At 42.8% G+C, this 114,759-nt stretch overlaps 2 protein-coding genes and 1 pseudogene across 5 annotated transcripts; 1 reads left to right on the forward strand and 2 right to left on the reverse strand.

Moving 5' to 3' along the window:
- Window positions 1-23,347: 23,347 nt before the first annotated feature.
- On the reverse strand, window positions 23,348-86,532 carry LOC123991104 (limb region 1 protein homolog). 3 transcript variants are annotated; one of them, XM_046292312.1, is made up of 17 exons: window positions 86,360-86,532; window positions 79,406-79,478; window positions 70,206-70,245; window positions 68,438-68,577; window positions 67,040-67,143; window positions 55,938-56,064; window positions 54,990-55,058; window positions 54,652-54,716; window positions 54,100-54,172; window positions 47,462-47,548; window positions 46,136-46,212; window positions 45,600-45,677; window positions 41,905-41,978; window positions 41,438-41,528; window positions 40,787-40,853; window positions 35,997-36,158; window positions 23,348-25,185 (listed from the first exon to the last, which is right to left on the reverse strand). In XM_046292312.1, exons 1-17 carry the CDS (start codon window positions 86,420-86,422, stop codon window positions 25,148-25,150), a joined length of 1,428 nt encoding a protein of 475 aa, XP_046148268.1. In that variant the 5' UTR covers window positions 86,423-86,532; the 3' UTR covers window positions 23,348-25,147. The 3 variants fall into 3 exon arrangements, with proteins under 3 accessions (XP_046148268.1, XP_046148267.1, XP_046148269.1); XM_046292311.1 differs by lacking the exon at window positions 23,348-25,185 and adding an exon at window positions 25,359-26,646; XM_046292313.1 differs by lacking the exons at window positions 23,348-25,185; window positions 70,206-70,245; window positions 79,406-79,478; window positions 86,360-86,532 and adding an exon at window positions 25,359-26,646 and having other exon boundaries at window positions 67,040-67,163; window positions 68,438-68,576.
- Window positions 86,533-93,582: 7,050 nt separating this feature from the next.
- LOC123990388 lies at window positions 93,583-102,215 on the forward strand (annotated as a pseudogene).
- A 7,736-nt stretch (window positions 102,216-109,951) lies between these two features.
- Window positions 109,952-112,760, reverse strand: LOC123991726 (motor neuron and pancreas homeobox protein 1-like). Of its 2 annotated transcripts, none has more exons than XM_046293376.1 (3): window positions 112,132-112,760; window positions 111,081-111,241; window positions 109,952-110,842 (listed from the first exon to the last, which is right to left on the reverse strand). In XM_046293376.1, exons 1-3 carry the CDS (start codon window positions 112,607-112,609, stop codon window positions 110,555-110,557), a joined length of 927 nt encoding a protein of 308 aa, XP_046149332.1. In that variant the 5' UTR covers window positions 112,610-112,760; the 3' UTR covers window positions 109,952-110,554. The 2 variants fall into 2 exon arrangements, with proteins under 2 accessions (XP_046149332.1, XP_046149331.1); XM_046293375.1 differs by having other exon boundaries at window positions 112,123-112,760.
- Between the last annotated feature and the right edge of the window lie 1,999 nt (window positions 112,761-114,759).

Here is a 114,759-nt window from a genome sequence, read left to right on the forward strand (position 1 = left end):
TTTTGTTCTACTGTATTATTGACTGTATGTTTTGTTTACTCCATGTGTAACTGTGTTGTTGTATTTGTCGAATTGCTACGCTTTATCTTGGCCAGGTCGCAGTTGCAAATGAGAACTTGTTCTCAACTAGCCTACCTGGTTAAATAAAGGTGAAATAAAAAAATAAAAAAAATGAAGGAATCACCTGTAGTGAAGACAGAAGTCAGTTCAATTACGTTTTTGTAGGAAAATCATATTTTTATTTAGGTCAAAAGACAAACATGGCTATATATAGTGACATGAAAGATGACTAATGGGACTGGCTGGGGGTATTGTACCATAATACTTTATTAGCCCACTGTGCGAAAGCCTAGGAATTAGCACGGGGCGCTAACTCAAGTCTTCAAGTTTCAGACAAGGTTACTTAGGCGAGCGTAGTGTGTGAACCACGTCTGTGTGAACCAGTATTTTTTACGGTCTCTAGTGTGAACCCATTAAGTATCATAGCAGAAATATTAGATTCGGTTGATACAATACATTAATTGATCTTTCTTCATGGAATAAACAGCATTTTATGATGTGTGAATGTGATGATTGGAAAACAATGTTCTATTCAAGTTCAAACCCTAAAGGGAACTAGACAGTTAGGGCTCAACAACAACAAAACCCAAACATTACTATTATTATCATGCTATTAGAGCCCTAATATTTTTTTTCAATTAAAAGCATGAACATTTTAGGTAGTCAAATCTGGGTAGCCTGGTTCAGAGACACGTAAAACATTCTCAATTTCCATCCAGTAACCTAGAAGACAACGGAAATGCCATTAAACCATTACAAAGTATATTCTTGTGTTTTCTAGCAGGTTAACAGCACAAGGCAAATAGACTTATTCTCAGCCCAATCGGTGAATCACTTGGCCAAGGAACTTGTTGGGGATGGATGGGGAGGAGGATGTGATGGGGGACTATTATACAATTATTCAAGTATTCTAATTCCTAATTCTGTGGGGCAGATCATGATGATTGGATTTTACTCTCCGTATCGGTCTTGTTTTCGATTCCTGTCGATCATGAAATCCTTTTTGAAACAATCGTAGCGACTGTTCTTTCCGGACAATCTTTCAAACGCATGCATAGGTAGACAGTCCTTTAGCTAGCTATTTCGACCTGTAAAATGTAACAACGTTACAATGCAGCGAAGCAGCTAGCTTGCCGACTAACAAGTCTCAGTTGGGCATCTTTCAGCTAGCTGAGTGACATGTTCTGACTGAGAAACATATGTTTGAACATAATTAAGTGCATTTGTCATAGGCAATGTTTTAATGTAAGTTTTGGGGTCCAACTATGAGGCATTTATTTGTCTATCATAAAGCAACAAACCAGATGCATGTCCCATTTTGCTAAACACCTTTTCTACGTGTGCACATTTCCACATCAAATGTCAGATTTTAAAAGTCTTTATATGAATGCAAAGATACTAAATGATGCTATGTGAATACAAGTTCTTAAAAAAAAACCTCTGTCTTATTTATTCATTCTAAAATAGATGCAAACTTCACTATCACAGTTCAAGAGGGGGTTCTCTCATTAAACAGGGCCTGAACTCAAAAGCAACCAGCGGCAAGTTGGCGATCACCACAATTGCTCTTCAAGACCATATCATATAAAACTTACCGTTTCGGAATTTGTCACTGTGTGACCCTGTGAAGGCAAGATGGTGCAGAATAGCCTCCACAGACACCCACTGCAAAAGAAACCATGTGAAAGGAACTGTGAATCAGAAAGGTTCTCGTCGTCCCCAGTCACACAATGGACCAGAGGAGAAACAGTATGTGCTAGGTAGCCCCAAACAAATCTAGCAATCAATTACATTTACTTTACAGTAGTCAGTTGGGAACTGGGGAACTAGTTCAACAACACTTCTGAACTAGGAAGTCTCATTGTGAAATCAAATCTGCATTTCGGTGCTTAGTCTACTACAGAGCTATTTGAATGTTTCACTCGCTGTTTGATATTGTGCCGTTGTCTGCCTCTCCAGACCAGACATTTGTAGTTTGGTGGAATCCCCGGCCAGGAGACTGATGGTGGATGAATGGAGTTGGGTCAAGTCGAGGTCTATTCACAAGGGAGACTCCAAGCAGCCCTGTGTGATCTGCAGGGAGGGGTTTTGCCTATAGACTCGGGTATTCCTCCATACACAATACCTGGTGTTAATTCTCAGTCAGAGTCAGTTAGAGGACCCTTTTTGAACGTTTTCAACGTTCCTCACCCTCCCCTAGCGCAGCTTTCCCCCCTCCCCCCCAACACCCTCTCTACCCCTCCCTCTGGTTCTTGTATTTTCTAATCTGTGTAGACAACTGTACAAATTTCCCATACTGCCTTGGAACTCAACTGTGACACGATGATGTAGCAATCAGTGTGTTACTGTGAGGGGCATTCAGTCTAACATCTTTCTGATCCCCTTTTAAGATGCCAATCTCAAGAATGCGGGCTAGAGTGGACTGCCTCACAAAGCACAGTTGCCATACATGCCTGTGTAAATATTAGTTTGACTGGAGGGAACGTTTTTAATTAGAGCCTGGAAAGTGACAAAAGTGAATCTTTGTTGACTTGTTGATGTATGTATGTATGTATGTATGCCATTTAGCAGACGCTTTTATCCAAAGCGACTTACAGTCATGTGTGCATACATTCTACATATGGGTGGTCCCGGGGATCGAACCCACTACCCTGGCGTTACAAGCGCCATGCTCTACCAACTGAGCTACAGAAGGACGTGTTTGACAAAACATGTTAAATGGGTTTGTTATTAGTGAAACAGTGCAATTATTTGAAATTGTCTTATTTCCTGTATTCTAAAATGCTTCCTTATTTCATACAATATAAATTATTGCAGATTATGCTTTCAGCTATTTAACACTGTACTAACACCAAATACCATGTATATATAGATATAGACTGAGCACTTGCAGTGAGCCCTTTCACTGGTGATATAGTATGTTGGTCAGGCCAAAAACAATGGGAAATCAATATGGCTCCCCTGCCCTCTAGAGCTCGGAGTACACTGGTGTGTGTGTCCCAAACCCCTTAGCTGGAGCTACTGACTCCTCAATCTCCTTGTGAGAGCAGACGACAAAAGAGTCTGTGGCAGGTGGAGCAGAGGAGAGGAGACTGCAGTCCCAGGTCCCAGCCCTCCCAGCAGGGGCTCGCTGACTCCCACTGCCCCCTGAGAAATAGCACACACACTCACACACGTACACACACGTACACACACACACACACACACACACACACACACACACACACACACACACACACACACACACACACACACACACACACACACACACACACACACACACACACACACACACACACACACACACACACACACACACACACATCTCTCACAGGGCTCACCAGAAACACTTAGAGAGATGTGAAAAACTATACATATGCTCCAGCATCCCCAGGAGACTCTGCATGTCACAATTATTTCAAAAGTCATTCAATCGGTAAAATGCAGAGGGTATTTCAGTTGGATAGGACCAAACAAACAAACCAAAAATCTAATCTAATTATAAGGCTGAAGATGATTAATTTAAATATATATATATATATATATATATATATATATATATATATATATACACGTGTGTTTATAATTTATAATTGTGTGTATAATATTCAACAATCAGCACTAATGATATTCATATTGTTTCTAGGTTTGGACGTCCAGTTCCCATGTGTTTCACAGAGCCAGTATGCCGGCCTTTGAGAGGTTTTCAGGTAGGACGTTCTGTCCTCTCTACAGGAAGGAGCAGTATGAGACCAGAAATTCACGATGGAGCTCGCCACTTCAAAGAGAGGTGTGCCATTAGGTTAACTTCTCCAGAGATTGGACTGCATGTTTCCCTCTATTTACTGGGTTGTTACACCAATTTGGTGCCCTTTCTTAAGTGTAACTTAATAAAACATTTTTTTAAAGTTTAATTTCAACAGATTTGACCATTGTGCCATAAAGATTACATGTTCAAATTCATTAAAAACACATTTTCCCATCTCAAGAGGTTAAATAAAAAATATACTATAATAGGTGCCTATTAAGTGTCAAATAAAGTAATTGTTGAGTTGACCTTAACAGGGTTGAAATCAAATCAAATCAAATTTATTTATATCGCCCTTCGTACATCAGCTGATATCTCAAAGTGCTGTACAGAAACCCAGCCTAAAACCCCAAACAGCAAGCAATGCAGGTGTAGAAGCACGGTGGCTAGGAAAAACTCCCTAGAAAGGCCAAAACCAAGGAAGAAACCTAGAGAGGAACCAGGCTATGTGGGGTGGCCAGTCCTCTTCTGGCTGTGCCGGGTGGAGATTATAACAGAACATGGCCAAGATGTTCAAATGTTCATAAATGACCAGCATGGTCGAATAATAATAAGGCAGAACAGTTCAAATCAAATCAAATCAAATGTTATTTGTCACATACACATGGTTAGCAGATGTTAATGCGAGTGTAGCGAAATGCTTGTGCTTCTAGTTCCGACAATGCAGTGATAACCAACAAGTAATCTAACTAACAATTCCAAAACTACTGTCTTATACACAGTGTAAGGGGATAAAGAATATGTACATAAGGATATATGAATGAGTGATGGTACAGATCAGCATACAGTAGATGGTATCGAGTACAGTATATACATATGAGATGAGTATGTAGACAAAGTAAACAAAGTGGCATAGTTAAAGTGGCTAGTGATACATGTATTACATAAGGATGCAGTCGATGATGTAGAGTACAGTATATACGTATGCATATGAGATGAATAATGTAGGGTAAGTAACATTATATAAGGTAGCATTGTTTAAAGTGGCTAGTGATATATTTACATCATTTTCCATCAATTCCCATTATTAGAGTGGCTGGAGTTGGGTCAGTGTCAATGACAGTGTGTTGGCAGCAGCCACTCAATGCTAGTGGTGGCTGTTTAACAGTCTGATGGCCTTGAGATAGCTGTTTTTCAGTCTCTCGGTCCCAGCTTTGATGCACCTGTACTGACCTCGCCTTCTGGATGATAGCGGGGTGAACAGGCAGTGGCTCGGGTGATTGATGTCCTTGATGATCTTTATGGCCTTCCTGTAACATCTGGTGGTGTAGGTGTCCTGGAGGGCAGGTAGTTTGCCCCCGGTGATGCGTTGTGCAGACCTCACTACCCTCTGGAGAGCCTTATGGTTGAGGGCGGAGCAGTTGCCGTACCAGGCGGTGATACAGCCCGCCTGGATGCTCTCGATTGTGCATCTGTAGAAGTTTGTGAGTGCTTTTGGTGACAAGCCAAATTTCTTCAGCCTCCTGAGGTTGAAGAGGCGCTGCTGCGCCTTCTTCACGACGCTGTCAGTGTGAGTGGACCAATTCAGTTTGTCTGTGATGTGTATGCCGAGGAACTTAAAACTTGCTACCCTCTCCACTACTGTTCCATCGATGTGGATAGGGGGGTGTTCCCTCTGCTGTTTCCTGAAGTCCACAATCGTCTTCTTAGTTTTGTTGACGTTGAGTGTGAGGTTATTTTCCTGACACCACACTCCGAGGGCCCTCACCTCCTCCCTGTAGGCCGTCTCGTCGTTGTTGGTAATCAAGCCTACCACTGTTGTGTCGTCCGCAAACTTGATGATTGAGTTGGAGGCGTGCGTGGCCACGCAGTCGTGGGTGAACAGGGAGTACAGGAGAGGGCTCAGAACGCACCCTTGTGGGGCCCCCGTGTTGAGGATCAGCGGGGAGGAGATGTTGTTGCCTACCCTCACCACCTGGGGGCGGCCCGTCAGGAAGTCCAGTACCCAGTTGCACAGGGCGGGGTCGAGACCCAGGGTCTCGAGCTTGATGACGAGCTTGGAGGGTACTATGGTGTTGAATGCCGAGCTGTAGTCGATGAACAGCATTCTCACATAGGTATTCCTCTTGTCCAGGTGGGTTAGGGCAGTGTGCAGTGTGGTTGAGATTGCATCGTCTGTGGACCTATTTGGGCGGTAAGCAAATTGGAGTGGGTCTAGGGTGTCAGGTAGGGTGGAGGTGATATGGTCCTTGACTAGTCTCTCAAAGCACTTCATGATGACGGAAGTGAGTGCTACGGGGCGGTAGTCGTTTAGCTCAGTTACCTTAGCTTTCTTGGGAACAGGAACAGTGGTGGCCCTCTTGAAGCATGTGGGAACAGCAGACTGGTATAGGGATTGATTGAATATGTCCGTAAACACACCGGCCAGCTGGTCTGCGCATGCTCTGAGGGCGCGGCTGGGGATGCCGTCTGGGCCTGCAGCCTTGCGAGGGTTAACACGTTTAAATGTCTTACTCACCTCGGCTGCAGTGAAGGAGAGACCGCATGTTTTCGTTGCAGGCCATGTCAGTGGCACTGTATTGTCCTCAAAGTGGGCAAAAAAGTTATTTAGTCTGCCTGGGAGCAAGACATCCTGGTCCGTGACTGGGCTGGGTTTCTTCTTGTAGTCCGTGATTGACTGTAGACCCTGCCACATGCCTCTTGTGTCTGAGCCGTTGAATTGAGATTCTACTTTGTCTCTGTACTGACGCTTAGCTTGTTTAATAGCCTTGCGGAGGGAATAGCTGCACGGTTTGTATTCGGTCATGTTGCCAGACAACTTGCCCTGATTAAAAGCAGTGGTTCGCGCTTTCAGTTTCACGCGAATGCTGCCATCAATCCACGGTTTCTGGTTAGGGAATGTTTTTATCGTTGCTATGGGAACGACATCTTCAACGCACGTTCTAATGAACTCGCACACCGAATCAGCGTATTCGTCAATATTTTTATCTGACGCAATACGAAACATGTCCCAGTCCACGTGATGGAAGCAGTCTTGGAGTGTGGAGTCCGCTTGGTCGGACCAGCGTTGGACAGACCTCAGCGTGGGAGCCTCTTGTTTAAGTTTCTGCCTGTAGGCAGGGATCAACAAAATGGAGTCGTGGTCAGCTTTTCCGAAAGGGGGGCGGGGCAGGGCCTTATATGCGTTGCGGAAGTTAGAGTAACAATGATCCAAGGTTTTACCTCCCTTGGTTGCGCAATCGATATGCTGATAAAATTTAGGGAGTCTTGTTTTCAGATTAGCTTTGTTAAAATCCCCAGCTACAATGAATGCAGCCTCCGGATAAATGGTTTCCAGTTTGCAAAGAGTTAAATAAAGTTCGTTCAGAGCCATCGATGTGTCTGCTTGGGGGGGGATATATACGGCTGTGATTATAATCGAAGAGAATTCTCTTGGAAGATAATGCGGTCTACATTTGATTGTGAGGAATTCTAAATCAGGTGAACAGAAGGATTTGAGTTCCTGTATGTTTCTTTCATCACACCATGTCTCGTTAGTCATGAGGCATATGCCCCCGCCACTCTTCTTACCAGAAAGATGTTTGTTTCTGTCGGCGCGAAGCGTGGAGAAACCCGTTGGCTGCACCGCATCGGATAGCGTCTTCCCAGTAAGCCATGTTTCCGTGAAGCAGAGAACGTTGCAGTCTCTGATGTCCCTCTGGAATGCTACCCTTGCTCGGATTTCATCAACCTTGTTGTCAAGAGACTGGACATTGGCAAGAAGAATGCTGGGGAGTGGTGCGCGATGTGCCCTTGTCCGGAGTCTGACCAGAAGACCGCTACGTTTCCCTCTTTTTCTGAGTCGTTTTTTTGGGTCGCTTGCATGCGATCCATTCCGTTGTCCTGTTTGTAAGGCAGAACACAGGATCCGCGTCGCGGAAAACATATTCTTGGTCGTACTGATGGTGAGTTGACGCTGATCTTATATTCAGTAGTTCTTCTCGACTGTATGTAATGAAACCTAAGATGACCTGGGGTACTAATGTAAGAAATAACACGTAAAAAAACAAAAAACTGCATAGTTTCCTAGGAACGCGAAGCGAGGCGGCCATCTCTGTCGGCACCGGAAGATAAGCGTTGAAACTGGAGCAGCAGCACGGCCAGGTGGCCTGGGGACAGCAAGGAGTTATCATGTCAGGTAGTCCTGGGGCATGGTCCTAGGGCTCAGGTCCTCCGAGAGAGAGAAAGAAAGAGAGAATTAGAGAGAGCATATGTGGGGTGGCCAGTCCTCTTCTGGCTGTGCCGGGTGGAGATTATAACAGAACATGGCCAAGATGTTAAAATGTTCATAAATGACCAGCATGGTCGAATAATAATAAGGCAGAACAGTTGAAACTGGAGTAGCAGCACGGCCAGGTGGACTGGGGACAGCAAGGAGTCATCATGTCAGGTAGTCCTGGGGCATGGTCCTAGGGCTCATGTCCTCCAAGAGAGAGAAAGAAAGAGAGAAGGAGAGAATTAGAGAATGCACACTTAGATTCACACAGGACACCAAATAGGACAGGAGAAGTACTCCAGATATAACAAACTGACCCTAGCCCCACGACACATAAACTACTGCAGCATAATTACTGGAGGCTGAGACAGGAGGGGTCAGGAGACACTGTGGCCCCATCCGAGGACACCCCCGGACAGGGCCAAACAGGAAGGATATAACCCCACCCACTTTGCCAAAGCACAGCCCCCACACCACTAGAGGGATGTCTTCAACCACCAACTTACCATCCTGAGACAAGACTGAGTATAGCCCACAAAGATCTCCACCATGGCACAACCCAAGGGGGGGCGCCAACCCAGACAGGATGACCACATCAGTGAATCAACCCACTCAGGTGATGCACCCCTTCCAGGGATGGCATGAGAGAGCCCCAGTAAGCCAGTGACTCAGCCCCTGTAATAGGGTTAGAGACAGAGAATCCCAGTGGAAAGAGGGGAACCGGCCAGGCAGAGACGGCAAGGGCGGTTCGTTGCTCCAGAGCCTTTCCGTTCACCTTCCCACTCCTGGGCCAGACTACACTCAATCATATGACCCACTGAAGAGATGAGTATTCAGTAAAGACTTAAAGGTTGAGACCGAGTTTGCGTCTCTGACATGGGTAGGCAGACCGTTCCATAAAAATGGAGCTCTATAGGAGAAAGCCCTGCCTCTAGCTGTTTGCTTAGAAATTCTAGGGACAATTAGGAGGCCTGCGTCTTGTGACCGTAGCATACGTGTAGGTATGTACGAGGTAGGAGCAAGCCCATGTAATGTTTTGTAGGTTAGCAGTAAAACCTTGAAATCAGCCCTCGCTTTGACAGGAAGCCAGTGTAGAGAGGCTAGCACTGGAGTAATATGATCAAATATTTTGGTTCTAGTCAGGATTCTAGCAGCCGTATTTAGCACCAACTGAAGTTTATTTAGTGCTTTATCCGGGTAGCCGGAAAGTAGAGCATTGCAGTAGTCTAACCTAGAAGTGACAAAAGCATGGATTCATTTTTCTGCATCATTTTTGGACAGAAAGTTTCTGATTTTTGCAATGTTACGTAGATGGAAAAAAGCTGTCCTTGAAATGGTCTTGATATGTTCTTCAAAAGAGAGATCAGGGTCCAGAGTAACGCAGAGGTCCTTCACAGTTTTATTTGAGACGACTGTACAACCCTTAAGATTAATTGTCAGATTCAACAGAAGATCTCTTTGTTTCTTGGGACCTAGAACAAGCATCTCTGTTTTGTCCGAGTTTAAAAGTAGAAAGTTTGCAGCCATCCACTTCCTTATGTCTGAAACACATGCTTCTAGCAAGGGCAATTTTGGGGCTTCACCATGTTTCATTGAAATGTACAGCTGTGTGTCATCCGCATAGCAGTGAAAGTTAACATTATGTTTATATATATATAGTGAAAACAATAGTGGTCCTAAAACGGAACCTTGAGGAACACCGAAATTTACAGTTGATTTGTCAGAGGACAAACCATTCACAGAGACAAACTGATATCTTTCCGACAGATAAGATCTAAACCAGGCCAGAACTTGTCCGTGTAGACCAATTTGGGTTTCCAATCTCTCCAAAAGAATGTGGTGATCGATGGTATCAAAAGCAGCACTAAGGTCTAGGAGCACGAGGACAGATGCAGAGCCTCGGTCTGATGCCATTAAAATGTAATTTACCACCTTCACAAGTGCCGTCTCAGTGCTATGATGGGGTCTAAAAGCCAGACTGAAGCATTTCGTATACATTGTTTGTCTTCAGGAAGGCAGTAAGTTGCTGCGCAACAGCCTTTTCTAAAAATTTTGAGAGGAATGGAAGATTCGATATAGGCCGATAGTTTTTTATATTTTCTGGGTCAAGGTTTGGCTTTTTCAAGAGAGGCTTTATTACTGCCACTTTTAGTGAGTTTGGTACACATCCGGTGGATAGAGAGCCGTTTATTATGTTCAACATAGGAGGGCCAAGCACAGGAAGCAGCTCTTTCAGTAGTTTAGTTGGAATAGGGTCCAGTATGCAGCTTGAAGGTTTAGAGGCCATGATTATTTTCATCATAGTGTCAAGAGATATAGTACTAAAACACTTGAGCGTCTTTCTTGATCCTAGGTCCTGGGAGAGTTGTGCAGACTCAGGACAACTGAGCTTTGAAGGAATACGCAGATTTAAAGAGGAGTCCGTAATTTGCTTTCTAATAATCATAATCTTTTCCTCAAAGAAGTTCATGAATTTATCACTGCTAAAGTGAAAGTCATCCTCTCTTGGGGAATGATGCTTTTTAGTTAGCTTTGCGACAGTATCAAAAAGGAATTTTCTGATTGTTCTTATTGTCCTCAATTAAGTTAGAAAAATAGGATGATCGAGCAGCAGTAAGGGCTCTTCGGTACTGCACGGTACTGTCTTTCCAAGCTAGTCGGAAGACTTCCAGTTTGGTGTGGCGCCATTTCCGTTCCAATTTTCTGGAAGCTTTCTTCAGAGCTCGGGTATTTTCTGTGTACCAGGGAGCTAGTTTCTTATGAGAAATGTTTTTAGTTTTTAGGGGTGCAACTGCATCTAGGGTATTGTGCAAGGTTAAATTGAGTTCCTCAGTTAGGTGGTTAACTGATTTTTGTCCTCTGGCGTCCTTGGGTAGACAGAGGAAATGTGGAAGGACATCAAGGAATCTTTGTGTTGTGTTTTATAGCACGACTTTTGATGTTCCTTGGTTGGGGTCTGAGCAGATTATTTGTTGCAATTGCAAACGTAATAAAATAGTGGTCCGATAGTCCAGGATTATGAGGAAAAACATTAAGATCCACAACATTTATTCCATGGGACAAAACTAGGTCCAGCGTATAACTGTGACAGTGAGTGGGTCCAGACATGTTGGACAAAACCCACTGAGTCGATGATGGCTTCGAAAGCCTTTTGGAGTGGGTCAGTGGACTTTTCCATGTGAATATTAAAGTCACCAAAGATTAGAATATTATCTGCTATGAATACAAGGTCCGATAGGAATTCAGGGAACTCAGTGAGGAACGCTGTATATGGCCCAGGAGGCCTGTAAACAGTAGCTATAAAAAGTGATTGAGTAGTCTGCATAGATTTCATGACTAGAAGCTCAAAAGACGAAAACGTTTTTTTTTTTTGTAAATTGAAATTTGCTATCGTAAATGTTAGCAACACCTCCGCCTTTGCGGGATGCACGGGGGATATGGTCACTAGTGTGGCCAGGAGTGAGGCCTCATTTAACACAGTAAATTCATCAGGCTTAAGCCATGTTTCAGTCAGGCCAATCACATCAAGATTATGATCAGTGATTAGTTAATTGACTATAATTGCCTTTGAAGTAAGGGATCTAACATGAAGTATCCCTATTTTGAGATGTGAGGTATCATGATCTCTTTCAATAATGACAGGAATGGAGGTGGTCTTTATCCTAGTGAAATTGCTAAGACGAACACCGCCATGTTTAGTTTTGCCCAACCTAGGTTGAGGCACAGACACGGTCTCAATGGTGATAGCTGAGCTGACTACACTGTGCTAGTGGCAGACTCCACTATGCTGGCAGGCTGGCTAACAGCCTGCTGCCTGGCCTGCACCCTATTTCATTGTGGAGATAGAGGAGTTAGAGCCCTGTCTATGTTGGTAGATATGATGAGAGCACCCCTCCAGCTAGGATGGAGTCCATCACTCCTCAGCAGGTCAGGCTTGGTCCTGTTTGTGGGTGAGTCCCAGAAAGAGGGCCAATTATCTACAAATTCTATCTTTTGGGAGGGGCAGAAAACAGTTTTCAACCAGCGATTGAGTTGCTGAGATTCTGCTGTAGAACTTATCACTCCCCCTAACTGGGAGGGGGCCAGAGACAATTACTCGATGCCGACACATCTTTCTAGCTGATTTACACGCAGAAGCTATGTTGCGCTTGGTGATCTCTGACTGTTTCATCCTAACAGCGTTGGTGCCGACATGGATAACAATATCTCTATACTCTCTACACTCGCCAGTTTTAGCTTTAGCCAGCACCATCTTCAGATTAGCCTTAACTTCGGTAGCCCTGCCCCCTGTTAAACAGTGTATGATCGCTGGATGATTCGTTTTAAGTCTAATACTGCGGGTAATGGAGTCGCCAATGACTAGAGTTTTAAATTTGTCAGAGCTGATGGTGGGAAGCTTCGGCATCTCAGACCCCGTAACGAGAGGAGTAGAGACCAGAGAAGACTCGGCCTCTGACTCCGACTCGCTGCTTAATGGGGAAAACCGGTTGAAAGTTTCTGTCGGCTGAATGAGCGACACCGGTTGAGCGTTCCTACAGCATTTCCTTCCAGAAACCGTGAGAAAGTTGTCCGGCTGCGGGGACTGTGCCAGGGGATTTATACTACTCTCTGTACTTACTGGTGGCACAGACGCTGTTTCATCCTTTCCTACACTGAAATTACCCTTGCCTAACGATTGCGTCTGAAGCTGGGTTTGTAGTACAGCTATCCTCGCCGTAAGGCGAGTAGAGCGACTGCAATTAGAAGGCATCATGTTAATGTTACTACTTAGCTTCGGCTGTTGGAGGTCCTGACGAATCGTGTCCAGATAAAGCGTCCGGAGTGAAAAAGTTGAGGAAAAAAAATATATATATATATAAACGGTAATTAAAAAGTAAAAACCGTAAAGTTGTCAGGTAGCAAAATAGGTTAACAACAAAACGCACAGCAAAACAAGTCTGCAAGTTGTTAACCGGAAATGACGTCAACACGTTAACACGCCATTCAAGATGTTTAAAAAAAAGATGTTAAAGTAAAAGGGTTTTGTCAAATATTACCTGGGGATTTTAACAAAGCAAATTTGAGAACAATGCTCCCTAAATTCTATCAGCATATTGACTGTAGCACTGGCGCTGGTAAAACACTGGATCACTGCTACTCTAACTTCCACAATGCATACAAGGCCCTCCCCCGCCCTCCTTTTGGCAAATCTGACCAAGACTCCATTTTGCTCCTCCTTCCTATAGGTAGAAACTCAAACAGGATGTACCCGTGCTAAGGACTATTCAACGCTGATCTGACCAATCGGAATCCACGCTTCAAGATTGTTTTTGACACGGACTTGGACATGTTCTGACTAGCCTCAGAGAATAATATTGATGTATACTCTGATTCGGTGAGTGAGTTTATAAGGAAGTGTATAAGAGATGTTGTACCTACTGTGACTATTAGAACCTACCCTAACCAGAAACAGTGGATAGATGGCTGCATTCGCGCAAAACTGAAAGCACGAACCACTGCATTTAACCATGGAAAGGTGACTGGGAATATGGTTGAATACAAGAGCGTGCAAAGCTGTCATCACGGCAAAGGGTGTATTTTGATTTGTTTAACACTTTTTTGGTTACTACATGATTCCATATGTGTTATTTCCTAGTTTTGATGTCTTCTAAATGATTGGATGTCTTCTAAAATGTAGAAAATAGTAAAAAATAAAGAAAAACTCTTGAATGAGTAGATGAGTAGACTTTTGACTAGTACTGTGTATTAAAAAGCAGATTTATTGAGTTCTCCATGAGGTCTCTATTAAAGGACACTTCATTTAATATAACAGGCTTTTAAAATGCAATACTGGTGCACAATTTCAACTTAACATATCAAAGTTACACAAAAGGCACTCATTTCGTTGAAACGACCCTACTATATCCTGAACAATGCCATGACGGCTCAAAACACTTATCTGGTGAGTCTGTCAACTGGTGACCACCAGGTCACATTGCTGAGGCTTTTCCCTACTCCTAGAAGAATGTGTCGCAAATGGCACCCTATTCCCTATGTAGTGCACCTCTTTTGATCAGAGGTCTATGCGTCCTGGTCAAAAGTAGTGCCCTATAAAGGTAATAGGGTGCCACTTGGGATGCGTCCTAAGTCAGCATTCTTCCTGAAACTCACCCGCCAGACATTCCTCACCTATTTAGCAGTGGTGGACTTTAGGTTGCTGTGATTGATGGACAGACAGCCGATCTGATCACAGGTCAGTGTGGAGTGGACATGGGCCTCAGTGGAGGTGGAGGGCCGAGTAAGGGGGAACTGAACTCTCTAAGCAGCTCCAGAGGGCCTTTGATGCCGTGTGAATCATACACTGTTTGTAAACTAATTATGGAGAGTGTGTGTTTTGGTCAAACAGTCTGGACATTCCAGGGTCAATACAAAAGCAAGTGTTTGTCTGTGTGTTTTGCCCCCAATGCACATCGGGGGCAGGTTCCCTGGTTGTCATTTGCATTGGCTTTTTTCACTGTCCCACTTTAAGAAGGAAAATATTCCATTGGATTTCACTTTTATCTGAGGAAAGAATACACATTCTAAAGGGTTAGTCCTTTCAGCTTTGGCTGGCTGGTTGCGGGATCTAGCAACTGGGGCCTACCGACATTAAGGCCACTCTGCCTTCTCTAGTCTGTGGCTCCCTGGAAAAGGGAAGATTGCCACCTAGTGAGACTGAAATCTCCCCCTCCATTTTACTTACTTACCTCTGACTGGAGTGCAGCTTTGCAGAGGTTTGCAGAGACAAGGCTGAATAGAAAACACTGACCACGGCTACTTTTGAGCTTTTCACTACATTTGGTTCTACCTTTACCGGTCGGCACATTTCTCCATCAAACAGACAAGTTAAAACTTGAGTAGCACATATACTGAGGTAGGCCGTCATTGTAAAAAAGAATTTGTTCTTAATTAACTGACTTGCCTAGTTAAAGGTTAAAAATATATATATAATAAAAATAAAATAAAATAGGGCTCTGGTCAAAAGTAGTACACTTAAATAGGGAATAGGGTGCCTCTGTGGGATGTAGGATGTCCTACTCTATCCTAGAATACTCTAGGAGCCGCCAATCACTTCTCTCTCTAGGGCTCTATGTAATCAATCAGCGTGCCTCTATGGATTCGGAGAGACCCGTTGATTACGCCCAACTTGTAATGCACTCGGAGAGGTCCATCACCTATAAACCCTGCCTTAGAATGTCACTTAAACACTGAGCAGACATTATATTGGTCTCATTAACTCTGTTGGAACTCATTAGCCACGTCCAGGGTCCCATCCTGGTGCCAGTGACGGCCACGTCAAGGATGGGGATTGGCGGCTCCTAGAAGATTCTGAGATAGAGTAGGGCATCCTCCATCACACAGAGACAGGTTGACTCCCAAATGGCACCCTATTCCCTATTTAGTGCACTACTTTTGACCAGAGCCCTATAGGCCCAGTTGCTCCAAGGCAGTAACGCCTTTAAGATGTTCTACCAGTTTTCACATTCTTATCAGCCGACTGCGATGACCAGCTTTCCATTTGTACCTTTTTGACGTCCGACCTGAAGTCAACACATTAAGGAGGATAACTAGTGACATCAAAAATGGATTGCAGTGAGATAACGCGGCACCCTCTAGCCCCCCCCCCTCCATCCCTTTTCCTGTCCCCTGTGGTGAGACAAGGCAAAGTTCACCAGGGTCCATGTTTTTTGGATTCGCTGTAGAAAAGCCAGCTCATAAAACCTCATCTGAATGGTTAACAGTTGTTTATCTCATGCTAAAAGCCCAGCAATAAAGCACTTGTGATGTCACTGTGACATGACCGAGCTCGGTGGGGCAGCCTGAGGGATGGCTTGTGTGTGTGCGCACGCGTGTGTGTGTGTCCGTTTCCCAACACCAGCTATCCTATTACTGGTTTCCACAAATGTTCCATGTAAGTCTGAGACGTGCCGGTTTCAATCTGGCCAGTTTAGCAACTCGACTTTGTCAGCAGGCTTCATGCATTACAATATAGCAGCAATTAAATCTGAGATAAAAACAGAACTCTATTTGGTGTCCAATTGAAGGACAACCCCTTGGTACAACTAAATGTTTTCCAATTAGTTGCAGGAGTTGAATGACAGCTTTGTCCAATACCGCCACACAGATGTGGAGGCTTTCCTGAAGGATATCGACGAGTTGTGTCATGGAGCTGAAGAGTGTTCCATCAGTTTAAGGGAGAGCACATCTCAGAGCCGCAGATGGATGATTAGAGGAAAATACAGGATACGATTTGGGCCCTGAATGTGGAAAAGTGGAACATTCCCAAAATTCCCATGTTTTCCGGAAAAATCTCCAAGCAGGATTTCTGGAAAACCTGGGAATCTTGGGAAAGTTACAGGAATTGTGCAAACCCTACTGTGGAAAAACTCACCATACAAATACCATAGTGCACCATCAAAGAGAATCTCATAAAGTTCTAAACCTGGTCTAATTCTCCCTGTAGCCATGCCATTCATTCAACATGCTAACGCTTGTCCAGGAGAGGCAGCTGTTACAAAGTCAAATCTCGCATTCATCGCCCTGTCTGTACCATCTGCACTGTGGTTCGAAATGGAAAGAGATCCAGACTTGCTCTTCCATAGGCTCTGTTGTATATATGTATTTTTAATGCCAGCCAATGTAGTTTCCCACAATCCCACAGGAGGTGAAAAAGGGTATGTTTCTTTATCTTGTGTTAAAAGGTTGTGCGCAGGGCAACAGGTGTTGCTCAACCTTGACTCGTACAGAGAGAATCAAACGGTGAACTCGGGGTGTTAATCGCACACAGTGCACCTTCCTCATGAAGGTAAACACTATAAATGTCGCAAAGCTCATTATCAAGCGCTTAAGCCTCGGGGGTGTTGACCGTTTCTGAATAAAGGAAGCCGTCTCAGAGTTAATCATTGGTGGAGTTGCAGCAGACACCTGTCCCCCAACGGTATCCCGGAGACACACGGCCAAATAATCAAGCTTGTGTGACGCGCTAAACCAGATAATGTCAACTGAACAGGGGTGTGTAAAGAGGCTTTTGTGAGAGAAGATAACCATTATAAATGTGTGGTAGCAAGGTTGGGGTCAATTCCATTTCAATAGCGGAGGTGCATTAATATGGCGGCCCCCTTGCACTTAACACAAATTCCTCGTTTTGTTAAGTTTGACGTATTGTACATTTCTCTCTGTTACTCTTAATTGAATAACGGGAAAAGTAGCTTGTGCTGATTTATAGGCACATTGAACCATGTAACACAACGTAGTTTAAACAGTCAGTGCAATGACGTGATATCTGAATTCAGCCATTATTATTCACATTCGCCATTGTCAATTCAGGAAGTAGACTGACGTTCTAATTCCCCAAAATGTTCCTAGGCTTTGAGGAAAATGTGAGTTCCCTTCCTTAATCGACATGGAATTGACCCCAACAGTATGTGGTGGTGTGGTAACGTGTTGTGGGAATTTATTGAAGACTTGAAGTCTTATTTTGGAACAGCCCTGTCTGGCACAGGTCATCCAGAGAGTGACACGGAAGGGTCCCATTTGCCTCACCGCATCCCCAGACTAGGGGCAGACGCAGGGAGGATAGAACAAAATACTGGTTGGATGTAACTTCAACACGCACACACACGCACACACGGTACCAACCAAAAGTTTGGACACACCTACTCATTCAAGGGTTTGTCTTTATTTGGAGTATTTTCTACATTGTAGAATACTAGTGAAGACATCAAAACTATGAAATAACACATATGGAATCATGTAGCAACCAAATCAAAATATATTTTATATTTGGGATTCTTCAAAGTAGTCATCCTTTGCCTTGATGACAGCTTTGCATTCTCTTGGCATTCTCGCAAATGACTTCATGACCTGGAATGCATTTCAATTAACAGGTGTGCCTTGTTAAAAGTTAATTTGTGGAATTTCTTTCCTTAATGCATTTGAGCCAAGTGTTGTGACAAGGTAGGGGTGGTATACAGAAGATAGCCCTAAACAGCTCAAATAAGCAAAGAGAAACGACAGTCCATCACTACTTTAAGGCATGAAGGTCAGTCAATTCAGAAAATTTCAAGAACTTCTTCAAGTGCAGTCTTAAAAACCATCAAGCACTATAATGAAACTGGCTCTCACGAGGACCACCACAGGAAAGGAAGACCCAGAGTTACCTCTGCTGCAGAGGACCAGTTACCAGCCTCAGAAATTGCAGCCCAAATAAATGCTTCACAGAGTTTGAGTAACAGACACATCTCAACATCAATTGTTCAGAGGAGACTGTATGAATCAGGCCTTCACTGTCGAATTGCTGCAAAGAAATCACACCAATAATAAGAAGAGACTTGCTTGGGCTAATAATTCTCTGTGTTTACAAAAAACTGAGTCTTATAATGCACGCTAGGGCTTTCATCGCCCCATCTGTATTGTGGCACATCTAAACATCAACTGTTCAGATGAGACTGTATGAATCAGGCCTTCACCAATAATAAGAAGAGATTTGCTTGGGCCAAGAAACATGAGCAATCAACATTAGACCAGTGAAAATATGTCCTATGGTCTGATGAGTCCAAATTTGAAATCTTCGGTTCCAACCGCTGCGTCTTTGTGAGACGCAGAGAAGGTGAACGGAGTTTCTCTGCATGTGTGGTTCCCACCATGAAGCACGAAGGAGGAGGTGTTATGATGTGGGGGTGCTTTGCTGGTGACACTGTCTGTGATTTATTTAGAATTCAAGGCACACTTAACCAGCATAGCTAACACAGCATTCTGGAGCGATATGCCATTGCCATTGGGCAAATCTGACCATAATTATATCCTCCTGATTCCTGCTTACAAGAAAAAATGAAAGCAGGAAGCACCAGTGACCCTTTCAATAAATAAGGGGTCAGATGAAGCAGATGCTAAGACAAAAGACTGTTTTTCTAGCACAGACTGGAACATGTTCCAGGATTCGTCTGAAGGCATTGATGAGTACACCACATCAGTCACTGGCTTCATCAATAAGTGCATCGATTACGTCATCCCCACGGTGACTGTACGTGCATACCCGAACCAGATGCCATGGATTACAGCCAACAACAGCACTGAGCTAAAGGGTAGAGCTGCCGCTTTCATGGAGCGGGTCTCTAACCCAGAAGCTTATAAGATATCCCGCTATGCCCTCCGACGAACCATCAAACAGGCAAAGCGTCAATACAGGACTAAGATTGAATCGTACTACACTGGCTCTGACCCTCATCGGATGTGGCAGGGCTTGCAAACTATTACAGACTACAAAGGGAAGCACAGCCGAGAGGTGCCCAGTGACACGAGCCTTTCCAGATGAGCTAAATACTTCTATGCTCGCTTCGAGGCTAATAGCACTTAAACATGCATGAGAGCACCAGCTGTTCCGAATGACTGTGTGATCACGCTGTCCACAGCCGATGTGAGTAAGACCTTTAAACTGGTCAACATTCACAAGGCCGCAGGGCCAGACGGATTACCAGAATGTGTACTATGAACATGTGCTGACCAACTGGCAAGTGTCTTCGCTGACATTTTCAATCTCTCCCTGTCTGAGTCTGTAATACCAACATGTTTAAAGCAGACCACCATAGTCCCTGTGCCCATGAACATTAAGGTAACCTACCTAAACGACTACTGACCCGTAGCATTCACACCTGTAGCCATAAAGCTCTTTGAAAGGATGGTCATGGCTCACATCACTATTATCCCAGAAACCCTAGACCCATTCCAATTTGCATACCGCCCCAAAAGATCCACAGATGATGCAATCTCTATTGCACTCCACACTGCCCTTTCACACCTGAACAAAAGGAACACCTACAGTTGAAGTCGTAAGTTTACATATACTTAGGGTTGAGTCATTCAAACTCGTTTTTCAACTACTCCACACATTTCTTGTTAACAAACTATAGTTTTGGCAAGTCGGTTAGGACATCTACTTTGTGCATGACACAAGTAATTTTTCCAGCAATTGTTTACAGACAGATTATTTTACTTATAATTCACTGTATCACAATTACAGTGGGTCAGAAGTTTACATACACTAAGTTGACTGTGCCTGTAAACAGCTTGGAAAATTCCAGAAAAGGATGTCATGGCTTTAGAAGCATCTGATAGGCTAATTGACATCATTTGAGTCAATTGGAGGTGTACCTGTGGATGTATTTCAAGGCCTACCTTCAAACTCAGTGCCTCTTTGCTTGACATCATGGAAAAATCAAAAGAAATCAGCCAAGACCTCAGGAACAAAATTGGAGACCTCCAAAAGTCTGGTTCATCCTTGGGAGCAATTTCCAAATGTCTGAAGGTACCACGTTCTTCTGTACAAACAATAGTACGCAAGTATAAACACAATAGGACCACGCAGCCGTCATACTGCTCAGGAAGGAGACACGTTCTGTCTCCTAGAGATGAACATACTTTGGTGCGAAAAGTGCAAATCAATCCCAGAACAACAGCTAAGGACCTTGAGATGCTGGAGGAAACGGGTACAAAAGTATCTATATCCACAAAAAACGAGTCCTATATCGACATAACCTGAAAGGCCGCTCAGCAAGGAAGAAGCTACTGCTCCATAACCGCCATAAAAAAAGAAAGACTACGGTTTTAAACTGCATCGGTATAACTGCAACAGCAGAACTGAAAAAGCGTGTGCAAGCAAGGAGGCCTACAAAGCTGAGTCACACCAGCTCTGTCAGGAGGAATGGGCCAAACTTCACCCAAATTATTGCGGGAAGCTTGTAGAAGGCTACCCGAAACGTTTGACCCCCTGCTGCCATTCCTGAGCAAGCTCTATACTGGTGGTGCCCTAGATCCCGCAGCTGAATCAACTTTAGGAGACGGTCCTGGCACTTGCAGGACGTTCTTGGGCGCCCTGAAGCCTTCTTCACAACAATTGAACCGCTCTCCTTGAAGTTCTTGATGATCCGATAAATGGTTGATTTAGGTGCAATCTTACTGGCAGCAATATCCTTGCCTGTGAAGCTCTTTTTGTGCAAAACAATGATGACGGCACGTGTTTCCTTGCAGGTAACTATGATTGTCAGAGGCAGAACAACGATTCCAAGCACCACCCTCCATTTGAAGCTTCCAGTCTGTTATTCGAACTCAGTCAGCATGACAGAGTGATCTCTCGCCTTGTCCTCGTCAACACTCACACCTGTGTTAACGAGAGAATCACTGACATGTCAGCTGGTCCTTTTGTGGCAGGGCTGAAATGCAGTGGAAATGTTTTTGGGGGATTCAGTTCATTTGCATGGCAAAGAGGGACTTTGCAATTAATCTGATCAATCTTCATAACATTCTGGAGTATATGCAAATTGCCATCATACGAACTGAGATAGCAGACTTTGTGAAATGTACATTTCTATTATTTATTTATATATCCTTTGGCAACGACTGTACATACTGAGCGCACAAAAAATTAAGAACACCTTCCTTATATTGAGCTGCACCCTCCCTCAGAACAGGCTCAGTTTGTCAGGGCATGGACTCTACCAGGTGTCGAAAACATTCCACAGGGATGGTGGCACTGTGCTTTGGCAAAGTGGGTGGGGTTATATCCTTCCTGTTTGGCCCTGTCCGGGGGTGTCCTCGGATGGGGCCACAGTGTCTCCTGACCCCTCCTGTCTCAGCCTCCAGTATTTATGCTGCAGTAGTTTATGTGTCGGGGGGCTAGGGTCAGTTTGTTTACCTGGAGTACTTCTCCTGTCCTATTCAGGTGTCCTGTGTGAATCTAAGTGTGCATTCTCTAATTCTCTCCTTCTCTCTTTCTTTCTCTCTCTCGGAGGACCTGAGCCCTAGGACCATGCCCCAGGACTACCTGACATGATGACTCCTTGCTGTCCCCAGTCCACCTGGCCATGCTGCTGCTCCAGTTTCAACTGGCCTGGGCCCTAGGACCATGTCCCAGGACTACCTGACATGAGGACTCCTTGCTGTCCCCAGTCCACCTGGCCATGCTCCTGCTCCAGTTTCAACTGTTCTGCCTTACTATTATTCAACCATGCTGGACCTGAGCCCTAGGACCGTGCCCCAGGACTACCTGACATGATGGCTCCTTGCTGTCCCCAGTCCACCTGACTGTGCTGCTGCTCCAGTTTCAACTGTTCTGCCTTATTATTATTTGACCATGCTGGTCATTTATGAACATTTGAACATCTTGGTCATGTTCTGTTACAATCTCTACCCGGCACAGCCAGAAGAGGACTGGCCACCCCACATAGCCAGGTTCCTCTCTAGGTTTCTTCCTAGGTTTTGGCCTTTCTAGGGAGTTTTTCCTAGCCACCGTGCTTTTACACCTGCATTGTTTGCTGTTTGGGGTTTTAGGCTGGGTTTCTGTACAGCACTTTGAGATATCAGCTGATGTACGAAGGGCTATATAAATAAATTTGATTTGATTTAGCCCATGTTGACTTCCGTGCTGCCCACAGTTGAGTCAAGTTTTCTGGATGTCCTTTGGGTGGTGGATCATTCTTGATACACATGGGAAACAGTGAGCTGGAAAAACTAGCTGTGTTGCAGTTCTTGACACAAACTGGTGTGCCTGGCACCTACCACCATACCCCATTCAAAAGGCACTTAAATATTTTGTCTTTCCCATTCACCCTCTGAATAGCACAAATGCACAATCGATGTCTCAAGACTTAACTCTCCTTTAACCGGTCTTCTCCCCTTCATCTACACTGATTTATTTAACAGGTGACATCAATAAGGGATCATAGCTTTCACCTGTATTCACCTGGTCAGTCATTGAAAGAGCAGGTTGTCTTAATGTTTTGAATACTCAGTGTATATGTAGTGAAGATGTTTCTACAGCACCCCCAGAATCTAAATTAAAAGCATTTTCACAGAAATGGTATAATTTCTCAAAATGGCTTAGATTGAGCGCTTCCAGCAGGCCTTACATGTTGCGGTTTGTCGACTGTAAAAGGACACAAGGAATCAAATGTGCAGTAAAAAAGGAAGTTATTCCTGTTGTTTTATTAAAATACTTTAAATGCATCATCAAAAGACAAATGCAAGTATCACTTTCAGGCATCCACACTAATAAAGTGCATTTATTACTCAAGTCCCCATTCCTCTGGTGGCTCAAACCCGGAATACTGTGTTACCACTGTGACTTGCCAGGAGTTCATACAGCCAGATAGTGCCATGGTAACAGCAAGCTTACTTTTGCCAAGTGTGCCCTTACATCTCAAAAAAGAAGCCTGTGACGTAAGCCACAAATGTAAAATGTGAAATTAAAAAGCAAAACGTCAACATAAACATGATTTACATTGTTTTATTTGCAAACAAACCAACATCGTAAAACAACAACACGCATACATATATAGCAACTCAGAAAAGAACAAGGTAAAAAAAATATATACATTCACATAAATGGGCAGGAAATTACATGCAGACACAGAAAATCAAACAGACAGACAAAACTACCAGCTACTCCACCGACAGTACAGGCCACCCCTCAATATTTCAAACCCTCTGCGAGTGGAAAAAAAACTGCAAGGCAAATCAAAAGTCTTCCCTTAGGTTGGAACGGGCCTCGACTGTGTCCTCCACAGAAACTAAATGGAAAAGTCAGATTGTGATCACTGGTGTACTTCTTCAACCAATAATACATGCAGCATAAACATTGTCTGAAATAGCAATAAAAATATATATTTATTAAATTAATAAAACTGATAGTTGAGGGTGAGAGGAGCACAAAGGGGGTCACAGTCATCAAGGAAACACAAAACAGACATTATTAGCCACAGTAGTAATGGGTTTTGGTTAGTGATTTTTTTTCTCAATTCTGGATTTTCACAGTATCATTTATCATCAGCATTACCAAATCAACCTGAGATGTGAAATTGGATCACTCATAATCTTGCATTTTAATGAGGGCCAGAACACAGTACAAGGCTTGGCACTGCGAACTCCAGAATCTAAGGTGAGTCTTGTGACAGACAATAGCTACTGCTTTCCTTACTTTTACATTTCATCCAAACTATTACTGTATAATATACATTCCTTTTTTAAAATAAAACAGTCCCTGTAAAAAAGTCTCAAATGCATATTGGAATAAAATATGTTAATCGCATCTCCTGCCATTTGCATCATGACAAGTCACAATGAAAACACATCAAACACATCATAAAAACAGTCTATGACACATTAATTATTGGGGCCCATCACCTTCCCTTTTCACAAGTGCTCAGGTTATCTGGTAATTCATATTTTTGGAAGCCCACTATGGCTATTTGAGTTAAGGGGAGATTATATACTACATTCACCGCAAAGGACAATGAAGAAGTTCAAACTGGTTTGCAATTGAAATCCAGAGACAAGGTGTTCACAGTAAAGTTGTCTTAAAAAAACAAAAAACATACCTACACGTGAGCACACACACAAATAGGAGCCTCCTATAAAGACTGTGGTGAATTCCTCCTCCTAGCTAAGGCATAAAAAGGTGCTTCTAGTGACAAGTAGGGTCACAGTCCAAAAAGAGCTTCTGTAGACTTATTTACAACAAATACTTGAGGCTTAACGGCAGACAACTATTTACATCCAAATAATGCAAGAGGTAATGAAACATAAATGGTATGTACAAATACAACATTTACCATAGGAAGAAGTTCAACAAAGCTTCATGCCAGGTGAAATAATAACATTTTAAAATAGCTTAATAGTTATTTGGGGAGATCGAGATCAAGATTACCAACGCACAACCTTTTTAGGACATTCACCCACAGGATCAAACTCTGAAAGCTGCGATCTTTGCTCTTTGGGACCCCCAAAAAATACATAATTCTTCCCATCTCTAGAGTGATCGAAATCGACAGCACCGAAAACAACATTCATTAAATCAAGACAAAATAATTAACTACAGCTTTTATGAAATTAAAGCACAGTAGGCCGACAGACTACGAGTAAAGGGAAATAAAAAAAGAGCACATTGTTACACATTCACAACTGGCCTGCGACAACCAGAAAGATGGAAGGCTTGGCTAGTCACGCCTCCACAGTGCCTCCCCATTCTTTCTGTGTGAATGGAGCTCCGGTGTGGTCACTGTGGTGAACGGGTACTAAATGTACCGGCAAAGAAGTGGTAATACACAGGCACCTGTGAGGACAAGCAAAGCAACTGGGTATGACGTGTAAAATGGCTAAGAGTGATATGTCAAATGGCTAAGAGGCGGGGGGGGGGAGGGGGGGGGGGGGGCATGGGTAGCCTAGTGGTTAGAGCGTTGGACTAGTAACCGGAAGGTTGCAAGTTCAAACCCCCGAGCTGACAAGGTTCAAATCTGTCGTTCTGCCCCTGAACAGGCAGTTAACCCACTGTTCCTAGGCCGTCATTGAAAATAAGAATTTGTTCTTAACTGACTTGCCTGGTTAAATAAAGGTAAAAAAAATAAATTATAATAAGTACGATTTATTTTTCATGCAAGGTGCTTTCAAAGCAATTCTATCATAGAACGGCATCATCTTTCACACATTATCTTCTGACATTAACAAATAAAAATGTCCACTTATTAAACCAGTAGCCATCAATACTTCAGACATAACATACATTACATGACAAACTGAATTAGATGACTATTGGAGACCACCACAATACAGGTCATCTATTGTGAATGCCCCCACGGCCACATCACATTTACTTTCTAATTCCGAAATGGAATTGTCTTCTCATTATACTTTGGTGAGGCGGCATTTTTTTTCTCTCTCTCTCCAAATAACCCTGAACTGCATTTTATAACTAACATGTATTTTAAACTGTGTTGGAAATAGAACAGGGTGTAGACGTAAGTGTAAAAATGGCCACAAGTCGAACGGTTACATTGCATCTTCCAAGACAATACGGCATAGTGCAATGGTTAGGTTATGGGGGAGAAAATAACAGATAAGAAGTGATTAGGCAAGCGTGAAACACAAGAGGTTAGAATGAGATTGGTTAGAGCAGAGCTCTCCAGCCCTGTTCCTGGACAGCTACCCTTTCGCTCCAACCCCAGTTGTAACTAACCTGATTCAGCTTATCAACCAGCTAATTATTAGAATCAAGTGTGATAGATTAGAGTTGGAGTGAAAACCTACAGGACGGGAGCGCTCCACAAAAACGGTTAGAGGGTAGAATGAGATAAGAATAGACAAAGAGAGGGAAGAAAGTTGGCGCCGAGGGAAAAGAAAGTCCCCCAGACATCGGCTATGGCCCATGGTCACAGTCACTGTTGAGGTCAACATCAAGGTCACTGTTGTGAAGACGGCAGTCTGTCAGAGGGCTCAAATCAGTCCCTGTCCTGCATCCATCCATCCACGAGGAAGGAATGTCATGAAGCGAAATTGCAGTTTCTTCTCAGTTCGCAAAGACTGTCAGACACTGTGGGAGTATACTAAGTCGCTTCCACAGACTCAATCCCTTTCACCTTCTGCTGTGGAGTTCGGTACTATCAAAATCTCCCTTTGGCTGCCGTTAGGTGTGTGTGTGTCGGTTGTCTCTTTTACAGAGTCTTCTGATGCCCGTTGGCCGAGAGCTTCCCAGACTCCGGGTCTGTGGGGCTGTTTGACAGTTGTAATTTATCCAGACCTGGCCAGGAAGAGATAAGGGGCAGAAATGTAATTAAAATAAACACAGTTAACCTTCAAGACGAGGAATGGAAAAAAATAAAGTGCCTCCCACTGCCTCCGTCTGACATTTTCTACATCAGACATCCTGGGTCTGTCACAACAAGCTGGAGAGACGTCCCCCCTTCGCCTCATAATATTCACTGTCACATATCAGTCCTAAGGCACATTGGATTTTGCCGTCATTTCCCCACTTTGTCACTCGAGGTGTGTGTGTGTGACAGGAATCAACACTAGGCTATACATCTCTCTGGCTGCAGCCACAGTAGTCTTTCTACTGCCTGAGTTGCAGAGAATGCAGACCCAGATAGCCCCTGCAGACTTGGAACCGGTTAAGAGTTATGATAATAAGTCATAGGGAGACTGACTTCTTTGTAATTAGTGTTGATTATTACTGAAATTAACAAAAACCTCAAAAGTTTACTTCTCGTCAGTGCAAATAACTATGGTAAAAATGTGACGATATTCAATCATACAGCATTAATTTGGTTCAATCGGAGCATAAAGCGTAATAATAATGTAATTATTATAATACAACTATTAATTTGGGACAATTCATACAAATACAGTGACTCAATGCGCTGTACATAAAAAAATAACACAAAATAGATAAAAAGACAAAGCAATATGCATCCCAAAGGCTGGCAGATCGATGTACTATGCTAGAGCAGCTAAATGCTAATCCCAGATGTTGTGTATCGCGTTCAGACAATCAGGTTTGCAGCAGTCTGTTGTTTACCATTGGCTGAACGCGAGGTGCAACACCAGGAAGTAGCATTCCTAGGCATTAGCCACTCTAGCAAGGTGGAGGAAAATAAGTGTTTCATGAAGAAAGTATGCATATTTTCCCCCTTCTCGTCGTTAAATAAAATTGAGGAAATCAAAGCCTTTTGCAGCCTGAATGGAGAATGTTTTCGGCACGAACCGGTCCACGGGGGGATACGAGTGTATTGCCGGCTGCATACAATGTATTTGACCGGTAAAATGAACTCTATATCGAGATCAAACATTCGAAGCAGCATAGTGATCTGAATGGTCTGGTTTTATTAGAAGGTCTCATGTCGACTGCTGAAGATCCCAAGATTCAACATGGTGAAATCTTTGCCAATCATAAGTATGCAGACGTTCGGTCTTCTGCCAAGGGGCTAGCTAGCTATACTGCTGCAGTTAATAGCCGACTTAGCTTGCTGATACAGTACTTCCCTGTTTCTGGTTCATGTATTTCATGATAGCCGTTTACTACAAACCCTTGCTTGCAACCAGTGGTAACTTTGTTTCAACGTTTTATCACGTCATTGTAAAGAGGCACCTCTACCGCGGGAAACAGTCTCGACCGAGCAGGGCTCCAAAGTAATATTTTTCATTGGTAGCACTGGTGCTCCCAACTTTTTTATTTAAAGGTAGGAGACATTTTGGAAAATATATATATATTTTTAATTGATTGAGATGCAGCCTATATTGGGCCTATATGAATTTGAGCTACCTTTGATGCACATGTTGTGCCCTAGAAACTATACTGAACAAAAATATAAAAACGCAACATGTAAAGTGTTTCATGAGCTGAAAAAAAAAGATCCCAGAAAACTTCCATACATACAAAAAGCGTATAGTGCTCTCTAGTGCACTCGGAAACAACTATACAGTGAAACATTTTCATTACAACAATTATTATCTGGGATATATTATTCATAGTCGCACAGTGGTGCAAAAATACAATTCCTGGTCACATGCCTTTTCATTGTTACAGCCTAATGAACCTAGTGCTGAATTACCAATGACCAAACGAGGTGAATAACGTAGCCTATAGACCTGGGGCTGCAATTGGTGGATTCAAATCACTAGTAGCAGATGACATTATCACATGCTGTCAAAAGGAAGCATTCTGTGAGTGGGACAGGAGAGACAGCATATTAATTTGTTGACAATTGTGTACAGAATAGCGCTACAAGTTGCAGTTTTTACAATTGAGTTCATGAACTTTGTTAAACGGAGAATGAACGTGCCTGTCCAGTCTGCCAGGGCTGCCTGCTCCACTCTAATCTTGAGGGGAGTTTCTTTACAAACGCGCATCCAATCTCCTTGGGTCCGGAACCTTACTAAACCAATCGCAAGCTTCAATCTGCTACGGTTCACAGTGCGGTGGCAGGAAAATGATGGATCTCCCGAGTGAAGCTGACGTGGTCACAATGCTCATGATATAGATTTGCAGGCGCATATGCTCCGATTTCAAAATGATTTGGAGGCACAGTTGAAAAGAAAACACACTGAATGGAGTGCATTAATTAGAAAATAAAAGCAGTAGTTTTTTTCAATGTGTGAGAAATAAAAGGTGTGGTGAGTGAAAAGGGTCAAATGTGTGTGTCTAGGGACAAAGCAACTTTGGTGTATTTAGTTTATTTATGTGTTATTTCTTACATTAATAGCCCAGAATTTGTTTTGTGTTATTACATACACCCGTAAATAACTTTTGGATATCAGAGCAGCAATATCTCACCAGCATTACCACCAGGAATATGACATTCCCGAATTGGTCCTTTGTTCGTACCCCCCAGGGCAATTTATCTGATTCCAGAGGCTGATCAAAAACACTGCAGGCAAAGAAGAAGTATTCGGAATGAACTCCTAGTCCGACTCAGGAGGTGCGCACACCACCCACCGCTTCAGAGTATATTACTTGCTAATGTTCAGTCTCTGTATAATAAAGTAGACGAGCTCAGGGTGAGGACCTCCTTCCAGAGATATCAGGGATTGTAACATACTTTGTTTCATGGAAACATAGCTCTCTCGGGACATACTGTCTGAGTCCTTTCAGCCAGTTGGGTTCTCAGTTCATCGCGCAGACAGAAAAGGAAAGGCGGGGGTGTATGTTTCATGATTAACTACTCATGGTATGATTGTGATAACATACAGAAACTCAATTCCTTTTGGTCACCCGACCTAGAACACCTCAATCAAATACCGACAATATTACCCCCCAAGATAATGGTCTTCGGTTATAGTCACAGCCGTGTATATCCCCCCCTCAAGCCGATACCACGACGGCTCTCAAAGAACTACACTGGACTCTCTACCAACACACTGTCTGCTGCACTAGCTCTGAGAAAACATCAGACAACTGCTACTCAACTTTTCGCAATGCCTACAAGGCCCTCCAATGCCCTCCCTTCGGCAAATCTGATCACAACTCCATTTTGCTCCTCCCTTCCTATAGGCAGAAACTCAAACAAGTAGTACTCGTGCTACGGACTATTCAACGCTGGTCTGACCAATCGGAATCCCATGCTTCAAGATTGTTTTGATCATGTGGACTGGGATATGTTCCAGGTAGCCACAGAATAATATCAACGAATACATGGATAAGGTGACTGAGTTTATCAGGAAATGTATAGGAGATGTTGTACCCACTGTGACTATTAAAACCTGCCCAAACCAGACACCAAGGCAGCATTCGTGCAAAACTGAAAGCGCAAACCACCACATTTAACCATGGCAAGGTGTAGTTATTCCCTCAGTAAGGCAATCTAACAGGCAAAACATCAGTACAGAGTAGAGGTCGACCGATGAATCGGAATGACCAATTAATGAGAGCCGGTTTCAAGTTTTCATAACAATCGGAAATCTGTATTTATGGGCGCCGATTTCCGAAAACAAAAAAATCTGAAATCGTATTTATTTTTGTATACCTTTATTTAACTAGGCAAGTCAGTTAAGAACACATTCTTATTTTCAATGACGGCCTAGGAAAGTTGGGTTAACTGCCTTGTTCAGGGGCAGAACGACAGATTTGAACCTTGTCAGCTCAGGGGATCCAATATTGCAACCTTACAGTTAACTAGTCCAACGCTCTAACCACATGCACTCCACAAGGAGCCCGCCTGTTACGCGAATGCAGTAGAAGACAAGGTAAGTTGCTAGCTAGCTTTAAACTTATCTTATAAAAAACAATCAATCATAAACACTAGTTATAACTACTAATCCAGGTTAGCAGGCAATATTAACCAGGTGAAATTGTGTAATTTCTCTTGCATTCATTGCACGCAGAGTCAGAGTATATGCAACAGTTTGGGCTCCCTGGCTCATTGCGAACTAATTTGCCAGAATTTTACGTAATTATGACATAACATTGAAGGTTGTGCAATGTAACAAGAGTATTTAGACTTAGGGATGCCACCTGTTAGATAAAATACTGAATGGTTCCGTATTTCACTGAAATAATAAACGTTTTGTTTTCGAAATGATAGTTTCCAGATTCGACCATATTAAATGACCAAAGGCTCGTATTTCTGTGTTTTATTATGTTATAATTAAGTCTGATTTGATAGAGCAGTCTGACTGAGCAGCAGCAGGCTCGCAATCATTCATTCAAACCGCACTTTCGTGCGTTTTACCAGCAGCTCCATCAGCCTAATGGCTGGTGTAACCAATGTGGAATGGCTAGCTAGTTAGTGTGCAGTAATAGTGTTTCAAGCATCACTCGCTCTGACACTTGCTCTGCATGGGTAACACTGCTTCGAGGGTGGCTGTTGTCGATGTGTTCCTGGTTCGAGCCCAGGTAGCAGTGACTCGAGAGGTACAGAAGCTATACTGTTACACAGGCATTACTATATTACCTATAAGAACATCCAATAAACAAAAGGTATATGAAATACAAATGGTATAAAGAGAAATAGTACTAATAAATACTATATTAACTACAACCTAAAACCTCTTACCTTGGAATATAGAAGTCTCATGTTAAAAGGAACCACCAACTTTCATATGTTCTCATGTTCTGAGCAAGGAACTTAAACGTTAGCTTTTTTACATGGCACATATTGCACTTTTACTTTCTTCTCCAACACTTTATTTTTGAAGTATTTAAACCAAATTGAACATGTTTCATTATTTATTTGAGGCTAAATTGATTTTATTGATGTATTATATTAAGCTAAAGTGTTCATTCAGTATTGTTGTAATTGTCATTATTACAAAAAAATAAATAATTAAAAAAAAAAAAAATTTAAATGGCCGATTAATCGGTATCTGCTTTTTTGGCCCTCCAGTAATCGGTATCGGCGTTGAAAAATTATAATCGGTCGACCTCTAGTACAGAGACAAAGTGGACTCGCAATTCACAACTTAGACACGAGATGTATGTGGCAGGTTCTACAGACAATCACGGACTACAAAGGGAAAACCAGCCACGTCGCGGACACCCGATGTCTTGCTTCCGGATAAGCTAAACACCTTTTTCAGATGCTTTCCAGATAACACAGTGCCACCGACGCGGGCACACCTGTGTCGGGCCGGGCGCAGTGCGCGCTAACCAAGGTTGCCAGGTGCACAGTGTTTCCTCCGACACATTGGTGCGGTTGGCTTCCGGGTTGAATGGCGCTGTGTTAAGAAGCAGTGTGGCTTGGTTGGGTTGTGTATCGGAGGATGCATGACTTTCAACCTTAGTCTCTCCCGAGCCCGTACGGGGGTTGTAGCGATGAGACAAGATAGTAGCTCCTAAACAATTGGATACCACGAAATTGGGGAGAAAACAGGGTAAAATTCACAACAACAAAAAAGAAGAAAATCACAAGTGTAATGATGTACGCTGAGAGTCGGGAAGCAAGTTCGGGGAGTGAATACATTTAATTAATAAATGAACAAAACAAGAAAAGCGCACCGACATGAAACAGGAACAATGACGACTGGGGAAGAACATGACATATAAAGGGAAGGTAATCAAATGATTATCGCCCCGTAGCACCAACTTCTGTCATCCTGAAGTGCTTTGAGACTCAAGGAACATATCACCTCTACCTTACCTGACACCCTAGACCCACTTCAAATTTGCTTACACCCCTAATAGATCCACAGACCATGCAATTGCCCTCGCACTGCACACTGCCCTATCCCATCTGTTCAAGAGGAATACCTATGTAAGAATGCTGTTCATTGACTACAGCTCAGCATTCAGCACCATAGTACCATCCAAGCTCATCATTAAGCTTGGTGCCCTGGGTCTGAACCCCGCCCTGTGCAACTGGGTCCTGGACTTCCTGACGGGCCACCCCCAGGTGGTGAAGGTAGGAAACACCACCAGTTTGCTGATCCTCAACACAGGGCCCCCACAAGGGTGAGTGCTCAGCCCCCGCCTATAGTCCCAGTTCACCATGACTGCGTGGCCACGCGTGCTTCCAACTCAATCATCAAGTTTGCAGATGACAACATTAGTAGGCCTGATAGTAGGCCTTTTTAAAAATGGAAATCTGTTATTTTTCCAGGTAAGTTGACTGAGAACACGTTCTCATTTGCAGCCACGACCTGGGGAATAGTTACAGGGGAGATGAGGGGGATTAATGAGCCAATTGTAAACTGGGGATTATTAGGTGACCGTGATGGTTTGAGGGCCAGATTAGGAATTTAGCCAGGACACCCATTTAACGTCCCATCCGAAAGACGGCAGCCTACACAGGGCAGTGTCCCCAATCACTGCCCTGGGGCATTTTTTAGTGCCTCCTACTGGCCCTCCAACACTACTTTTAGCAGCATCTGGTCTCCCATCCAGGAACTGACCAGGACCAACCCTGCTTAGCTTCAGAAGCAAGCCAGCAGTGGTATGCAGGGTGGTATGCTGCTGACAATTACCAACAACGACAAGACAGCCTACAGGGAGGAGGTGAGGGCCCTGGGAGAGTGGTGCCAGGAAGATAACCTCTCACTCAACATCTACAACCTCTCACTCAACATCTACAAAACAAAGGAGCTGTTCATGGACTTCAGGAAACAGTAGAGGGAGCACCCCCCCCCCATTCACATTGACAGGACCGCATTGGAGAAGGTGGAAAGATTCAAGTTCCTCAGCGTACACATAACTGACAACCTAAAATGCTCCACCAACACAGAGAGTGTGGTGAAGAAGGCACAAAAGGGCCTCTTCAACCTAAGGAGGCTGAAGAAATTTGGCTTGGCACCTAAAACCCTCAAACTTTTACAGATGCACAATTGAGAGCTGTATCACCGCCTGGTAAGGCAACGGCACGGCACTCCAGAGGGTGGTGTACGGTCTGCCGAACGCATCACCGGGGGCAAACGACCTGCCCTCCAAGATACCTACAGCACCTGTCACAGGAAGGCCAAAAGGATAATCAAGGTGAACAACCACCCGAGCCACAACCTGTTCACCCCGCTATTATCCAGAAGGTGAGGTCAGTACAGGGGCATCAAAGCTGAGACTGAAAAACAGCTTCTATCTCAAGGTCATCGGACTGTTAACCTTTTATAACTGGGGGCAGTATTTTCATTTTTGGATAAAAAACATTGTCACAACAAGATGCTCGACTATGCATATAATTGACAGCGTTGGATAGAAAACACTCGTTTCCAAAACTGCAAAGATATTGTCTGTGAGTGCAACAGAACTGATGTTACAGGCGAAACACAGATAAAAATCCAACCAGGAAGTGCCCCATTTTTTGAAAGCCCTGCATGCCAATGACTCCTTATATGGCTGTGAATGAGCTACGAATGAGCTTACGCTTTCTACGTATTCCCTAAGGGACCACATGTAGCAAGTGGTCACATGATGGCTCCCGCAGAAAATCTTGCGTAAAGTACACAAGTAGTCATTTTTCCAATCGCTTCTTATGAGAAACCAATTGCCCTGGTGGATATTTTATCGAATAGATATGTGAAAAACACCTTGAGGATTGATTCTGAACAACGTTTGCCATGTTTCTGTCGATATTATGGAGCTATTTTGGAAAAAAAGTTTGGCCTTGTAGTGACTGCATTTTCCGGTCGATTTCTCAGCCAAACGTGAAGAACAAACGGAGCTATTTCGCCTACAAAAATAATATTTCTGGAAAAAAGGAACATTTGCTATCTAACTGGGAATCTCCTGAGTGAAAACATCTGAAGTTCTTCAAAGGTAAATTATTTAATTTGATTGCTTTTCTTATTTTCGTGAAAATGTTGCCTGCTGGTAGCAGAGCCTAGCATAGCATTATGCCATGATAAACTTACACAAATGCTTGACTAGCGTTGGCTGTAAAGCATATTTTGAAAATCTGAGATGACAGTGTGATTAACAAAAGGCTAAGCTGCGTCTCAATATATTTAATTTGTGATTTTCATGAATAGTAAAATTTTCTAGGAAGATTTATATCCGCTGCGTTATGCTAATTCGTTTGAGGCTATGATTACACTCCCGCATGCGGGATGGGTAGTATCAAGAAGTTAAATAGCCATCACTAGCACATTTGAGGCTGCAGCCATATATACATAGACTTGAAATCACTGGCCACCTTAATAATGGAACACTAGTCACTTAAATAATGTTTACATATTTTGCATTACTCATCTCATATGTATATACTGTATTCTATTCTAATGTGTATTAGTCTATGCCGCTCCGACATTGCTCATCCAAATATTTATAGATTCTTAATTCCATTCCTTTACTTTAGATTTGTGTGTATTGTGTCTATTGTTGTGAACTTGTTAGATATTACTGCACTGTTGGAGCTAGAAACACAAGCATTTCACTACACTCGCAATAACATCTACTAAACTTGTGTATGTGACAATACAATTTAATTTGATTACCTGGCTTTAAAGGGATAGTTCACCCAAATTACAAAATGACATATTGGGTTTGCTTAAAATATGAGGTATGACTGCAATAGATGCTTTGGTTGAATTTCTCTGGCACTGTTTCCACATGCTAAAGTTTTAGCATTTGTGGAACAAATCCCATTCACGTCATGACACCGATATTAGCATTATTATACCATACAGAAATGGTTTGTCGAGATCGGTGTGGAAGAACTTGACTGGCCTGCACAGACCCCTGACCTCAACCCCATCGAACACCTTTGGGATGAATTGAACCGCCAATTGCGAGCCAGGCCTAAATACCCAACATCAATGCACAACCTTACTAATGCTCGTGGCTGAATGGAAGCAAGTCCCCACAGCAATGTTCCAACATATAGTGGAAAGCCTTCCCAGAATAGAGGTGGCTGTTATAGCAGCAAAGGGGGGACCAACTCCATATTAAATGCCAGTTTTACCAATATCTTATAGTCAAAGGTATTAAAAGCAGTACTCAAATCTAAAAGACTGTACAGGTGGAGGATTTCAAACACAGAGAGCACGCTTTCATCAATTGTTCAACAATATTCTCAGATTGTCCGGTTGTCTGTAGTAATCTATGATAAGGCTTTATTATTGTATATAGCAAAGCATTCTTTAAGAATGTCGGTAACTCAATGAACGAGTAATAACGTCATTTCAGCTTTGTTTGAAATGAACATGAGTATATGAATATAAAAATGTTACCTAATGCTTTCAAGAGTTCCTCTCGGACCGCTGAGGTAAACTTCCGGACTAGGCAGAGAGTAGTTACCACGGCAAACAGCAAGTTGTACGATAGGACGATATAGAAGTTTCCCAGCCAATTGAATCTCCCGAAGTCTCCGAGAAGGTCAAACCTGGTGATACCTGTGAAGATGTTAAATAAAAGAACAGCAGATTCAATATTTTGCTATTTGAGTGGATTATAACACAAAACAATGAATAGAACTATATCATGATCATTTAGAAATACCGGACCATAGTTTATTATGTTTCTATTTTACTTCAAACATGGATCATTTCACAACACTGACACCAGCTCTAACCTCTGGTTGAATTATCTAAGTCACAGGAGTTTGGTGGCAACTTAATTGGGCAGGACGGCCTCATAGGAATGTCTGGAACTGAATCGATGCCACGATAACGAACTCAAACACATGGTTTCCTTGGGTTTGATACCATTCCATTTACTCCATTCCAGCCATTATGAGCCCTTCAGCAGCCCCTGTGGTCTAAGTAATGTAGGCCTATCAATATTCTCTGATTCCCATTGAGGCAGTGACCAGCACCATTACATGGTCTGACACTGTGGACTGGAAACCAAGAGCAATCGATACAAACATGGGGCACAAAAATGTTACAAAAAACCTGGAGAGAAAAAGTGAGCTTGGATTATTTCCCAATGACAGGCACTAAGTCTACATGTTCCTTTTTCCAAACACCTTTGGCAAGACAAGAGTTGTGTTAATAATCACAAACCCTTCCCTTTCCACTACTGCTTGGAATTAACTATTTAAGAATGTCTGTTCTGTCGGCAGTTGAGGCACTTTGAAAAGCGTCTCTTCAATAGCCTGACTCTTTCAACAGGCAAGAAAGGCCAAATTGAAAGAAGCGCTTATACCCAAAAACCATTTGATGTACACTGTATATTAAGATGCTCAGGCATTGCCGGATCCAGGACGGACGAAAATAAAACCAAAATAACCAAACCCTTTATATAAATGATTTAGCGGCCAATGCCGCTCTTCCTGAGATAAAGTCATCTTCATTGTCTGACATTTGGCAGATTACTAATATTCCTTTCATGGGAAAGTGTTTTGTTAGTGGGACTGTATAGACAATTTGTTAGCGTGCAAAAATCAAGTGGAACAAAAAAAATACAGAAATGAGCCACACCCCAGGCAACATGGGTATCAATGGGACCACAGTCACCTGCACATACACCTGAGTCAACTGTTCTGAAGTACAGTAAACAAGCAGAATCTTGTAGGTTTCCGATGTTGCCGAGACCGCTTGTACAACTCATGGCGGGCGGGCCTGACCTCCCCCCTGCGAGAGGGAATCCTCAGTTTCAGGCCAGTCAGAGCCTCACTCCATGTCTTGTCTCAGTGTATGAGTCGTATGAATCACACACATCGTAAACAAAACCATGTCTGAAATTCATCAGAACTTCACAAAAGCTACTTCAATATGGCCCAGTAGCCACCTCATCCTGTCCTCTATTTAGCTACGCACACTTCTGCAGTTACTGAGGAGGAACTAATGTGGAGACGTGCTGCAAACAGTTTCAATGCATTGGGAGGTTGTCTCCACTGCTCCACCCATCCATCTCTCTAGCATTGAAAGAGACGGAACAGAGTTGCTAATCCCTCGTTTCTCTAGTGGGGCCAGTTGCCTTTTACAGCCACGCTGGGACTCCGCCAGACCTGAGCGGGTTTTCCAATTTCAAACCATCTGTCATGGCAGATCACACGCTGCATGCAGAGGCGTCAACACCCTATTGTTTTCCTATTTATTTATCATGGTCTGCTGCTTCTTCTAGAACCTTCCAGAATGTTCCACCAGCCCCGGCCAGTACAATAACATCTCGGTCCCAAATGGCACCTTATTCCCTATATACTGCACTACTTTTGACTAGAGCCCTGGCCAGAAGAAGTGCACTACGCAAGGGAATAGGGTGCCATTTGGGACGCAAACCCAGACTCATCTCAGTAGTCGAGGGTTTTGCTGCCGTCAAAAGAAATGTACTCAAAAAAAGTGACAGGATAACCTACCCTGAGGTGGATTAAAACACGTCAGTTGTAAGTAGTCTTCACTCATAGTCCGAAGCAGTGGAACTCATTCATTCCTGTGCTTTCAATGTTCTCTACCCGCGTGAACTAAATAACAGTACATGCAGCCCACCTTTCGAAGTAAAACCACGACAAGTCCACTCAATATCAATACATGAACCAACCAGTCACTTCAGCGATCTTGATCAAATTTCGCAATTCATAAACTGGCATAGCTCACAGAGTGAGGTAATGTTCTTGGATCCCCCCCCCCTTCGGTAATGCCTGCGAAACTGCTGCGTGGCAATCGATTTGGTGTCTGGAAAGATGTATTTACAGCCTCTAAGCAGTTGGCAAGCATCAAGGGCCTTGAAACAAGTTGCTTGTAAAAGAGAGGCAGAGAGGTTGGAGAGATGGCAGTCAATACACCTTGTCACAACGGTCAGGCCTAATTAATTTCTAAGGCAAAACATTTTGATCTTGGTTTGGTATTTGGAGCTGTTAAGAAGTAAAGTTTTGGGGGGCCTTTGGAATGGCTCCGTTAGCAGAAGGGGAAACCATGCTTACGTCCCAAGGGCCCATAGGGCTCTGGTCAAAGGAAGTGCACTTTGTAGGGAATACGGTGCCATTTGGGATGCTGCCTATACGTTGTGTGTCTAGAGATGACGTAACCTCTCATAGAAGAACCCGTCTTCCTCCGATCACCCGATTCACTTCACCATTTGCAGAATGTATCATTATGTATCACTGTGTGTATGTGGGCCAAGTGATATCCAACATGTCTCACAATCCATTCCAAGTAAGATGGAAGCCGTTGTGGGTGATTACATTTGCTGATTCATTCTGATCATTCATCCACTAATTTGCGAGAATGGTGGCCTATGTATTAATTCGACTTCAGATAAGGAACGATAAATTACTATCTAGAATTGCATCTATGTAATAAATGATCATTTTCTGAGATGTTTTATACTCTGGTAGGGTGTATCCCAAATGGCACCCTATACCCTATATAGAGCACTACATTTGAGCAGAGCCCAGCCACCGTGTATTATCCCAGGAACAGCAGCCAGGCTGACAGTAGTGACCCAAGCCGAGAGCAGTATCTTACTGTGTTTTTTGGGGACACTGCATACGAAATTTACACAAACATGCAGGGCAGAAAAATAACTTCTCGGTGGGAGTGATGGGGGTGGGGTCCCCCAAATGTCACCCATGGTTTAAAGTAGTGCACTATGTAGGGAATACGGTGCCATTTGGGACGCATCCTATACCACTCTGATGCTTTCAAAACACACACACTTCGATAACTGGTCCACCTGTAAAGCCTAGCCTCTTTTAGCCCCCCCAAATAAAGTGTGTTCATTGGACTTTTACCCTTGTCTGCACCCTAACTAACCCTGGCGTTGCAGCCACGGAGAAATGAGCACTCCCATTTCAGTAGCATTACAGGTCCCATGGCCCTCCTTCAAGAGAAGCTTAAATAAAACATAGCCGACAGGACTACTGTACAAGCAGCGGGTAACATTAGCCCCAGGATCTCCTACAGCCCCTCAACTCTGTGCAGTTTATTTCTCTCAGACATGCGTTCAAATACTTTGAGCGTTTGCTTGAGTGCCAGATGGGCAGGGTTTACAGTTTTGGGACTTTTCTATTTGTTTATTAAGCCAGGCAAGCACAAACAGGTACATATAAAGTATTTTAAATTATTTTTCAAACAGTTGAAACCCAAGTAATCTGACTTATTTTGCTACATCAATCATGCTCTCTGGTTTACACACACACACACACACACACACACACACACACACACACACACACACACACACACACACACACACACACACACACACACACACACACACACACACACACACACACACGTTTGACCTGTTAATATCTTCACAAAATAGCAGAACGGTAACACTAAAAGAGTTTACCTCTCCCGTAACATTGACACACACATTACACAAGCATACACACTCCCTCTCCCTCCTTTGGCTGAGGGGGGCATTCATTTATTCCTTTTCATCTATTCAGTGTCACAGAGCAGAACCTGTGGTATTTTGTAAAGCTCTCTATGACCCACTGTAAGCCAACACACACACACACACACACACACACACACACACACACACACACACACACACACACACACACACACACACACACACACACACACACACACACACACACACACACACACACACACACACACACACACACACACACACACACACACACACACACACACGATGGTGCTATTTGAACAGCTGTGTCTGCTCCCTGCGTGTTTATTAGTGCCATTGTTATGCCGCTGCTATCATGTCATTTTCTCCCACTCTTGCTCCATTCTCTTCTTAAATCACTATGGCAAACTATGAAGGAATTTAACTTGTTAACCTTAACGGTCTGTGAGTGGTGGAGGGGGGGGGGGGTCACCTTGCCTCCCTCCATCTCGGCCCTCCAATTAGTTTCTCACAAAAGCACTCCCGAAATGTTCACCGAACATCAGTGCTCACCTATTCATTCCATCTACTACGTGTTCAATCCATCATGGGTTGAATAGATTGATTTTGACATCTATAAATTTCACACAGGTAGCATCTAAAATGGCACCATATTCCCTATGTAGTGCACTACTTTGACCAGGGCTCATAAGGAATAGAGTGCCATTTGGGACAGAAAATTATAAAATATGGATAAAAGCTAGGAGAGACTCACCAAGTGTTCTGGACATGACTGGCAGGGCTGAACTCAGCACCAGGATAGACACACAGCAACCAATGATCTACATGGAGGGAGTCACAGAGAGTTAGAGTCAGCAGGTATAGAACCTTAACTGATGAAAACCATTAACATATAGATAGACCATGATGAAACCATTGAGTGTGAGAACTGAGGGCGTGATTACCTTAACAAGACACTGTGTACACACACACACATGTGCACACGCACACCTCTTCACAGTAAATGGATTCCACACATATTGTGCAATTAGTAGTTCTGAAGATGCTCATTACCAGATCCTGCTCTTTTGTGGCTTTCAAGTCCTTTCACTGAGTCGCCATGGCTCGTTAACAAGCCTCACCGTCCCCCCCCACTCATTACTAAGTGAATGGCTGCCCCCGTGAGCCAAACAGAGCACACAACCAGCCCCCCCTCCCCACACAACCACCCCCACCCACCCCTCACTGATGTACAAGAAAAGAAGCGCTTGTTTACGCAACGTCCATGTTTATGCAACTCACAAACAAATATTGGGTGGGAGATGAACTGAACCATTCAGACGGATGACTGGATGGGGGGGGGGGGGCTGAAGAGGATGAAACATAAGGTCTCAATATATCATCACCGCTGTGTGTGTGCATTTACCGTTGTCATGGTCGTGTCGTCTTTCCTGGGAGTGAGGCCTTCAAACACTCGCAAGCTGTAGAAGCCGACAACTGAGGACACCATCAAGTAGCTGGTGCGGAATCAAGGACAAGAAATCCAAAGCGTCTTGATTCGGACATTTGTTGACATTTTAAGTGGCCAGTTGGCACCTTTTCACCAAGGAAGAATGTGACGAAACACAACAGAATGTCCCGGAAAATGTCAGACTAAGCAAGGTCTTAAGTAAGTAAACACCACTGGCCCTGGGAATGTCACTCGTATCACCATGGAGCAAGGGCCATATGTATCAAATGTCACAGAGTAGGACTGCTGAAATAGGATCAGTCTTGCATTTTTTTTTATCCCAATAAAAAATAATACTAAGACAGAGGACTTGATCCTAGATCGGTAACTCCTACTCAGACACTTCATATGGCCCCAGAGCAGAGGGATCATTGAAAGGATACAACATGAGGATGATGTCGACGACAGCCTGGACCAGTCCGAACGTGGACAGCGAGGTGTTCCCAAGCCCCCGATCCTGGAATGACAGAGGAAGAGGGGGTTTTGTTGTTGTTGTCTTGTTAAGGAACGGGGGCAGTCGCACTCCTCTTGATTTATTGTGGATAGAGACCAGGACAGGAAAGGAGACAAGGAGAGGAAATATAGGAGGAGACAGAGTGTGCTGAAATAGCAGTGGGCTCGATTCAACCCCATTCTGCAGTGGTATGTGTTCCAGAGGCCAAAAGGCCAGACCACAAATCAAATCAACATTCAAAAAGAGGATTTCTTATTTGTCTGTGTGTCAACAGAAGAACACCAAAATAGTTTTTTTAACAGTGCAAATAAATCCTGAATAGAATGATTTTATATGACAAAAGTTAACAACTGTAAGTATGTGATTACAGAAAGAAAAGTTAAAACATTTACATTACAGGTTAGTCATTTAGCAGACGCTCTTATCCAGAGTGACTTACAGGAGCAATTAAGGTTAAGTGCCTTGCTCATGGGCACATCAACAGATTTTCACCTAAATCGGCCCTGGGATTCAAACCAGCAACCTTTCAGTTACTTGCCCAACACTCTTAACCACTACCCTACCTAAAACTCGGCACAAGTCGAAGTTTCCCTTTCAACAGACTCCAACCGGCTCAGTAATGGATGGAAAGAGATGAAAGAGAGAAAAGACTCCCTTTTCAAATCACTGTCCATCACACCATATGCAAACAGGTGTTGAGACAAGCAGCGAGGCACAGAAGTGCTTACGGTAAAAAGTGGAGAACGTGAATGCATGCCAATAACAAATACAAATACATTTAAAAACGCTTCAGCAAACACGCCAGATGTTTTCTGCCCTGCCCAATTGAAGTTCGTGCGGGGAAAAGAGACATCTATATATTACGCCAATAGTCTCGGCATCTGTGTTTTGTTTGAGTGATAAACATTTGCTTTTGTAAGACTTGGCACCCTAGCTGTTTACATGAACTACTTTTCACTTCAATCCAAAAGAGGATCAGTGACCTGCTTGCTCTGTGTTGGAGCGACTCGCAGCAGAGGAAGACGTCGGCCGCGTCCCAAACGGCACCCTGTATTCCCTATACAGTGCACTACTTTTGAGCCGGGCCCCATTGGCCCTGTTCAAAAGTGGAGCGCTAGGAAAGGGAACAGGATGCCATTTGGGACGCATGCTCTCTGTTGGAGAGATCCATGCTATGGCACAGCAGCACAGGGACACGTTGTACAGAGGGTTGCACTTCTGTCAAGTTAAAAACGGCACCGATCGTCAATATCTAGGAGCTAGCTCCAGCTGCATTAATACTGACAAAAACACATTTGTACAGGTCACTTTGCGCGCACACACGCACCACACACACACACACACACACACACACACACACACACACACACACACACACACACACACACACACACACACACACACACACACACACACACACACACACACACACACACACACACACACACACACACACACACACACACACACACACACACACACACACACACACACAGCAAAGAAAGAGAAAATAAAAAGGAAAGTGTAGTTTCACACCTTTTTCTGCAACGGTCTCTGTAGAGCCCTCTCTCTCAGCGAATTAGCACACAGCATCTGATGTCATTTATTAATAGTGGAGTGGGAGGGGTTGTGTAATGCATGTGTCCATGTCATGGGAAAGGTCAACTCTTCAGTGTTACGTTTCTGCCATTTTGGGAAGATATTAACATGTTAAAGTGACAGGTGGGTGGGCGTGTGGCAGCTTTCTCATTAAGCCACCTTTCAATCTGGTCTCCTTTTCATTCCAGTGGAGGGCTGCTAGGGTTGGTGTTCCTCGCAGCCTAGCTCATTCAGACACACCGTGTCTGTTGTTTCTGGGATTAGCGGGGAACAACACCTGTGTGCCGGCGAGGTCGTGTGGAGAGCGTCACACCCAGCCAGGCCCTTCAGGCGTGTCCCGTCCTCCTCCGTCACGCTTTGATGTACCTCACATAGTTTCAGTGACGGATAATAACAGAAAAAAAAAATACTCACCGTGGATCCCCCCCTTATCATATCTTTGTTTTGCAAAGCCACAGATTGAGAAGGAACCGAATGTCATCAGTCAAAGGTTCAGAGGATCCCCTAGGTACGGATCTAGGATCAGCTTCCCATCCTCCAATCCTAACCTTAACCATTAGCGGGGTAAAATGCCAAATTGACCCCAAGATCAGCACCTACAGGGGATGAGCTGGCAATAACACGGTTGTAAGTCCTCTTAATGCCTGTTCATCAAGCTGTAAAAAGCCCTGTCCTCTGACTGGTGCACCTCCTCTCCTCCCCTCCTGTCTGGCTGTGAGTCAGAGAGAGAGAGAGAGATGGAGGAGGCTGGAGGTTGGAGCAGCAGTAGCCCTGTAGTACTGTAGCCCTGTAGTACTGAGTGCCATGCAGTGTTGTGTAGGAGAGAGGGAGGGATAAACAAACATCTACAGTTCCTCTCTATTGCTCTGTTCTGCTCCCAGCCCTACAGCTCTATCTGGAATGGGCCTCATTTGACTTTCCCCACAGTCTGGAGCCCATTGGCCCTCTCCCTCGCTTTCCCTTCTCTCTCCCTTTCTCACCTACCTGGCCCAGTCATCCCTCCCTCCCTTGCACCCTCTTCCCCTCCTCTCTATCGGCCCCCTCGCTCCTCTCTCAGAGAGTGCATAGTAGCTGAGAGGGCATTGCGATGCACCAGCCATCACTGTTAAGTTGGTTAGATGGGTATGATATCCGTAATGATTGACTGTTAGGACACACGGATGCCCCCCCCCCGGTCGCCTTAGCAATGTGAGATCAGAGGCGTGGCATCCTTCCAGCTCATCAAACGCGTAAACCATTTAGCTGTGCTCTGGCTGTCAGGGGGAGGCGGGAGGCAGGAATCAAGCTGCATGACAAGCATAATTTGGGGGATTTTCTGCAATGCGTCATGCCAAAGAAAATATCTCCTCAATTGGAATGTCGAGAAGGAGGGCGGACGGTCGCCCGTAAGACGAGCTGAGAAATTAGGCAGAAAGAAGATACCTTTTGTTGCCTTAGTCATACGAAAGGAAAACACACACAAACACACAAGAGACGAGCGAACGAGCGTACACACACACACACTTCGGTTGTAGCAGATGAAACGAGATAAAGAGATTAAGGAAGTACATTACATACAAGAGTATTAGGTTCTCCAGTCAGACACATAACAGGAGTTCACCTGGTCTGCCTGGTCCACACAGAGCTACTGACTGAACCCTCCCCCCACCCCCCCCACACACACACAGAGGGTAAAGCAGCTTATTTCACCTGCTGCGGACATCACACATTTCATCTGCATGCCGCTGTGAAATGACTTTCAATGAGCAGCAGCACGACAAAAAAGGCATCCCGGCCAGCTCTGCTATGATAAACATCTGGCCCAGAGCTTTCTTTCCAACATGCACCTGAGCATATCCGGAATTTGATTTATATCCCCGACGACTGCCAAGCACCTTCGCAGCGGTCTAGTTCAGTAGCTGCCTCGCTCCGGATTTACCTGTGTGTGCGTGCGTTAGGGCTTGTATAAAAAAAAGAAACGGCCTCTGATGTGAATCTGTTCATAAGGGGAACCGGAAGCAAGTCTCTCTCGCCATTATAGCCTACCTCTGATCCCTTTGGCATGGCAGTCTCATCCACCAGCAGATAGAGGATATTCAGCGCCACCAGTAGGACTGAGATGGTCTAGAGAGGAGGAGGAGGAGGAGTTGAGAAACAGAGGGATTTAGCTAAAAAGATCAAATCAAAGACAAGACGGAACTAATCATGGGTTTGTTTCTCTGTACTCTGCAAAGTGCATATTCTGTAAGCAGTTCCACACTGCGGCTGTACAACAGGAGCATGTTAAAAGAGTCAGATTGAATCCATCCATGTAGAGTAATCGAAAGCCCAGCCGCTTCAGCGGTGTGACTATTTAGCGGAGCCTTTTCTTTAACATGGCCGGACAAACGATAGGGTGCCATAGGGCTCTGGACAAAAGGAGTGCACTACATAGAGAATAGGGTGCCATTTGAGATTGCAAACTAAGCTGACCAGGGAAAACTCCCCAGCAGCCACCAAGGATTTATGCTTCATATGCCATTGGGAAACAGGGGGCTTTAGTGGGAGTGACTGGCTGCAGCAGTATCAATCCGAATACTCACCGTCCCTGTGAGTAGTATTAACATCACAATGGGGTAGAGCAGGTTCTTTTCCCATGCAGAGGCTTTCTTCCTCCTCTCTAGGGGAGGGAAGAAGGGAAGGTAGGAGAGAGAGAGAGAGTGAGAGAGAGAGGGTGGGTAGGGGGACAGAGCGAGAAAGAGGGTATGAGAAAGAGACAAAGAAAGAGATGGGGAGAGAGGTCTGAGTTGGGAAACCACCACATTCATTGAGTTTGGGATTCTAACCATTTAGGCAAATACAACCAATACCTCAAATCAATAGAGTGAATCACTTACGATATTAAAGACTGTTTTCCTAAACGGTTTCATTAATATATCAAAAGTGAGTCGTGAAACCTCATGGCTTCAGGGTTTATTTCTAGAGTTAGTACAACTTGGTTTGGTAAAACATATCGTGAGTGTGGGCACCAACATTATCTGCTCTCTCATCAGAGAGACAATAAATCAGTCTTCCTCTTTAATTAGTCCATCTTCGCTCTATAGAAACAATAACGGAGTACAGATGAAACAGAAAACTGAGATTAAAATGAACAACTTGATTTATAGGTCTACCTGTTAAAGGATGACAGACAGCGCCGCTACCGATCTGCCTTCTTGTTCTGACACAAATAGATGGTTGCAGAGAATAGGTCTCTGTCGTTTAAATTGTTCTACACATCGAGAATCCGCCTTATAATAGTATTATGTCAGCAGTGATAGCTTCTGAAGACTGACGGAAGAGTACACCACAGCGTGGGCCAAGGACAGTAAAGGACATGTGATATAAAGGGATTTCAGAAAGGACATTGCAACACTGTGGTCCAGTGTCCTTAGCTTGACTGACTTGCCCTCCATCCTTCTCTCTCACCCCCCCCCCCCCCCATCTCTCTCCCTCCCCTTGTGCCAGGCTGGGCGGCCTGTGACGTTTGCCAAGGCGCACTCTATATGCACCCTCCTGCTAAATTAATGACATCACTAAAAGGCTGGGCACAATATAAAAGTTTGCATCTTGTCCAATATCCTAAGTGCCTTTGTGGCCTCTTCTCCCCCTTCCAACCCCCCGAAAGCCTTGGCGCGCACCCATTGTACCTCATTTATAATATCCTAAAAAGGATGGAAAATAATAATTATCGAGCAGAAATGCTTTGGGACGTGTCCAAATTAAGAAATAAGACCGAGAGGGAAAAGAAAGGCTCGCTGGCTCTCAGCAATATCTGAAAAGCCTACCTCTTTGCATATGTTTCAATGGAGAATTCAAAGTCCCGAAAGACAGCATCTGCCCATACATATTATAATTCGAGAAAGCATAATGCGGCACCAACAACTCACCCAGTTTATTCCTCTGATCTCGGACGATGTCCAATTCTTTGTTGAGTCGATGAGCACTTCCTTGGGAATGAGAGTGAGATGTCGACCCTGCGGACAAGAGGGGGGGGGGCATCAAATAAGGGTCTCGGGAATGGCATTTTATCAAGCTTTTAACTTACCTTTACACTTCACTCACTCACGCACCACGTAGTCATTGTGATTCGACTGCCAAGTATCTGCCAAATAACTGAAAAGGTATATTTGTTAATTCTGTAAAAACAGGGAGGCTAAACAGACAGTTCGATTAGCTACACGTGATTAATGTTCAACAATAATTAATAGTCATGGCAAGGGGTCTCCCTTTAACAGGTAAATAAAGCATTTCCAGTCACTGCTCACGTAAGTGCAGTTCTTTCTCCAGAATGGTTGCACTAAAGCCTCTAATAAAAAAGCATGACTACTTCTGTATTTTCAACCCTCAACTTATGGCATTTCTCCTATTTTATTAAGAAATCCCATCTGAACGGCTAATCCTGCTTTGTACATAACAATGTGGTCTCTCAAACAAGTAAAAATAATCTCCTGTGTCAATGCTGTCTAGCGAGCGAACGGGTGCATGCTCCAACTGGTTCCCGGGGCTAGGGAGAAGACAGCGAGGGATTCTCCAGGAAAACCACAAGGGCAGCTCATTTAAGGCTAATTGATCTGTTTTACTCTGTTTTCCTTCCAGCCTTGACGTACAGGTTGGAGCCCTCAAAGCCAAGTGGAAGAGTATCCATTTGCATCCCCTGGGGTGATTGGCAGATCAAGACTAATTAGTTCAGTGTCACACTGTTACTAGCGTGCAATAAAAAGATGATCTTTCATCTTTGTTACAGGGGTGAAGAACCAATCACTTTGATCAAATATCCCCCCCCCCCCAACTATTATGACACACCCTGTCTGGATGGGCTTTGGGATACAATGAGAAAGAGAAAAAAAGGATAGAGTAGGTGAAGGGGGAAAAAAACCCAGAGTGGATCCTGTCTGTGCCCTGCCTAATACCTGTCCCAGGAACGCAGTTGGGGAAACTTTGAACCCTCAAACCAAATGCAGTCACAATGCAACAGGAAATGTCACGAGCAGTTCAACAGGACGTGATTTGAGAATTGAGTCGGACCCAACATCGAGTCCTGAGGGGCACCGTGACTGTTCAGCCACAAGACATCTCATCTATCTGGAGAACGTATGCAAAACAAAATCCTCAGCCATCACCTTATCACAGTAATCCTATTATTACACCGACTCTAAATCAATTTCAAGCCAGGTCGCAGTTGTAAATGAGTACTTGTTCTCAACTGGCCTACCTGGTCAAATAAAGGTGAAGTAAAAATAATATTTACAAAAAGCTCCAACTAGCCATGACTATTATTAGGAACATCAAATTATCTGACCACCAACCAAGAACAAAATCATTAAATGATAAAAAACAAAACAATGCAGACGATAAAGGAAAAGTGAATAATAGCATTTTAAGAAGTGACATCCTTCAAGCAAAAGCAAGATATATTAAGGTACGGGCAGCAGAGGAGACAGCAGTCCCCCAAAAAGTTCCCGAGTTCCTGCACGTACCAACGCTGCTACTACTGCCGAAAATAATGAAACTTCTCCTCTCCAACCTTCACCATAGTTTAGCGATTACGTCACCTCACATTATGCTAAGCAGCATGCGGAGGCGACGGACGGAGGCGTTGGCAAGGTCATCGTGCCGCATAGCATCTGGACCAGAGCACGCTGCTGCTGCCGCGAAACACACAGAGGGAACCAGAGGGGCTAGCGAGCCTCAACTAAGACAGCAGCTTAGCTCATGTCTGAGCTGCATCCCAAATGGCACCCTATTCCCTATATAGTGCACTTTTTTCATCCAGAGCCCCTGCTTTTGGACACGACCCTGGACTGGAGTTGGAATACTGGACTAGCTCAGGTGCAAGGCCTTCACATTAGCCTAGGGCCATTGTTACGTTGCCCTCTCACCTAATTAGCTACTGCGTCTGAAGATGTGGCATAAGGTCAAAAATCAAAACCATCCCTGTCACTCACTATAGAACGCCGTGAACTACATAGACCCAGGCATTGACACTTTTCAGAAAAGGCCAGAAGTATAGGGGGGGGAACGTTCAAAAGAGAGATAATTGGATATCTTAATCCATTATGAAGACATTTTGTGACATTGGACAATATCAAATGTAGCCTAACTTTGCATAATCCATTTCCTAAAATGACCAAAACACTTAATTTATCTCAATGCACCAAACTGCAGTAACTTAACAAAAGAACACATCCCAATAATATCTCCTTTTCTCCTGAAGTGTGCATTTGTTTGCTCCTTCCCACACATCTAAAATCATTGGATCGGTGGAGGCATGGGCTAAATGTTTCGGCCATATTTCTTATACCAGTCATTTCCTTTCAGTCAAGGGATGTGAACAAGTGCATACTTTGGGAGGAAGGAGAGACAACGGGGACATAGCTAGACTCTCAATGAAATAGGCTACAGCATAGCAAACAAACAGGGACACCTGGTGGAGGGGGCTCAGGACACATCATTCTGTCAGGCCAATGTAAAACTATGCATAATGTCAATTCTCCTGACACGAATTACATATGCAGATAAATCATGCAACACTGTGCATTTTCAAAAGGACAAGCTTGCTCCCCATCACTGGCTAGGGTAGCCAGATCTGATATTGTAATGAGCGTGTCACTGCGCGTCTCCTTGCGGTTCATATGGTCCTATCAAACCTCTCGCAGAGTAAACACACACACACACACACACACACACACACACACACACACACACACACACACACACACACACACACACACACACACACACACACACACACACACACACACACACACACACACACACACACACACACACACACACACACACACACACACACTCAGCCGGAATAACCCACCGCTCCTGCTCATCTAAAGCAAACAACCAAAGCCTAAATGCTATTTGGGATGTAATTGCACAGAGAAGAGATGCAAACTCAAAACCCTGAAGAGTAAATATACATCAATCCAATCCATTGATCGGTCTCGTTAATCCAAAACAGCAAACATAAACAAAGTGTAATGAGACAGGTCTAATCTACGGCCGGGCAGGCGAGGGATGCAGAGGACACAAGCCAAGCGAGGAGGACATTGGGCGCTTGTGGAGTGTGTCCTGTGAACTATCCCTGAACCTCTTCCTCCTCCTCGAAAAGATCAGAGGGAACCTCACCCTCCACTCATACCCTTCGAGTTACACCCGAGTGTGTGTGGTGAAAAAAAAAAAAAACATTCCTGGGATTCCCGATAAGGCGACACGGATCTCGCTACTTAGTGTCTGAGCGATAGCTATTCTCCCAGCTGCTTAGCTCTCGCTCTCTCCACCATGGGAGAGCGGTGGAGTTAGGCCGCGCCGCCCCGGTGGACTGGAGAAGTCGTGGAGTGGGGTTATTGTGTTCAACTCACGGCGACATCAAACCCTCGTCCCGGTGATAAGGAACAGATTACACTTATTTTATCAGGTGTTCAAAGCACCAGCATTTGGCATAAGCCCTAGGAAACCAAACAGCTCAATAGCAGACCTATTGAGAGGAGCACCGGCGTAGCGTTTGAAAACAGCGCTATCAGCACAAGCAATCTTCTGTACCTCCCTGGTTTCTAAAGACACTCATCCTCTTTATTTACTTGCATCTGTACACTTTGTTGCGTGCTTCACTTGATATTAAAGTATGTTTGGCAGGCGCCCCAAATACTTCCTGCTTTGTGGGATTCTTCAACACTAAAAGAAGGAATTTGGGAACAGTGGCCGTAGGTAGATAAAAGGCAACGCAGGTTGACAAATAGTGTATTTTGCAAGTAAAACATTTTAGCGGCCCTCTTGACAGCAAATAACATTTATTTTTAGTTTGAGTTCATTTCCTTTTAACCATGGGGAGTAGAGAAGATTTTGCAGTTGTAAAGCAATAATGCTGCACAGCTACACATTTTGACATGGGAGGGTGGAGAGAAAAAATGTGCAATTTTACAGCTTATTTCCTGCAGTTCTACACATTTGGTGGAGAGACATGTTTGCAGTCTCTAGCATGATATGAGCGAGAGCGACTAACGAAATCAATGATAACCCTGTCGGTAATGTATGTTTAGATAGCTGGCTGCTAGACTGATTTACCAATCTAAAAATGTTTAGCTGACATGGGTAATTGAGTGAAAAACTGCTGATGCACAACCAAATTTCGAAATGGCACCTTGTGTATTCTACTATTCTAACATTCAAAAATAAGTTGAGATCCCGACTGAGTGCCAAAATTATTATTTAAAAAAAATCATTTTTGGGGGTCTTGGGAAATTGATCTACGGGCCTACAAAAAAGGGGGGCTGCCGCCAGTTGCCCATCCCTGGCCTAGTTAGTAGTAGTCTATCAACATGTTTCACCAACATCTACTACACCACTATCAGAAATATATACAGTCTGCGTCCCAAATGGCACCCTGTTCCCTACACAGTGCACTGTTTTTGACCAGAGCCCTATGTGCCATTTAAGACACAGCTACTCTCCAAGACCATTTCAATTCCCTCCTAATGAGGGGCCTGTCATTACTAGTCTGGGGCCAGAGATCAAATGAGGAAATCGCCTGGCCAGTAGTGCCAGTGGAAGGCAGTGTGCCGTGTTCTTAAATTGACTCTAAAACTCTCCACCAATGTAATTTATGGTCTCTGACAATGGCAGCTGCAGCTTGTCCTTTAGAAAAAGTGAAAGAGAGAGCGAGGGAGGGAAAGAAAGCGAGCGAGGGAAAGAGAAAAATAGAGCGAGAGAGAAAAAGCGAGAGAAAAGGAGGGGGAGAGGGAGAGGACAGGGAAATAGAGAGAGTTGTTGGGGGAAGAGGGAGAGAGGGGACGAGAGAGAGAGAAGGGAGCAAATGAGAACGAGAAAAAGAGGGATGGAGTGGGCAGGCTGATTTGTCAATGCTAATTGGTTCCAGTGCAGGAGAGCTCCATCACGACCCAATGGCGAACGTACATAAAGACGACAGGACATCAGTTTTAGCACTATCCACTGAGTTTTAAAACTATAGCGTGCGATATGGTTCAATTTTCCAATAAATGCCAAATTACCGGCGTCTTGAAGTTGAGCTTTGCTAACGACCATACAAAAAAAGAGTAATGGAGAGCAACGTACAATATGGCGAACTGAGCAAAAACTAGGAATTTGTGGTAAGTGCATGGGGGCCGCCATCTTTATGCACCTCTGCTATTGTGCAGTCATCTCCTTGTAATGTGCCAACACATTTCCTGGTCTGTGTCCGAAATGGCACTCTATTCCCTATAGACGATAGTGCATTACCATAGAGCTCTGGTTAGGGCTGGCACAATTACCGTATAACAGACGGTCATGGGGGGGGGAACAGCTGACTGAAGGTAGAATGGCCGGGCATTCGTGCGTTTGAGTCTCTTTCTGCGGTAACATGGACTCTTAACAACGTGATGAAACTTTACCGCTCCTTGCTAAAACAAACAAGGCGTTGTAGCAAACAAGTCTTTGGTTGCCTAGGCAATGCACCCCACCCTATAGCAGTAGCACCCATAGAAATAGAATGAATAGAACAGGCTTGGAACCTCTAACACTGGTCATTTGACAGGTAAACTCATAGTCCCAATCGGTACAAAAATAGAACATCTTGGCCCTGCCCGCCTGTGAGGAAAACAACTTGTGGTTACCTCGGTTACCCCATTGGCTCACATCCACATCTCAACCTTTTTCAAATTTTGATGTCGTCTGCTTGTTTTAGCCAACAGAGAAGGTTTTTCTGGGTCAAAAAGAGGGATAGATGATGGTCCTGTTGGGGTCGGGTAATGTGCGTGTATTGCCATTGTGTTCTTATGCTCAAACATTATAACAAAACCCATTTGGCCCCCAATCGGGTCCTCTGGGCATGTGCCCTGCGTATCACGTCAGGAATCCAGCCATGCCAAAAAAACTCCCAAATTATTATTTTTTTCCTCTCCTTGACTGTCTAGCCTGCATTTATTAGGTTTTGTAGTTCTCAAAGATTATATTATAAAAAATATATGGATAAAGGGGCGGCAGGTAGCCTAGTGATAAGAGCTTTGGGCCAGTAACCGAAAGGTTGCTGGATCGAATCCCCGATCTGACAAGGTAAAAATCTGTCGTTCTGCCCCTGAACAAGGCAGTTAACCCACTGTTCCCCAATAGGCAGTCATGGTAAGTTAGGATTTGATCTTACATGATGACTAAACGTTAAATAAAAATGTTAAAGTATCCGTTTTACATACTTTCAGTATGGTTTTAGTCATTTAAGGTTACACTGAAAGCCTTTTCCAAACCGGAAAATGTATTTATTTAAATAATGTGGGTGTGCAGCGGCGGTGCGCATTCTAAATGCATATAGGGGAAACATTGACCTTCTATTCATTCCATTTCTATAGCAGCACATGTAGTCAGGAGCTGATAAGAGAAAATGTGTGTCGTTTTCACTATTCAAACAGTCATTACAGTGAACGTTGTCATTTGACTGCCTCAAGGCCCTAGCTCTGGTCAAAAGTAGCGCACTAAATATAAATAGGGTGCAATTTCGGGCGAGGATCTACTGACAACGTACCGTTCAATCTCCTCTGAAGGGCTTCCTCTTGCAAAGTAACGCAGTAAATCTGCTCATCCAGGTCCTCCAGGATCTGAGGGGACAAAATGGGTTATAATAAGGTCCGAAGTGGGGCCGGAGAGTAACAGATGGGTGGATGAGTTGGTGACATGTTTGTAGTCCTCGTGTCCACAAGTCGCACATGTTAATAGCAGAAATGACCCATTTCAGAGTCAGACAGAGGAAAGCTAGAAGTCCATGTCGGTCAAACATATAAAAGGTCAATAAAATATTTACAGTACACATAAATACATGTAGCAAATGTGTTCCCAAAAATCTGAAGTAGCCAGCGTAATAAAAAAAAGGAGCCAGGCAGTGGAGGGGCATGCTCCCCCAAAAACATTTGTGCACTTTAAAATTGAATGTGGCATCTGCTGTACTGCAATTTGCTAAAGTCAATTAGGTAGCCAGTCATATGAGGGTTAGTATGCCAGCTATTTGGCTGGCATCTGGCGCTTATAAAACACAATGAAGGCGTTTGAGGTAGAGCATGGAATGGAAGTTAGCACTCACGGTTGGTTTGACTAGTAACTGGCCCATGACTGTGAACATTCTGGACAGGCCCACAGGAGTACACACTGGGGATGAAGAAGTTACAAGTGGCGAGACACAACCAAAACAGTTCCAGCATATTAGGGACCTAGGGATTACAACACAAATGACCTTCTAGTCCAAGCCATATGTGATCCCCCCCCATACACTTTTTCTTAAAAGCATGAAACTTGGTACACTTGTACAGTTCAGGCCCCTATCAAAAGTGTTACTGAACCTGCCGCACATCAATCAAGATAATATTCAATTTGCACATATTCCATTGATTATGGTCCTATTGATTCAACAACAATACTCACTCAGGAGGAGCAGTCCCCCCATCAGAGATATACAGGAGTAGAGGTATGGTAAGTAGAACTCCCAGAGATCTGAAGGAAAAGGGATGAAATGTTAGTTAAAGCTGAATAAATACAGTACCAGTCAGAAGTTCGGACACACCTACCCATTCAAGGGTTTTTCTTTATTTTTACTATTTTCTACATTGTAGAATAGTGAAGACATCAACAGTATGAAATAACACATACGGAATCATGTAGTAACCACAAAAAGTGTTAAACAAATCTAAATATATTTTAGATTCTTCAAAGTAGGCACCGTTTGCCATGATGACAGCTTTGCATTCTCTCAACCACCTTCACCTGGAATGCTTTTCGAACAGTCTTGAAGGAGAGCCACATATGCTGAGCACTTGTTGGCTGCTTTTCCTTCACTTTGCAGTCCAACTCATACCAAACGATCTCATTTGGGTTAAGGTTGAGTGAAAGTTCTTGTCATTTTCCAGATTGACTGACCTTCATGTCTTAAAGTAATGATGGACTGTCATTTTTCTTTGCTTATTTGAGTTGTTCTTGTCCTTTTACCAAATAGGGCTACCTTCTGTATATCACCAAAGGGTGGCTACTTTGAAGAATCTCAAATATATTTTTGATTTGTTTAACACTTTTGGTTACTACATAACTCCATGTGTTATTTCACAGTTTTGATGTCTTCACTATTATTCTACAATGTAGAAAATTGTAAAAGAAAAATAAAGAAAAACCCATGAATAATTAGCTGTGTCCAAACTTTTGATTGGTACAGTACATCAAACCACACAGCTAGAAAACAGAGGTTGCATCCCAAATGTCACCCTATTCCCTACATAGTCCAATACTTTTGACCAAGGCCCATAGAGCTCTGGTCAAATGTAGTGCACTAAATAGGGAATAGTGTGCCATTTGTGACACACAAAACCCCCATAGCCTTACCATAGAGTGACTCCATACTGGCTGCGTCATTGTCGATGAGCGCGGACGCCACCCAGACTATTCCTAGGATGAGCAGTCCGAGGAGGAAGAGCATCACAAAGGTCTCTAGAACCCGTGACTTAATGCCCTGTGAGAAAACACACACCGATGGAGGAGAGAGAAGTGATGAACAAAAACAGCCATGTTACCATTTTTATTCATACAAAGCTGTGATTTTTGCCAAGTTCTCCTAAGGCTTTTCACACTGCCTAGGAATTGAGTAGAGCTAAGAAGGGTCAGCAAAACAAGCTCATTCTAAAAAATGACATCAGTTGAATGAATCACTTGGGCCCAGTTCCAAATGACCAGAGTCCTATGTTAAACAAGTTGGTAGCCTTGCACGAGCCAGAAAGGCTCGTCCTGCCCTATGGGCCAATCTCCTGTTTCTGTAGCGTTCGACAGATTGGTACCCCAATCCTTAACCTTAATGCTGAGTGCCAAGCAGAGAGGCATTGGGTCCCATTTTTGGGGTCTGTGGTATGACTTGACTGGGGGTCAAAACCCCAACCCTGCAATCTCAGGTCGGACACTACCCACAAGGCAACTGAGCTGGTATGTGACCTGGTCAAAAGCGGTGCACTATTGAATAGGGTGCCATTTGGGATGCAATCTTGGGACATAGAGTGAAACCACGCAGACACTGCAGTCTCCCCACAACCAGTGTTGCTGCAGCCTACCTACGTTACTTCAAATATCAAATGTAGCTACTACAGTGCCTTCTCTATAAAATCACCCAAACTAATGCTGCACTCTACTTTTAATAAAACGTCATTGCTTTACATTCAGGGAACGTCCCAAAATGGCACCATAACCCCTATGTAGTGCACTACTTTTGACCAGGGCTCATAGGTGCCTGATCAAAAGTAGTGCACCATTTAGGGAATAGGGGGCTGTTTGGGAGGCATCCCCAGATCCATATTTACAGCCCCACGCATACTTAACTGATCCCAGAGAAGACCATGTTAAAGCACCTTCTACAACAGTATATTAAAAGGGGCCTATCCAGATTCAGAGCCGGGTACAGTTAAATAAAAAAACTAGTTGAAGTGAAGCCTCGCTCCTGTGTGTAGATTAAGAGCAGGCCTCCCATTACATCTGGGGACGATTAGGGGGCTCTTAACGCGCCCACAGCCCTGCGGCCCAGCGCAGACAGGAGTTGTGGTAATTTGGGTTTTCCGGGTCACAGACTGCTGAGTGGTTAATAAAGTCTTCTCTACCTGTTCACACAAGAGTCCATTTACCCCCCGCGCCGCCAGTGGAGGCGGACAGGCTCTACACGAACGCAAAAACAGTGGCTGCCTTCCAAATGGCACCATATTCCTCATCTAGTACACTACTTTTGACCAGGGCCTATAGGTGTCTGGTCAAAAGTAGTGTAGTTTAAAGGGGATAGGGTGCCATTTGGGACGCAACCTCTGTTTTACAACACTGTAGGATACTGCCAGATACTGTCTGGAACTATAGGAATAGGCTGCAGAGCATGACTTACACGGGGCTTGTGGGTTAGCCTCAAATTGGGCATCTATAATCAATGTGTTACTAGGTAAATGGTGATCCGTTAACTGCCGTGTGGAATTTGTTTATAGCCAGGTATATATATGGGGCTGCAGGTAGCCTAGTGGTTAGAGCGTTTGGCCAGTAACCAAAAGGTTGCTAGATCAAATCCCTGAGCTGACAAGTTAAAGATCTGTCATTCTGCCCCTGAACAAGGCAGTTAACCCACAGTTCCCCAGTAGGCTGTAATTGTAAATAAGAAATTGTTCCTAACTGACTAGCCTAGTTAAACAAAAGGTTCAATAAAATAAATACATAGTGCAGTGATCCTCTGTTTGAAAGTGATCCTCATGTAATGTAACTGCTTTTTAAAAGTCTGAACTCAACATTGAGCCCACATCTCACATACTGAACACTTAACTTACCAATGATCTCAAACGCCATCGTCACAACCATTTTGATCATCAATCACATTCTGCAAACACACAATCTCTCCACACATACAGTGGAGCTGTTGAATCTAAGCTTGTGTTCCAAATGGCACCGCATTCCCTATATAGTGCATAGTGTCAAAAGCACTGCACAATATAGGGAGCCATTTGGGGGACACACAGACTGTCAAATTACTGACGTATCCCCCCCACATGTAGGCTAGATAGAAGGTACCGGTGTAGAATTTTCTAGCACAGCAGTGGGAGTAGTCGAGGGCGCCCCATTGTGGCCATGTCTGGTACGATCTGCTGCACCTCAGCAGGCAGGCCTACTGATTCTCTAAAGTGAGGAAAGGAGTTTTGAATATACTGTACGTAGTCTGCATCCCAAATGGCACCCTAATCTCTATATAGCCCTATGGAACCTGGCAGAAAAGTTGTACACTATTTTGGGAATAGGGTGCCATTTGAGACGAAGACATTCCCTCAGTAGACCTTATAAAACCTCATATCTAGAGAAGCATCTCATGTGGTATACTGAGGGAACATGTCTTCGTCTCAAATGGCACCCTATTCCCTAAATAGTGCACGGCTCTAAAATGGTTTAATGACAGGCCCTTTATCCTGACCTGCATACTGAAACCTCTATCCGCCAATGTGTTCAGTTCATCCTACTGAGTACATAACTACTGTGATGCTGCAGTCTAGCAGCTCACATCAGAGCAGAACTGGCCAATAGGGAGCTCTCAATGCAGAGAGAGATGGAGAGAGGGAGGGGGAGAGATAGATAGATGGTGGAGGAGAAGAGGAGAGCAGTTGAATGTCTGAACGCATCTCGAAAGAGGTGAGAGAGGAATGCTTTCAGGGACTTCTGTCACATCCCCCACACACACACACTCTTAAGGAGGCTCTGGGATGGATAGAACCTTGCATGGCCTGCTGCAGGAGGTGGCTCTGCTCGGGTGCCTCGGTCCACCTTAACCAGCAGCCCATGCCATGCTGAAGGTGTATTCCCTCTAGGCCAGGCCTCTCGATCATTTATAAGACTCAAATCATTACCCATTCAGATCATTTAGGGCAAAGGCAATGCCTGTCACCTCCCCTAATATTATTTCTGTGGAGTGTCAGACAAAGGTTGACCAAGTGTTGGGAAGCAGAGGGTCTGAATGGCAAGCTTTCAATTAACCACGTATTACATAACATATTCCATTACTTATACCCTGCATTCTCCTTGTAGCTCTTTCATAACAAACTAGCATAATTATTTTCTTAAGTACTGAAGATGTGTTTTTTCATTAGAATGGTAAGCACTGCAGACAGTCGCCACAATCATCAAAACGTAGTTAAAACTCGTTTAAAAATAGGCAAGGGAGAGCGCCATGGCATCCAGAGCCGAGCGCCAGCCCGAGCTGAATGTTTCTATTCTTGCCATTCTAAATGTGTACACCACTATTCAGCTTCCCAGATCCTAATAATAATAAATAATAATATATGCCATTTAGCAGACGCTTTTATCCAAAGCGACTTACAGTCATGCGTGCATACATTCTACGTATGGGTGGTCCCGGGGATCGAACCCACTACCCTGGCGTTACAAGCGCCATGCTCTACCAACTGAGCTACACAGGACCGCACCGCTGTCGAGTGTGGGGCTAGCTACCCAGTGCAGCTCCACTAGAAAACCAGGGAATCAGATACTTCTAAGAAATGTGTGGGTGTGTGTGTGTGTGTGTGTGTGTGTGTGTGTGTGTGTATGAGATGACTGCATCTAAACAACCACAGCGACACACTTGCAACCACCTACACTTGTGTGTGTTCTCACCCAGACCCATCCACGAGAGCCATTACAAACCACCAGCAACCCAGGGGACACTGAATTAGAGGTCTAACTACCTTACAGTGGATATACCCTAGTGGACCTGACCACGGCTCTGCATAAAGACTATAGCTTTTAGGTTAGGGGAAGTTGCTGACTTATAGCATGTCTAAACCAATACATTAACCAGAGGGAAACTTAGCTGATACATTTTATTGTCTCTTTTTATAATTTTTTTACCGGGTCCGTTTAGGGTTCTTATAGGAAATCCAGAGGTCAGTTCCTTTTGGATCCAACTTTTTGGACCTGTGAAGACCTCTACACTGAATCAGAAACTAAATATCTGGATGGATACATGCATCCCCATGCGTGTCCTTGGGGAAGCAGAGCTAGACAGTGTCAGCATCTTCAATGGCCCCCTATTCCCTACATAGTGCACTACTTTGACCAGGGCCCAAAAGGGGTGCACATGCAGTGTTTCATCAGTGCTGAATGTCATTGTGGCATGGTGTGCTATTCCCTCCGCATCCCCAGGGCAGAGAAAAGAGAGAGAGAAAAAAAAGAGAGAGAGAAAAAGAGAGAGAGAGAGAGAGAGAGAGAGAGAGAGAGAGAGAGAGAGAGAGAGAGAAAAGGAGAGATGGGACAGCGAGAGAGAGAAAACGAGGTATGAGCAAACGAGTGGGGAGAGGGAGAAAACAGAGGAAGGTAAAGAATGGGCGGGGCATAGTTGCAGAGAGAGAGAGAGAGAGGGGGGGGGGGACAGGAGAGGAATAGAATAAGGAAGGAGGATAGGGACTATAGTGATGGATAGAATAAAGAATAGCATGGGATGCATGGGAGAGGTTGAGCGCCACAGAGACCCATACATGGGGTCTCTGTGGCAGGGGGGGAGCGCGTCCTTCCCTCCAGCCCCATTAATCTGCAGCAGGTCAGCACACAGTGGCAGAGATCATCCCACTGCCCATCGCTCCCCTCCCCGACAGGAGCGTGTGGGATGGAGGGACAGAGGGAGGGGGCCGACCCCAATCCACCACTCCCAGCCAGTCCACTTCTCTGCCTATGCTTGCTAAAGAGACGCCAGATGCAAAGGGCCCTTATTAGCGTACCCTTCAGTCCCGTCCTTCAGCCCCGGCCGTGTCAGAGACAGAAAACAGAGAGGGAGTCGCTGGTCTAGAGGGGACTGGAAAGCTTCCCCCTGTAAAGCTGCCGCAAACTAAACTTCTAAAGATTCGCCCCAGCGACACAGCAGTGGGCGCGTGGGAAACCGTTTGCCTCACGTCATAGCCCGATCATTCGATTCACGTCCACCTTGTACGACGAGAGAGGAAAAAAACAATGCCGTGAAACTCATGCTTCACTAGCACTCCCCTTTTTTAGTTTTAAATGTAAAGCCTTTAAATTAACCTGAGTCATTCGCTCCCAAGCTCCCATGGCCAAAACATTAGACGCGAGTCAGAAAAAGGGATTTACAAGTATGCTACTTTTGATGTTTTCCTCGAGTTTATTCAAATAAAAATGTATTTGTCACATGCGCCGAATACAACAGACCATACAGTGAAATGCTTACTTACTAACCCTTAACCAACAATGCAGTTAAGAAAAACAAGTGTATAGTAAAAAACAGAGTAGCAGCAGCGTAAAAATAGGGGGGACAACACAAATAGTCTGGGGAGCCATTTGATTACCTGTTCAGGAGTCTTATGGCTTGGGGGTAGAAGCTGTTAAGAAGCATTTTTGGACCTAGAAATGGCACTCCGGTACTGCTTGCTGTGAGGTAGCAGAGAGAAAAGGTCTATGACTAGGGTGGCTGGAGCCTTATTATTAGGGCCTTCCTCTGACACCGCCTGGTATAGAGGTCCCCCTACAAGGACTCCATCTTGTCGTCATTACCAAGGTGTCAGGCTGATAAGTCCTCAAAGAAGAAATGACCGTCACCTGTGTTAATAAAATCAAAATTTGGGGATGTCGTACACCTCATTCAGCCAATCAGGTTGCAGCAGTCGGTTGTTTCCCCTGACTGAACGCGGTGCGCAAGATCAGGAAGCAGCATTAGCCACTCTAGCATGGTGGTGGAAAATTGTGTTTTATTAAGACACTATGCATATTTCCCTTTTTTGGAGGCCAGCGGGCTATTAAATCAAGTTAAGGATCCACCCCTTTTTAAAAATTTAATTTCACCTAAAATGACATACCCAAATCTAACTGTCTGTAGCTCAGGCCCCGAAGCAAGGATATGCATATTCTTGGTACCATTTCAGAGGAAACATTTTGAAGTTTGTGGAAAGGAATGTAGGAGAATAACACAATAGATCTGGCAAAAGATAATACAAAGAAGAAAAAAAAACATTATTTTGTATTTTTACGATACCATCTTTGAAATGCAAGAGAAAGGCCATAATGTACTATTCCAGCCCAGGCGCAATTTAGATTTTGGCCAATAGATGGCAGCAGTGTACGTGCAACGTTTTAGACTGAATGAACCATTGCATTTCTGTTCAAAATGTTGCATCAAGACTTCCTTCCTTTCACTCTGTCATTTAGGCTAGTATTGTGGAGTAACAACAATGTTGTTAGTCCATCCTCAGTTGTTTTCTCCTATCACAACCATTAAACTCTGTAATTGTTTTAATGTCACCATTGGTCTCATGGTGAAATCCCTGAGTGGTTTCCTTCCTCTCCTGCAACCGAGTTAGGAAGGACACCTGTACCTTTGTAGTGACTAGATGTATTGATACACCATAACTTCACCATGCTCAAAGCGATATTCAAAATATTTTTTTTTTACCAATCTACCACTAGGTGCCCTTCTCTGCGAGGCATTGGAAAACCTCCCTGGTCTTCGTGGTTGAATCTCTGCTTGAAATTCACTGCTCGACTGAGGGACCTTACATATAAATTGTATGTGTGGGGTACAGAGATGCTGGAGTCATTCAAAAATCATATTAAACACTATTATTGCACACAAAGTGAGTCCATGCAACTTATGTGACTTGTTAAGCACATTTTTACTCCTGAACCTATTCAGGCTTACCACAACAAAGGGGTTGAATACTTATTGATATTTCAGCTTTTCATTTATAAAAAATTTCAATGAACATAAATCCTCTTTGACATTATGCGGTATTGTGTGTGGGCCAATTGACAAAGAATGGAAATAAAACGCAATATAATCAATTTTTAATTCATTATAATTCCAATTTTAACAACACAATGTGGAATACGTCCAGGTGTGTGAATACTTTCTGAAGGCACTGTATAGCCGGCTGGATACATTAAAGTCGGACGCATACGACAAACTAAGTAAAAGTAATATTAGTGGCGGCCGGTTGGGATCCCTTAAAAAAGGTGCAATATGCAGAAATCGCTCCACCATATCCTGGTTGCAATTAGAATATACCGCCTAACTTCAATTTATGTGACAAAACAAGTAATCATTGTGTAGATATTCATTGTAGCATCTAAACGGCTGTGAAATATTTTCCATAACAGAAAAATATGATATTCAGCTGTTTGAAGCTGGTGTACAAAACCAAACTTAACTCAAAGCGAAACGTAAGAACAGGAAGCCTAGAAGCAGCGCACAAAGAACAGATCTACCGCTTCTTAGACATGCCTTCAATGAGAAAGACAGATCTATAACTCACATTTCTATACGGATTTGGTCGGGTCGCCCAAAAAGTTACACATTGCAGCTTTAAATCTTGAATTAAAAAATGTTTTTGCCAAAAACCCGGGATCAAACCAATGAATAAGACTTTTATCTTGAAACTATTAACATTGGACTTCAATCTCAGGCTTGTATAGCGGGCATAATATATTTTTTTCTCCAAACCGACAGAAAGAGGTCTAATACCCCAAAAGACAACACAAGCTATAAAATAAACAGGCAATTTCATCCAAAAAATGTAAACGCAGTCCCTCTAGGAGCTGATCAATTCATTTGAAAGACAGAGGTAAATAAGAAATTCTCAGCTCAAACTAATATGTTACCATGGCGATGGACATTGTAACAGAGGGGCTTTCGTGAGACATTCTGACCTTAAAGGAAGGTATGTAAACATCACTTTATATTCTCCGGCCACCCCTGCCAGAGCAAAGGCCTGGGAAAAATGTCTACATGTGCAGGGAGATTTGAAATAAACATCCAGGCTCCATTGTGGAGCGCCAACAAAGAACAGTATCTTAGTAACACAAGGCGGTTTACTCAGCTCAGACGTTTCCCCTCCACAATAAACACACACACTTTTCTTCATTAAAGGGTTTGGCCTAGGGCGTTAGATTGATGAGGAGCTTCTTTTAGCAACAGATGAAAACTGCTGGCCCATAGCTGGGTCACTTTCTGGGTCAGACAAAGTCTGTGTCCAAAATGGCACCCTGTCCCCTATATAGTGCACTAATTTTGACCCCCCCTTCCCCCAAAAAAACAGTAGTGCACTTGGGAAATATGGGAAATAGGATGCTATGTGGAACATAACCTAGCGAAAGGAGAGGATCCGCAGAGTACTCAATATTGGTTGGAAGACAAAAAAAGGCATGCCACTCTATACTTTATAACAGCTTTGTTGACGTGATGTTTCTATCCCATATGAACTGGAGACTTCTCATGCCGAGGGGATGTATGAGGAATTAGGCCCACAATGGGAGAGGAAGTCCTTTTTTTGGAAGCCTTCGAAATGAGGTTGTCTGGGTGGACCGGAATAGCTGCGAGGCCAAGGCAGAGGAGAGACCCTAGGCCACTAGTCCATCATACAGATACTGACCGACCATCATCATAAACATGCCATCTACTGGTGGTGAATACACAACAGGGCCTTCACCCTCCACATCAGAGGGATATGCTAATATACGCTAAAACCAAAATAATTCATAGTTAAAGATAATGAATAGATCATTGATAGTTAATATATAAAAACAAAAAAACACAACAAAAAAAATGTAATATCCAAAAAACAAAAAAAAGCCTGGTTTGAATTATAGCTTAAATCAGCGATGGGTAGCTTTGATGGGGGTGAAAAATCTGAACACATCAAGATGCCCCCTTCTTGACAACGAAGAGAATAAAACTTGAATTTGAGTTAATTTCCTGTAATTTGCCACATTTTGGCATGGGAGCGTAGAGAAAAAGTTGCAGTTTTAAAGCAAGTTTGCAGCAATTCTACATTTTGCCATGGGACAGAGAGAAAATGTTTCCATTTTACAGCTAATTTCCTGAAATTCCACAATTTTGCCATAGGGTGGACTGGTGGAGGAAAATGTTTGCAGTTTTTAATATGAAACCGGAGTGAAAGTGACTAACAAAATCAAATGCCCCCCTCCTTTCAGTAATTAGACTACAAATACTATAAGTTTAGATAGCTGGCTGCTAGACTAACTTACCAAACTAAAACATTTTTTTTGCTGACATGGGCTAATTGAGTGACTGTCAGTGACTGACATAACAAGAGAAAAACTACTGATGCACTACCATATTTAGGAAATTGCACCTTGTGTATTCTACTATTCTAACCCAACAGTAATTCAGACCCTGACGGAGTCCCCAAAAAATGTAACCACGGGCCAGGGATAGGCCAGTGGCCCATCTCTAGCCTAAAATCAACCAGCCCTAAAGTAGATCTAGTCTAGTATCTCTGTATAAGCATAAGATGATGACTGGCTGGCACACAGTCTGCAGCATAAATGGGTTTCTGGAACAAGACCAGGAGCCAAAACCGTTCAACGTTTAAAATCTGCCACTTCTCCGCAATGATTTTAAAAGCATTTTACAACCATTAGTAATGAATCTTCTTCAGCTAAGAAAGTCAGAGAGAGTAAGGTTATTGTGGGGTATTTTATGCCGGTGAACAAAGTTAGTTCATACGCACATTTGGGCCGTAATTCCGATTCATCCACAATTTGGACAATTTGAAAGACTGTTAATCATGCGGACAACAGAACGTCTGAGTGAGCTAATAAAATAAAAAATAAAAAAGCATAGAACATTTCAATCTCGATTCAACTCGGAGAACTTTAGTGCCCTCGTCAAAAGTAAACAGAGCCACATGAAAAGCCTGACTTAAACCGTTACCAGTTAAATTCATCATTCACTTCATTTCCGCAGTCAAAGGGACTTTTCAGTGGCGTAACATTATGGCCACATAAACCCCTGAAATCTAATACTCAAGTCTCTTAATACTTTTATTGGGCGAGGGATAATATCACATTATAAAAACTTAAATCAAGCTTTTAAATGTCATCCTGTGGTCAGTCTGTTGAGTGACTCGGCAGGGTGCTTTCCTCTGTTCTCCACAAATACACACAACTATACCGGGATGTGTAGCCAACATTAAGCAGTGCTTCCTCTCGGCAAATTTATAGATGATCAGTAGCAAGAAAGGGTACAAAAGCCTAAAGTGATAGAGGCCGGTGTGTTCCACTTCCTAGCCATCCTGGACTTCATTACAAGAAATCCAAACGAAACAAATTAGCAGCCCGCCCAAAAAAAACGGGGCTGTAAACTACAGTAACAGACACATTTTTATGTAAGTTTGCCAGGAGGGACATAAACCAGAGGGGTTTCAAACTGTGACACAGGATAGAGGTGTATTAAAAGTAAATCTTTCCCCGCGCTTTTTCAGCTCCATTGTGCCATCACGTTGTTCTGTCTTTATGGACCCGCGAAACACGGGCCCGGCCTCTTTTCAGAGGTAATTCATTAAAAGAGGAAGTTTGCAGAGGCTTACAACACGATTATTAGTTTGTCCGTTTGAAGTTTTATTTTAGGGCAGAGGAGGGGGGGGGTGTGGGGGATCAGGCCCTAAATCACGCCGGCCGATGCCGTGGTGTTGAACTGTTTGCAGCGTCTGGCTTATTGGAACGGCTTGTCAGGATGTGGCGGATGCCGAAGACCAGATTGTCGTTGTTTCATGGTTAATGAGGTTTTTGCGGTCGCAGTTACGGTCAACTGATGAGAGTCAGAGAGAGGGCAAGGACCAGGCACCTGCTGTTGTCACTAGACATACGCTCACACAGACAGACAGACATCGTAAACAGGAATGAATAGATATTCTTAGACAACGAAAGGCGGAGAAACAAGAGAGACAAACTATCTACTCTGCAACATACTCTGCTTATGACAATCGACTCAATAGCCATAATCATTAGGATTAACGATTGATGAAGATGGTGTAGTTCTGCTATGGCACAGTGGACAATTTTAAACAGCTGTGTGAAAACATGGAGATGTAAATCAAGAAAGATCAAGAGTTCATCAATACTACAAGAGCATGTAAAACAAAAATGCACAGGTTTTTAGCAAGTTGTTAACAAACCCTTGCGTTTTGTACCTTTTTTGATCCAGCAAATCCCTCAGACTCCAGGAAGAAATAGGCAAACGGCATCAGGACGAAGAGGCAGAGATTGGAGAAGAGCGATACCAGATTCCACAGGCCTGTAAGGGCAACATTACAGCTAGTCCTGATCAATTAATCAACCAATCAATCTTTCAAGATTGTCACCAAGCAAAATACAACATGACAGAAATCACACCTTACAATAAAACACATTATCCTCAGAGGCATCCTAAATGCCACCCTATTCCCTACGTAAATGCACTACTACCCTAAATAGTGCACTAGGTACTGCGCTATATAGGGAATAAGGTGCCATTTTGGGACACATGTCTAGTCTCACGAGAAAGCGTTGCTTTGGATAAATAGACAGCCCAGTTGTTCCCACTGGCCACCATGTATTCCTGCAGTCAACTGCTAAACCATGGACTCTGATGCCCCCTTGTGTCAGCAAATGAAGATGTTTGTAATACCCTATCCTCTGCCAAATCCCCAACAACCGGATATTCCAGGTTTCAGGGAAATGGAAAGAGAGTCTGTGACACAAAGCAACTTCCACTTTTGGACGCTAACAAGGCGACACGCCAGCTTAACTCCTCCTCCACATTTACTGGATTGGTTGAACAATGCAAAAGAGAACCCCCCTTCCCCGACAGTTTTTATTTATTCTTGTCAAGACCAGTATTTAGGGGATCTAGTTTCCGGCGTTAGCTTACTGATACCCTGTTCCTGAAGACATATGGGTGTGAAGACTTTTGTCCCAGGCCAGCACACCACGTCCGTTTCCGCTAATGATAAGTTGATTACATGAGTCAGGTGTGTAGAATCAAGTGCAGTTCTAGAACAAAAGCCTGCAATGCCCTGCAGACCTCCGGGACTAGGGTTGGTGGCTACTGCCGTTGGGATGGTTTAGGCATGCTTTGCAGTCATGCTCACAAATAGAAAATCAGGTCTTGACTAATGTAACACTCTCTGACAAACCACCAGGTTGTGTCCTATTCCCTTTACTTCTTTTGACGAGGGCCCATAGGGCTCTGGTTGAAAGTGGTGCAATTTATAGGGAATAGGGTGCCATTTGGGAAGCACAGGTCTGATGGAAACAGATCTTTGTGACTGGCTGTATAAAAGGAGTGATTCTGTTATGTGTTGTCAGTGGACCAAATCCAAAGAGACCAGGACTTACTTATCTAAAGCTGGAACTACAACATCGAAAGCACTCAAAACAAAACCAAATCCACATACAGCTTGCGTCCCAAATGACACCCTACACAGTGCACTACTTTCAACAAGACCCCTATGGGCCCTGGTCAAAAGTAGGGTGCTATATAGGGGAAAGGGTGCCATCTGGGATTCAACCAAACAAACAAGATGTGAAATGTGAATGACACTACTGACCATGGATGAGGGAGCCATTGAGCCACTGAATGTAGTAGTTTTTGGGGAAGGAGAGCAGGATCTCATTGCTAATGATAGAGAAAGGCAGGAGGAGAACAGCCCCACCCGACATGGCCAGGGTGAAGGTGCACAGGTACAGTCTGTGGGGAAGCAACACACACACACACACACACACACACACACACACACACACACACACACACACACACACACACACACACACACAGAAAGAGAGGAATTAGTAATAAAGTCTACAGTTTGCTGTGAAATCACACAGCTTTGTTAAGGAATTGTTAAGAACTTACACACATACAGTATCTTACAGGTAGTGTCGGCAACAGGTGGCCCGCGGGCCAAAACCAGCACCCGAGTGATTTAAAAAAAAAAAAGTTTTATTTGGGAAAATACAATAAAACATTTTTTTTTTAAATCACCAGCTAAAATGCGTTTAATTTAGGAAATCTAAAAGTATTCCCACAAATAAAAAAAATACACTTATGTGATTGTGTCTCAATGTAATCAAGGCATTAAATTATTGTTCTTTTCAAGTCACTTTTTGGGCTTAGTTGTGGTCAATTTGCAGTGATCAAATTGTTATAATTATGTTCCGGCCCCCCGACCCGTCGCTCTGACAAAAATCATCCCGAGGCTGAATCTAGTTGCCTACCCCCATCTTACAGTCTTAAGTCATATAAGAATGGCAGTGTCGCAGCTCTACACATCAGCTTTCAAATGCATCTACATGAGCTGTGTCCACACATACAATGTCCACATTCATGCAGGCTAGGAATCCTTTGAATACATTTGATTACTCAAGTAGAACTGTATTCCAACGGTCATTAAAGGATTAGTGTTCAAATACAAGTCACATTAATGGAGAATCTTCTTATACAGTGTCACAGGGATTAATAATAAGGGAATTAAGTTGTTTAGTGCAGCAGGCTGCTTCCTAAATGGCACCCCATCTCCTATATAGTGCACTACGGGCCCTGGTCAAAAGGGGCTCTGGTCAGAAGTAGCGCACTAAATGGGGAATAGGGTTCCATTTGGGATGCACAACAGTCGACCACTTCACTTAAATACTAGTGGAGCAGATGGCCACTTTAATGTCTATGAGCTGTATGTCAATCTATATCCCTCCCTCCCTCCCCTCCAACCTGGCATCCCAGCAGTGCAGGGGCCTAGGCTTTAGCCTGCATGTGGAGCTTGCCAGATTCTGCTGGCCAGAGGACTACTTCCGTTCCTGTCCCCCGTGGGATGTGGACAAGGTCACCACTTTGATATATAGCTCGAGAATTAAATTCATGTGGAATGCTACACCATTTACTTTGCTGAGCTGTTCCCCCTTGCAATATCACCATTAGCTGGACCCAAGAGGACAAGTGACAAAGTGGGCCACAAACATATGGTCTACTGTTTCTGCTTTACTACCAGAGTTGTGTTGGTTAGGCCCGGTGTGCAGTGGTGTGTGCTATGTGAAAGACAAGCCACATCAGCCATTCGAACCACACAGGCTACACCTGTGTTTCCCAAAGCGGTCCGCGTGAAGCTCAGCCGTTCCACATATTTGTTCTATTCCAACACAAGCACATCTGATTCACCTAATCAGTACTTGCTGATTAGTTGGCTAGTTGATGCAGGTGTGCTAGTGTTGGAATAGAACAAATATGTGGAATGGCTGAGAGGCATGAGGATCGGTTCGGGAAACACTGAGATACTAGAAGTAGGGCTATTTCATAACAGCTTTATTGAAAGTAGTTCCACTCACGATATTCTGTTGACAATGGCGTCTTCGTCCTCCTGGTCATCTGAGGGAGAAGAAACCACTTAAGCCACAGCAGGTACAGCATGTGAACCCTACAGAGACAAGCAAGGGCCTCTTGGGAATACAAACCCCATGTTGCCCGGGTTCAAATCCTGGGTTGGACTACTGTTAATGCATCAATTCACTTGGCTTAGGAGAGTCCTTTTTTCCTATGGGCATGTCCCAAATGGCACATTATTCTCTATACAGTGCACTACTTTTGACCAGGGTCCATAGGGCCTATGTAGGGAATAGGGTGCCATTCGGGAGTGATACATGTACCTACTGTACTGTAGCCACCTGGGTGCAGGGAAAAGAACAGCCTAGATTTTCTGGGCACAAAATTTCACAGGAGGATCTTTGGCGTGGAGTGGTCTACTTTTAAAAAGGAGCTTCGAGAAAGCAGCGTGACCTGGACGTTCTATTCTTGTCCAAGAACAATGGGTGTGGAAGAGAGTTCATCGTAACTACATCTAGTGATTATTTTACTTTGATTCTACACATAGTAAAACTTGTAGTTAGGCTGGCTATAGGCCCATTCCTATCCATGGCCATGAACCATCTGTTTATACTAGCAACACACTTCATGTGGGGGTGGGGGTCATATTAGTTTCATTGTAGGGAACCTTACATAGAAAGCTTACTTTTGATCTTGAGAGAAACCTTTGCCTCTGAATAAATATCAAAATGAGTGATTGCATTTCCAGTGCTGGACAGAAAATGCATCTGAAGTTTATTTAAATGTATAAACTGGGTGGTTCGAGCCCCGAATGATGATTGGCTGACAGTCGTGGTATATCAGACCGTATACCACGAGCATGACGGAACATTTCAATTTCCTGCTGTAATTACGTTGGTAACCAGTTTATAATAGCAATAAGGCACCTTGGGGGTTTGTGGTATATGGCCAATATACCACGGCTAAGGGCTGAACCCAGGCACCCCGCGTTGCGTCGTGTGTAAGTACAGCCCATTGCCATGGTATATTGGCCATTTACCACAAACCCCCGAGATGCCTTATTGTGTCAGTATACATTTTCACTAGGTAGAGTGCCTTCAAAAAGTATTCACAACCCTTGACTTTTTCCACATTTTGTTATGTTACAAGTAGGGCTGCCCCAAATTAGTCGACTTGTCGATTGTTTGGTCGCTAGGCTGTCGGTCGACCGAGATTGTTTTAGTGCATTCGGAAAGTATTCAGACCCCTTGACTCTTTCCACATTTTTTACGTTTACAGCCTTATTCAAAAATCAATAAAACATTTTTTTTAAATACTCCGCAATCTATACACAACACCCTATAATGAAATTTTAGCAGACTTCTAAAAATAAGACAGAAATACCTTATTTACATAAGTATTCAGACCCTTTGCTATGAGACTAGAAATTGAGCTCAGTTGCATTCTGTTTCCATTGATCATCCTTGAGATGTTTCTACAACTTGATTGGAGTCCACCTGTGGTAAATTCAATTGATTGGAAATGATTTTGAAAGGCACACACCTGTCTATATAAAGGTCCCACAGTTGACAGTGCATGTCAGAGCAAAACAAAGCCACGAGGTCGAAGGAATTGTCCATAGAGCTCCGCGAATGGATTGTGTCGAGGCACAGATCTGGGGAAGGGTACCAAAAAGATGTCTGCAGAATTGAATGTCCCCAAGAACACAGTGGCCTCAATCATTCTTAAATGGAATAAGTTAGGAGCCTCCAAGACTCTTCCTTGAGCTGGCCGCCTGGCCAAACTGAGCAATCGGGGGAGAAGGGCCTTGGTCAGGGAGGTGACTAAGAACCTGACGGTCATAGTGACAGAGCTCCAGAGTTCTTCTGTGGAGAAGGAAGAACCTTCCAGAAGGACAACCATCTCTGCAGCACTCCACCAATCAGGCCTTTATGGTAGAGTGACCAAACGGAAGTCACTCCTCAGTAAAAGGCACATGACATGTTTGCCAAAAGTCGCCTCAGACTTTCAGACCATGAGAAACAAGATTCTTTGTTCTGATGAAACCAAGATTAAACTCTTTGGCCTAAATGCCAAGAGTCATGTCTGGAAGAAATCTGACACCATCCCTACGGTGAAGAATGGTGGTGGCTGCATCATGCTGTGGGGATGTTATTCAGCGTTAGGGACTGGGAGACTAGTCAGGATCAAGGGAAAGATGAACGGAGCAAGGGGCAGAGAAATCCTTGATGAAAACCTGCTCCAAAGCGCTCAGGACCTCAGGCTGGGGCAAAGGATCACCTTCCAACAGGACAATGTCCCTAAGCACACAGCCAAGACAACGCAGGAGTGGCTTCAGGACAAGTCTCAATGTCCTTGAGTGGCCCAGCCAGAGCCCAAACTTGAACATCTCTGGAGAGACCTGAAAATAGCTGGGCAGCAATACTCATCCATTCAAACTGACAGAGCTTGAGAGGATCCCGCACAGAAGACTGGGAGACACTCCCCAAACACAGGTGTGCCAGGCTTGTAGCGTCATACCCAAGAATATTCGAGGCTGTAATCGCTTCAACAAAGTACTGAGTAAAGGGTCTGAACACTTAAGTAAATGTTATTTCCGTTTATTTTTTCATACTTTTGCAAAAATTTGTAAAAACCTGGTTTTGCTTTGTCATCACAAGGTACTGTGTGTAGATTGATGAGAGAAAAACAAAACAATTTAATCCATTGGCGCGGCAGGGTAGCCTAGTGGTTAGAGCGTTGCGAGTTCAAACCCCCGAGCTGACAAGGTACAAATCTGTCGTTCTGCCCCTGAACAGGCAGTTAACCCGCAGTTCCTAGGCTGTCATTGAAAATAAGAATTTGTTCTTAACTGACTTGCCTGGTTAAATAAAAGGTAAAATAAAAAAAATGGTAGAATAAAGCTGTAACATAACAAAATTTGGAAAAAGTCAAGGGGTCTGAATACTTCCCAAATGCACTGCAGACAGGTGTGTATTCAATCAATTGAATTTACCATAGGAGGACTCCAATCAAGTTGTAGAAAGATCAAGGATGATCCATGGAAACAGCTCAATTTCAACTCTCATATCAAAGGGTCTGAATTCTTATGTAAATAAAGTATTTCAGTTATAAATGTTCTAAAATTTCTAAAAACCTGTTTTCACTTTGAGGTGCCGGTACTCAGCTCCTGTGAGCTCCTGCCAAAGTCAAGCATCCCTTGCGCAAATAGCCTAGAGCTGTGTCTGTCTCGAGCTCACTGGTGCTGGAAACTGAGGGCCCAGAATATTTTATACAATGTTGCAAGTTCACTAGCACAACAAGCTTTGGCTGGACCCAAGTTAATAGTAGATTCAATGTTTCAAGTTTGTTGCAGACAGGCAATGTGAAGCCAATGTGATTTATAGGATATTTATATTTATCTGGATATTGTCTACCTGCAGGCTGCAACATTTTTATTTGTTGGCTTTATGTAGACAATTTTGGGGCAAAAGAGATTACTTTTTAGGTTTGTATCATATAGATTTGGATATCATTTTGATTAACCACATGACAATGATAGAGATATGAAGATGTTATTTTCTGCATTTATTATGGATCCCCATTAGTTGCTGCCGAGGCAGCAGCTACTCTTCCTGGGGTCCAGCTAAATTAAGGCAGTAAAACAATTATAAAAACATTACAATACATTCACAATACACTAAGTGTGTGCTCTCAGGCCCCTATTCTACTACCACATATCTACTATACAAAATCCATGTGTACGTGTGTGTATAGTGAGTATATTATTGTGTGTTAGTATGCATGTGTCTGTGCCTATGTGTTGCTTCACAGTCCCTGCTGTTCCATAAGGTGTATTTTTATCTTTTTTTTTTAATCAAATTTTAGTGGTTGCATGCGTTCTTGAGTTCCATGTCGTCATGGCTCTATGTAGTACTGTGCGCCTCCAGTAGTCTGTTCTGGGCTTGGGGAATGTGAAGAGACCTCTGGTCTTGTGGGGTATGCATGGGTGTCTAAGCTGTGTACCAGTAGTTCCAACTGACCACTTGGGGCATTCAAAGTGTCAATACCTCTCATAAATACAAGCAGTGATGAAGTTCTCCTATTTGAGCCAGGAGAGGCTGACATGCATATTATTAATATTAGCTCTGTGTACATCTGCCGTGTTCTGAGCCAATTGCAATTTTCCGAAATCCCTCTTTGTGGCACCTGATCCCACGACTGAACAGCAGTCCAGGTGTGACAAAACAAGGGCCTGTAGGACCTGCCTTGTTGATAGAGTTGTTAAGAATGCAGAGCAATGCTTTTATGGACAGACTTCTCCCCATCCTAACTACTGTTGTATCAATATGTTTTGACCATGACAGTTTTCAATCCAGGGTTACTCCAAGCAGTTTAGTCTCCTCAACTTCCTCAATTACCACATTATTCATTACAATATTTACTTTAGGTTTAGGGTTTAGTGAATGATTTGTCCCATGCTTTTAGTTTTTGAAATATTTAGGACAAATGTATTCCTCGCCACACATTCTGAAACTAACTGCAGCTCTTTGTTAAGTGTTGCAGTCATTTCAGTCGCTGTGCAAGCTGACATGTATAGTGTTGAGTCATCCGCATACATAGACACACTTGCTTTACTCAACGCCAGCAGCATGATGTTGGTAAAGATTGAAAAAAGATAGGGGCCTAGACAGCTGCCCTGGGGAATTCCTGATTCTACCTGGATTATGTTGGAGGCTTTCATTAAAGAACACCCTATGTGTTCTCTTAGACAGGTAACTCTTTATACACAATATAGCAAGGGGTGTAAAGCGATTACACATATATTTTTCGAACAGCAGACTATGATCAATAATCTTAACAGATGCAAAGAAGACTAACAGCCCCCACTAAATTATAAATTAAATGCAACCATTTCACGAAAATGTGCATATGAAATCCGTAACTGGCATACGGATCGGTAGAAAATATAAATTGGCATTCCACATGAGAAAGGGTTGCCGACTCCTCGTGTAGCCTATTACCGGCAACTTCAGGAGAGTAGTGGCAGAATCTGCAAAAGCCAACAGGAGTGGGAGGAGAAGTTGGGTCAGGTTAAGTTCTTTCTTATGTTTATCTAGATCTCTGGCACCCTCTTACGGCATCAAACCGTAAACTTAAAGCATCAGACAAGCTCAATGCATATAGTTGGTTTTATTAAAACACAGGGTGTGTCTATATATGGAAAATACACATTTAGAAAATGTAGAGCAATTGATTGGTCAAAAGAACACAACTTTAAATCTAACAATATTTTTTGTCAGTTAATTGTCCATTTCTGTCAAATTCTAATATTTGTAAAACCTTTATGTAAAATAAAACACTAATATAGACTACCGGTACATGAGCAAAACTACGTGGACACTAGAGGTCGGCCGATTAATTAGGGTCAATTTCAAGTTTTCATAACAATCGGAAATCGGTATTTATGGACACCGACTTGGACAATTTAAAAATAATATATATATTTTTTTACATCTTTATTTAACTAGGCAAGTCAGTTAAGAACACATTCTTATTTTCAATGACGGCCTAGGAATGGTGGGTTAACTGCCTCGTTCAGGGGCAGAACAACAGATTTTTACCTTGTCAGCTCGGCGGATTCAATCCCGCAACCTTACAGTTAACTAGTCCAATGCACTAACCACCTGCCTCTCATTGCACTCCACGAAAAGACTGCCTGTTATGCGAATGCAGTAAGCCATGGTAAGTTGCTAACTAGCATTAAACTTATCTTATAAAAAACAATCAATCATAATCACTAGTTAAACTAGTAATATCATCAACCATGTGTAGTTATCTAGCGTGTCCTGCATTGCATATAATCGATGCGGCGCGTATCGTTGCTCCAATGTGTACCTAACCATAAACATCAATGCCTTTCTTAAAATCAATAGACAGATGTATATATTTTTAAACCTGCGTATTTAGCTAAAAGAAATCCAGGTTAGCAGGCAATATTAACCAGGTGAAATTGTGTCACTTCTCTTGCGTTCATTGCACGCAGAGTCAGTGTATATGCAACAGTTTGGGCTGCCTAATTTGCCAGAATTATGACATAACATTGAAGGTTGTGCAATGTAACAGGAATATTTAAACTTATGGATGCCACCAGTTAGATAAAATACGGAACGGTTCTGCATTTCACTGAAAGAAGAAACGTCTTGTTTTCGAGATGATAGTTTCCGGATTCAACCATATTAATGACCAAAGGCTCGTATTTCTGTGTGTTATCACACTCGGGAGTTTTGCTGTTACCAGCAACTCCCGAGATTAGGCTTGTGTAACCGATGTGAAATGGCTAGCTAGTTAGCGAGGTGCGCACTAATAGCCTTTCAAACGTCACTCACTCTGAGACTTGGAGTGGTTGTTCCCCTTACTCTGCAAGGGCTGCGGCTTTTGTGGAGCGATGGGTAACACTGCTTCGAGGGTGGCTGTTGTCGTTGTGTTCCTGGTTCAAGCCCAGGTAGGAGCGCGGAGAGGGACGGAAGCTATACTGTTAAACTGGCAAGACCATAGTGCCCATAAGAACATCCAATAGTCAAAGGTTAATGAAATACAAATGGTATAGAGAGAAATAGTCCTATAATAACTACAATCTAAAACTTCTTATCTGGGAATATTGAAGACTCAAGTTAAAAGGAACCACCAGCTTTCATATGTTCTCATGTTCTGAGCAAGGAACTTAAACGTTAGCTTTCTTACATGGCACATATGTTACATGGAACATATCACACTTTTACTTTCTTCTCCAACACTTTGTTTTTGCATTATTTAAACATGTTTCATTATTTATTTGAGGCTAAATTGATTTTATTATTATTATTTATTATATTAAGTTAAAATAAGTGTTCATTCAGTAGTGTTGTAATTGTCACTATTACAAATAAATAAATAAAAATCGTCCGATTAATCGGTATCGGCTCGTTTTGGCCCTCCAATAATCGGTATCGGCGTTGAAAAATCATAATCGGTCAACCTCTAGTGGACACCTGCTCGTTGAACCTCTCATTCCAAAATCATGAGCAATAATAGGGATTTGGTCCCCCCTTTGCCGCTATAAGAGCCTCCATTCTTCTGGGAAGGCTTTCCACTAGATGCCGGAACATTGCTGCGGGTACTTGCTTCCATTCAGCCACAAGAGTATTAGTGAGGTAAGGCACTGATGTTGGGCAATTAGGCCTGGCTCGATGGGGTTGAGGTCAGCGCTCTGTGCAGGCCAGTCAAGTTCTTCAACACTGATCTCGACAAACCACTTGTGTATGGACGTCGTTTTGTTCAAGGGGGAACTGTCACGCTGAAACAGGAAAGGTAATTACCCAAAATGTTGCTAAAGTTAGAAACACAGAATCGTCTAGAATGTCACTGCATGGTTTAGTGTTAAGATTTCCCTTCACTGGAACTAAGGGGCCTAGCCCGAACCATGAAAAACAGCCCCAGACCATTATTCCTCCTCCACCAAACTTTACAGTTGGCACTTCGCATTTGGGCAGGGTTTTTAACGCGCAACAGGTTCCCACCCAAAGGACATCCAGCCAACTTGACACAACTGTGCGAAGCATTGGAGTCAACATGTGCAAGCATCTCTGTGGAACGCTTTTAACACCTTGTAGAGTCCAAGCCCCAACTAATTGAGGCTCTGCTCACATCCTCTGATATGGGCTAATATTTGACTGGAGCGAGATTCCCAAATGCTGTAGTGCAGGCCTCCTCGCCCGCTCCAGTAGCGCTCATTTGTCGTGCTCAGGGCATACCTGGCCCAGCATGCATTTGTAGTTCACTTGTATGCTACTATCTAAAGCCCCTTGATTTAGATACTGTCATTTTCATACAGAAACTGATAAAACACACAGGTTCTAAATCAAGGTGACAAACAAAGATGAGGACCAAGAGCAAGACCGGGATAGTGGTGAAGTACAGTAGTGTCCACAACTAAAGAATCATTGTGGAATCTGAAAAGACAAGTATCCCGAAAGAAAAGGAACGAGGCGGATAGATAAATACTTTGCTACAATTACACACTTAGTTATAAAACTACATACCTCCTCTTACACGTTACCTTCATTTTTGTTCTGTTATCTACACAATAGGCCATAATATATTTCGGACCAATGGGCCTGGCATATTCCCAAGTTCAAGGAGCTTTCCGTTTTGCTTGGGTAATTTTACCTACAAACGTTTAGGCCTACCTATAGAATATATATATATATTTTTATTATTATTATTTTTTTTTAATAACTCTGCCCAACCTGGCAATAGTGGCCAAAAGGGTGTTTAGCTTCCCCAGTGGCTCTGCAAGTGTGGAGATGATATTCTCTGCTGTTGGCCTGCTCTCCAGGCACCATCGCATGAGCCTGAATCCACAGACTGGCCAAACTTGTGTTTTCAAAAATAAATTCTAAAGGCACTAAGTCCTTTTTAGTTTACTTTGTATTCATTCTAAGTAAATCACTGCCTATATGCACAATTTATAGACTAGAATGATTTAATACAACAAAATGCTGCTTACATGCTCTGCGCTTTATGTCCCTACCAGCCCATTGTGTCGCACTCGCAAATGCTTGTATTTCTTTGTAGGCTATAGCATTGAAATAATTTTTATAATCTAGCCTAAATAATTAATTTCCGTCCCTTCTTAGGTTCCCTTTGACGCCTAAACCTATTTAGAGTGTTTATATGCTGTTTAATATGATATGTAGCCTATTTGAAAATGATGTGCGCTTCTTACATTCACCTTTTCATGTTTATTCAAATACTTGTCATTCAAATCCATATGGTTTGGTTTCAATACCAAATGGTAGGTTCATGTAGTCACAAAAATAAATGAGTGTTAGTTCAATTGTGATTTTAATCAATGGAGTGAATTTGAAGCGGCAGTTTTTTTTGTGTTAGCACGGAGCCCTTTTTTAAGCAGAGCACAAGTACCATGAGAGTGATTTCCAACCGATCAACTCCGCTCACATGCTCTGGCCACTAAACTGTCTTGAAACAATGTGATGGTCCCTCTGTGTGCAAACATACTGTGAACAAAAGGTCGAGCTCGGCAATAATTGCTGTGAAAACTCTGGGACTGTGTGCGCATCTCAGGTGTGCAAGTATTACATAGAAACTGTTTTTGAAGTTGGTAGCACAATATGTGTTGGTAGTTTCAGTACAACCACCATAAAAACAGAACAAGACTCCTTACCTGTTTTCCTCTTGTACCTGGTGATGATGCAGTACGACACAATGTAGAGTGCTGCAAACAGTAGGAAACAAATCTGAAAAGGCAAACATAATGAAACAATTATAAAGCTGCTGAAGTGTTATGTAAATGATCAATGTTACAATATCTGGCATTATACTGATCTGAAAGCATAACACATTTTGATATATATGTATTAGCCTCCCGTAGACATGGTCTGCATCCCAAATGGCACCCTATTCCCTTCTTAGTGCACTACTGTTGACCACGACACATAGAGCTCAGGTTAAAAGTAGTACACTACATACGCAATATGGTGGCATTCCAGACACAGATATGGTACTGTGACATTACTACAGAAGTTTATAGGGATGCACGATATATCGGTGAACATATCGGAATTTTGCGCTACACAGCATTCCTAACCTAGCCCACCATGTCTGCTGTGTGGCTCAAGCAGTCAACAAGTCGAGCAGTCACTTGAACAAGTAAGAACATTTCAGCGAGACAACTCATAGGCTAAATCCATTAACGCCAAGACAATGGAATTCATTGCCCTTGACAATCAACCGTTCTCTGTCCTGGGCGATGTTCGCTTTCGCCGACTGGTCGGGCACCCGTACACACTATGAAGTGTGCTATTTTTCAGATGTTGCCCTACCGGAGTTACACAGTAATAGCGTCACTGCTACTAGCTTCACGACATACATACTATGGAACGCCATTTAGGTCTTTGCGTGTCAAAAAATATACAGTAGGATTGTCAAAGCTGTACAAAAAAGGTCTGCAAACAAGCAAACACCGGCCACGAACGATGTATTTACAATACCGCGTTGGTAATAGAGCATCATTTGTTTGACCGCAACTTCTGGAGTAGCTAGCTAGCTTTAGCACCAATACAACCAGCCTGAAAACAATGACCAGCAGAAACTGCAGTCATTTTCATTATTCTTAACAATGGAAGGAATTCTTGTGAATAAATATTAGCTAGGTTGCCACTTGTTGTTCGCCTATTGTTCGCCTATTGAAATTAAACTTTGGTTCAAGGTGAAAATCTGTCTTTCTGCCCCTGAACGAGGCAGTTAAACCACCGTTCCTAGGCCGTCATTGAAAATAAGAATGTGTTCTTAACTGGCTTGCCTAGTTAAATAAAGATTAAATAAAGGTGTTAAAAATAAATAAATAAAAATCGGCGCCCAAAAATACCGATTTCCGATTGTTATGAAAACTTGAAATCGGCCCCAATTAATCGGCCATTGCGATTAATCGGTCGACCTCTAGTGTGGTGTGTGTGTAACCTTTATTTAACTAGGCAAGTCAGTTAAGAACTAATTCTTTACAATGACGGCCCGGGCGATGCTGGGTCAATTGTGCACCGCACTATCGAACTCCCAATCACGACAGGATGTGATACAGCCTGGATTTGAACCAGGGACTGTAGTGACGCCTCTTGCACTGAGATGCAGTGTCTTAAACCGCTGCGTCCATGTGTGTGTTAAGCATTCTAGTACAGTTAAATACTTAAAACCCCGGTATTTTTTTTTATATCGGTCAAAAATGTCTTATCGGTGCATCACTGGTAATTTATGGACATGCGATACATGGTTTATGACAGCAAGTTTGCTGGGATATGCATCACTGCATATCATGTACTGTATACGTAGAGTTATTTCCATAAGACAGCTATGATTGATGGAAGTTGGGATGGCCTGGCTGGATGGATACCAGTTATGCATGTAGCATTGATCAGGTTACAGGCAGACCTCCCCCCCAAAGGCCTCTCTCAAGTCTAGGTGATTCACTTCTACAGTGAAAGAATAGCCTGGGTGGGTGCCGATACTTTTGCTACGTATATTCAACAACACCTTGCCCTCGCCTTGTAGACTGGGTATGTATTCATAAAACACCTCAGTGTAGTGCTGATCTAGAAACAGGTACCCATGGCTATGTGATCTTGTTCATTATGATACAAAAGTTAAAACTGATTCTAGATCAGCACTCCTACTGAGGCACTTTATGAATCACAGCCCTGGCCACACCATATCCAAATCTAAAGAACAGATAGCTTCAAACAGAAAAGTTGCAACTGACTAGTTTAAACCATAATAGTAATTGTTTGACACGAGATAGCACCTACATTTCCAATTTGAATTCATGTATCTACATGCAACTTGATCTGGAATTAGACGGCCTAACAACAACTGAATACATTTTTCGCAGTGCCATTGCCAAACCCAGGGCCTCAGAGCCCCACTACTGACAGAAATATTCCACATTCCCCTACGGACGGTGGGACAGACAGAAAATAGGCCTGTGGACCTCCTCCTCCGCAGCAGCAGCACTATCTCCGGTTTCCACATTATACAACGCGAGGAGACATGAGTCAGCAGGAGTAACAGGCAGACAAGAAACATATCTTTGTCTATCATTATAAAGTATGATAGACAAAGGTTGGCTCTCAAAACCCTTCACAAAGAAAACTCAATTTCGCCACCACATGACAACAGACCAGAAAAACGGCTGAAAGGTCAGTGCTCTGATCAGCAGCAACACAGCTAAACCCCTCAGACAAAACTTCAGATATGAGGTTGGGTGGATGCCTGACTGTGCCCAGGAGTGACAGGACACCGAGGGAGAACCCTGAGCTGGCTGATGGTGATCAACTGACAACAGTATACTCTACTTTGCTTATCGTCAAATTCCTCCACTGTATCTAGGCCTTTTTCTTATTTTTCTCCCTTAGAATCCTCACTTATTTAACAGTAGGCTCATAATTTAAACCCAACTATCCTAGCCTACATCCGCTTTCTACACACATTCCCTCGTGACAGGCAGCGCATTGTTGCCCGGCTTCTACCAGGTCGATGTTTTGCATGATTCATGCATTTACTACCATCATACGCATGGACTCAGTGGATGTACTGATAAAGCCTAACAGTCAAGGCGTTTTCAGTATGCATTCATTTCTGCTTGAGGGTCAATGTTAGACATCGCAGCGACAACCCATGACGTAGACTAGTTTAGAGTGAGTGCAGGGCACTGCCAGCACCTCAAATAGCATTGTACACCTCTATGATATTTGACCTCACACAACACAGGGGATACTATAGTGACCACACCTTTTTTTTAAGAAAAAAAAAACTTCATCCTACTAGCTCTGGTCCAGGGCGTTACTGCGCGTTAATCCACTAAGGAATGCGCAGTGGAGGAACGCAAACTAATGCCCTGGACCAGAGCTATGATCCCTCATGTTAAGGTACATATGCTGCTACAGCACTAGCTGTGTAAAGTTTAGGCTATGCTATAACTCCGGTGACAGCAACAAAATGTGGGTCACAAATGGTGGTCACATTCCATAGTAGAATCACTTAGGCACTATGTGCTAGAAGGGAGGAGGGAGCATTGGAATGCCAATGTGGATAGTGGCATTTCCATGTAAAAAGCCCCATGAGCGCTGGCATGGGAGGTTCATAGGAGCATGTCAAATTCTGTGTGAAATGAAAGAGTCTATAAAAATAAGTAAAAACTACGCAGAAATTTCTCAATCATTTTCCCATCCTAAAAACGTGGAATAAGCAAATGCTTGGCTTTCTGGTCAAACCGATAGAAAAGGGGTGTTCGACAACATCTACCATAAAGTCTTGAAAGATATTAGAAATAAGATGAAACACATTCATGTTGAAGTAAAGACATCTGTCAACAAATATCAACACATTTAGTTTTGTACATTTAAAAATAAAAACTATATGGGACTGGAAGTGTGAGAAGATAGGGTATAAGTTAGTACAAATGTATGGGTTATGGGAGCTGTGTAGTTAATAATATAATTTTTTACTTGCTGTTTAATATTCAAACAACTGACAGTACCAGTAAAACGTTTGGACACACCTACTCATTCAAGGGTTTTTCTTTATTTTTACTATTTTCTTTACATTGTAGAATAATAGTAAAGACATCAAAAAACTATGAAATAACACAACACCCCCCCCACACCTCCTCCTCCATGCTTCACAGTGGGAACAACACATGCGGAGATTATCCGTTCACCTACTCTGCAGCACTTCGACCATGAAGGCCCGATTCACGGTCTCCTCCGAACAGTTGATGTTGAGATGTGTCTGTTACTTGAACTCTGAAGCATTCATTTGGGCTGCAATCTGATGTGCAGTGAACTCTAACATATCCTCTGCAGCAGAGGTAACTCTGGGTCTTTCTTTCCTGTGGCGGTCCTCATGAGAGCCAGTTTCATCATAGCAGCTGATGTTTTTTGCGACTGCACTTGAAGAAACTTTAAAAGTTCTTGATATTTTCCGCATTGACTGATCTTCATGTCTTAAAGTAATGATGGACTGTCATTTTGCTTTGCTTATTTGAGCTGTTCTTGCCATAATAAAATGGTATTTACCAAATAGGGCTATCTTAGGTATACCACCTCTACCTTGTCACAACACAACTGATTGGCTTAAACGCATTAAGGAAAGAAATTCCACAAATTGACTTTTTAAAAGGCACGTGTTAATTGAAATGCATTCCAGGTGACTACCTCATGAAGCTGGTTGAGAGAATACCAAGAGTGTGCAAGCCTGTCATCAAGGTAAAGGGTGGCTACTTTGAATAATATTTTGATTTGTTTAACACTTTTTTGGTTACTACATGATTCCGTATGTGTTATTTCATAGTGTTGATATCTCACTATAATTCTACAATGTAGAAAATATTAAAATTAAGAAAACCCCTGGAATGAGTAGGTTTGTCAAAACTTTTGATTGGTACTGTACAGTTGAAAGATGCTGTCTTGTTGGGTGTTAGGTTTTTGTTTTTAATCAGTGTTATGTAATGGTGTAATGTCAAATTGATTAAAAATAATAAGAATAAATCACACAAAAAGGAACAACCCCTTGTGCCTAGTCATTCTGTTACCAAAAACCCACATATCTTTAAGATATTTTGACATTTTTCTCTCTCATGAGAGGGAGGATAACGAAAGTTCATAGAAATAACAAGTAAAGGTAGCCCTACCAATTAGTTAGTGTTTTTACTGATATCAACTTTAACTGATCAAAACTCATAATTCTGTTACCAATTTATCAGTCAAGGAATTACTGTAATTTAATTGGCTAGAATGGGAATTCATAGTAGTCACAAACCACAGTTGGGTCACCTGCTACTGTCGTCTCTTCCACTGTCATACTGTTATGCTCAGCTCATAACTGGTGGTCAAAGCAATACTTAAAACAGTCTGGCCACCCCACCCTCTCACTCCATTAATGTCACCTCTCCCGGCTCTTACAGACACCTACCACCTACCCTCTTTCCATTTACTGTCACAAGTATCCTCAACCTCTGGACACCGACCAACACCGGACGTCCATAGACATTGAAAAGTAGTTGACATTTGGTCAGTCCGCCCTGGCCAGACCAAATCTGAACCAATCATAGGCGTCTATGTTTCATACATTTGGACAGCACCGTACAGTAAAGTAAAGAAAATTAGAGTAAAGTACAGTAGAGAACTCTAGAGTACAGTATAATGTACTGTATTTTACTGTACTTATTTACTTTACTGAACTCTATTGTGCTGTACTGTGATGTAGATGATTGGTTCAGATTTGGTCTGGTCCAACCAAATGTAGTCTTGTTTTGGGGAATAAGAATAATAATCAGTGTAAAGAATAATACCCAAATATGCAAAGGAGGATATTGAATATTTCTACCTTTCAGGATACATCACCATGAAGAGAATGATATTCATAATTATATTTTTTTTTGTATGGTACAGATCAGGAACCCATGATGTAATTCCGTGATGTAAATCCACTTCACTTACTGTAGTTCAATAACCAAAAGTCAAGGTGTCATGTCATGTCATAGCTGACACCCCATTCTTTCTGCAGACATCTTTGAATCTTAATTCAGAGCAGATATTTAAACAGTGTTTGGAAAACGTGGCCACATAAAAAAAGAGGGAGATTTGACAAAAATTATGTTATCAAACTGAGCATTGCACTTTTATTGCAGTTTTTGTTTTTGTAAAATTATCATCAGCAGAAATTGTTAAAATTAGGCCTTGTGCATAGAGTTAATATACTTTTTAAATTACATTTTTGTTTGGTAACATTTAGAAGGAAAAAGACTCATTACCATGGAATTTCCTATAGCTAATTGGGTAGCCACTACCAGCATACTGCATCAAATCCTGAGCTGACAAGGCACAAATCTGTCGTTCAGCCCATGAACAAGGTAGTTAAACCCACTGTTCCTAGGCCGTCTTTGTAAATAAGAATTCGTTGATAACTGACTTGCCTAGTTAAATAAAGATTAAACAAAATTAAAAATACTTAACAAGGAAGGAAGGAGAACGATTACAACAACAGAGGCAAGCTAACTTATTTGGAGACGTAAAGGCGCAATTTGTCGTTCGAACAATAGCATGGCAGCTATCCCGACACTGACTTGGTAAATAGATGGATTGGACTGTAGAAATGTAACAACAAATTCATATAGACGTTAAAACTGACCGATATATATAGTTTACTTGTAAACATGTTTTGAGAATACAATGGTAGTGTGTTTGTTTACAAAACAAATGAGTAAAACAAGCTTATGTTTGGGGTTGTGATGAGGGTAAGACACATGAACTCATGGAGGTATTCATAAGTTTGACTCTTCAATCATTTTAAAGACCTAAAATGGATGCAGAAATCGCAGTTTTCCCCCCTTAACGTGGCTATCCCTTGTTGTGGAGCTACAATAAAAGGTGAGCTAATCAGAAAGCTACTATTACAGTTACACGTGGGGAACGTTCGCTAGTTATCATTGGTAAGCTAGCTATATGCAACTTGCCTGCTAGCAAAATAACGTCAGCTTTGCGTTTGACTGACCTAATGTAAGCAGCATCGCCACATATCAAATGTTGGTTAGCAAGCTAGCTAGCGAACGTTAGAGAGATTAACTTACAATGTACTCTCGAACTTGGCTGTGGAAATTCTGCTCTCTGATAGTAACATCGTCTTCTTCCATTCTTCATATTGCAAATGCAAGTCAATTGCCCCACTGAATACTAGTCGTACAACTGACGTCCATAAAACCTGTCTATGGTCAACAGAAGAAAACGGCTCAGGCTACATACACTTCTGTGACTAGTATTCTGCCAGCAGCACAAACGATGACGTCACTTTGTATGGTAATAACAAAAACTTCAAAATAAAATCCGGCATTTCAAAACATTGCAATAATATATTTAAGCAATAATGTCCGAGGTGGTGTGGTATATGTGTAACTCTGTGTTGTCTGTTCACACTGCTATGCTTTATCTTGGCCAGGTCGCAGTTGCAAATGACAACTTGTTCTCAGCTAGCCTACCTGGTTAAATAAAGGTGAAATAAAAATAAAAAATATGGCCAATATACCATGGCTAAAGGCTGTTCTACAGGATACAGGCCTTAGCTGTGGTATATTGGCCATATACCACAACCCCCCGAGGTGCCTTATTGCTATTACAAACTAGTTGCCAACGTAAATAGAGCAGTAAAAAGACATGTTTTGTCATACCTGTGCTATATAGTCTGATATACCACTGCTGTCAGCCAATCAGCATTCAGGGCTCAAAACACCCAGTTTATAAATGCCATTTAGCAGACGCTTTTATCCAAAGCGACTTACAGTAATGCGTGCATGCATTTTATGTATCGTGGTCCCAGGAATCGAAACCACCGCCCCGGCGTTACAAGCGCCATGCTCTACCAATTGAGCTACAAAGAACCACAATGTGGATAACTTGTTCAATTCTCCGGCCGACTCTTTTCTCTGTATATATCAATGATGTTGCTCTTGCTGCGGGCGATTCCCTGATCCACCTCTACGCAGACGACACCATTTTGTATACCTCTGGCCCTTCCTTGGACACTGTGCTATCTAACCTCCAAACGAGCTTCAATGCCATACAACACTCCTTCCGTGGCCTCCATCTGCTCTTAAACACTAGTAAAACCAAATGCATGCTTTACAAACGTTCGCTGCCTGCACCCGCATGCCCGACTAGCATCACCACCCTGGATGGTTCCGACCTAGAATATGTGGACACCTATAAGTACCTAGGTGTCTGGCTAGACATAAACATAACAAATAAAACACATTTTATAACACCAATAATGAAAAAATACAATGTTGACACTGGTATGTTAGGCTATAGAAAGAACACTAGCTGAGACAAGTAGAAAAGTTGTGTGGAAAATACTTAGTAGGGTCTCTCTCTACTAACCAAATATAGTTTGTTTTGGAGGGCGACTGTTTTATAGGCACATGCATTTAGCCCTGCATGTTAATTCCAAAATGATACATTAATGTACTGTTGTTGTGAATATCAGTTGTAAAGACAAAACATTTTAACCGTTTGCTTCCTGTGTGAAATAAAATGTAAACAAAGACACAATGTAAACAATGATGGAATGGCATACCTGTTAAAGACCTATATTAACCTAATGGTGCTGATAATGGTTGTACCTTTACATATTTAAATCAGCCCAAGGCCAGCCTTGACATGTGCCATAAATTGCATCAAGTCAATCACTTGGCCTGACAAATTAAATATGTTTGAGAAAATATGCGATCCCATCGATGTGGATAGGGGCATGCTCCCTCTGCTGTTTCCTGAAATCCATGATCAGCTCCTTCGCTTTGTTGACGTTGAGGGAGAGGTTATTTTCCTGGCACCACTTCGCCAGGGCCAAATCAAAATCAAATCAAATCAAATTTATTTATATAGCCCTTCGTACATCAGCTGATATCTCAAAGTGCTGTACAGAAACCCAGCCTAAAACCCCAAACAGCAAACAATGCAGGTGTAAAAGCACGGTGGCTAGGAAAAACTCCCTAGAAAGGCCAAAACCTAGGAAGAAACCTAGAGAGGAACCAGGCTATGTGGGGTGGCCAGTCCTCTTCAGGCTGTGCCGGGTAGAGATTATAACAGAACATGACCAAGATGTTCAAATGTTCATAAATGACCAGCATGGTCGAATAATTATAAGGCAGAACAGTTGAAACTGGAGCAGCAGCACAGTCAGGTGGACTGGGGACAGCAAGGAGCCATCATGTCAGGTAGTCCTGGGGCACGGTCCTAGGGCTCAGGTCCTCCGAGAGAGAGAAAGAAAGAGAGAATTAGAGAGAGCATATGTGGGGTGGCCAGTCCTCTTCTGGCTGTGCCGGGTGGAGATTATAACAGAACGTGGCCAAGATGTTCAAATGTTCATAAATGACCAGCATGGTTGAATAATAGTAAGGCAGAACAGTTGAAACTGGAGCAGCAGCATGGCCAGGTGGACTGGGGACAGCAAGGAGTCATCATGTCAGGTAGTCCTGGGACATGGTCCTAGGGCCCAGGCCAGTTGAAACTGGAGCAGCAGCATGGCCAGGTGGACTGGGGACAGCAAGGAGTCATCATGTCAGGTAGTCCTGGGGCATGGTCCTAGGGCTCAGGTCCTCCGAGAGAGAGAAAGAAAGAGAGAAGGAGAGAATTAGAGAACGCACACTTAGATTCACACAGGACACCGAATAGGACAGGATAAGTACTCCAGATATAACAAACTGACCCTAGCCCCCCGACACATAAACTACTGCAGCATAAATACTGGAGGCTGAGACAGGAGGGGTCAGGAGACACTGTGGCCCCATCCGAGGACACCCCCGGACAGGGCCAAACAGGAAGGATATAACCCCACCCACTTTGCCAAAGCACAGGCCCCACACCACTAGAGGGCGCTCACCTCCTCCCTGTAGGCTGTCTAGTCATTGCGGCTACGCAGTCATGAGTGAACAGGGAGTACAGGAGGGGGCTGAGCACGCACCCATGTGGGGCCCCTGTGTTGAGGATCAGCAAAGTGGAGGTGTTGTTTCCTACCTTCACCACCTGGGGGTGGCCCATCAAGAAGTCCAGGACCCAGTTGCATAGGGCGTGGTTCAGATCCAGGGCCCAAGCTTAATGATGAGCTTGGAGGGTACTATGGTGTTGAAGGCTGAGCTAAAGTCAATGAAAAGCATTCTTACATAAGAAATCCTCTTGTCAAGATGGGATAGGGCAGTATGCAGTGCCAAGGCGATTGCACAGAAGTGAGTGCTACAGTGCAGAAATAATTTATTTCAGTTACCTTTGCTGTCTTGGATACAGGAACAATGGTGGGCATCTTGAAGCAGGGACAGCAGTCTGAGATAGGGAGAGACTAAATCTGTCCATAAACACTCCAGCCAGCTGGTCTGCGCATGCTCTGGGGACGTGGCTAGTGATGCCGTCTGGGCCAGCAGCCTTACGAGGGTTAACACGTTTAAATGTCTTACGTCGGCCGCGGAGAATGGGAGCCCACATTTCTTGGGAGCGGCCGCCATGGTGGCATTGTGATATCCTCAAAGCGGGCGATGAAGGTGTTTAGCTTGTCCGGGAGCAAGACACCGATGTCCGTGACATGGCTGGTTTTCCCTTTGTAATCAGTGATTGTCTGTCGACCCTGCCACATACATCTTGTGTCTGAGCCATTGAATTTCGAATCCACTTTGTCTCTGTACTGACGTTTTCCCTGTTTGATTGGTTTACTGAGGGAATGACTACACTGTTTGTACTCAACCATATTCCCAGTCACCTTGCCTTCACAGTCTACTGCTATACTGCTAACCTTGATAGAAAAGCAACACATAAAGGCCAATAACTTGTAAATAATGTTCTCCATTGTTGTTCTGTAAGCTTGATTATGCTGTGTATTGTTAGCCTATCAGCCTTGTTGGCTCTTGTAATACATGTTCAACTCTGCAAAATGTGCCTTTGCTGACCTTGATCGATAATCATGACAATGTAGCTTGTAAATAATCTTCTCTCTGTTATTATTCTTTTAAACTAGGTAATAGGCCCTTACTGTATACTGAAAATCTTGATAGATAAGAAGCACATATCAGACTACAACTTGTAAATCATTATCTCCATTGCTGTTCAGAAAGTGTGATTATGCTGTGTCTTAATAGCCTGGTTAATATGCATTACATTTAACTTGTAAATAAATTAGTTTTCATTTTGATTAAAACGTTTGATATTTGTGTATCCTTTTCGTTGTTGAGTGTGTATTGATTTCAGGACCATGGATAGCACCATGTAATTTAAAGCTGTGTTGCTGGATATGACACAGTCCCCCTCCAAAACGACACATATTTGGTTAGTAAAGACCCTACTGAGTATTTCCCACCTCACTTTAGCTGAGACAGGTAGAAAAACTTTATCTCTAAAGTACCAACAAGTATCCCATATACTGTGTATTGCATTGCAGTGCTTTTAGTGGATGGAGTAAGGAGTCACAAGTACTCTGTATTAAACTCGTTGCCCAGAACAAGAGACCCATTTCATTTTTGCAGACTATATTGAGTATTTTAAAATTATTTTAAAAAATGTATTTCTTTAAATATAGCCTACACAACAGCTTTAAACATAGCAGTATTTGTGTAAACTGGTATAAATAATATAAGAAAAAAAAGAAAATACGTCAAATTATCAATTTATTTTTTCGAAGGTGGTTACAATGCGCAGAAAAAACGTTCGATATTTGCATGTCTTTGCAGGGGGCTGTTATTTTTAATTTTTTAAATCCATGATCGTGCTCCAGCATAATATCCTGCTGCTAGGAGAACGGTAATTCAGCCAAAACCCACTGAATGGGTTGTTACTAGTTGACAGTTACAAAGTCCTAATTATGGCTAAACCCCGCCGAATTCTACAATTTATCTTGTTAAAAACTGATTTTAAACTTTAAACTCTAACTACACGGTTAGCCTATATTGTATATCATACAAATTCATGAAAACACACCCAAAGAAATCGTATTAATTTAAGGTTAGGTTTGGGCATAAGGTTAGCAGTGTGGTTAAGATGAGGGATACGTTTAACATCGGATTTTAAGAAGCTACATTGTAGAATAGTAGACATAATTATGACTGTGGTAACTAGGGACGACCAAAAATAAATGACATCATCATTCCGCGCTAAAAACTATAATCATTTGTTGTGTTTCCTGAGTCGTTTGTCAACCAAAATGTCTTGCCTCATGAAGACTGGATACATGTGTCTAATTATTTGACGTTTCAAGATAGTTTTGTTCAACTATTTCAAGTGTTTCGAAGTAACAAGTAGCCTTTTGCTTCATGGACGAGTTTTTTTTTTGCTTCATACACGGGCATGTTTGTTTCTTGCCAAGTTTGAAACTCGTAGACACATCGAAAGGAATGTAATTATAAAAGTCATTGTCTTTCATCAAGTAACAATAAGATGATAGTTAAATAGTTAACGATAGTCATCTCTGTTGCAAAGTTGAAAGCCAAGAGGGAAGGAAAGACACAGGAAATTTGCAAAAGTATATAGTGACAGTTAACGACTTTGTAAAGAGTAAGGTAGGCTGTGATGAAACGGAAGATGGCTGTAGTTTGAGATTTGTGAAGAAGAAAAGTCATGCATAAGGAGAAAAGAAAGATAAAAAAGACAAAGTAAGAATCGCTATGAAGGCTAACGTTACAAGGCTCTCAACGCATCCACTGGTGACAGTGGGGAAGTTGCAACCCCATCTGATAAACAACAAAGGTGAATGGAAAATTGAAGAAAGGATGAGCCAGCAGCTCAACAGTCCAAGTCAACTCCTGTTGAGACTGCAGTTGAGAGAAAGCTGAGAAAACTGGACCTAAGAAACCTTCTAAGAAAGCACAGCAAAGAAACAGACTTGAGGAATCAAGAAAAAAAGCAATTTTGGAAGCAAATGATGTCGAGGACCGAGAAATTATGAGATTGGAGGGATCTCTTGGGTATAACAAGAGGGGAAACAATTTGCTGATGATGGACTTGATTACATTTTGGGTGTACTGGAAGTTGGGTCGGCAGCTTCAGGGATGATGTATGACAATGATGACATGGACATTGCCAAAAATAAATTCAGGAAATTGGAAGACAGTGAATCTGAAATGTCCGGCAAGGAGGAGGAAGAACAAGGACAAGACTCTGAAGAGGAGGGCAGCGAACTAGACAGTGACGAAGATCTGGATGCCAATGCGGCAGAAGGCAAGTATGTGGAGGAAGATGAGATTGATGAGGACTGAGAAGGAATGGATGAGAGTGTTGGAGCAGGTTCGGAAGAAGAAAATTAAGAGGAAGAGGAATGAGTTGAGACTCAAAGCTTGCAGGGCCTAAGGCAGAAACTGTAAGTTGCCCAAATAGAATATAATTTGTGAATTTCAGCAAAAAATGTATGTTTTGTATTCATGGACACAGATTAAGCCTAGTAGTCCTGGACTAAAAAGAAAGCTCAATGGAGAATCTCCACTGAAAATACTTTTTTTGTCCAGCATCAGGCTTAAATCTGTGTCCCGGAAACCGGACATAAATGTATAGACTGAGAATTAAACACTATTCTGTGTGTATATTGGTAGTCCTGTCAGCAGGCAAATATGTGCCTCCTCACATTACGGGACACCGGGGATGATAAGCGCAAAGCTGAGCTAGAGAGACTGAAGTGACAAGTCAAAGGACTTGTGAACCGGTAAGGTCGTTCAAATTTGATTTAAAGTGTAGGAAGCATGAATTTTTACTAACCAATGTAACAACACAGTGTGGTCAAAGACCGAACTTAGTTGTAGTCACAATCTGGTTACCTGTAAGTACGAACATAGTCATTTTTTTGTGTTATTACATATTTATGAACTTATTTCCAGATATCTTTGAAAACTATCCACAACCACAATGCACGATTTCTCCATTTCATATGTAGGATCTACTCTGTTTTAGTATGCTAGCTCAAGCATGTAATTATATTCCAGACCAAGTGTTAGCGGTGGTGAGCTACAATCCACCAATCACAGGAAGTGTGATGTAAACAAGAAGCAGATGGGGCACCTGCTGCCATGCAGAATGCTCTTCATGGACCTTGTGGCTGTGTTATCTAGCCAGGGCCCGTAAGCGTGGCACGCTCGAAAGAAAGAGAAAATCATATCAGCTCTGATTTTGTAGTACCATATCTATTCTCCGTTTTGTTTTGTAAACTTTTCGGCATGTTCTCTGTGAAATAGGCTACAGCAGTTTTGTAACTTTTTCCACCTTGGCTTAGTGCTAGCACGCTAGCTGACAGACACAAGTATGGGTAACTGCAGCTCAATATGGCAACCGGAGTATGGATGAGTGGGTGTGTCGAAAGGAGTGGGTGTATGGAAAGCAAATCAGCTAATTGGGCAGGTTTCTTGCCACTCAAGAACGTTTTGCGTGGCTGATTGGGGTGCAGGGTCGATAAACTGGCGACCAGTGCAATGGTGTTGTATTGGCCTGCCTGCCGACTTGAAATACATCTTACTGGCTATCAAGGTCATGTCGCTGCTGTAGCTAAAGTGGCAATTTTTTAAAATGCGTATACTAATGCAAATCCATATGTGACATGTGGTTATGTTTATGCTACCTACTCTTTAAAAAATGTGAGGGGAGTGAGCTAAAAAACTGAGTTGGACCCCCTTTAAAAAAAAAATACTATCCAACCTTAGTTCAACACCTAGTGACCTCACCAAGCGATTTTTTTTGTTGTTGTTGCCTTTTGGTATAATTGTTTTGGAATGACAGTCACAGACACCAGGGTTTGAGTCTCAACGTAGTTAATTACTCCCCTAATTAACTACGTTGGTGTCAGGTGCTGGATAGCACCACATGTGGGCCCTATGGGCCCTGGTCAAAAATAGGGCACTAATATAGGGAATAAGGTGACATTTGGGATGCAGACATAAAGTAAGGTAGCTAGTTACAGTCAACTAAGAATTACGATTGAATCCTAATGGATATGTAGCAGGTGTAGTTGTCTAGAACTCTGTTCTCCCTTGGTGACCTTTAGTTTACCTTTAGTTCACCCCTGTATGCTCCTCTGATAAGGGCACAGAAAGAAGAAAACAGTATTTTGTAACAACACAGTCTGTGTGAGAAAAGGAGTAACCATTAACCTGTGAATGATCATTAGCTTGCGGTTTGTTTGATTTACGTGCTCAGTGGTGACTTGTCACCAGTTCCTTTATAAGCTACCCCCCCTCCCCCTCCCCCTCTGTTTGATTAATGGGAAAGTGGCAGTTCACACCTTGGCCTTCTATTAGCATTGTCTCTTTCAGTCAGGTTTACTCCCCACCCTTCAGTAAATGACCACACTCAATCAAACTTGAAACACACACGTTCACATACCCTCCAGCAATTCAAGGTTCCAATGACTTGTTTTATTTTCTGTTCTTTGACACAATGTAACATTTTGCAGGTGGGGGCTAATTTCCTGGAGAGAGTGGTGTGGAAGTTTGACGGAAGAGCCCGGTGGCCATGGTGGCACATCTCTACAACTTCCAGGTGGTGCACACCCTCCTCACCTTTGACATCCTGAAGATGCTGGTTGGGGCTTTCACCGAAAAAGGACATTGAGCTGGTTCTGTTCATGCTGAAAAATGTAGGCTTCGCCCTGCGGAAGGATGATGCCCTGGCTCTGAAAGAGCTCATCTCTGGGGGCCCAGCGCAAAGGCAGCGGTGTGGGCACCAAGTTTCAGGATGAAAACAGGGTACGGTCTGTCACAGCTACCACACAACACAGCTCTCAACATCACCCTCTGTCTATACTCTGAAATGCACCTTATTGGTGGTAATGCTTTCGAACATGGTCGTGTAACATTTTGCTCATTTAGCAGCTCTTATCCAGAGCAACTCGCAATTAGCATTCCTTAGCAGTCAAAAATGAATAACAAGCCAACTCTCTTCTGAATATCATCTCTGTCTTTAGGTGCGCTTCAGCTGCAGACCATGCTGGCTCTGAAGAACAACGATATGAGGAAGGTCCCAGTCCATGACCCAGAGCCTGTTGAGTGACTGCAAAAGCTACAGAGAACTCTGGTGGGATATGGATCTGATGAACTTAATACTTACTAACAAACTGTCATATCATAACCTCAAAACCATTCTTTGCTCAGCCATGAAATATTCATCCATTGTTGATGTTTCAACCTCAAGAATATATCACTTGCACATTTTAGCAAAAACCACCAGGGGGCGCTATAATCTCACATAGCAGTTTATGTTTAAGCAATAAGGTACGGGTGTGAGGTAAATGGCCAATATTCCACTGCTAAAGGCTGTTCTTATGCACGACGCAATGCTGAGTGCCTAGATACAGCCCTTAGCCGTGGTATATTGGCCATATACCACAAACCCATGAGGTGCCTTATTGCTATTATAAACTGGTTACCAATGTAATTAGAGCAGTAAAAATAAAGGTTTTGTCATACCTGTGGTATACGGTCTGATATACCACGGCTGTCAGCCAACCTGCATTCAGGGATTGAACCACCCAGTTTATAATATATGTTTTAGCACCCAGATGAGGGGAGTGTGAAGGAGTAAGGTGAGGTTGCCTCTAGACGCTGATCTAGGGACAGTTTAGCATATACCTAACATACATTTAAGGTTGGGATTGGGGGAAGGGGAAGCTGTGCCTAGATCTGTAATTAGGTGAAACTTCACCCCAGATCCACCAGAGTTCAGGGGCCAGTGATGTGATGCTGAGGGTCTCTTTGGAGAACCTCTTGGCTGCAGAGCAGGTGGGCCGCTGGTGGATCGTGGGCTCATCGTGGAGCAGAGCACCCATGATAGGTGACCAGGGCAACATGACATCAAAACAGACAACTGCAGAAGGAAAGGTACTAGAACCATAAAATATCTTGGGCCATATACTTCCGGTGTCTCAGAATAGTTGTGCTGATTCAAACCATATAATCTTATTTAGACAGGTGGGGGACCTGATCCTAGATTAGCACTCAGAGATGCTTGATACATATGGCCCCTGTTGTTCCACCAAATCATTACTGCAGCTCTTTCATATGAACATTTGAGAAGTGACGTGCGTTGAGGTCGGTGGCTGGCTAGGCACTGGCTATTACCAAAGCCTGATTTACTGACAAATAAACCTTGATGCTCCAACAACCAGTGACATAGGCTATTAACTGAAATGAACAAACAATTTTCACCAAATGTAAAAACCATTGTAGGCAAGATACAAAATGGCACACTGCTCAACTCAGCTCGGCCATAGACCGGTGTAGCATCCACAGTTACATTTCATCCAAATAGTTTGCAACGCAAACTCCCTAGCCTTTCACAATGGATTTACAATTCTTCCAATGCACCGCGATTGCAATGCGCAAATGCATGCACGCACACAATAATATTATTATGTGAAATATTATTACACACGTGATGAATACGGTTCTGAAGGAAATCCCATATCAACAATTGAAATGACTGATAAATGTTTCTTCAATACAAAATTCTAGCTTGATAAATGAAATGCATCAAAGGGGTGTTGTCTATTCTCATGTTCATTGAACAGTAGCCTAAACCGCAAATTGCAAAGGAAAATGCATTTACTTGTGATTTTAGTCCATTCATCTGTCCTTTAGGGTAAACCTCTCAGTGACAGTGCTGTAGGGCCAAGGCTGACAAAAGGATCAAACATGGCATTTATTTTAACACTGATATTGTCCAAAATGTTGTGAAACATTCCTGTGTCTGTCAGGCCAAGTGTGGTGCATTCGATCGGATGATTTTCTGTCCCTTCCTCTGATGAAGGTTAGGCAGCTCAGCTGTTGGTCTCCCTCTGAATTATACCAAGTTTAGTTTGAGGTGCATTTAAGGCATGGCCCCGGGAAGATGTTTTGCGGTGGGGGTGCTGAAATTGTTTGTCTAACGGATTTTGCTCCGCTCCGCTCGTACAGGAGTAATAAAGGCCTAGTGGCACTATTTTGGTGGGGGGAAGAAATGCTCCCAAAACTCTTGAAAAAATATATATTATTTTTAATTGTGATTTGTTAGGGGGTGCTGCAGGACCCTCAGCACCACTACTTCCCACCGCTATGAGTGATGAAGTTCCATTTACCCAGGTTGTTTTTGCTAGCTAGCTTCATTCAGTTAAAGGGATGAGAGCACCAAATTATGTAGATATGCCCAAATGTGCAGAGCTTACCACACAACATGTTTAGGCAATACGCATGTGCAAAATATGAAATCATCTCAATGCAACAAATGCTTTCTGCCCATATAAGACATGTCAATGTCCTGGAAAGTTGACTGTTACTTACAACTGTCATGTCATCACATTAGCGCACGTTAGCTCAACCATCCCAGTATAGGGACACCCATCAGGAAAAAAACATAAAATATCCATAAAATAATGACAATAATTTTTTTTTTTTTTTCTCATAACAGCATTTTTAAATGATTATTATACTTTTTTTATGCACTACCTACCCTGACTGTATATCACTACATTTCGGCTGAACTAGACAACATTTTCAATGTGTTTTACTGATCATAATGCCATTTTTCCTTCACCTGTCTACTCAGTTCAGCTTAAACATCTTAGACCTGGCCTGGAAACGGAGAATGAACAGACATAAGGAGAAATATCTTTTGCGTCATACTGACCGGCGAGGATTACCTGGATGCCTTTTGAGAAGCTGATACGGTGTGTTTGGTGTCCCTACCCTTCTGCACTGCTGAAATGCTCTCATACCAAAGCTAGACGTTGCCGCAAGTTTCAGTATGTGACACTACATTATTTTATGTGTACAGGATGGGCCTAACAGTGAAACGTGTTTTTATAAGCCCAGTCATTGCGCAACAATGCTAATTTAATCGTAAAAAAAAAAATTGATGGCCACGATTAAATAGAGAAGGATCCCAGCTTTCTATTGCGGCTATTTCTCAACTCGTATTGAAGCGTTCCTCCATTTGCCATTCAAGTGCATAGGCAAGGGTAGGCAGGCTATCAGCACGTCACCTTCCACTTTGCAATCTGAGCCGGAGGCAGTAGGCTTATACATTTTGAAAACATATAGCCTTACTTAATTGTTTGAAACCTGAACATTTTACCTCATATTAGCCCCACGGGGAAGGGGTGGTATGGGGTGGAAGGGGTGGTATGGAGAGGGTTTCTCTGGTCACCAGGAGGGTGGATGTGGGGTTGGGGGAATAGGATGGGAGATTGGGGGTGGAGGATCACTTATTTTTGTTTCTTTTCCTTGTATATTGTACCTGTAACCGCCCCCCAATTAAGATTTTATTGAAAAATGGCCCTTCCTACCGCCTATATAGGTCCTGGATGGCAGGAAGCTTGACCCCAGTGATGTACTGGGCCGTTTGCACTACCCTCTGTAGCGCCTTACGGTCAGATGCCGAGCAGTTGCCATACCAGGTGGTGATGCAACCGGTCAGGATGCTCTCAATGGTGCAGCTGGCCCATGCCAAATCTTTTCAGTCTCCCGAGGGGTAAAAGGTTTTGTCGTGCCCTCTTCAAGACTGTCTTGGTATGTTTGGACCATGATAGTTCGTTGGTGATGTGGACACCAAGGAACTTGAAACTCTCGACCCGCTCCACTACAGCCTCGTCAATGTTAATGGAAGCCTGTTCGGCCTGCCTTTTCCTGTAGTCCACGATCATCTCCTTTGTCTTGCTCACATTGAGGGAGAGGTTGTTGTCCTGGCACCACACATCCAGTTCTCTGACCTCCTCCCTATAGGCCGTCTCATCGTTGTCGGTGATCAGGCCTACCACTGTTGTGTCGTCAGCAAACTTAATGATGGTGTTGGAGTCATGTTTGGCCACGCAGTCGTGGGTGAACAGGGAATACAGGAGGGGACTAAGTACAAACCCCTGAGGGGCCCCCAGTGTTGAGGATCAGCGTGGCAGACGTGTTGTTGCCTCTCTTACCACCTGGGGGTGGCCCGTCAAGAAATTCAGGATCCAGTTGCAGAGGGAGGTGTTTAGTCCCAGAATCCTTAGCTTAGTGCTGAGCTTTGTGGGCACTATGGTGTTGAACGCTGCGCTGTAGTCGATGAACAGCATTCTCACATAGGTGTTCCTTTTGTCCAGGTGAGAAAGGGCGGTGTGGAGTGCGATTGAGATTGCATCATCTGTGGATCTGTCAGGGCGGTATGCGAATTGGAATGGGTAGGGTGTCTGGGAGGATGCTGTTGATGTGAGACATGACCAGCCTTTCAAAGCACTTCATGGCTACCGACGTGAGTTCCAATGACAGAATGTCAGCCAAAAAAAGCTTTGTGTGCAGCTTACAGTTAACTCTTCAATGTTTCTGCGTCAGGCCTCTGTCTGGGGCGGAAGGCCACTTCGACAGTTCCATGCTTAGATTCATAATGACGTCTGAGATTTAAATGATTTGCAAGCAGTGACATTTTCATTGCAAATAAGACACACTGGCTTGGCATTGGGAAAATATAGTAAGATGAACGCATAACGCTCTGCCCATTCTTCCCTGAAATGGACAGAGATATGCGTTCATCTTACCATATCCTCGATGTTTATGATCCACCTTTCTTTTGATACTTTTTGAGAGCAGCATTTTCTCTTGCAATGAAGCTAATTGTTCTGAACGAATGTTGACGTTAAGAAGAGTAGTGTAGCCTAAAGTAGGCTACGTAGACCTGGTTTTCCTACCAATCAACGCAAAGAGAAAGAGATCAAAAATAATAATTGAATAGAGACAATGGTCATTTTATGAGCACAATCACAATCAATTTATCAATTTATTATGTGATAATCAGATGTGTTCAATTGTGTTAAATTTGTAATGTAGCCCAATTAGTTGTGGTAATATTATATGCTAATTAAGTTCTGGCCCGCCGACTATTAGCTCAGAAAAATAATTGTTGACGAACCCTGGTTTAGAATACATTTTATCAGGGTCAGATTCCTCCTCCTTTCACCTAGTCATGAAACATCTTTGGCCAGAGTCCTTTGGCTCTCCTATAAAACTGCACCGTTTAGGGTTGACCGTGTGAAAAGTCTGGTATCAATATCTGCCATTGTGTTGTGTCTCGTCAGGATTTAGGGAATTCCCAAACTAGGAATGCTGTGGGAGGGCTTGAAGCTGTTCATCAGTCACTTCCTACTGAAGAATGCCCAGCCCCAGGGACCAGCTGAGCAAACAGGTCTTCTGTCAGAGCAAGCCGAGGTCGCCCCCGAGGCCAAAGAAACCAAACTCAAACTGTAAAACACACACAGACACGTTCGGACTCTGGGAGAATGCCAGGAGAACAAAAGCAACCTGTTTGGAGAAAATGGTCTTTATTCCAAAGAACAAACCTATCAATTTAATTTCAAGACAGAAGCAATGCTGTTTTGTTATGGGGTTTTTAAACTGTGATTTTGGATGTTGCCCCAAGGTCAATGGAAATGGCTCCTCTGGGAGGTCTTAGTCATCATATAAGTCATCTTTTTTTTAAATGAATTGCAGTATTGACAATGACAGAGATGGTTTCTATGACATTATAAATATCAACGTTTAAGTAGAGGCTTCATCAAGTGGCAATGATAATGGCCATGCCGTTGTGGACAATTCTATTTCCAGTGTAGTTAACACTGATGCATCAAGTTGAATTCATTGTCATAATGGAAATGGCCTTTTGTCTATATCTGTACAGAATGCCAAGTTATTCTGTTTTTGCCATGTAGCAATGGTATGCAGTCTACTAAAATGCATGTTTCAGATGAATAGACGATTAATAATGTGAACATTTGAGATGTGCATAAAGGGGAAATAATAAACATTTGCATACTGAATTCATCTGATTTGATGGATCTTGATACATGTGAGTGTGTTTCCTGTAATGTTATGTCTCTGGAATTCGTGAAAACGTATTTGTATAATGTCAAACTGAGCTCACTTTCCGGGCGGACGCAATGGTCATATGAAATCATCCTCTCTGGCGGCAGTGTGAAACAGTGTCTCAAAGTTCATACAGAATGTACATGACCGTCATCACCGCTGCATATGACATTTGGATTCAACTTATGTAGTCCTGACCTTGTCTACTCATGTTCTGTATTATGTCACGTTTTGTGTGGACCTGAGGAAGAGTAGCTGCTGCTTTCGCAGCTGCTAATTGGGATCCTAATAAAGTACCAGTTGTGTGTGGTCATACTGATGTTTTCATTTTACCAAAGCAGTCTATTGAAGTTTTACATTTGAATCCCTAGTTGATAAATCAGCTTCCTCTCAATTGCATGGCATTGTGTACTCACTATATTAAATTATAAGTTGTATAAGTCTTCATCTTTTACTTTGTGTACGACCCTAGCTATGAATTGCGTTTGAGGAGGAGGTTGTTGACTGAGTACAAAATGAATAGCTTTGGCTATGCCACTGGCATCTGATTGTCCATAGCTAACTTTATACGTCACTTTCTAATCTGTTGTCAGCGTCATTAGCATCGCTCTGTGACATTGTTGACCTCTTCCCATGAGCAAGCCTCCATGTTTACGACCTTGTATCAGCAGTGCCAAATGAATCACTATTCAATCTTTTCAAGTTTTTACCCTTGAATGTATCAACAGTGTAAAAGAGACCCAACATCATGTTCATTGACATTCTGTGTAGGCTAACACATCTGAATGAAATGACACTGGGTTTTTATTCAAATCAAGCTTTATTGGTCACATACACATGGTTAGCAGATGTTAATGTGAGTGTAGTGAAATGCTTGTGCTTCTAGTTCCGACAGTGCAGTAGTATCTAACAAGTAATTTAACAATTCCCCTATAACTACCTAATACACAATTCTAAAGGGAGGAATAAGAATGTATACATATAAATATATGGATGAGCGGCATAGGCATGGTGCAATAGATGGTTTAATGTATAGTATATACGTATGATATGAGTAATGTAAGATATGTTAACATTACTAAAGTGACATTGTTTAAAGTGACTAGTGATTCATTTATTAAAGTGACCAGTGATATGAGTCTCTATGTAGGCAGCAGCCTCTCTGTGTTGGTGATTGCTGTTTAACAGTCTGATGGCCTTGAGATAGAAGCTGTTTTTCAGTCCCAGCTTTGATGCACCTGTACTTACCTCACTTTCTGGATGGTAGCGGTGTGAACAGACAGTGGCTCTGGTGGTTGTTGTCCTTGATGATCTTTTTGGCCTTCCTGTGACATCGGGTGCTGAAGGTGTCTTGGAGGGCAGGTAGTGATGCGTTGTGCAGATCGCAACACCCTCTGGAGAGCCTTGCGGTTGAGGGTGGTGCAGTTGCCGTACCAGGCAGCGATACAGCCTGACAGGATGCTCTCGATTGTGCATCTGTAAAAGTTTGTCAGGGTTTTAGGTGAAAAGCCAAATTTCTTCAGCCTCCCGTGTTTGAAGAGGAGCTGTTGCGTCTTCTTCACCACATTGTCTGTGTGGGTGTACCATTTCAGTTTTTGTGATGTGTATGCCGAGGAACTTAAAACTTTTCACCTTCTCCACTACCGTCCCTTCGATGTGGATATGGGAGTGCTCCCTCTGCTGTTTTCTGAAGGCCATTATCATCTCCTTTGTTTTGTTGACGTTGAGTGACACCACACTTCGAGTGCCCTCACCTCCTCCCTGTAGGTTGTCTCGTCATTGTTGGTAAACAAGCCCACTACTGTTGTGTCATCCAAACTTGATGATTGAGTTGGAGGTGTGCATGGCAACGCAGTCATGGGTGAACAGGGAGTACAGGATGGGGCTGAGCACCCACCCTTCTGGGGCCCCAGCATTGAGGGCCAGCGAAGTGGAGATGTTGTTTCCTATCTTCACCAACTGGGGGCAGCCCGTCAGAAAGTCCAGTACCCAGTTGCCCAGGGTGGGGTTGAGACCCAGGGCCTCCAGCTTAATGAGGAGCTTGGAGGGTACTATGGTGTTGAATGCTGAGATGTAGTCAATGAACAGCATTCTTACATAGGTATTCCTCTTGTCCAGATGGGATAGGGCCGCCTCTCCTTCCAGTTCTCTGCTGCCAATGACTGGAACGAACTACAAAAATCTCTGAAACTGGAAACACTTATCTCCCTCACTAGCTTTAAGCACCAACTGTCAGAGCATCTTACAGATTACTGCACCTGTACATAGCCCACCTATAATTTAGCCCAAACAACCTTTGCACCCCATTATTTTTATTTCTACTTTGCACATTCTTCCATTGCAAAACTACCATTCCAGTGTTTTACTTGCTATATTGTATTTACTTTGCCACCATGGCCTTTTTTGCCTTTACCTCCCTTCTCACCTAATTTGCTCACATTGAATATAGACTTGTTTATACTGTATTATTGACTGTATGTTTGTTTTACTACATGTGTAACTCTGTGTCGTTGTATCTGTCGAACTGCTTTGCTTTATCTTGGCCAGGTCGCAATTGTAAATGATAACTTGTTCTCAACTTGCCTACCTGGTTGAATAAAGGTGAAATAAAAAATAATAATAATAAATAGGACAGTGTGCAGTGTGATGGCGATTGCACCATCTGTGGACCTGTTGGGGCGGTATGCAAACTGAAGTTGGTCTAGGTTGGCAGATAAGGTAGAGGTGATATTATCCTTGACTAGTCTCTCAAAGCACTTCATGATGACAGAAGTGAGAGCTACGGGGCGGTAGTAATTTAGCTCAGTTATCTTTGCCTTCTTGGGTACAGGACCAATGGTGGCCATCTTGAAGCATGTGGGGACAGCAGACTGGGACAGGGAGCAATTAAATATGCCTGTAAACACACCAGCCACCTAGTTTGTCTGGAAGCGAGTGTCTGTGTCTGAGCTGTTGAATTGCGACTCCACTTTGTCCCTATATCAACATTTAGCTTGTTTGATTGCCTTGCGGAGGGAATAACTACACTGTTTATATTTGGCCATATTCCCAGTCCTCTTTCCATGGTTAAATGTGGTGGTTCGCCCTTTCAGTTTTGCGCAAATGCCGACATCCATCCATGGTTTCTGGTTAGGGTAGGTTTTAATAGTCACAGTGGGTACAACATCTCCAAATCACTTCCTTATAAACTCACTCACCGAGGCAGCGTATAGATCGATGTTATTCTCAGAGGCTGCCCCGAACATTTCCCAGTCTGCGTGATCAAATAAATATTGAAGCGTGGATTCCGATTGGTCAGACCAGCTTTGAATGGTTCTAGTCACGGGTACATCCTGTTTGAGTGTCTGCCTATAAGATGGTAGAGCAAGATGGAATCGTGTTTGGATTTGCCAAAGGGGGGAGGTAAGGGAGGGCCTTGTATGCATTGCGGATGTTAGAGTAGCAGTGATCGAGTGCATTGCCTGCGCGAGTGCTGCAACCAATATGCTGATAGAATTTAAGTTGCCTTGTTCTCAAATTTGCTTTGTTAAAATCACCAGCTACAATAAATGCAGCCTCAGGATATATGGTTTCCAGTTTACATAGTGTTCAGTGAGTTCCTTGAGGGCCGTCATGGTGTCTGCTTGAGGGGGTATATACACAGCTGTGATGATAACTGACGAGAATTCTCTTGGGAGATAATATGGTCTACATTTGATTGTAATGAATTCTAGGTTGGGTGAGAAGGACTTGAGTTCCGGGATGTTATTTAGATTATACCATGAGTTGTTAATCATGAAGCATACACCCCTGCCCTTTTTCTTCCCAGAGAGGTGTTTTCTCTGTCGGCACGACACATGAAGAAACCCAGTGGCTGAACCGACTCCGACAACGTATCCCAAGAGAGCCATGTTTCCGTGAAACAGAGAATGTTACAATCTTTGATGTCTCTCTGGAAGGCAACCCTTACTCTAATTTTGTCTAACTTGTTGTCAAGAGGCTGGAAAATGGTATACTTGGAAGTGCTGGGCTGTGTGCACACCTACGGAGCCTGACCAGGAGGCCGCTTCGTCTGCCTCTTCTGCGGCGATGTTGTTTTGGGTCGGCTTCTGGGATCAGATCCACTGTCCTGGGTGGTCGTCCCAACAAAGGATCCACTTCAGGAAAGTTTTATTCCTGGTCATAATGTTGGTAAGTTGATGTCGCTCTCAAAGGCTCTGACAACATTTGCTGCGTGCATTGTATAGCAAAGTCATTGCATTAAATGTGATGCCTGCTACTATTAATTAGCTCCATTAACAAGGCTGGCATTAATCTGTGTGTGGGCCAGAAGGTGAGACAGGGCCATTGAAGTCATTCAGAGGAAACCCTCTGCCAGACCACCAGACAATGGCTTCTATGGGAGGGTGGCAATGTCTTCACCTTTCATGTTCTTATTTGTTTTGATGAAGGTGAAAGTGCAAATGTAGCTGATCCGTGTCAGTCAGTCTCTATCGTAACAAAGAGAAACCCTGTGAGTCAACTAGAGAGGCGAATTGCGACTGAGAGTCAGTGAAGAGCTCACAGGCTATTGTATGCAGGTGAAAGCCATCTTGCATGTGTCATTAGGTTGGTACTGACCCCTGAGTGACCGTCTAATGGTTCTGCTAAGATGTTCAATTCTACTGACAACACTCCAGCTAGCAAACACAACCAGACAGTTAAGCGTCTGTAATCCCCTAATTAGTATACTACTTAGCACTACAGTACTATAATTAGCCTCAACATTTTATAATGCTTACAATGTAGTACAGTGTGTGTGTCCCATTCTTCACACTGACTCTCGTAAATCCCAAATGGCACCTTATTCCCTATATAGTGCACTACTTGTGACGAGCCCTGTGGGCCCTGGTCAAGAGGAGTGCACTTTAAAGGGAATAGGGTGCCATTTGGGATGCGTACCTACTCTGTCTATTGTTCCCAGCTACATCCTGCCCGCCCAGAGAGTGTTCCCGTCCCATACCTGACTGAGGGGTGTTGATAAAGCAGCTCTCTCTCTCTTTGTATTCTCACAGCTGGGCAAACTATCCGTTTGCTAAATTACTCCTCAATCAATAATATTAACACAGCTATACAGAAACTCAGAACTTCTTAAACATATTTTGGAACGCTCCCTTACAGAAATAACAAATACATTTTACAAGTGATAATGTGATCGCATGTAAAAATCAACAAGTCATAACATGAAACGTAACATTTTACGTGACAACATGGAGATGCAAATGTTCAAGATGTGAAAATACAAATTTGATTAGATGATCTCATGAAATAAATGTGACAACATAGGGATACAAAATGTCAACATGTGAAAAAGCAGTTTCACACTTGAGAATTAGATTTTCACAAAAGTTTTTCACATGTTAAAGTGCAAATTCTATTTTCGCATTTGAAACTGAAAATGTCACATCTGAATCTGCAATTCACATGTGAGATGAAAACATTTGAACTCTAAATGTAATACATCTGAACATATGGTTTCACTGACCTCACGTATCTCTTTTTTACACGTGGAAATTTCAGCTCAACATGTGAAAACAGCTATTTTACAAATTAAAATGTAGTTTCACATGTGAAACTGCCATTTTCACAATTTAAACTGCAATTTTCAAATGTGTTTTTGTGTTTTTTTGTTGTAAGGGAAATAAATTATATGGGGGTTTTAAAGACAGTGGTACGCTGTTCAGCTAAAATAGTGTAATTTTTAAAAAAAAATCTGTGACAGTATGATTCCATTTGACATGATGACTTAGTACTGACATCTCAATATGACCCCACCTGGGATTAGAGTTTACAACCTCTGGATTATGGATCTGCTGCTCCACAAAGTCTGTAGCATTCATTACATATAACACATCTCTGCACTTGGCAAAAAGATGCCATCTGCACTGCTATTTTCAGACTATTCTCTCATCATTGATTTAACTGACTTATTTCATCAATTTGAGGAGTTTTCTGTATAGTTGTATAATGGTGGTGAGGCATATTATTCTGTTTTAATGTTACTCCTGAATATAATAGTTTTTCTTTTTAACAAAACTGAGATTTACTTAAGTCCAAAGTGTAGGAATTACAGGTGAAATCAATAATTGAGAAAGACATTGTGGCATGGCAGGACAATCGGAATGCTGTGAACCTAGAGGTTGTTCAGATCCAAGGTGAGGACATACACAATGTTATCATGAGTGTCAAATATGCCAATTGAAAACACTGTATGTTAAAAGCACTGTTTGTGTGTGTATCCTAAAGACGCATTTTGGTTTGCAGGGCTATCACCTGTGAAATCTAATGTTTAAAAAAATATGCACGTGAAAATTTGAATCCTCATGTGAGACGTATGTGATTAAATGGGAAACTCCGTGTGAAATATCATCACGTGAAGTGTTCCAAAAACACATAGTTTCACATGATTTCACATGTGAAATCCATTTTTTTCAAACGTGGTTTTTCCGAGTCACAAGTCACACATTTGGTCGAACATGAACGAAACGCTGATAAGGAATTCACAAAACAGTAATCATGCTATGCACCACATAAAGCATAAGTACCCCATAAACTCACCAATGTGCTACAGTGACTGATTTTCCACATTTAAGCTGTGCTAGGCTCTGTACATCAGACCAGACCGTGTAGGACAGAAACCTACAGTATGTTACAGGGTTAGGGAGTAACTGATTACATGTAATCGATTATGTAATATGATTACAAAAACCTGTAAATGTAATCAGTTATGTTACCAGTAAAAAATATTGTTGTCAGTGCAGTCAAAAAAAAAAATGATTTTTGTGTTTTATATATATTTCCACACAATGAGGTTGGAATAATACGATGAAATTGTGAAAATTATGAAAAGGCTCTTTTAGGCTAAGAGCTGTTGAAATCAGTATGAAAATTGTATGCATGCATTACTGTAAGTCTCTCTGGATAAGAGTGTCTGCTAAATGACCTAACTTTAAAATGTTAGACCAATAAGAACGAGAGTTCAAAAAAATTTAAAATAATTCCCGTCCCGACTCAAACAACAGTCCTAGCAAAGTTCTTGCTTGAGAAATCGCTCTTTGCGAAGAAGTTATTTTTGTTTATTTTTGACCATTTTAATTTGAAACAATCACAGTAAAGTACTTAAGTGTTAATTGTTACCCAGGAAATATTAAGATAAAAACTGCTGCATTGGACCTTTAAGTTTGTTCTACTTGAGTAAGTCTAGTCTGACTACAATTCAGAGACCACTATGATGCCACAACAAATGTGTTTCATGGATCCTTTTTTGTCATCTTCTAATGCCCGGATCCTTTTTTGTCATCTTCTAATGCCTCTTAAAGGGAAAGTAATCCAAAAGTAACTGAAAGTAATCAGATTACGTTACTGAGTTTGGGTAATCTAAAAAATTGTGTTACTGATTACAATTTTGGACCGGCAACTAGTACAATAACTGTAACAGATTACATTTAGAAAGTAATCTACCCAACCCTGTTCATAAAGTAGACTGGTAAATATATCACACTTCTTAAACATATAGCTGCAATGCAAGACATCTGTATTTCCAAAACAAAAAGACACTGCATGTGAGTATGAACAACTATCAAACATTGTCAATATTAAAAGAGACAATGGAATAGGGGGATATTGGATGAGGCATTATGGCTAAAAGAAAGGGAATATATTGCAAAGGAATTGCTTTGAGCATTGTGTTGATATTTACATGTACTCTAGTAATTTATCTGAGATATAACTCATTGGTAGCTATGTACCCTTATAGAAAAACACATGATTTCACATGTGAAATTCCCACATGTTTAGTAAATGCTTTTCATTCACATTGAACCAAATGTATTACTAGATTGTTTGCTTAGAAAGTAGCTAAGCCCTTGAGGAAAACCCACATGATTTCACAATTTTATTTCACATGTGAAATCATGCAAAACTATGTGTTTTTGGACCACTTCACATGTGATGATGACATGTGATATTTCACATGGATTTTCATGTTCTCACATGCTTCTTTTACATGTTGTCACATCAACTTCACATGTGAAATGCATGTGTTTTTTTCTTAAGGGTGGGCCTAAATATGTATTAGACTTTTACTTTCTATTAAACTGGACTGAATTACATTGCCACAAATGCCATTGCAATTACTAAGAACTCTGTCTTCTTACAATATTGTATTTCTTCCAGATATATATCTTCAGGCCTAAAGATGATGTAGTGAGCTCAGTAGCCTATAATTTTGATAAGTAAAAGCAATGTTGTTGTGGTGGATGTAACATAGGCTATAGCCTAAATCTCAACAACAACATAAAACTGCATTATAAGCTGTGGTTCGAAGGCCTATTGAAGGTTCTGTCGTAATCGTTGGTCTGACAGGTCGAGTCATGGGAATCGCTGTTTATAGCAGTGTCGGATCTGTGCAAACGTGTCTGGGGTACCATTTCACACTAAACCAGCAATTGGCTCATATTCTTAAAAATCTTTGAAACCGAATGTTAATGCGGATAGACAACACAAGCACAATTTTCAAAGGATTGTCATTCGAACGGTTAAATATAGACATTATGTCATAATTTATTTATGACTTCAAATATTTTCCTACTTCGCACAATAGCCCTCAAGAAAATGTCAAATGCTATGCACTTGCTGACTAAATCAATATATCAATCAAAATTATACTAAGATCATAAGTTCAATTATACAGACCTATGTGTATGCTTATGACCTCTAAACTGAGACCAAATTGGCTCCAACGTGGGACCATAATTGGCTAAGTGTGTTTGATAAATTCACGTTGGTCAGCATTAAAAAACACAATGTTTTATACAACAAATGTATTTAATGTCGTCTGTAAGCTATCATGGGAGACGGTTTACAATAATTTAGCATGCATCGGTATAGCCATTTTATAAATACAGTATACAAAAATAAACAAAGGACATTTTTCTGCACGTTAACAGTATATGACACAATTACATTTAGTGTTATAGGCTATATCCACACAAATTCAAAAACATTAAACAAAATCAAATGCAAAGATGAATATCATGTCTGAATTTACAATTGGTCGCCCTATCAAAATAGTATGACAATAACACCTATGGTGGAGTACCTATGTGATTGTACTGGACATCAGGGTCCTAAACCAACTGGATGAAAACATGACATTGTCACATAAAACCATGCAATATTACAAATAGCAGACTGTACCTCAATACTGCATTCTAAAACGTCAATCTGACCTTATAGGGCCATTCTGCACACTGAATCTCAGTCAGGCATTGATCATTTAGTATTTTCCAAATTATTCTAATTACTTTCGTAGTTTCCAGGTAGGTGATTGAAGGTTGTTATTATGGTACATGCAGCTGCAGTTAGGTGGAAAATGTCATTCACATTTAAGGAGTGTAGGACTATAGCTTTTCAAAAATACATGTATCCTTACCCATATCAAGGCTGTGGGCTTATATCACTGGTGTGGTTTCTATCGTCGTCCGATGAGCAATCCGAGGAGTTGTACAGGAAGTTGTCACCTTCATCGTCGTCACTGTCCCTGAAGTCTCTTATTCTGTTACTTTTGGCAGAACTAGTCTTTTGATAATCCGTTTGATCCTGTCCGTCCGATTTCTCCTGTCCGTTTTTGTTGCTTTTCTTCGTTTCAGCCTCCTGTGCGGCTTGCTCTTTGGCCTTCTTGCTCCGTTTCCACTTCATTCGCCTGTTCTGAAACCAAATTTTCACCTGAAAATGAAAATAACAAATATAATTGAGACAATGTGTTTTATATGGTCGAACAATAATAGTTCGAGTTAATAGGCCGTTTTTAGGTACGAGCCGTTCGTAATGAGCAGCACCTGGCCAGATCATAAAACACACAACTAAAGAACAGTGTTTTCATGTAAAAACGGATTGAATAGCAACATAGTGGTATGTTTCCCAATGGCTCTCAAACAAACATGTATTTGAAGCTCTTATATACCTGCGTTTCCGTCAGCATCAAGGATGTAGCCACCTCAAAGCGCTTCGGTCGCGACAGATACTTATTCAGTTTGAATTGATGCTCGAGCTCCAGTAGCTGCTGACTTGTGAATGCAGTCCTTGGTCTTCTGCACTTTCCAAGCAAGTTTGACTGGGCCTGAGCTGGAAAACAAAATGTAAATGAATTTCTATACTCATGAGGTCAAGAAAAAAATTATATCAACGTGCGTACGTGCTTTTACATTAGGCATATGCACGGCGTTTGAATAAATTATTCGACAGGCAGTAGACTGAGGCTACAATTAAACCGCTATATGCCTGAAAAGTACAATTATTTCTGCAAACAAAATGAATAATATTGAGATAACAATTTCCCTATACGATATATGGCCTGTATGATATAGCCTATAACAATATGCACTTTTGTAATAAGCAGATTGAAAATGAAAGGATAATAATTTCAGGTTAAAATGGTTAATCAGTTGTTGAATATTAAATGGATAAAAGTTGATATTAAACTGGTTTAAATGTAACATATAGAAAACATATATCCTTTGGGATATAAATATGTTGTTTATTTGCACACTATGCAGCCTTCTTAAGAAACGGGTTCAGGTCGAAATTGGCATAATATTGTTAGTATAACATCTAACATTGTCTGAGTATATATTCAGAGAGAGCTAAGCTATTTGCCACCTCATTTTAAACACATCTCTTAAAACGAACAGGAACAAAAAGCGCAGAGTCTGGTTTGCAAACAGTGTGTCGGCTGCGATTTCACACTGTCACTTTCCCACTGTCCATTATATGTCCATTTTAGTTTCTCTCTGAAAACCTATCACCCCTCTCCTCGCACCTTCACCAAGTCTTGAGGCAATACAGGCACCAATGGATGAATAATGTAAAATCCATAAACTTGCTCGCCAAGTGCGTATACAGCAAATATAAAGTCAGCAGTGTTTTACTAGCAGTGCAAAAATAATTGCATAATTAAAAGCATAGACGATAAACTATGAAAATGAAATGGCAGCAGTTATACTCACAATACTCACAATTAAAATCGGGCATTTTGGGTAGCATCATTCCCGCTGTGGAGACTCGCAGCCAGTGGTCGAGTTGAAACGTCCCGGCCGAGAGTTTGAGGGAGTCGCTGCATGGATGGTGGTGATGGGACCCATGCGGATATGAGTAGGACAAGGCAGGGTGCTGCCCGAGGGAGTAGGTATACATGGGGTGGCCGTAGAGAGCCTGGGGAGGGATCCCTGCGCTGCTCTGTGGATGTAATCCAAGCATACTGTGGGGACTGTTCAAGAAGCCTGGTTTAGGAATCAAACCAGAAGGGGAAATCCTAGGTGGAGACGGCGTCTCATTCCGTAAAGAGTCGGCATTCAATTCTGAGTTTGGTACACTTCCGGACGATGAAATGGAAGAGGATGATAGAGAAGTCACAAGCGCAAGCGGGGATGTCTGCACCTTCGGCGGGTCAACAGCCAGAAGCGCATCGATGCGGAAATTTTTGGATTTCTCCATTTGAACCAGTGTCCCCGTCGTTTGCAGACGTTGAACAGTTGTATCAAAACGATATTGAAGTGTCGTCGTCGTTCCACCTCTTACAAAGTTATGATCTCGGTTAAAGTGTGAGCAGTGAAACCAACGTGACACTTAATTCTTATTCGATATGGGATTGGTTCCACCCGTTTGGCATGGGGTTATCCCATTGGTCAATCCAAGCCATGTTTACAATGCGTTTAGTTGGCACATTGCATACTTCTCTAAGAAATGACCCGTCCCACTTTGGGTCGATGGGGCACTTTTTTTTAGAAAACATTTTAATGAATGGGTTGGATATATTTGCATTGAACAATAATATGATATACATTTAGCCAAATATGGATAGACTTGAAAATGTATTGAGAGCTTATTGACCTATTTATAGTCACATAGTTTAATTAAATTCCAAGTTGTGAAGAATTCAACCTATAATGTCGGGTGATTGCAACGGTGGAAATTTGCTCCTCCATCTTAAAGTAACTGTCCAGTGAAAATCTCACGTTTAAAAGTTAATACTATCTAAACTTATAGTCTGCCCAAATAATGTTGTTGACTCATCCTATACTCGCATTTGTAGCCAAAGCAAACTTGTATCTCAAACAGAGATGAGAACATTGCTTGCTATTTCCTCATAGAGGATGATGTCATCCTCATGAAGAGGATGAGCTGGCCAATCAGTGGTCCATGAGCTGGCCAATCAATAGGCTATTTTTAATGATCAGTATAAGCCAACACCATTCTGTTGATGGGGTATGCCCACAACATTCCGACACAGAAAAACTGTTTTTGACATACATAGGTACCATTTTTTTGGGAGGAAAACTATTTGACTCATATTGTAATTAACTATAGATCATATTTCATAGAAATGTCAAAACACTGGACAGTTACTTAAACAAAAACTATAACCTATACTTTCCTAAGGGAATTATTCAAATTATTTTTGGGGTAGGCCGTTGTGAAGAGGATATGGCGTTCACCATATTGACAGCTAACGGAAGGCTCGCAATTGTACAACATATACACCGTGTACAAAATATTAGTAACACCTGCTCTTTCCATGACATAGACTGACCAGGTGAATCCAGATGAAAGCTACGTTCCCTTGTTCATTTCACCTGTTAAATCCACTTTGATCAGTGTAGATGAAGGGGAGACTACAGGTTAAAGAAGGATTTCTAAGCCTTGAGACGGATTGTATGTCTGCCATTCAAAGGATGGGCAAGGCAAAATATTTAAGTGCCTTTGAATGGGGAATGGTAGTAGGTGTTGGCGACAAGTTTGAGTGTGTCAGGAACCGCAACGCTGCTGGGGTTTTCCACGATCAACAGTTACCCGTGTGTATCGAGAATGGTCCACCACCCAAAGGAATTCCAGCCAGTAGCAGGTCAATGGTAAAAAAAACAGGTTATTGATGAAAAAGGACAAAGGAGGCTGACACAAATTGTGCAGAGCAACAGACTATAACCCAAATAAGAATGCATAACTTGCCGTACCTTGACACAAATGGGGAAGCTGACGACCTTACAGAGTTAGTGTCATGTTTTGTCTTATATCATCTTGTCATTTTGCTTTTCCTTCTGTTCGTTTTCCCCCTGCTGGTCTTTTTAGGTTCGTTCCCCTTTTTCTCTCTCCCTTCCTCTCTCTCCTCTCTCTATCGTTCCGTTCCTGCTCCCAGCTGTTCCTATTCCCCTAATCATCATTTAGTCTTCCCACACCTGTTCCTTATCTTTTCCCCTGATTAGAGTCCCTATTTCTTCCCTTGTTTTCCGTTCCTGTCCTGTCGGATCCTTGCCTATTGTTCACCGTGCTGTGTCTATGTATTGCCCTGTCGTGTCGTGTTTCCCTCAGATGCTGCGTGGTGAGCAGGTGTCTGAGTCTGCTACGTTCAAGTGCCTTCCCGAGGCAACCTGCAGTTCTTGATCAAGTCTCCAGTCGGTTCTCGTCATTACGAGTGGAAATTGTTTTATTTGATTGTATTTTTACTTTACTGGATTAAAGACTCTGTTTTCGCCAAGTCGCTTTTGGGTCCTCATTCACCTGCATAACAGAAGGATCCGACCAAGAATGGACCCAGCGACTATGGATTCTCTCTACTCTACTCTCGAGTTCCAGGGAGCGATGCTCGG

This window comes from Oncorhynchus gorbuscha, linkage group LG12 (assembly GCF_021184085.1).
Source record: "Oncorhynchus gorbuscha isolate QuinsamMale2020 ecotype Even-year linkage group LG12, OgorEven_v1.0, whole genome shotgun sequence".
In the NCBI taxonomy this organism is placed as follows: Eukaryota; Metazoa; Chordata; class Actinopteri; order Salmoniformes; family Salmonidae; genus Oncorhynchus; species Oncorhynchus gorbuscha.

Coding starts and splice junctions, on each gene's coding strand:
- LOC123991726 (XM_046293375.1), bottom strand. CDS start 112,609: ATGGAGAAATCCAAAAATTTCCGCATCGATGCGCTTCTGGCTGTTGAC. Junction 111,242..112,122: donor CGATTTTAATTGTGAGTATT/GTGAGTATAACT, acceptor TTTGTTTTCCAG/CTCAGGCCCAGTCAAACTTG. Junction 110,843..111,080: donor TGATGCTGACGGAAACGCAG/GTATATAAGAGC, acceptor TTTCATTTTCAG/GTGAAAATTTGGTTTCAGAA.
- LOC123991104 (XM_046292311.1), bottom strand. CDS start 86,422: ATGGAAGAAGACGATGTTACTATCAGAGAGCAGAATTTCCACAGCCAA. Junction 54,717..54,989: donor GGGGGGACTGCTCCTCCTGA/GTGAGTATTGTT, acceptor CTTCATCCCCAG/TGTGTACTCCTGTGGGCCTG. Junction 47,549..54,099: donor CCTTCAGAGGAGATTGAACG/GTACGTTGTCAG, acceptor TCTTGTCCGCAG/GGTCGACATCTCACTCTCAT.